At 37.3% G+C, this 144179-nt stretch overlaps 1 protein-coding gene, 1 long non-coding RNA gene and 1 pseudogene across 4 annotated transcripts in view; 2 read left to right on the plus strand and 1 right to left on the minus strand.

Annotated features, from left to right (window-relative positions):
• Positions 1-16358: 16358 nt before the first annotated feature.
• Positions 16359-17969, minus strand: LOC103222846 (small ribosomal subunit protein eS24 pseudogene; annotated as a pseudogene).
• Positions 17970-24512: 6543 nt separating this feature from the next.
• Positions 24513-96028, plus strand: SS18 (SS18 subunit of BAF chromatin remodeling complex). Of its 3 annotated transcripts, none has more exons than XM_007974403.3 (11): positions 24513-24616; positions 28136-28212; positions 37789-37873; positions 58225-58378; positions 63119-63340; positions 72786-72953; positions 73596-73700; positions 76341-76433; positions 77138-77260; positions 79792-79925; positions 93897-96028. In XM_007974403.3, exons 2-11 carry the CDS (start codon positions 28136-28138, stop codon positions 93921-93923), a joined length of 1188 nt encoding a protein of 395 aa, XP_007972594.1. In that variant the 5' UTR covers positions 24513-24616; the 3' UTR covers positions 93924-96028. The 3 variants fall into 3 exon arrangements, with proteins under 3 accessions (XP_007972594.1, XP_007972593.1, XP_007972595.1); XM_007974402.3 differs by lacking the exon at positions 24513-24616 and adding an exon at positions 24957-25211; XM_007974404.3 differs by lacking the exons at positions 24513-24616; positions 76341-76433 and adding an exon at positions 24972-25211.
• A 44155-nt stretch (positions 96029-140183) lies between these two features.
• LOC119618506 (uncharacterized) overlaps positions 140184-144179 on the plus strand; it is a 20519-nt gene continuing 16523 nt past the window's right edge. The window contains exon 1 of the long non-coding RNA XR_005234809.2: positions 140184-140830. This is a non-coding gene — a long non-coding RNA (uncharacterized lncRNA). The remainder of the gene's footprint in view (positions 140831-144179) is intronic.

The following is a 144179-nucleotide window of genomic DNA, read 5'->3' on the forward strand; positions in this document are numbered from 1 at the left end:
GAAGGCAAAGGGGGAAGCATGCACATATTCACTTGATGACAGGAGAGAGAGAGGGAAAGGGGAAGTGCCACATTTTTAAACCATCAGATCTCATGAGAACTCACTGCTTATCACAAGAACAGCAAGGGGGAAATCCGCCCCTATGATCCAGTCACCTCCAACCAGGTCCCTCCTCTGAAAGTGGGAATTACAAATCAATATGAGATTTAGTTGGGGACGCAGAGCCAAACCGTATCATTCCACCCCAGCACCCCTTAACCCTCATGTCCTTCTCATGTTTCAGAACACAATCATGCCTTCCCAATGGTTCCTCAAAGTCTTAACTCATTCCAGCATGAACTCAAAAGTCCAAGTCCAAAGTCTCATATGAGACAAGGCAAGTCCCTTCCACTTACAAACCTGTAAAATAAAAAACAATTTAGTTACTTCCAAGATACAGTGGGTATACAGGCATTGGGTAAATGCTCTCATTCCAAATGGGAGAATTGGCTGATATAAAGGGGCTACAGTCTCCATGGAAGTCTGAAACCCAGCAGGGCAGTCACTGAATCTTAAAGCTCTGAAATAATCTCCTTTGACTCCATGTCTGACATGCAAGGCCTTGGGCAGCTCCACAAGCCTGGGTGACAGAGCAAGATTCCGTCTCAAACAAACCGAAGCAAACAACATTAAAGAGTAAAGAAAAGTTGAAAGTAAAATGATGAAAAAGATACATCATGCAAACACTAAACAAAGAAAGGTGGTATAACAAAGTAGACGTTGGATCAAGATGCATAGCAAGAGATACTAAAGGACATTTTGTAATGATAAAATGTTTAGTTTACTGGGATACCTAACAATTCCTAATTTGTACCTAGTACCAATCATTGTTATAAGATATTTTAATGAAGGTTTTTTTTTTTTTTTGGTAATTGATAAAATAAGCAGACAAAAAATTAAAACCATATAGAATATTTAAACAACTCAACTAATAAACTTGGCATCTCTTTCACTTTCTGTCTGTCTCTCTCTCTATCTCACACACATACCCCAAACAACTGTGGACTAAACATACATTTTGAGCAAATGTGGAACATTTACAAAAATTGGATATATGGTAGACCATAAGGCAAGTTTTGCAAATTGTAAAGGATTAAATGCGTATAGAATTTTTGCGTCCCTTCCCCTAGAGCAGTTAAGCCAAGAATCAGTTACCAGCACCATAACTAGAAATTGTTTCGTAACATTTATTTTTGAGACAGGGTCTTGCTCTGCCACCCAGGCTGGAGTGCAGTGGTACAGTCAGATCTCACCATTGCCTTGAACTCTTGGGCATAAGTGATCCTCCCACCTCACCCTCCCAAGTAGCTGGGACCACAGGCACATGCCACCATGCCCAGTTAGTTGAAAAAAAAAATGCTCATGGGCCCAAGCAATCCTCCTGTCTTGGCCTCCCAAAGTGATTATAGGCATGAGTCACCATGCCCAGCCCACAACATTTTCAAAATGTATTTGAAAAATTTTTAATGTATTTTGAAATAACCAAGGGTCAAAGAAGAATTCACAGTGGAAATTAGGAAATATTTTGAACTGGGTCATAACAAAAATATAATGTTTTAAAACTTGTGTGATGCAACCAAAGCAGTGATCAGGAAGAAAATGATAGCATTAAGTGCACACATTAGAAAAGAAGAAAAACTAAAAATCAATTACCTCAGCATCAATTTGAAGATGTTATATTAAACAATAAGATACTTGAGATTCAGGAAAATGTCAAAACCCATTTCAAGGAAGCTAAGAATCACAATAAAATGATGCAAGTGCTCACCGATGAAATAGTTATTATGAAAAAGAACCAAACTGATCTGATAGAGCTGAAAAACAGACGATAAGAATTGCATAATGCAATTGGAAGTACTAACAGCAGAATAGACCGAGCTGAAAAAAGAATCTCCGAGCTCAAAGACTGGCTCTCTGAAATAATTCACTCAGACAATAATAAAGAAAAAAGAGTAAAAGAGAATGAACAAAACCTCTAAGAAATCCATGTTTGTGTAGTGAGACCAAATCTATGACCGACTGGCATCCCTGAAAGAGATGAGGAGAAAGCAAACTTGCTTGCAGCTTGGAAAACATATCTTAGGATTTCATTTATGAAAACTCCCCCAGCCTTTCTAGAGAGGCCAGCATTCAAATCCAGGAAATGCAGAGAACCCCCATGAGTTATTACACAAGAAGACCATTCCCAAGACACATGATCATCAGATTCTCCAAGACTGAAATATAAGAAAAAAATGTTAAAGGCAGCTAACGAGAAGGAGCAAATCACCTACAAAGGGAACCCCATTAGGCTAACAGTGGACCTTTCACCAGAAACACACTACAAGACAGAAGAGATTAGTGGCCTATATTCAAACTTCTTTAAAAAAAATTAAACCAATAATTTTGTATCCTGCCAAACTATGCTTCATAAGTGAAGGAGAAATAAGATCCTTTTCATTCAAGTAGATGCTGAGGGAACTTGTTACCACCAGACCTGCCTTACAGGAAGCCCTGAAAGGAGCACCAAATATTGAAAGGAATGACCATTACCAGCCACTATGAAAATGCACTTAAGTACACAGACCAGTGACACTATAAGGCACAAACAAGTCTATATAACAACCAGTTAACAACACAAGTGCCTTTTAATTGGGACCTTTAGCCTATTTATATTCAAGGTTAGTATTGATATGCGCAGATTGAGTCTGCAGATTTGATCCTGTGGGCAGATTGCTTGAGCTTAGGAGTTCAAGACCAGTCTGGGCAACATGGTGAAACCCTGTCCCTACAAAAAAATAGAAAAATTAAGCTGGGCATTGTGGCATGTGCCTGTGGTCCCAGCTATTTTAGGGACTGAGGTAGGAGCCTGGGAAGTCGAGGCTGCAGTAAGCCGAGATCTTACCACTGCATTCCAGCCTAGGTGACAGAGTAAGACCCTCTCTCTAAAACAAAACAAAACAAAACAAAAGGGAGACCCAATGGTATACTCTCTGCAAGAGACCTTCCTTACACACAATGATATCCTATTGGCTCAAAATAAAAGGATGGAGAAACACTACCAAGCAAATGGAAATCATGAAAAAAGCAGGAGTTGTAACCGTAATTTCAGACAAAATAGAACCAAACATATCAAAGAAGACAAAGAAAGACATTACATAATGGTAAAGCATTCAATTCAGCAAGAAGACCTAACTATCCTAAATATATATGCACCCAACACAGGAGTGACCAGATTCATTAAGCAAGTTCTTGGAGACCTACAAAGAGACTTAGATACCCACACAAAAATGTTGGGAGACTTCAACACCCCACTGACAGTATTAGATCATTGAGTCAGAAAATTAAGAAAGATATTGAGGACCTGAAGTGAACACTTGACCAAATGGACCTAATAGACGGCTATAGAACTCTCCGCCCCAAAACAACAGAATATACATTCTTCTCATTGTCACACGGGACATACTCTAAAATTGATCACACAATTGTACGTAAAATAATACTCAGCAAATTCAAAAAAAGTGAAATCATCCCAGTCACACTCTTGGACCACAGCACAATAAAAAATAAAAATTAATACTAAGAAAATGACTCAAAACCATACCAGTAGATGGAAATTAACCTCCTCCTCAGTGAGTTTTGGCTAAACAATTAAGGCAGAAATCAAGACATTCTTTGAAACTACTGAGAACAAAGATAAGGCATATCAGAACCTCTTGAACACAGCTAAGTCAGTGTTAAGAAAGAAGTTTATAGCACTAAATGCCCACATCAAATGGTTAGAGAGATCTCAAATTAACATCCTAACATCACAACTAGAAGAACTGGAGGAGCAAGAGCAAACCAATGCCAAAGCTAGCAGAATGTAAGAAATCACCAAAGTCAGAGCTGAACTGAAGCAAACTGATATATGAAAAACCATAGAAAAGACCAATGAATCCAGGAATTGGCTGTTTGAAAAAATTAGTAAGATCAATAGACTGCTGGGTAGACTAATAAAGAAAACAGAAGGGAAGATCCAAATCAACACAATTAGAAATGACAAAGGGGACATTGCCACTCATCCTACAGAAATACAAAAAGCATCAGACACTACTGTGAACACCTGTAAACACACAAACTAGAAAACTTAGAAGAAATGGATAAATTCCTGGACACATACAACCTTCCAAGAATGGACCAGTAAAAAATTGAATCCCTGAACAGATCAATAATGAGTTCCAAAATTGAATCAGTTATAAAAAGCCTATCAACAATAACAAAAAAGCCCAAGATCAGAAGGATTCACAGCCAGATTCTACCTAATGTATAATGAAGAGCTGGTGCCTTTACTACTGAAACTATTCCAAAAACTTGAGGAGGAAGGACTCCTCCCCAACTCACTGTATGAGGCCAGCATTATCCTGAATACTAAAACTTGCAGAGACATGACAAAAAAACAAAAACAAAAACAACAACAACAAAAAAAGCAAACTTCAGGCCAATATCCTTGATGAAAATTCATGCAAATATCCTTAACGGAATACTAGCAAACCAAATCCAACAACACATCAAAAAACTAATCCACCACAATGAATTAGGCTTAATCCCTGGGATGCAAGGTTGGTTCAACATATGCAAATTAATAAATTTGATGAATCACAGAAAAAGAATTAAAAACAGTCCAGGCATGGTGGCTTATGCCTGTAACCCCAGCACTTTGGGAGGCAGAGGCAGATGGATTACCTAAGGTCAGGAGTTCAAGACCAGCCTGGCCAACATGGTGAAACCCTGTCTCTTCTAAAAATACAAGAAATTAGCTGGGTATGGTGGCAGACACCTGTAATCCCAGCTCTTGGGAGGCTGAGGTAGGAGAATTGCTTGAACCCGGGAGGTGGAGGTTGCAGTGAGCTGAGATTGTGCCATTGCATTCCAGCCTGGGCAATAAGAGCAACACTGTGTCTCAAAAAATAAAATAAAAATAAAAAAGAATTAAAAACAAGTATCACATGATTAATGGATGCAGAAAAAGCTTTCTATAAAATTCATTATTCCTTTATGTCAAAAATCCTCAATAAGGTAGGCAGTAAAGGAACATACTTAAAAACAATAGCCATCTTGAGACACAGTGAACTGAATGGGCAAAAGCTGGAAATATTTCCCCGTGAAAACCAGCAAAAGACAAGGATGCCCTGTTTCACCACTTCTGTTCAACACAATATTGGAAGTCCTGGCCAGTGCAATCAGATAAGAGAAAGAAATAATAGGCATCCAAATAGGAAGAGAGGAAGTCAGACTACTCTTGTTTGTAGATGACGTGATTTTTTTTTTCCTTTTTGAGATGTAGTCTCGCACTGTTGCCCAGGGTGGAGTGCAGGGGCATGATCTTGGCTCACTGCAACCTCTGCCTCCTGGTTTCAAGTGATTCTCCTGCCTCAGCTTCCCGAGTAGCTGGGACTACAGGTGTGCACCATCACGCCCAGCTAATTTTTATGTTTTTAGTAGATTTGGGGTTTCACTATGTTGACCAGACTGGTCTTGAACTCCTAACCTCGTGATCTGCCTGCCTTGGCCTCTCTAAGTGCTGGGATTACAGGCGTGAGCCACCACGCCTGGCCACGTGATTCTATATCTAGAAAACCCAATAGTCTCTGCCCAAAAGCTACTTGATCTGATAAATGACTTCAGCAAAGTCGCAGGATATAAAATCAACAGAAAAATCAGTAGCATTACTCCCAACAACATCTCAGCTGACAGCCAGATCAGAAATGCAATCTCAGTTACAATTGCCACAAAAAGAATAAAATACCTAGGAATACAGCTAACCAGGGAGGTAAGAGATCTCTACAATGAGAATTAAAAAACACTACCCAAATCAGAGATCACACAAACAAATGGAAAAACATTTTGTGCTTATGGATTAGAAGAATCAATACTGTGAAAATGGCCATACTGCCAAAGCAATTTAGAGGATTCATTGCTATTTCTTTCAAACTACCAGTGACATTCTTCACAGAATTAGAAAACAGATGGTGGCTCACACCTGTAATTCCAGCACTTTGGGAGGCCGAGGCCAAGGCCAGTGGGTTGCTTGAGCTCAGGAGTTTGAGAGCCTGCCTAGGCAACATGGTGAAACCCTGTTTCTGAAAAAAAAAGAAAAAAAAGAGAAAAAGAAAAAAAGAAAAGAAAAAACCCCACTATTTAAAAACCCAGATGAAACCAAAAAGGAACTCAAATAGCCAAGCCAATTGTAAGCAACAAGAACAAAGCTAGAGTTATCACATTATCCAATTTCAAACTATACTGAAGGGCCACAGTAACCAAAACAGCATGGTACTGGTACAAAAACAGACACATAAACCAATGGAACAGAATAGAGAGCTCAGAAATAATCCCACACACATACAACCATTTGGTCTTCGACAAAGCTGACAAAAACAAACAATGGGGAAAAAAAGAGTCCCTAGTCAATAAATGTTGCTGGGATAACTGCCTAGCCATATGGAGAAAATTGAAACTGGCCCTCTATCTTACACCACTTACAAAAATCAACTGAAAATCAATTAAAGACTTAAATGTAAAACCTAAAACATAAAACATTCTGGCAGATAACCTAGGAAATACCATTCTGGACATAGGAATGGGGCAAAGATTTCATGACAAAGATGCCAAAAGCAATTGTAACAAAAAGAAAAATTGACAAATAGGATCTAGTTAAACTAAAGAGCTTTTTCACATCAAAAGAAACTGTCAAAAGTGTAAACAGACAACCTGCAGAATGGGAGAAAATGTTTGCAAACTATGCATCCAATGAAGGACTAAGATCCAACATCTGTAAGGAACTTAAACAAATTTACAAGAAAACAACAACCTCATTAACAAGTAGGCAAAGGACATGAACAGACACTTTTCAAAGGAAGAGATACATGTGGCCAACAAGTGTATGAAAAATGCCCAACATCACTAATCATTAGATAAATGCAAATCAAAACCACAATGAGATACCATCTCACAGCAATCAGAATGGCTTTTGTGAAAAAGTAAAAAATAAGAGGTCCTGGCAAGTTGGTGGAGAAAGGGGAATGCTTATACACTATTGTGGGAGTGTAAATTGGTTCAGCCATTGTGGAAAGCAGTATGGTGATTCCTCAAAGAACTTCAAACAGAACTATCATTCAACCCAGCAATCCCATTATTGATTGTATACCCAATGGAGTCTAAATTATTCTATCAGAAAGACACATGCAGATGTATATTCATTGTAGCACATCTTTTACAATAGCAAAGATATGGAAACGCTCATTAATGATAAATGCTCATTAGTGATAGGCTGGATAAAGAAAATGTGGTACATATAGACCACAGAATACAATGTAGCCATAAAAAAGAATGAGATTATGTCCTTTGCAGCAATGTGGATGGAGCCATGGAGGCTATTATCTTAAGCAATGTAACACAGGAATAGAAAACCAAATACCACATGTTATTAGGGGGAGCTATAAAATGAGAACACAAGGATACTAGGATGGGAACAACAGACACTGGGGCCTACCAGAGTATTAAAGGTGGGAGGAGGGAGACGGAATAGAAAAAAAAATACCTATTGGGTACTATGTTTATTACCCAGGTGATGAAATTATTTGCACACCAAACCCCTATGATACACAGTTTACCTACATATCAAACCTGCACATGTACCTAAACAAAAGTTAAAAAAAGGAAGATACATTTGAAAGGACAAGAAACAAACTAAAAAACAAAAACCTCCCCAAACCCATGATGTTAAACCCAAGAAAAGTGGAAGAAATGAAATAATAAAGATAAGGATCAGCTGGGCATGGCGGCTCATGCCTGTAATCCCAGCACTTTGGGAGGCTGAGGCAGGTGGATCACCTGAAGTCAGGAGTTCAAGACCAGCCTGACCAGCATTGTGAAACTCCATCTCTACTAAAAATACAAAAATTAGCTGAGTGTGGGTGTGGGTGTAGGTGTGGCTGCACCTGTAATCCCAGTTACTTGGGAGGCTGAGGCAGGAGAATTGCTTGAACCTGGGAGGTGGAGGTTGCAGTGAGCCAAGATCGTGCCATTGCACTCCAGCCTAGGTGACAATTTTATGGCTGACTACTACTTGATAGTTTATACACACCACACATTTTTTGAGACTGTCTCTCAAAAAAACAAATAAAGATAAGGGTAGATATTAATGAAATAAAAAGTATGCAATAGAGAAGGATAAGAAAACTGAAGTTTGGATTGTTGAAGTCTAGTCTCGAACTCCTGGGCTCAAGCCACCTGCCCGCATCGGCCTCCCAAAATGCTGGAATTACAGGCTTGAGCCACCATACCTGGCCAATTTTAGCTCTTAAATATAGGTCTTTGTTAATGTTTACATATGGTATTAGGTAAAAGTCACCTTCATTCTTGTGTGCATGGGTATTCAGTTGCTCAGGACCATTTCTTCACGAGACTGTTCTTTCTCAATGGAATTATGTACAAGTGGTAGCTTTTTAAAGGGTGTATTCTGGTATGTAATCTGAAACCTTATCAGTGATTTTTTTGTGCGTATTCTGTTAAAGTTCATTGGTCTGTTTTGTACTTGAAATAGAGTTGTATTTGTTGCAGGACGTTAGGGACCCCAAACGGAGGGACCGGTTGAAGCCATGGCAGAAGAACATAAATTGTGAAGATTTCATGGACATTTATTAGTTCCCCAAATTAATACTTTTATAATTTCTTACACCTGTCTTTACTGCAGTCTCTGAACATAAATTATGAAGATTTCATGGGAGACATCACTTCCCCAGTCAATACCCTTGTGATTTCCTGTGCTTGTCTTTACTCTCTTAATCCCGTCATCTTCATAAGCTGAGAAGGATGTATGTCGCCTCAGGACCCTGTGATGATTGCATTAACTGCACAAATTGTTTGTAGAGCATGTGTGCTTGAACAATGTGAAATCTGGGCACCTCGAAAAAAGAACAGGATAACAGCAATGTTCAGGGAGCAAGGGAGATAACCTTAAACTCTGACTGCAGGTGAGCCAGGCAGAAAGATCCATATTTCTCTTCTTTCAAAAGCAAATAGGAGAACTATCACTGAATTCTTTTTCTCAGTGAGGAACATCCCTGAGAAAGAACGCGCCCCAAGGGTAGGCCTCTAAAATGACCTCTTTGGGGATGGCTGTCTTTTACGGTCATAGACAAAGGGATGAAATAAGCCCCAGTCTCCCATAGTGCTCCCAGGCTTATTAGGATGAGGAAATTCCCGCCTAATAAATTTTGGTAGACTGGTTGTCTGCTCTCAAACCCTGTCTCCTGATAAGATGTTATCAGTGACAATGTGTGCCCAAAACTTCATTAGCAATTTTAATTTCACCCTGTCCTGTGGTCCTGTGATCTCGCCCTGCCTCCATTTGCTTTGTGATATTTTAGTACCTTGTGAAGCATGTGATCTCTGTGACCCATAACCTACTCGTACTCTCCCTCCCCTTTTGAAAATCGCTAATAAAAACTTGCTGGTTTTATGGCTTGGGGGCATCATGGAACCTGCCGACATGTGATGTCTCCCCCGGACACCCAGCTTTAAAATCTCTCCTTTTGTACTCTTTCCCTTTATGTCTCAGACCAGCCAATGCTTAGGGAAATAGAAAAGAACCCACGTTGAATATCAGGGGTGGGGTTTCTCCGATAGCATTCATCTTTGTTTTTATTTTCTGAAATTGTTCAGGTGATTTTAGGTCCCTTAACAACTGCCAAATAACTCATAAGTTTGTTAATTTTTACAAAATAAAGCTTACACACTCTCTCTACTATCTGACATGTGAGAACACAGCAAAAAGATGGCCATCTGTGAACCAGGAAGAGAGCTGTCTCCAGAATTCCATCATGCTGGCACCCTGATCTCAAACCTTCCAGACTTCAGATTGTGAGAAATAAATTTCTAGTATTTAAACTATATAGTCTGTGGTATTCTGTTATAGTAACCTGAACTGAGAGAGAAATTTTCTACTGTGCCATTTAACCCTCCATTGTTTCTTTAATATATTTTAAAAAGTCATTTTCTTTATGGTTTCCTTGGGGAAAAAAATAACCTCTTAATTTACAAGAATCTAGCTTGGCTTACTACCAACTAAGTTTCAAAACACATCTATGTGTGCTCCAGTGTAGCCTGTCTCCCTCTACTTCTTTGTACTCTTTTTGTCATACACATTACATCATTATATTTTATCAGCCCATCAGCATAGCTTTATAATTATTGCTTCATGTAGTTGTCTTTTAATATGAGAAGAGGAGAGAGTTACAAAAATATATTTATATTGCCTCTTATATTTATCTATGTAGTTATCTTTGCCAGTACTGTTTATTTCTTTGTATAGATTCAAGTTACTTTCTAGTATCATTTTAGTTTAGCATGAAGGATTCCCTTTAGTATTTCTTGCACAACAGGTCTGCTAGTGATAAATCCTCACAGTTTTTGTTTATATGGAAGTATCTTAATTTCTCCCTTTTTTTTGAAGGATAGTTTTGCTGGGTATCAAATTCTTTGTTAACATATTTTTTTCTTTTTTTTGAGAGATATTGATTTTGGTTAAACATAATTTAAACTCTAGGCATCCACCATCTTTCAGCCTAACATTAGCAAAATTGTTGATATAAGGCACAGTTTTTTCCCCATACTTGTTACCTGGCTCTCGCTTTTTTAAAAAAAAGGTTTATGGAAATCTTAAACATAAAAATAGAAGTCCGAGGCTGGGTGCAGTGGCTCATACCTGTAATTCCAGCACTTTGCAAGGCTGAGGTAGTAGAATCACTTGAGGTCAGGAGTTCAAGAGCAGTTTAGACAACATAGTGAGGCCTCATCTCTAATTAAAAAAAAAAAAGAAGTTCAATATTTTAAAATGTGTTTTAAAACTCCTATAAAACTTGTCAGAGTTGTTACTTATTCTACAAAATAGCAACCAGTAAGGGCAATAAAGGATATTAAAAACCATTTCAACAGCATTTAAAACATGCAGTTTGTTTGATGTTCTCTTTACCTTAAAAACATAAGTTGTTTTAAATAGAAAAGAAATTTTAAAACTCTGGAAGGAGGCTTCACATTTTATAGCAGTTTTTCTTCTGCCATCTTTTAGTTGATGGTAAAGAATGAGGAATTTGCTTCTGCTCCTACTGTCACTGTTTCTCAGTTTATAAAAGGGATTTTTTTGCTTCTAATCTGTCTGAGGACATCTGGCTGGGTAAGGAGTCATAGGGGGTGGGTTGTATCATTTGGAGGAGGGGCCTTGCTTAAGTTTTCTTTACTCCCCTCACATGAGGAGATGGGGGAAGATATTGAGAACCTGTACTTGTCTATATAATGTATGGCAGTTTATAACATCATTTCCTAATCTCCCCTGAGGATTCTACTGCAATCACTGGGAGGGATTTAGTTAAGTGTGGTCCTGTCCTTAAGTGTTAGTAATATTAGCCCTGACTGTAATGATGACATCATCCCTACTAATATCATCATCATTGTGGAAAATACTCTTAATGGGCCCTGGCAGCAGACTCTAGCCCTTAATTGAGGCAAGAGAAATGTGTTTAGTAAATTTAACTGTTACCAGTGGAAGGTCTTGACTATGAGTTATCCAGGTTCTTGGTTTATTGGACAAAGAATTGGACAAAATACCAAACACAGCAATGGGAGACAAAAGCATAGATTTGTTGAAGTGTGAAAGTATACTCCATAGGGTGGGAGCAGGCTTGAACAAGCCAAGAGTCCCAGTTGCACATCTTCTGGGGTTTAAGTACCCTTTAGATATTTGCTATTTTTTACACCATAGGTAATGAAGACTTAGCATGTGACCACTTGGACTCTGAAATGAAGTTATACCTTACGCAAATGAAAACTTGGCCCTCAAGCAATTGGAGGCTGAAGTGAAGGCTTGGCCCTTGACCAGTCAGAGGCTGAAGTGAAGTTACGCCCTATGCAAATGAAGACTTGGCCTGCGACAAATTGGAGACTAAAGTAAAGGCTTCCTGTCTCTAGACCCTATTGTCCTGCCTCACAAGTACATTTTGTGTGTGTGTGTATACACATACATAATGTCATATATATATATAATATATACACATTATATGTGTGTATATATATGATTTCCTCTTATGCTAGTGGTAGAAGCATCCTAGGTCCTTAAAATGCCCCTTAGCTACATGACTGCCTACAACTGCGTGCTCCTATAAACATGGAATAGCAGACATTTTGAAAGCTAAAGTTTTGGAATAACTGTCCTGGGTGATCTTTCAGCATTAACCCAAATATTGGAAAGCTGTTGCCAGTTTTGTTCTGTCCTCTGAGATTTCTGATGAGAAGTCAGGTGTTAATCTTATTACGAATCCTGGTCGGGTGCAGTGGCTCATTCCTGTAATCCCAGCACTTTGGGAGGCCGAGGCAGGTGGATCACGAGGTCAGGAGATCAAGACCATCCTAGCTAACATGGTGAAACCCTGTCTCTACTAAAAATACAAAAAAAAAAAAAAAAAAAGTTAGCCGGGCATGGTGGTGGGCACCTGTAGTCCAAGCTACTCTGGAGACTGAGGCAGGAGAATGGCGTGAACCCGGGAGGTGGAGCTTGCAGTGAGCCGAGATGGCACCACTACACTCCAGCCTGGGCGACAGAGTGAAACTCTGTCTGAAAAAAAAAAAAAAAAGAATCTTTTGTATGTAATGAGCTATTTTCCTGCTTTGAAGGCTATTTCTTTGTCTTTCAACAGTTTGACCATGATACGTTTAGGCATGGATCTCTTTTGGGTTTATTTTACTTGGAATTTGTTGTGCTTCTTGAATACACAGTTTAATTTTTAAAAATCAAATTTAGAAATTATGGGAATTATTTCTTCAAATAATCTTTCTTTTTCTCTTCTTTTTTCTTCTGGAACTTCTATAATGTGTATATTGGTGGTCTTAATGGTGTCCTGCAGGTCTCTAAGGTTCTAAATAAAGTTAATTTTTTTAAATGGATACATAATGATTGCCCATATTTCTGGGTTACATATGGTATTTTGACACATGCATACAATGTATAATGATCACATTTGGGTAAGTGGGATATTTATCACCTCAAGCATTAATCATTTCTTGTGTTAAGAACATTCCAAATCTCTTCTAGCTACTTTGAAATACACAATAAACTATTGTTAAATGTATTTACACTACTGTGTTATAGAAAACTAGAATGTATTCCTTCTCTGTAATTTTGTACTTGTTAGCCAACTTCTCTTCATTTTCCTCTCTTTTCTTTTTTTTTCTTTTTTATTTTTTTTGAGATGGAGTCTTGCTCTGTCGCCCCGGCTGGAGTGCAGTGGCGCGATCTCGGCTCACTGCAAGCACTGCCTCCTGGGTTCACACCATTCTCCTGCCTCAGCCTCCTGAGTAGCTGGGACTACAGGTACCCCCCCACCACGCCCGGCTAATTTTTTGTATTTTTAGTGGAGAGGGGGTTTCACTGTGTTAGCCAGGATGGTCTCAATCTCCTGACCTCATGATCTGCCCGCCTCGGCCTCCCAAAGTGCTGAGATTACAGGCAATTGAGTCACCACGCCCAGCCATTTTCCTCTCTTTTCTATGCTTCTCAGACCCTTGTAACTGCCATTCTACTCTCTACCTCTATGAGATTAATTTTAGTTTGTTTGTTTAGCTCTTACATGTGAGTGAGAACAAGTGATACTTGTCTTTCTGTGCCTGGCTTATTTTATTTATTATAATGTCCTCCAATTCTATTCATGTTGTATCAAATGATAGGATTTCATTTTTTTATGGCTGAATACTGCTTGATTGTTTATACACACCACCCCTTTTTTTATCCATTCATCCATTGATGGACACTTAGGTTGATTTCATATTTCGACTATTGTGAATAGTGCTGCAATAAATGTGGGAGTGCAGATATCTCTTCAACATACTGATTTTCTTTCTTTTGCAAATATGCCCAGCAGCAAGATTGGTGGATCAGATGGTAGTACTATTTTTAGTTTTTTTTGAGGAGCCACCATACTTTTTTCATAATGGCTGTACTAATTTACATTTCCCTCAGCAGTGTATAAGTTTCCTTTCTCTGCATCTTTACCAACAGTTATCTTTTGTCATTTTGAAAATAGCCATTCTGACTGGGATGAGATAATATCTCACTGTGATTCTGATTTACATTTCTTCAATGATTAGTGGAGTTGATCAGTTGCATGTATTCTTTTGAGAAATGCCTGTCAAATCATTTGTTCATTTTAAAATTGGATTGTATTTGCTTTTTTGCTATTGAGTTCCTTATATATTCTGGTTATTAATCCCTTATCAAATGAATAGTTTGCAAATATTTTTTCCCATTCCTCAGGTTGACTCTTCACTCTTGATTGTTTCCTTTGCTGTGCAGAAGTTTTTTAGCTTGATATAATCCAATTTGTCTGTTTTTGCTTTTGTTGCCCGTGTTTCAGGGGTCTTATCCAAAAAATCTTGGCCCAGCTGGGCACAGTGGCTCATGCCTGTAATCCCAGCACTTTGGAAGGCTGAGGTGGGTGGATCATGAGGTCAGGAGTTTGAGACCAGCCTGGCCAACATGGTGAAACCCTGTCTCTACCAAAAAATACAAAAATTAGCTGGGCGTGGTGGTGCATGCCTGTAATCCCAGGTACTTAGGAGGCTGAGGCAGGAGAATTGCTTGAACCTGGGAGGCAGAGGTTGCAGTGAGCTGAGATCATGCCACTGCACTGCAGCCTGGGCAACAGAGCAAGACTCTGTCTCCAAAAAAAAAAAAAAAAAATTAAAAAAAAAATCTTGTCCAGATCAGTATTCTGAAGCGTTCCCCAATGTTTTCTTCTAGTAGTTTCATGTCTTACATTTAATTCTTTAATCCATTTTGATTTGACTTTGCATATGGTGAGAGATTGGAATCTGGTTTCATTTTGCATGTGGTTATCCAGTCTTCCTAGCACCTTTTATTGAAGATAATGTCCTTTTTCCAATGTATGTTTTTGGCACCTTTGTTGAAAATGAGTTCACTGTAGATATGTGGATTATTTCTGGCTTCTCTATTCTGTTCCATCAGTCTCTTTGTCTGTTTTTATGTTAGTACCGTGTCTGTTTTTATTTTAGTACCATGCTGTTTTTGCTACTATAGCTTTGTGTTAATATTATATTTTGTATTAATAGTATATTTTGAAGTCAGACAGTAGGATGCCTCCAGCTTTGGTTTTCTTTCTTTGGTTTCTTTCTTTTGGTTTCTTTCTTTGGTTTTCTTTCTTTTCTTTGAAAGTTCAAGATTACTTTGAGTATTAAGGATCTTTTTGTGATTTCATACAATTTTTTCCTATTTCTGTAAAAAATGTCACTGGTATTTTAACGGGGATTGCATTGAATCTATAGATCACTTTGGGTAGTACGGACATTTTGACAATATTAATTCTTCTAATTCATTAGCATGGAATATCTTTTCATTTTTTGGTGTGCTCTTGAATTTCTTTCACCAGTGTTTTACAGTTTTCTTTGTAGACTTTTTAACTTCTTGGCTTAAATTTATTCTTAGATTTTGTTTCGTTTTGTTTGGTAACTATTGTGAATGTGATTGTTTTCTTGATTTCTTTTTCAGATTGTTCACTGCATATATAAATGCTACTGATTTTTTGTATGTTGATTTTGTATCCTGCAACTTTACTGTATTCGATCTTCTATGTTCCTAAATATAAGATCATGGTTCTGCGAACAAGTATAATTTGACTTTTTCCTTTCCAATTTGGATGCCCTGTCTTTCCTTCTCTTGCATAACTGCTCTGGCTAGGGTTTCCAGTACTATGTTGAATATGAGTAGTGAAAGTGGACATCCTTGTCTTTTTCCAGATTGTAGATGAAAGGCTTTCAATTTTTCCCCATTTAGTATGATGTTAGCTGCAGGTTGGTCATATATGGCCTTTATCGTTTTGGGGTATGTTTGTTTTATACCCGGTTTGTTGGGTTTTCTTTTTTCATGAAGGAAGGGTTGTTGAATTTTATCACATGCTTTTTAAATATCTATTGAAATGTAATATGGTTTTTTTTCTTTGGTTCTGTTAATGTTATATATCACATTTATTGACTCATGTATGTTGAACCATACTTGTATTCCTGGCTAAATGAAGTTAACTTTTTCCTAATTATTTTTTCTGTTTCTCATACTATACAATCTCATTTGACATATCTGCAATTTACTGATTTTTTTTCTTCTAGTTCTAATCTGCTTTTGAGCCTTTCTCATGAATTTTGTATTTCAGATTTTGTACATTTCAATTTTTTTTTGTTTTTTGTGTTTTTAAATAATATCTTAATATTTTGGGGGGGTGAGAAACATTGTTTTCATATTTTTCTTTAATTCTTAAATTTTTTTCAGTTTATTAATCCTTTTGTGAAAACTCTATGCAGTCAGCACAGATAAAGTCATTAGTCATTGCAGAATCTATACTCCTGCTCTAGCTCACTGTTTGCTGGCACCAACATTGGCCTTTGCCGTCCCCCTGACTTCCTTTATTCTGTTCTTGCATTTCTTTTGCTGTTTTTCTTAAGGTCTTCTTCTTCTCATACAGGCCATGTCTTGCAAGTCTATGTTTGAGTTCATTTTTCTTTGCATAATCCAAGAAATTATAAATCATGCCCAAGCTAGTTGTCTTGCCACCACTAAAATAGGTTCTGAATCCAAATTCAAAGATGACATCCAGTGTGGTATTGTACATTTTGGCTAGCTTCCCCCAAATTTCTGTCTTAGGTACTGTTGCCTTCCCAGGGTGAAGGACATTGATGCCCATTTGTTTCCTCTGAAGTAGTTGATAGGTCATGAACTTCCTCGTTGAAATAGTTACTGTTTTGTTTGTGATGGCAGTCAATCCTTAGGCAGCCAGGAAGTGGGGGGAAAGTTTCTTTAATTCTTGAAACATCATTTCTTTTAGTTCTTTGAATATATTTACAATGGGTGATTTAAAGCCTTTGTATAAGAAGTCTAATATCTGGGCTTCCTCAGGGGCAGTTTCTATTGATTGCTTTTTCCCCTTGTTTACCCACACTCTCCTGATTTCTTCACCTGACAATTTTTTTGTTGACAAGTGTACATTTTCATGGTACCGTTAATATGGTAACTCATATTCTTCCCTCTCCATTGTTTACTGTTGCTCTTCGGTCATGACTTTGCTGTGATAATTATCTAAAGTCTATATTTATGAAATTTCTACTTCATTAGCTAGTTATCAGGTGATGTATGGGTCAAGACTTCTTTTTAAATGCCTTGAACCAATATATCTCTCTCCCTTTGCCAGGGCTTTATGTATATGTTGGGGCGTAATTTCAATTCTCCATCAGTTAAAAACTCTGCTTTCATTTTAACTTCCTGCTTTCTCAGATCCTCAGGGTCAAACAAAAATGAGAGATTAGGGCCTCTGCAGATTGTACCTGGGCATGTGCACAATTCTACATATGCATGTGGCCTTTTACAGCTCCAAGAGTATGACAGAGCTTTTCAAAGCAAGTCTCCTGTGTATATCTCATTTCCCTAATTTTCCTTTTCAGTTTTTTTTTTTAACTTTTTATTTTTTTGAGACAGGGTCTTGCTCTGTTGCCCAGGCTGGAGTGCAGTGGTGCAATCCTAGCTCACTGCAGCTTTGATCACTTGGGCTCAAGAAGCCTTAGGCTCCCGAGTAGCTGGGACTACAGGCACATGCCCCCATGCCCAGCTAATTTTATTTTTATTTTTAATAGAGATAAAGTCTCACTCTGTTGCCCAGGCTGGTCTTGAACTCCTGCGCTCAAGCAGTCATCTCACCTTGTCCTTCCAAAGTGCTGGGATTATAGGTGTGAGTCACCGCACCTGGCCTCTTTTTCAGTTTTTGGACCAGTCTCTTGTTTACTCCAAATGGGATCTCTGTCTCAGGCAGCTGCAATGTTAAGCAATTGCCACTGTATATTCTGAGGCCAAGTAAAGACATGTCTTATGAATCTAGTTTTGTCAGAGACCTGCCTGACAGGTCAACTAATGACAAATCTCTGGGGATGCAGCTTTGTTGTTGTTAATTCCAAAACTGTTCTGTCCCCTCCAGTGACTGGTATACTGCTGATTTTTACAAGTACCATGGTTGTGAGTCTGCTGGTTTTCAAGTATGCCATGGAGCTTGGGAGAGGTGGATGGAGTATAGGGCAAGTTAAAAAGTTACAAAGCTTACTATTCTTACTGAGATTCAGCCATTTTCTTAAATATATAGTAGCCTTTGCAAGACTTTGGTTAATTTAGGATTTCTGCAGAAGTTTATAAAGACCTTTTCTTCCCCGTTTTCCTGTTGTTTTATGGAGGATTGGATTTACCGAGGCAAAGTTCTAACTTCACCATTTAGGAAGTGAGGCAGGAGAATAGGGTTTGGAGACAAGGAGCCTTCAGCTTCTGATTGGTCACAGGACAAGTCTTCATTTGCAATAGGGTGTAACTGCACTTCAGCCTCTGCTTGGTCAAAAGCTGGGCTTTCACTTCAACCTCTGATTGATCATGAGCCAAGTCTTCATTTACATAGGGTGTAACCTATAGGAAACCTCTAAAGGGTATTTAAACCCCAGAAGATTTGCAACCAGGGCTCTTAAGCTGCTTGCTCAAGCCTGCTCCCACGCAATAGAGTGTACTTTCACTTCAGTAAATCTGTGCTTTTGTTGTTTCATTCTTTCATTGCTTTGTTTGTGCATTTTCTTCAATTCTTTTTTCAACATGACAAGAACCTGGACAACTCCTAGTCAAGAGCCTCCACCAGTATCAGAAGTGCTTCTCCCAATGTCTGCCTTTTTTTTTTTTGAGATGGAGCCTCGCTCTGTCACCCAGGCTAGAGTGCAGTGGCGCGATCTCGACTCACTACAACCTCCGCCTCCCAGGTTCAAGCGATTCTCTTGCCTCAGCCTCCCGAGTAGCTGGGACCATAGGTGCGTGCCACCATGCCTGGCTAACTTTTTGTATTTTTAGTAGAGATGGGGTTTCACCGTGTTAGCCAGGATGGTCTCATCCCTAGACTTCGTGATCTACCCACCTCAGCCTCCCAAAGTGCTGGGATTACAGGCATGGGTCACTGCGCCCAGCCATGTCTGCCTTTTAACTGGAGTCTTTTGACTATTTGTTTTTAGTATATCGATATGCTTGGCTTGAAATCTGTTATCTTACTTTTTTTGTATTTGTTTCATAAAAGTTTTTTCCTACCCTTTCTTGATTTGAATACTTCTTAGTATTCTGTTTTATCTTCCTTATTAATAGTTATACCAGTTTTGTTTGTAAATATGATTATTTTAAAGTTTATTGATGCTAGGAAGTATCATGTTGGGGTCCCTGGAGGTCCTTTGTATCCTTTTATGGGTTCAAGGAGTTAAAAATATTTTTGTAATGACACTAGAGGTTTTTTGTCTTTTAAAATTCATTTTCTCTTATGAGTGTACAATAGTTTTTCCAGGGTCTACATGATGTGCGATGATCTCATTGCCCTGACAGCTAATGGAGTCTCTGCTTGTGTTTAAAAGTTTCCAAGTTTTAATTTTTAATTAGGTAAATATTAAGAGATATTACCCAGCTAAACAAAAGGGCTTTCAGGCACGTACTAATTTTTAAAGATGCAAAGTATTTCTGAGACCACTGAGTTTGAGAACCACTGTTCTTGGGTTTGCGATGTGCATATTGAATGTATTTATAGTGTACTTATAAATAACATTGTCCCCAACAGTGCAATTGTATTTTCCTCTATGTTTTGTACTGGCTTTAGCATGGGTTTTATCTCTATAGGTTATAATCTCCACAATATTATATTATTTTTCTTTTAAGGAAAACATGTAATAAATATAATTGTTAGGTTAGTTTAAGACACCATATTTTGTAATATATTTAATAATTTATCTATTCTTACTGCATAATGTCTAATTCAAACATAAATGATATACTGGAGAGCAATGTTGTATCGGCTTCCTATTGCCCATCTAACAAATTATGACAAATTCAGTGGTTTAAAACAACACATATTTTTTAATCTCATAGTTTTGGAAGTCACATGTCTGAAATAGGCCTCACTGGGCTAAAATCACGATGTCAGCAAAGCCAGGAAGGGCCGATCGAATCTTTCTCTCAAGATGCCCTCTCTCTAATTCTGATTCTTCAGCCTCACAGATTCCAATTTAAGGACACTTATGATTTCATTGGGCTCACCTGGATAATCCACATTAATCACAGTATCTCAAAGTCAGTTGATTAACCACCTTAATTCCATCTAAAACCTTAATTCCACTTTGCCATGGAACCTAACATAATCACAGGTTCTGGATTTGGAGGTCGTCATTTTTAAGGTGATGAAATTATTCTGCCTACTACACCCATTCATAGCGAAATTAGTTAACAGATAATATATCATAATCCTCTCTATAAATTGTGAAATAGTTCAAGAACAGTAACATTGTTTTACTAAGTGCAGAATAACTGCATATCATGCACAAGGGCACAGAACATGCTAAATGTGAAAAAAGAACATTTGATATTTAAGGTCAGCAAATTTTCCAAGGGTAGACTGCCCTATCAAGTACTTTGGATTATAGTCCTAAAATGTCCATTTTTCCTATTATATTATTACATTAAAAATCTTGTCCTTGTTTAGTAATTTATAATATCCCATTTATTTGCACACATTTTATATGTTAAAATTGAGACTTAAAGGATCTAATGGAAGGTAATCGCTTAATTAAAGGATCTAATGTAAGGCACACAGGCTAGTGCATAATAAATGCTAAATAAATAAACATTATTTGTAATAGCTTTTTAGATATGGCAGCTATTTTTCAGGAAGTCCAGTGAGATACAGAAGTGACCTGTCCAGTATTATGCCATGGGTAGAAGAATTGGGAACTCCAAACCTATGCATCTTTCACAAAGAATGAAAGCTTTCCATAGGAATTACTTTAAAAAAAAAAAAAAAAAAAAAAAAAAAAAGCAATGCTTTTCTATATCACTGAACCAAAAAATATAATTGATTTAGTTCATACTTAATTCATTCTATATTTGATACTAAAAGAAGAGATGAAAATGCCTCCAATAGGCTTTGTTATAGTCTACTTTGAATGAAATCTTCCATAGTATCAAAAATAAAAGTCCTTTACAGAGAATTGGGAAGGGTGATTTGTTCTTGCCTGAATAATGATTAAATAAATATATAGATGTATGCTTCTTTCTTTACGGTCTTGAAATCTATGGGAGCCACAATTCAAATTGACTCATCAAATGCCACAGGGGCTGTGAACAGAAATATTTTGAAAGATATTACCTGAGGGGTTTTGCTCTGAGCCCAATTATGAGCAGACAGGCTTAGTCTGTGCCTTCCCAATGTATTCTAAAAATTTATGACAGCTCAGGGGCTTAAAATACCAGCACATTTGGTAGTACAGATACTCTATTAATTCTAAAACATACACATATTAAAGAAATGCTTGTATGAAAGCAAAATTATTTTAGTTATCTATCGTACATATTTTTTGTGGATTAAGATAATTTTTAATGCCATGGTTATATAGTTTCACTAAATATTGAACATATTACGGGAGCACTTCACTTTGTCAGTTCATAAAAATATATTTAAGGAATACACGGTCAGGTGTGGTAGCTCATGTCTGTTCTCCTAGCACTTTGGGAGGCCGAGGAGGGTGGATCGAGACCAGGAGTAAAGGAGTTCGATAACAACCTGAGAAAAATGGTAAAACCCTGTCTCTATCAAAAAATACAAAAATTACCCAGGCATGGTGGTGCATGCCTGTAGTCCCAGCTACTTGGGAGGCTGAGGTGAGAGGATCGTTTCAGCCTGGGAAGTCGAGGCTGCAATGAACTGAAATTGTGCTACACTCTAGCCTGGGTGACAGAGTGAGACCCTGCTTCAAATATATATGTGTGTGTGTGTGTGTGTGTGTGTGTGTGTGTGTGTGTATGGGGGGGTGTATTTTAAGGAGTACAGATTTACATAAAACAGTTTAAAAATTGAAACATAAAAATCAAACATGGACAATTTTTTTAAATCTTTTTTTTTGGTTAAATCTGCCTACTTCATATTCATTAGTGTAAGTAATCAAGAATTAACTGTTCACACAGATTATTTTTCTTATTCTGATCCACTGTAAATGTTCTTCAATTTAGGATTATTCCAAACTCCTTCTACCTCTTGGTTATGTGACTTGAACTCCTTCTTTGGATGTCTCTCATTCAAGAGCAGTTTAAATAGTGGGACTGATTTTTTTGGTTGGGGAGATGGTTGCCTGAGTAGCTTACCTTTAAGTCCTTAGAGGAGTTTCCCAGTTTTAGGCCAACTTATTTATTCTCCTTTACTTCCTTAACTAAATGCTAGGGACTGTTTATTCTCCTTCTACCAACTCTGCTGCCACTCAGTCTACCTTGGGATTCCTCTCAAAACTAATGGTCAGGTGAGATGGGACTTATTATGGTCCCCTAAGTATTCCCTAGCTCAGGACTCTTAAATTACAATGGCCCCCAGATTTTAAGAAAGATCTTTCAGGCTTCAGTCTCAATCTTTCCTCTTTTCAAATTTTCTGTTTTTCCAGGTCAGGCTGATTGGACTGATTGGGTTTTAGCAAGGAAGCTTGAGGGTGAAGTAGTTCTCTTTTCTGGCTGGACTTATAGAACAATGCTTTTCAACCGATTTCATGTGATCAGACACAGAAAATAATGGTATTTTTACAGCATACATGGTGTCACAGAAAAGACTGTGGTTATCCATACCTGGAGGCTATGGGTGCTCTAGGCCCTACCCTGCTACTCTGAAGAAATAAACACCTCAGGGCAACCTGTAACCTGTTTTCAGTGGATTTCCCTTTCTCACCTTGGGAAAGCTGTAATTTAAACAAAGAAGGTACCTATCTCTGGGTGCCTCCCTGGAACAGAAGCCCCCTTGGACTATTTATTTTTTGCTGGGATGTGGAAATTAGACAAGTGTTCCTATTGGTTCTTGTTGCCCTTTGAAGTTTCAGTGCTATCTGCCAAATGCACAGAACTGGAGCAGTAGGACTATTTACGATTCCTGTTTCCTATTGAGATATTGTTCTTAGCTACTAAGTACTAAGGTACTTTTGTGTAAAGCATGAGACATGACTCTGCATGCCAGGTGTTGAGTGCACAGTCATAGTGGTAGACAAGTGTTGGTTTCCAAATTCGACAGAAGTTTTCCAATTTGGTGCGGTTACCTTAAGTCCAGCTATACCAGAGTGTTTTCTTCAAGGCTTAGAATGTGAAAGACAACAGTTAAATTTTTAAGAATAATTGCTATCAGTAGGAGTACAAACTTTCTTCCCTTTATTCTTAGAACAGCTTGAGTCTTCATCCTTTAGGTCTCAGTTTAAATATAATGGGGAAGACTTTTCACACTAACTCATGTAGTGTCCCTGTCATTCTGTTAGTTCCCCCCCCCCCCCCTTTTTTTTTGGCTATTTTTTCTTGGGACTTTACATATATACATATTTATTTCTGGTCTGTTAGTCCCATTAGTGTATAAGCTCCTTGAGAAGAGGTTCCATGTCCAGCTTTTTCACAATTGTACCCTAGGTTTCCAGTATAAAGTCTAATAAACAATGCATCCAGATTTAATCAATGAAACTCTTGCCATTTTTGTGAAAAGCACTTATTTGATACTTTTTTTTTTTTTGAGACAGGGTCTTGCTGTGTCATCCAGGGCGGAGTACGGTGGGGCAGTCATGGCTTACTGCAGTCTCCACCCGCTGGGCTCAAGTGATCCTCTCCCCTCAGCCTCCCGAGTAGGTGGAACTACAGGTGCACACCACCACACCCAGCCAATTTTTAAAATTTTTGTAGAGCCAGGGGTCTCACTTTGTTGCCCAGGCTGGTCTCAAACTCCTGACCTCAAGTGATTACATTTTTAAAACAATGTATTTTTTTCTTTATTTTTCCAATTTATATGAAAAATGGAACTATTTATTATTATTCATTAACGTTGTGTAACACTTTATATAAACTTTCCCTTTGCGTTATATGGAAGTCTAAATTTACAGAATACTTTAAAACCCCACGGCAACACAAAACCCACATTTGTCCGTGTTCCTTCCATAATTTGAAAATTTTGCCTTTTTCCCTTACACTGACTTGAAGCCTGGCAGCTTGGGCCTAATTTACAAGGCACTAAGCACTCTTAAAAAACAGAGAGTGAGGATGCCCTGTTTCACAACTTAATTCCAAAGAGCCAAGTCAGACGAAATCGACCCACTTTCCTGCTAAGGGTTTGTCCCACGAGGCGAGCTCTTCTCTGTCCGCTCCAGCCAAGTTGGCCGATTGCCCCCGAGCACTGGACACAACTTTGGTGTCCCGGTTTCGGGTCAGGGTTACTTTCCAATTGTTATGCACGACTTTGTGCGTGCGTGCGAGACTGTGGACTCGGAGGTGCGCATCTGGGGCGTAGCCGAGCCATTTAAACCAGCGAATCCGCGTTCACCTTGTCCTTCCACCTCTGTCCTATCTCGGCAGATGCTCCACGGATTTGCACGAACTCCCGAGTCCTGACCTTCTTCCCCTCTCCGGGCTTCCCGGACGTCTCGGGGCAGCGACTTCTTGCCAGGAGGCGTAAGTAAGGATGAAGTTGGAAAAACTGAACTAGGTCTAGGGCACGCTCCGCAACGCAGTCGGGGAGACGCTTCAGAGCGCCGCGGGGGAGGCAAGTTGCAACCGCGCGAAGGGGGCGGGCCGGCTCGAGCCGCTCGCATTTCCTGTGACAGGGGCTGCCCCAGCCTCTCCTTCTCCCGCGGCGGCGGGACCATTTCCTGAATCGCGGAAGCGGAGGGAGGACTAGGGCGCGACTGTACCATTAGCGCAAAAGGCCAGGGGGTGCCCACAAGGAGAGGTCGGGGGATGCGAGGACGGTCGAGACAGTTCGGCCGGGGCTGGGGGTCCCCCAGAGTGCGCAGAAACGAGATGTCCCTGGGCCAGAGTGCCTCCTTCAGGCCTGCCCCGCCGCCCGTCCGCTTGGCCCCGGAGCATCCTCCCTCCCCGCATTCCCGAGGTGGTTCAGCCCGAGAGGCCGGCGTCTCTCCCCCAGTTTGCCGTTCACCCGGAGCGCTCCGGACTTGCCGATAGTGGTGACGGCGGCAACATGTCTGTGGCTTTCGCAGCCCCGAGGCAACGAGGCAAGGGGGAGATCACTCCCGCTGCGATTCAGAAGGTGAAACCGCGCGGGGTTGGGGATGCCAGGCCCTTCCCGCCTCTGGGAGAGACAGACACGGGGGGAAGGGCCGGGCCCGGAGTCGACCGGGCCGGGCCAGGGGCGGAGGCGGAGGCGGGCCTGCTGGGAAGCAGCCGTGTGTGGGAACCCGGGCTGCGGGCTGTGCCTGAGTTGGCGGAAGAGGGTGAACCGGTTTTTCTCGGAGTCTTTCGCGCGTTTACGCGCTTTTCTACAGACACAAAAGCCCAAACAGCCGCCGCCTGATTTCTCTAGGGATGGGGCGGCGTTCGGGCGGCGGGGCGCGTGCGCCCGGCGGCGGCCGCGCTGGGAAGGGCGTGTGTCGGGCCGGGCTCCGCGCGTTGCTCCGGAGTTACTTTGGCGTCGCCCCGCCCCGCGCGCCGCGGCTGCTTCGTGCGGACCCCACCGCGGGCCGCTGCTGGCGGAGGGAAGTCGGAGCGCAGGTCGCTGCCCTGCAAACTCAGCCGAATTTGGGAGCTCTCAGGAGAACTTGGGGAACGCTGGAGGGAACCTTAGTAGAGTCTGAGAAACGGGCAAGGAAGGTCCCCATGGACTCAGGTTATCCCCAGAGCCTCTTCTTCCCTTCTGCATCGCCGCCTATTCATTTACTTCTGCAGCAAATATTTATTGAGCGCCTATTTTAGGCGCTGAGGCGACTGTGGTGAGTCATGGTCCCTGCCTTCCTGGAGTTTACAGTCTAGTGGTGGAGACGACTGTCGTGACCAGTTAATTTAAGTCGTGATAAATACACAGGGAGCTGCCTCCTTTTTAAAGGATAGTGCTGCTGCAGTCGCTGCTGTGTTACTGCCTGTCGAAACACAAAGGTTCTTTATTGTCCTCTACCCCTTGTTGCCTACTAGCAAGGCAGCATTCTAAATTTTACTGACCTAGACTTTCAAAAGTTGCTGCTATATTTAGCAGTTTACCTTAAATATTTTTGTTTTGTTTTATGCCGCGTAGCAAAGATCAAAATAGAAAAAAAGGTCAAGTTTTAGTACCACTCAGACCACATAGATTATGCTAATCGGTTTCTGTTTACTGTCAAGTTCTTCGTAGTGTGGCTTTTGACATTTGCCCAACTGTTGCTTTATTTTATGAACAAACGGGCTTGGCAGTGCCTGGAAATGCAATGCTTTCATATAGTACTCTGAGTTAAGTCTACAGCCTGGCAAACAGCTCCAAGTACACACACGCAAAACTGCGTTTCTGGAGGGTTCACCTTTTTTATTTTTGTACACAGGAAAAGTCCAGAGTTTTTCTTTTTTTCTATAGTTTCTCTTACATACGTCTTAAGATATTTATCATGGATAATGATTAATTCCGAGTATGCTGATCAATTATTTTCCATTCTCAGCTGAACAGAAACATGGGCTCCAAATTAAGTTCCTTATTCTGCAATGGGAGAGATTGATATTAGATGTGAGACACATATTTTAATGGTGACGTTCAGTAGTTTGAGGAATATACTGGAGATAAGTTGTGAAATCATTAGGTTGAGGATTTGATTCGTGCATTTTAAAGACTTTTTTTGGTCATACAATGATTCTATCTAAGAAATAACTGCATTTATTAGCAGATCATGGTTTTTTTCCCCCAGTAAGTGAAGATTGTGATTCACGTGCAGAAAAAAGTGACAGTTAATGTTAAATGGATGTTCCTTTTATTGAGATAGAGTGATTTTGGTATTGTGCTAATACTTTTGAATCCTGGTGGGGTGGGGCAGGTTCTGGAGGAGCATCTCCTGAGTCCCTTGATCTTGGAGCTGAATCAGCCTCTGAAAACTTAAGTGACTTGCTCAAAATGGCAAAACTGGCACTGAAACTAACTGGCCTTTTAATTGCTACAATCAGTACTCTTTCTTCAGCTCCACTTTACTTAGATGAATTATTTAACCCTCAAAGCCAAGATTACTTTGAATTGTTAAAAGGTGATAGAATGATAAATCGGTATCTTTTTCCTCTTAAACTTTTGAGACAGCGTAATTATGAAGTAAACTCATAAAGTCTGTAACAAATATTATACATGCATAGAAATTACTATGTTTAATTATTATTTCATAATTGGAGAATCACAAAACCATGCTGTTATAAAACTTGGAAACTAGCCAGCTACCTCATCAAGAGTCCTGGGCTGAAGTTTTCATGTATTTATGTCATTCTGGAGAAGTACAGAATTTTTCTTTACTAATCCAAACCATTAGAATGATGAAAAGCCAACTCGGACTCTTAACTTTAGTCTTAATTGGCTAAAGCTTCTATTACAGATAGCAGAGGTAATTAAATGTTTGATATAAAAGAATTCAGATTTTCCCTTCTGGGCTTGTTTATTCAGAGGGAGAATAATTTGAATATTAAAACGTTATTGATTAAACATGGTATCATTCCAAAGGTGTAAAATTAGGATTTTTTTGTGGTGAGCTATCGTAGATATTAAAAAGACCCAAGAGGATTCAATTTCTGTATAGATGCAACATTTCTAGAAATCTGAAGGGAAAAAAACTCAGTTATTGAAAAGATTGTCCATACAAACTGTGCATGGCATATTTTTACAAGAGATTTAAACAGTACGTAATGAAATTTTATGCAAGAGAGCTGCTGATTCACTAATCTTGCTTTAAATCATATTTATTATTAAAATGAATTTTAAAATACTTTGTAACAGTGGGTAGCAACGTTAACAGAAAGTCATTTTAAGGAAATTTTGTTTTTTTATGTTTCCATGTTTGCTTAATGATTTATGATATGTAATGATTGTTTTGTGGGGGGGGACAGTATTTTGTTAAGGGATACACTTTAGAGTTCTTGTACAAGCAGTATTTACTAATGCCCTCCCTCTCTGAATTTTCTAGTTTTTTATTTTACTTGATGCACTAGTTTTATGCTAAACCTTTTCTAATTCTGTTTCAGATGTTGGATGACAATAACCATCTTATTCAGTGTATAATGGACTCTCAGAATAAAGGAAAGACCTCAGAGTGTTCTCAGTAAGATTGATAAAAAAATTTTTTTTTAATTCAGTTTTTTGTATTGGTTAATTTTTTGCTTTTTACTAACAGCTTTATTGAGAAATAATTCACATACCATACAATTCACCTATTTTAAAGTGTACAATTCAATGTTTTCTAGTATATTCATAGAGTTGTGCTGGTATTACGTAAGTCAGTCGGTTTTACAGCATTTTTAACATCCCCAAAAGAAACTGAGTATCCTTTGGCAGTCACTACCCCCCCGCCCCTCACCCCCTGACAACCACTAATCTACTCTCTGTGTGAATTTGCCTGTTGTGACATTTCATATAAATGGATTGATATACTATGTGGTCAGTTTTGACTGTCATTTTTCACTCTGCGTAATACTTCTGAGGTTCATTCATGTTGAACCATGTTTCAGTACCTCATTCCTTTTTATTGGCAAGTATTTTTTTCCATTATGCAGCTGTACCACATTTTATTTATCCATCGGTGATAGCCTTTTGTGTTGTTTGTACTTTTGACTAATTATGAATAATATTGCTATGAACATTTGTGTACAAGCTTTTGTGTGACTTGTTAATTTATGAAAGAAATCTTTCTTTGGGAGGAGATTGGGTATCACTTCGTTTCTTATACTTCTTACCCTGCATGATACAATAATGACTTCAAATATATGTGTAGTCTGATCTGTGGAAAAGTTAGATCTTCATTTATGTAGGATATTGAGTTGCATCCATGTATGTGGTGGAGAAAACAAAGCTTATATCTAATAAATAGAGAATTGATTGTCATTCATAAGGACCAAACTTTCTACTTTAAAGCTATGTATCTGAAGTAAATAATATGCCCTAATAGAATCTGATGTGGTAGAATGAGTTGAATATATTATCAAAAGTATTTAGAACAGCACTGTCCGTTAGAAATACAAATGCGAGCCACATGTGTGATTTTAAATTTTCTAGTAGACACAGTAAACAAGTAAAAAGGAGGTGAAATTAATATTAGTAATACATTTTATTTAACCCATTAGTTCCAAAATAATATCATTTCAATATACAATTAGCATAAAAATATTGAGATATTTTACATTTTTTGTTGTTGTTGTTCTAAGTCTTGGAAACCTATTGTGCATCTTGCTTTAATAACACATCTCATTTTGGATTAGCCATATTTTACTGTGTCTAGTGGGTGCTATATTGGTCAACACAGCTGTAGAATATAGTGGACCCTTGGTATCCATGGTGAATTGATTCCAGGACTCCCCATGGATACCAAAGTCCAAGATGCCCATGTCCCTGGTATAAAATGGTGTAGGATTTGCATATAACCTACTCACGTCCTCCTGTAAACTTTAAATAATCTCTAGATTGCTCATAATACCTAATACAATGTAAATACTCCGTAGCTAGTTGTTATACTGTATCGTTTAGGGAATAATAAGAAAAAAGTCTGCATGTTCAGTACAGACACAACCATGCATTTTTTTTTTTTTTTCAGAATATTTTCAGTGCATGGTTGGTTAAACTATGGATGTGGAATCTGTGGATACTGAGGGCTGACTATTCTCACCCTGGTTTTGGGATGCATCTGTCTTTCCTAGAGACCTCACTGGTGTATCCTCAGGCAGATAATTCCCACCAACCTTGGCCTTTGCTTTGTTTGGTTTTCACATTGTATTGGTCTCTTGCTGTCATTTGATTTAATCGCTGTTTAATTCCAGGTTTCTGTTACCTTTTCCCCTTTGTTTAAAAATATTTTTAAATTTAAAAAGTCATATGGTCATTGTAAAAAAAAATTATAAAGTATGAGTTTGTGGAGATAAGTCATCTTTTACATGCCACTATCTTATCTCCTTCCCCTCCATAGGGTAACTGCTTCTGTTGCTTTAGTATGAATTCCTTCCAAACATTTTTCTGTGCATTTACATATATGCGTTCATATTTATGTGTACACGTTGATAGATACTGTTTTTAATATTTACGTAGGTTACAGTTTCAGAAATGGAATTACTGGGTTAAAGACCATACTAAGTTGCCAAATTAGCCAGCAAAAAGATTGTATTGGTTTGCTTTCTCCTAGCCATGTTTTTAGAGTCCTAGCTTTCAGCTATCCCTGTGAGCAGTGAATATTAGACATCTTTAAAATATTTTTGCACATCCAGTTGCTGAAAAGTGGTGTCTTAAAGAACTTTTTGTTTTGGCCAGGCACGATGGTTCTTGCCTGAAATCCCAGCACTTTGGGAGGCTGAGGTGGGAGGATTGCTTTGACGACATGAGTTTGAGAACAGCTTGGGCAACAGTGAGATCTGTTTCTACTTAACACCAACAAGAAAAAACAAAAAGCCTTTTTGTTTTGAAATAATTTCATACTTACAAAAATATTTCAAAGATAGTACAAAGAATTCCTGTATGCGCTGCACTGAAGTTTTTATACGATAACATAGCCCACTTGCTTTTTTATTCATTTCTCCCCCATAATGTTTTTCAGAAACATTTGAGAGTAATTGCAGATATGAATCCCTCTTACTTTTAATAACCTCAGTGTGTATTTCCTAAAAACAAGCACATATTCTTAAATTACCAGAGTATGATTGTTAAAATCAAGAGTGCAATACTAGTATCTAATATTTAGGGCTTTTTTGAATTTTGCCAGTTGTCCCATTAGTGCATATTTTCTGGTCCAGAGTCCAGTGCAGGATCTGGTGTTGTATTTAGTTGTCTTGTGTCGTAAGTATACTTTAATCTGGGAGTCTTTTTAAAATACTCCATGATTTTGACGTTATTGAATAGTATAGACCAGTAGTTTTGTGGAATGTCCCTCATGTAGGATTTGACTGGTGTGTCCCATGATGAAATTCACGCTATACACTTTTAGCAGGAGTACCACTGACATGATATTGGGTCCTTCACAGTGCATCCTCAGTAGCCATATGTTAGTAGCTTGTCCCAATATTGGTGATAACTTCGATAACTTAGTTAAGGTGGTATCTTAACTAAGGTGGTATCATAACTTTGTAGTTCGTTCACTATAAAATTGCTATTTCTTGTAATTCATACATACCTAATACCTTGAGGCATACTTACATTGTTTCTCATCATACTTCAACATACTAATTTTAGCATCCACTAAAAATCCAATGATTTTTGCCTATAATAGTTATCACTTTAGGTGGTTCCCCATGATGACTAAATCTATCATTCCTTGTAGTTTTACTTAAGTCCTACTGTGAGGAAGAAATTTGTCCTTCTCCTATTCCTTTATTCCTTCATTCTTTCATTCACTTATTTATCTCTAAATAGACTTAAACATTATTACTGTATTTTGTAGGTTATAATCTCTTACTTTATTATTTATTCTCTTTAATTCTTCCACATTTGGCCAATGGGAGCCCCCCAAGCTGGCTTCTTGATATGTCTTCATTATTTTTTGAGCCTTTTCTTATTTTCCGATACCACAAAATGTTCTAGGTTCTTCCTGATTTTTTTTCCTGTGCAGGTTGGTAGTCACCCATTTCTCCAAGCCCTGGTTCTGTTTTTGGAGAATGATATTTACAAACTAAGATCTGAGTGCTAGGTTATCTTACTGTTTAATCTCTTGTGTGTTTGGCATTTTATGTGATTGTTTCCGTTACACATATTATTACTTAGATGAATCTTGTCCGTATATTTGAAAATGTTCTTTAAAAAATTAGCTTAATCTCCTTCTTTGGTTTAACTGTGGATAATCATCAGTGATAAGGAGATCACTTCCTCAAGTCAGCCATGGAATGATAAAGCTTAGAGGCATTGATTAGAATACAGTCATTCACGACCTAATGCTATTTCGGTCAACAACAGACGGAAAGATTATAATACCATATTTCTACTGTAATACTCCTAGGATTATAATACCATATTTCTACTGTACCTTTTCTATTTAGATAATTGTAGATATACAAATACTTACCATTCGCTACAGTACTGCCCACAGTATTCAGTGCAGTAAAAGGCTTTGCAGGGTTGTAGCCTAGGAGCAGTAAGCTATACTATATAGCCTCGGTGTGTAGTAAGCTATACCATCTGGGTTTGTGTAAGTACTCTTGATGATGTTTGCACAACAATGATGAAATCACCTAACAACACATTTCTCAGAATGTGTCCCCATTGTTAAGTGATGAATAACTGAAATTATTTTTACCTTTGGCTTTTCGGAACTCCACACAGAACCAAGGGTAGTATATGTCACAGATAGTGTATGTTTAGGTCTAGAACCAACTGAATCAGCAAAAGTTTACACTGTTTTCTTTATATTTTCAACTTTTTCCAGTGTATATATGATCATTTCCCTCATTCTCTACATATTGGATTAGACCTTTTTCTTACGTTTACTTGGTGAACAATTTAAGCAAATGGGGCTTAAATTGACTTAGGGAGAATCTTAAATTCTGCCCTTTTTGTGGATTTAATTTCATTCTTTTGTTCTTCCGATATTCTTTCTCAAGTTGTCAGTATTGGTTTTGTAAGTAACGAGAGAAACAACTCCTCTTGACCTTAACAGGTGTTCTTGTTTCTCATTGTGGGAGAAACAAAAGGAAAATAAAGAGAAACATTACATGACAGCCATCTGGGAATTGATACTCCAGTTTTAATTTAACAACTCTTTAAGATGTGATAACTTTGCCTGAAACAGTGTTTTGTGTTTTGTTTTTTTTAATTAAAAATAACTATTTTATGAAAGCAGTATGTGCAAATTAGAAAACAAAAATATGTAAAAATAAGAGAATGAATACCATATTCTTACTACCCAAAGACTTTTCACTGGTAGTACCTTTGTGTATGTTGCTTTATCAATGCTATCTGCACACACACACAAATTCAAATATTACACTCTTGAGTCAGTGGTCTGAATCGCTTGTGGAGCCCATACGCCTGGACCCTCTTCCTTTAAATTCTGGTAATGCATGTGAGAATGTGTTACTGATTCACTGTGGTATTTGATCTGAGCATTTTGTAAATCAGCCTATGTTTGCTTAAATCAGCTCTTATTTTTTGCATTTTAGGGTGAGTCCAAACTATTCTGGAGTTGCGTAAATCTCAAACAACAAAAAAAATTAGTGTTCATCATTCATCGTAATTTAAAAGAGTTAAGGTTTAAATCTGTAGTTTGGAAGATAACTTTTATTCTATACAGTGTATTCCCGTTGTCTAATAAATATTCATAGCTTCTAGGTAAGGTTTATTTTATAAAATGAAATTACTTTCAGCTTAATTTTGTAATTATGTCAACAAATATAGTGTCCATTTTACTTTATTCAAAGTAATTGATGAGTTACTCTTAGTGGCCTCTTTGGGAGGTGAACTTTTAATAGATTAATAATCTTTTAATAGGTTAATAATCATGGGTATTTGAGAATATTTGTCATATTTACTAGGATAGTACCATCATCAAAAATAAAATACTGAATATGTTTTATAACAGCCCTTAGCTTATATACTCCTTTTTTCCCTCATATCAACATACAATATTTTATTTTATTTTTTTGTTTTTCATGACATGGTCTCACTTTTGCCCAAGCTGGAGTGCAAGTGGTATGATAATGGCTCACTGCAGCCTCAACCTCCTGTTCTCAAGTGATCCTCCCACCTTAGCCTCCTAAGTAGCTGGGACTACAGGTGCATGCCACTATGCCTAGCTAATTTTTCACTTTTTTGTAGAGGTAGGGTCTCACTTTGTTGCCCAAGCTTGTCTTGAATTCCTGGGCTTAAGTGATCCTCCTGCATCAGCCTCCCAAAGTGCTGAGATTACAGGTATAAGCCACTGTCCCTGGCACAACATATACTGTTTTAGGCATAAAACATTAAAAAAGTAAACTGTTTCAGTGAGAAACGTAACTATATATAGAATAAAAATATCCAAAGTTTCTGAGGAAAATATATTTAATATCATTTTTAGTATTTCAGTATTGTTAACTGAGTCCAGATTCTCCTGGAGTATTTGCTGATTGCTTTTTAGGTGACCTGTATACAAACTTATAAAATAATACGAGTATTTACTACTTTTTTGTTAATGTTCGTCTTTGAAACTTAAATCATCTTAGAATATGCTTAATTGGGCTGAGTGTGGTGACTCACGCCTGTAATCCCAGCACTTTGAGAGGCCGAGGCAGGCAGATCACCTGAGGTCAGAAGTTCAAGACCAGCCTGGCCAACATGGTGAAACCCCGTCTCTACTAAAAGTACAAAAATTGACTGGGCGTGGTGGTGGATACCTGTAATCCCAACTACTTGGGAAGGCTGAGGCAGGAGAGTCACTTGAACCTGGGAGGCAGAGATTACAGTGAGCCGAGATCGCGGCACTGCACTCCAGCCTAGCTGATAGTGAAATTCTGTCTCAAAAGAAGAAAAAAGAATATGCTTATTTTATGAATGCTATAAAATAATGCAATTTTACAGAAAATAAACATATTGAAGTTAGAGAAGGCCAATTAAAATTTTTCATTTTTACCTACCTCCTTATACGAGGGAAAATGATTTGGAGATATTAGGACAATTGGAGAAATTTGAATGAATTCTGTGGATTAAATAGTGATAATATATCAATGTTAATTTCCGCATGATGGTTGTCCTGTTATATAAGGGAATAGCCCTTGTTTTGAGGAAGCCAGTACTGAAGTATTAGGAGTAATGGGGTATCACTGACTCACAAATGGTTTTGGAAAAAAGTGAGTGCATGTGTATGTGTGTGTGTGTTGCTGTGTATATTTAGAGATGATAGGAAAAATGTGGTAAAATGCTAACAATTAGAGAATCTGGAAGAAAAAATTACGAGACTTTTTACTATTGAAACTTTTCTGTAAGTTTAAAATTATTTCACAATTAAAAATTGAAAAGATTTGATGGTTGAGAGAAGGTTGGGCAAATGTCTTAAAATGAAACTACTTCATAAAAGATGCTGGATTTATAGATTTTAAATTGCAAGCAACTTCAGAGTCCTGCTTTAACTCCATTATTTTACATATGAGACCTTAAGAGTGTGGCAGATTAGATTTAATAGTAGTTTCACACTGGCTTTGTCAAGTACTAATCAGCATGATACTACAATTTTTTCTTAAAGGGTCATGAATAAACCACGTCTGTTAGTATGGTTTGGTTAGTGGTCCTCAGCAAATCTCATGTCATGCAACCATACTAATACTCAAGCAAAGGAAAACTTGAAGGACTAGAGTGAAACAGGTTATGTGTTCTAATTAAAAATGGCAAGATATGGAACACTATATTTTAAGTTCCTTTCTAGATCTCTATGTAATAATGAAATAGTTCTAGCTAGTGGTCCCTGTTAGTGCTGTTGAAGAATTTCAACAACACAATTAACCATTATGTATAATTCAGTACAATATAATTATTTCTTTGTCCATTTTATGTAAAATTAGCTATCAGAGATGTATCATGTCTGATTGGACAACATAGCGTCCATGTGAGGCAAAGCATTAAAAGCATGGCCTTGTTTGTGAAAGCGTTATTTTAAGGTCAGCAAGAAACAGTGTTATTTCCTTTCTTAAAAAAAAAAAAAAAAAAGCTGTGAAACCTGTTGTTTGTAGCAGGAAAAAAATAAGTAGCAAAGAATATGCTAGGATTTGGCTGGGTACAGTGGCTCATGCCTGTAATCCCAGTAGTTTGAGAGTCCGAGGCTGGCCGATTGCTTGAACTCAGGAGTTTGAGAGCAGGCTGAGCAACATGGTAAAACCCTGTCTATTAAAAATACAAAATTTAGCTGTGTGTGGTGGCATGCGCCTGTGGGCCCAGCTACTTGGGAGGCTGAGGTGGGAGGATTGCTTGAGCCCAGGAGGTCAAGGCTGCAGTGAGCCATGATTGCACCACTGCACACTTCAGCCTGGGTGATAGAGTGAGACCTTGTCTCAAAAAAACAAACAAATGAAAAAAAACCAAAACGAACAAAAGAAAAACTAGGATTCCTTTTATGGTGTCTATTTTAGAAAATGAATTAATTTGGAATCTGAATTAGAGCCCTTTAGCTGGATAAACTTATTTTTATTGTTTTAATTTGTATTTAGCATTTTTCGTAAATGAAATTTTAGAAAGCCTAACAATTTGATGTAGGCTTTAAGTTTGTACTCATGGGGCTTGTATGCCTGCACTGAAACAAAACACTAGTGATTGGATCACTGCTAATTTTAATATGGTTTTGTCAGTTAATTTTTTAAAATTGTGAAGAGAAGCTTAGCTAAACTAATTCATAGGTAAGATTACAATAAGCATGTTTAACCACGTAATGCTGATAATGAGAATTTGTTTTATTTTCTTAAAGTTAATATTGAGTGTTGTTGGTGTTATAACATTTCCTCCATCCTGTTTTAGCGTATCTCTTTTTTTCTGTAGTTGGAGACTGCCTATTCATTGCCTTCTTTATATGCTGAGTCCTGATAGATGGGTAGTATAAACACAGCGGGCATAAATTGTTGGTCACTGCTACCGTAGTGAAAAGGAAAAAAATGTGTGGTTCCAACCCCCTTTCCTACGTTTTGGCAGAACATATTGACTGTACTTGGGTTTGAGGTTTTTAGCAAAATGAAAATGGCCGAAGGAAAGGGATAAGCATATTTCTTTTTTTTTTCTTTCTGAGATGGAGTCTCACTCTGTTGCCCAGGCTGGAGCGCAGTGGCACGATCTCGGCTCACTGTAACCTCTGCCTCCTGGGTTCAGGCAATTCTCCTGCCTCAGCCTCCTGGGTAGCTGGGATTACAGGCGTGTACCACCACGCCCAGCTAATTTTTGTATTTTTAGTAGAGATGGGGTTTCACCATATTGGCCAGGCTGGTCTTGAACTCCTGACCTCAGGTGATCTGCCCGCCTCGGCCTCCGAAAGTACTAGGATTACAGGTGTGAGCCAGGAAAACATTTTATGCAGGCATTTACAAAGCTCCCCTGGTCCGTGGTGAGGCTCACTGGTCTTCAGGAAAACAAACCTACAGACATGCCTTCTTCACAGATCTTGTACTCCAAGCCCCCACAGTGACAGCCAATTAGAAAGACTGAGGGAAAGTGTAGCTGGGTTACTGCAGCCTCAAACTCCTGACCTCAAGTGATCTGCCCACCTCAGGCTTCCGAAGGACTGGGATTACAGGTGTGAGCCACCGTGCCCGGCTGGGAGAAGCACATTTCACTGGATTCCTTTATTTAGTTCTTTTTAAAAAAAACCTCAATGTACTAGTATGGACCTATTACGTATGTCAGTTATTCCATCTACTAGCTATGCAATCATGTACAAGTTTTCAACCCCTCTGAACATTAGTATCTCTTCTGTAAAATGGAGAAAAGAGCTCCTACCTCATAGTATTGGTTTGTGAATTGAGATATATATGCATATAAAATAATTATAATACTATTTAGCATACATGGTAAGATCTCTGAGCTCATTATATTTAAATATTTACTATTTGGAACTTGTACAGCATAGGAAAAATTGAAGTGCTATTGATGTTCAGGTAACAAATTTTTAATGAAACTTTAGAAATGATTACAATGCTGTTTGTACTTAGGCAGATAGGAAGAAAATTATTTTTTAATATTGATATTTGTTTTGTTTTAATAGGTATCAGCAGATGTTGCACACAAACTTGGTGTACCTTGCTACAATAGCAGATTCTAATCAAAATATGCAGTCTCTTTTACCAGCAGTAAGTACCTTTAAAATCATGTGAAGTAGACAGTCTTTATAGTTACTTATGGTATGGCATATTTTTGTTGAATGATTTTTAAGTTTTGTTTAGTAAATCCTGCTTTACTCTGAGAATATGAAAGTATTCTATGTTATCTAAAAGCTTTATTATTTTGCTTTTTTGTTTTATATTTAATTTGAATTCACCTAAAATTGAGTCTGTCCCTGAGAAAGTTATTCATTTACCTGTCCACCTACCTACCTACCTATTTATTTTAATTTTTGAATGCTCAAGTAATTTGTTAGTAAATCTGAAGTATTTCACAGCAAGTCCCAGACATCTTACAGTTTGACTGGTAAATACTGTATTTCCATATGCATCTCTAGCAGACAGGACTATTCTCTTACCCAACTAAGTTAACCATAATTTCTTTCTGTCTTATAATGTTCAATCTGTTTTCAATTTTTATCTGTTACCTAAAATAAACCTAAATGTTTTACACTTGACCTTAGCCAAAAGGCCGAGAAGTGATAAAAAAAAAAAACTCTAAATTTTTAAATAGTTGTTTGCCTCAGAATTCAAACAAGGTACACATAGTGCATTGGTTGATATGTGCCTTAGTCTCTTTTAATCTGTATCATTTTATCTTTTTAAATCTTCATTTATTTGTTAAAGGAACTGAGTCATAGGTTGTGTAGAATTTTTAACATTCTGGATTTGGCTAATTGTATTCTCATGGTCTTTTAACGTGTTCCTTTGTTTCTCTTATTTCATGTAAACTAGTAATTAGAGAGACTTAATTAGTGAGGTTTAGATTTTTGGTAAGAGTATTTTGGTGGTGGTGCATTGTATTTCCCATAATATCAGATCAGGAAGAACATATTTGATCGTTCCATTTTTAGTAATGTTACGATTGATCAGTGGGTATACTTGATACCAGCCTGATCAATCCATTATAAAGTTCCCTGTCTACCTATCACTTAATAGTTTTAATAGTCATTGATGCTCATGGACCAGAACCTGTATTTCACTTTGGGATCACAGAATGGTGAATTTCTGATTTTATATTCACTCCTGCATTTATTAGCTGTAATTATTTTAAAGAGAGAAACTTCCTTTCATTAAATATTTGGTTATCCTGAAACTAGAGAGTCCCCATGGGAAAGTCATGCATGATAAACACTAGATTCTTTCCCTTTATCAATTTTCAGAATGAGTGAGTATCTAGCAACCTGTTTAGGTTACCATTTTAATATTTTTGTTTTTATTATCTGAACTTAATACATTTTTGGATTTTTAATGTTTAAATCCCTTGCAGTCATTCTTTGTTATGCTGAAATTTTGTTTCTCTGATCAATGGAAGCCTCTTCATTTGGCTCCTATGTCCCTCTGACATAACTCAAGTATTTCATAGCTTCTTTGTTTTTGTGATTTGCTTTATACTACTTTGTATAAAACATGGAACAATGTAATGAACCAAAATTACCACTAACAATAAAATGCCTGTCCCTAAGATACATCCCACTGGGGGATATTTTAATCAGTACATTTTGTTTTGAACTTGAAATAATTCTTCTTGTGGCAGTTGTCATGAACTTGATTACCAGCTAGGTAGAATTTATTTTCGTGAATGACGTGAGGAATAGGTTCAGTTTCATTTGTTTCAATGTGGATAGTTTTTTGTCCCATCATTATTTCTTGGAAAAACGAAACACAGTATATTTTTTTGTCATGCAATATATGTTGTATCAGGTGTCCATATATATGTGGGTCTGTGTCTGATCTGTTTATATCGTTTCCTTGGTCTGTTTGTATGAATTCCACTCTCGTCGTACTTAATATATAATCAAGAAGTTCTTATTCCTTTTTTTTTTTTTTCAAGAATATCTTGGCTGCTGGTTCTTTGCATTTCCGTATACACTTAAACATCAGTATGTCAAGTTATATACGCATCCACCTAATCCTGTAGGGATTTTCATTCAGATTACCTTAACTATAAATCAGTTTGGGAAGACTTGGTATCTTTACAAAATTGAGTCTTCCAAATCGTGAGCACTGTATATATTTTCATTTGTTTAGTCCTTTAATGTCTGTCAATGAAGTTTTATGATTTTTCCCTATAGATGATTTGCACCTCTCTCATTGGGCTTATTGCTAGGTATTTAATACTTTATATTTTTTGAGGCCACTTTAAATCGAGTGTTTGTTTTTTAAGTTTTATTTTCTAACTGCATTTGCTGTTCACATGGAAATGCAATTGATTTGAATCTCACATTCTTGTTCAGCTCTTCTATGTTTTTCTGTAGATGCTTTCAGTTTTCTGTATTCACAATCATATCATTTGTGAATAATCAGTTTTGTTTCTTTCTTGTCAATCCTTACACCTTTTATTTCTTTTTCTTGCCTTACTTCTCTGGCTAGGACCTCCAGTACATTCCTGAATAGAAGTGGTGATAGAGGACATCCTTGTCTTGTTCCTGATCTCAAAGGGAAAGTTTTCACTGTTTGACCATTACGTATGATGTTTGCTGTAGTGTTTTGTAGATAACGTTCGTCAGATTAAGGAAGCTCCTTTCTGTTTCTGGTGTGCAAAGTAAAAATTTATATCTTAAATGGACATTAAATTTTATCAAGTACTTATTGCATCGAATGAGATGATCATAAGATTTTTCTTCTTTAATCTGTTAATGTGGTAAAATATACTGATATACTTTTAATGCTCAGTCAATCTTGCATTCTTGTAATTAACCTACTTGTTGATGACCCACTTGGTCATGGTGTTTTTAAAGAACTTGCTATATTCAGTTTGTTAAAATTTTGGTTAGGATTTTTGCATCTTTGTTCATGAGTGTAATTGACCTGTAATTTTCCTTTCTTATAATGCCTTCATCTGGTTTTTATTTTGAGGCTATGCTAGCTTTATAAAAGGAGCTGGAGAATTTTCTACTTTTTCTTATCCAAAAGAATTTACATAATATTTGTTTCATTGTTAAATGATTGGTATAATTCTTTAGAAAAGCCATCTGAATCTGAAATTTTCTTTGCAAGGAAGTTTTTATTTACTTATTTATTTAATTGTTATATGACAGTTTCTATATTTTATAAATTTCCTATTTTGGTAAGTTGTGGTTTTTAGCATTTTAATAAATTTGAACATTAATTACCATGAAAATAAAGTAAAAGCTCTTGAAACAATCCTATTTTCATAATGTCAACACTATCTGTAATGATAATTTTCTTTTTGATGTCATTGTTTGTGATGACTTCTTTAAAATATTTTTTGATCACTCTTGCCAGGTGTTTATTATGGGTTTTTTAAGTCTTTTCAAAGAATCAACTTTTGGTTTTGATTGTGCTCTGTTGCAGCATTTTTCAAACCTTTTGGTCTCAGAACCAAAGAATGTTACATTCTTAAAAATTATTGAGGACTTAAAAGAGCTTGATGTGAGTTATATTGTTAATATAAATTATAAATTTTTCTCAGTTGTGAAATTAAAACAAATTAAAAAAATTAGTTTGTTAAAAATAATAAACTTATTGCATGTCAATATAAATAACATTCTTTAAAGGAAAAATAACTATCTTTGTGAGATGAATGGCATCATGTTACATTTTTACAAGTTTCTGTTAAATGTCTGGCTTAATAGAAGACACTATATTTTCACATCTACCTCTGCATTGTAGTATCTTGTTTTGGTTGTAGTAGAAGAAGAAAATGCAGTCTCACACAGACATGTAGTTAGAAAGGGGAAGAGTATTTTAATAGCCTTTTCAGATTTTTGTACATAACCTTGTTTGATATTACAGCAGATCTCAATACTTTTTAAAATTTTTTTTTAAGGTTAGTTGCAGTATGGAATCTTAAATTGTATCATTATATTTTTCTTATTCTGGTACATTTAAGCCCATTGGTCTTTATTACGCTTTGAATAGATTTTTGCTCATGTATAATTTTATAACATCATGCTTCGGTGATTTGGAAAGTGTAAGTTTACTGAGTTAAACAGTTCTTCCAAACATTAACATATTTTTTTGTGTGATACTAAAGACTACATTGGTTAAAATCACTTCTAATCTCATCAGAAAAGTGCCTAAGTATGGGGATGCTGTCAAGCTCAAGGTGATAGATAAGTTTGCATGTTCCAAATTCTTGCTTGAAAATTCAAATTTGATCTTGGCAACAGATGTTATCAGTTGATTTTCTCGCTCACTGTTTGTTTTTGAGAAAATGTCTGCCAAATACCCACGCCTGGATAAATATAGTTAACAATTGTTCTTTCAAGTAAAAATGGTGTTCTGTGAAAACGGTGCCTAGTTCAGCTGGCAACTCAATCACAAACTGCTTTTTCTTGATTATTTTACTTTGTGACAGATAATGTTTATTATTTTCCCATTTTGTCACTGAATATTTATTTACAAGACATGGAGAATTTACTAAATAATCTTTACTGCTTCATCAGGTACATTTTTAATTGAAACTATCTTTTTCTTCAACTGCAAGTGTGGGGCAGTCAGTAATACATTGACTAATAATAGTTTGATGTCATTGCCTTGATTTATAATGAGATTCCAGCAATTATATCCACTATTGCTTTTGTACCATCATTCTAAGTGTGAACTTAGCATAAAAGGCAAACCTCATCTTATTATTATGGAAATAGTTTTGCCCTTGGTCACCTTATGTATGTTTTTGTTTATGATTAATTTCTGGTCTTTATGATTTTCTTCCTTTTACTTTCTTTTGGTATATTTTGCTGTTTTTCTAAGTTTTAGATGAATGCCTCTTTCATCAATTTTCAGCTTTCTAATGCATTTAAAATGGGCATAAGTTTTCCTCTAATCATAGTTCTGATATGTAGTATATTTACATTTATTTAATTCTAAATATTTTCTAATTTTCATAATTATTTTTTAATGCATTGGTTGATAAAAATTTATTTCTTAATTTCCAAACATGGGTATTTTATTTTCTTCATTTCTGGCTTTATTGCATTGTGGTTAAATAACATTTTACAGTTTGAGTTCTTTGGAATTTGTTGATATTTGTTTTAAGGTCCAGCATATGGTCAGTTTTTACAAATGTTTCATGTGTGTTTAAAAAGAATATGTATTGTCTAGCCGCTGAGTGCAGAGTTCTATATATGTCTATTAGGTTAGGTCAAGTGTGTTAATCTTGTTTGAATCCTCTAGCCTTAATGATTTTTTTTTTTTTTTTTTTTTTGCCTTTCCAATGTTTTGTTTGTTTGTTCATCAATTACTAAGAGATGTATGTTTAAAATGTACAAGTCAAATTGTGGATTGACTGATTTTCGTTAAAGCTCTTTTTTTTTTTTTTTTTTTTTTTTTTTTTTGAGACGGAGTCTCGCTCTGTTGCCCAGGCTGGAGTGCAGTGGCGTGATCTCTGCTCACTGCAAGCTCCGCCTCTTGGGTTCACGCCATTCTCCTGCCTCAGTCTCTCGAGTAGCTGGGACTACAGTCACCCGCCACCACACCTGGCTAATTTTTTGTATTTTTAGTAGAGAAGGGGTTTCACCATGTTAGCCAGGATGGTCTCGATCTCCTGACCTCATAATCCGCCTGCCTTGGCCTCCCAAAGTGCTGCGCCCCACTTGTAACATCATTATGAATTATCCCTTGTTATCTCTAGTAATTCTTTTAAAGTCTACTTTGTCTGATATTAGTATAGCTAAATAAACTTTCTTTAGTATTTCCATGGTATTCTCCTTTCTGTTTTCTTGTGTTAGAGATATTATGTGTAGGATGTAGATTTTTTTTTTAAACTCAGTCTAGCTATCAAAGTGCTGGGATTGCAGGTGTGAGACACTGTGCATGGCCAATAATTATTTTTTTTATTATTCCTTTTTTTTCTTTATAGTTGGGAAATCTTACATATTTAGTATTCTTTTATTGGTTAATGTATAGATTATAACATACATCCCAGTCAAAGGACCATCAGATACTTCATTTCTGTTCCTTCCCTCAATGACCTTTTCGTTGTTGTTGTCATGTATTTTAAGTCTCTGTATGTTTACCCACAAGTGGTTGTTATTACTGTTTTTTTTTTGAAATCAGTATTCATTAGATTCATCCACATAGTTACTTACCATTTCTGATGCTTTCTGTTCCTCCCTTCATTTATGACCTTCTAGCTTAAATCACTTTTTTTTCACCTCCTAAAGAACATACCTTAGTATTTCCTTTAGCACTGCTTTGCTGGTGAGACAGCCTTCAGTATTTTTGTTTTGGTTTGGTTTGGGTCTGAAAATGCCTTTATTTCACCATCAGTCTTTTTTTTTTTTTTCCTCTGGAGACAGTGTTTCGCTCTGTCACCCAGGCTGGAATGTAGTGGCATGGTCATAGCTCGCTGCAGCTTCGAACTTCTGGGCTCAAGAAGTCTTCCTGCCATAGCCTCCTGAGAAGCTAGGACCATAGACATATACCGTCATGCCTGACTAATTTTTGTATTTTTTGGAGAAATGGGATCTTATTATATTGCCCGGGCTAGTCTTAAACTCCTGGCCTCAAGTGATTCTCCTGCCTTGGCCTCCCAAAGTTCTGGGATTATAGGCATGAGCCACGACACCTGGCTCACTATGATTCTTAGAAGATGTTTTCCAAGGACAGATACTAGGTTAGTTGTTGTTTACTATTAGCACATTACATTTATCCTTGCATTGTTTTCTGTCTTGTATCTATTGAAAATTCAGCTTTCAATGTAATTGTTGATATTTTGAAGGTAATCTGTTTATTTGACTGCATTTAAGAGTTTTGCTCTGTCTACGATTTTTAGCAGTTTCAGTTATGTTTAGCTGTGGGTTTCTTTTTTTAATTAAATTTTCTTTTTCTCACACTAGTTAGATATTGGAAGATTTCTTTTTAATTATCCTGCTTGGTGTCTGTTGAGATTTCTGAAATCTGTAGGTTCATGTCTTTCATCAGTTTTGGGAGTTTTCAGTCATTATCTCTTCAAGCAAATAATTCTTCCATAAGACTCCAGTTAAACTTAGACTAGACCTTGTAACTGTATCCTTATGTTTCTTAATCCCTCTAGACTTTTCCAACCATTTATCATTCTAGGTATATTTTTTTCTGACGAGTTTTCCAGTTCATTTTTCACTGGTCCTAATCTGTTATACCTATCCCTTGAGTTCCTCATATATATTTTTCTATTTCTAGAATTTCTATAAGTTCTTTTTTAGATCTGCTCTGGCGTTTTAAAAATATTTTTTGCTCTTTGCTGATGGGGTGTTACTAACTATAGTTGGAAATATTTGAGTCTGAAAAAGAACTGTTTTAGGATGATTTTACTTAAGTTTTCTAGAATGGGGTTTTTCACTTCATTTCAGTTGAATAGGGTGGTAATTAGAAATGTGTTCATAATTATATGTAAGTTTATCTTTCAGTTTTTTCTCATGTCCTCTAAAGAGAAGAATTATTTATTTATAGTTCTATTTCATGTGTCTGGAACTGGCCAAGATCGAGCACTAGCTAGAATCTAAAAGTCAAGAATCTAAACACCGAGAGTAAAAGGAGGAAAATAACTTCTAATGCCAGTGCACTAACACTTAGGCATTTCGCTTCTTAGTTTCAGCCTTGTGTCTTTTTTCTTGATGCCAAAGCATTATAACTTTATAACAAACTTGCTCTTCACCTTACACACATTTTAACTGACTTGTTTTCTTAATTTTAAGCCAGGAGGCAGCAAATAGCAAAAATGGGAGGAGTTGTTCTGTAAACAGACATATATATATGCAGTGTTACTTGACAGCCAAGATGGCAGAGAAATAGACATAGAATTTATAAAAAGCTGACAATTCAAAATGAGCACTACTTTGGCTCCATTTGGTGTAGATAGATAGGGCCTCTATTACTCTATTCTTGGTAAACCTTGCAGGCATCATTTAAACGTTGGTTCTCAGAGTTGGTGTTTAATTTCTGAAACAACAAACTATTGACATAATTCTTTTCATAATTAGGAACCATTTTAAATTTATTTTTATAGGTTTGTGGGTACAGGTGCAGTTTTGTTACGTGGATTTCTTGTGTAGTGGTGAAGTCTGAGCTTTTAGTGCACCCATTATCCCCAGCAGGGAACACTGTACCCAATAGGTCATTTTTCAGTCCTCATCCCCTGCCCCCACCTAGGAACAATTTTACCAATAGAAAGTGTGGCTATTTTTTTGTGTATGCAGATTTTTCCTTCTCAAACATACTTTGAAGAAATGGCATTTCTAAGTTTTGATTTCATGTTAGTTATTGTTAATTTATTTTTTATTATCTAATATTAGCATATACAAAGTGGTAGGCACCATTTGTTTAGCAAAGAATTATGAGAGAACAATTTCAATCAAGAAAAGTTTTTATTCATTAAAAAACTTGGGGAGAAAATAGTTCTTTCTATTGTGGTAGTTCATTTTAAGGCACACAGTCTGAAAGTATTTCTGTATAATCAAACATTTTTAAGCTAGAAAGAACCTGGATAATCATATAGTCTAGTGTTTCTCAGCCTTAGCTACACATTAGAATTATGTGGAAAACTTTTAAAAACTTCCAGTAACTTAATCGATCTGGGCTGAGGGCCCTGTCACAGTATTTCTTTTTTTTTTTTTTTTCCTTTGGTAGGTCTTTGTGGCAGACCTGTCACAGTATTTCAAAAGCTTCTTAGGTAATTCTAATGTACAGTTAGGTATAAAGAACCTTAAATTTCTCTGCCTTTCAAAGGGAGTATCCAGTAACATTTTGAGGATTTCAGAAAAATATAATTCCTGTTTCTGTGGTGTCAGCTTCACTTGATATTGTTTAACATGAATCATTTTTACAATATGAGAAAGATAATACCTATTATATATTTTATTAGAATGCAGTTAAACAGTTCATGGTGTCCAGCATGTAAAGGTACTCAGTGAATATTGGTGATGATGATGATAATAAAGATATTGGTACACATTGGAGGATATCGATGGAAAGGGGCTTTAGGTTCTGGAGTATTTGATGTAGAACTAACAGGATTCAGTTACTGAGTAGATATGAAGAGTAGAAGAGAGTGTTTGGAGACTTGACTGATGGTGATGCCATCCACTGAGTTGGGTACATAAAAGCATGTCTTGATTTTAAAAGAAGGCTGAAAGCTGACTGGAATTCCTTATCTTGTTTTTACTTAATTCATTATGAGTACTGAGTTTGAAATATCCCCAGTTTAGCCAAATACACTTCTTGAGTTTTAAATTTATTTAAATATACACTTAAAATTTTTGTAAGTATTTTTATAAAGATATCTGTACAAAGAATAAAAGTCTGACCTGTTAATAAAAGTTGGTTGAAGCTATGTAGTCTTACATTTTATATATTGTTTGAAATTAAGTTGCATTTTTTTTGGTAACATCATATTTGACGTTCTGAGCAGAGCCCTTGGGTAGCGTGTGATTAGCTGTTTCTTCCAAACGCTTTAGTAAGAATGATAATATTAGTCTTCAGGTTCAGCAACTGTCCTGGCAGAGCATCTGTTAAGGTACTTCTCTGACTAAAATTTGATCTTATAGAGTTTCCTTTTTACAGGTGTGATTCAAGTAAGGTGAAGGAACACATGCTTAGAGCTGTGGAACATTTTGAAGATTAGCAGGTTATATTACATTTGTAACATTTACTAAATTTTTACCATAGGTAACTTTGCTATGGTTAGAACACCAAGGACTACAAAAAGCCATGCAAAAACCTACTGTCAACCTCTGTCTTCCACCTGCTTTTTATGCAATAAAAGCCAATATAAATATATACCTTGCTCTTTTCTACACAAGTAGAACCTTGCCATGAACACTGTTCTGTACCTTGTTTTTTTAATTACAGTAAAAAAAAAAAAAAAAAAGAAAGCATCTATATTCTCATTTAAAGTTATGGAAATAACTTTTCTTAAATTTTGATATTTTAATAATGTTTTAAGTGTTCGATAAACAGGGTAATGTTGTCTTATTTCAGGGGTCCCCAAACCCTAGGCCATGGCCTCATATGAGTCTGTGGCCTGTTAGGAACTGGGCCGCAAAGCAGGAGGTTAGCGGTAGGTGAGAGAGCATTACTGTCTGAGCTCTGCCTCCTGTCAGATCAGTGGCAGCGTTAGATTCTCAGGAAGGTGAATCCTGTTGTGAACTGTGCATGCAAGGGATCTAAGTTACATGCTCCTTATGATAATCTAATGCCTGATGATCTGAGGTGGAGCAGTTTTATCCTGAAATCATCCCTCGCTGCCCCTCCCACCACTCGGCCACCATCAGTGGAAAAATTGCCTTCTACAAAATCAGTCCCTGGTGCCAAAAAGGTTGGGGACCACTGGTCTTTTTGGTAAGCATGATAATACTGACTATTTTTTCCTTTGAAACTTATTCTTTAGTGTCCATGATAGTTATCTTTTTCTGGCTGCTCAGCTCATCATTTTTACGATGTCCATTAAATGTTACTATTCCATTATTGAACATTTTCTCATTATATGCACTCTTCCTGGGAGATTTTATCCATACTCATGGTTTCCTATATTCTTGACTTCGGGTGTTCCATCTAAACTTTGATGGTTACTAAATATAGATCTTTTTTATGAGTATGAGCCATAAATCCAGCTTCCAATATACATATCCATTTGGACATTCCACAGGCCTCTCAAAACAATATGGACAAAACTCATTTCTCCTCAGTTCCCCCTCTGTTGTTCCCTGCTGTAAAAAGGGGGAAAAAGTTCACAGCCAGTATTTTCATATTTTCTGTCTCAAGCAAGTAGTATTATAAACACTTAGTTCTCTTAGTCAGAAGCTTGGTGGTCATCTCAGAGTTCTCCCCTTTCCTTCACCTGCCATAGCTTGGTGTCCAAGTGTTTTTCTGTCAGTGGTACCTAGCATGGTGCTGCACAATTAAAGGTGTCTAGTTAAAACATTTTGACATTAAAAACAGGAAGCAAGACTATGAATGAAATGTCTCTGAAGTGTTTATTTTTGTGAGTTTTAGTGCAAATTAAGTTATCAGTATCTCTCTGATATTGAAGTGAGGAAGGCTGTGTTGAGAATAAAAGCAAAAGAGAAAACTGTAGAGAAAGATAATTGATTCCTTTAAGAATGTATAACAAAACTTTTTATATACCAAAAAATTCTATAATTGAAAGACAACTCAATAGTTATTCTACAGTGTAATAACGTGCTCTTTTAGAAATACTTTGTATTCAGAGTACATTTCAAACAGCAGAAGATGTGATTACTTCTGCCATTAAGGATGTGGAAAGTTCCACAAAGGCAGTATTCCTGTATTTCATAGAGAATTTGTCTACGGGGGCACATTTTTCTGAATTGATATTATAGGGAGCGTTTTACCAACATCATTGCCTACCTTCTTTTTCAAGTATCTTAGGGAAAAAAAATGATGTTCACTGTTTGCTGGACAGTATATATAAAATTCAGAAGACTAATTGAGTCCAGATAGGTAAAGAGATTAGATATATCTTACTGTGAAGAACAGAAATGTGTGTGTGTGTGTGTGCGCGCGCGCACGCAAATTTCCAGAACTATATTACTATCAGCGAAAGTAGCTTGCAAAAATACTAGGGAACTGAAAGAATGTCCCTTTGACATTAGGGATGACTCCATGGTTTTCAGAAGGGCAACTGGAAAGATGGAATTACCATGACTGAGAATATGGATAAGGCGACTTGAGGGTGAGGGGAAGTATCAGAGATTTCATGTCTGATAGACTTCCAAGTGGAGATGTGAAGGTGGAGTAGGCAATTTTGATAATTAAAAAACATGAAAGTTGGCAGAATGATACTGCCTCCTAATTTAAATCTTGAGGTGTTCATATTGCACAATCACTTTTCATTCAACACTTACTGAGTTCCTCTATTTGCTGCTAGATGATTGGGGGCTCCAGTAATAAGCAAATATAATCATGGGTGCAGTCTTTACAGAACTTAAACCTGTAACGGGGAAGACAGACCTTAAATCATTACACATTTGAAATTATAGTTGTAGTAAGTATTATGTAGGAAGAATATCTGAAAATGTTGGAGCAGACAGTGGGGACTTTATAATTCTGGTGCTCAGGGAAAAAGTGATATGAGGTATAATTCACATACAATAGAATCCATTCATTTTAAGTATATAGTTAGATGAGTTTTTGACAAATTCATGTAATCACCACTATAATCAAGGTAACAATGTTTATCCCCAAAAGGTTTTCCAAATATCCCTTTTCTGCCCATTTTTAAGTTGAGTTCTATGTATGTAGACTGAACTCAATATAAAAATGGGCTTAAAATTTTAAAATAGTCATATATATACACACATATATATGGATTTGTAGGCATTCTTTATATATTCTGGAACAAGTCTTTTGTTGGCTATATATATTGCAGGTATCTCCCAGTTTGAAAATTGTGTCTTTTTATTCTCAGTGGTGTCTGATGAACAGTTTCTAATTTAAATGAAGTCCAATTTATCAATATTTTGAAGGGATAATTCTGTATCCTGTTTGAGAAATATTTTCCTATGTCATAGTCATGATGATATGAAGATACATGTATATTTTGTTGTATAAGTTTGTTTATTCATGATCCATTGCAAATTAAATTTGTATATAATCTGAGATAGGACTCAAGGTTCATTTTTGTCCATGTGATAGTTGATCCAGCACCATTTATTGGAAAGATCATTCTTAACCATTAGATGTAAGTTGTTTTGTTGTGACTGTATATGTGGGTTGCTTCTTAATTCTCTGTTCTGTTGGTCTGTTTGTCGTTGTACTAATTATGTCTTATTTACTGTAGCTTATGATAAATGTATGTATATTCTAGTGTTTCTTCCTCAAGATTTTCCTGGCCATTCTGGGCCCTTTGCATTTTCATGCAAAATTTAGAATCGGCTTGTGAGTCTGCAAAAAGTTTGTGGAATTTTTATTGGGATTGCATGGAATTTTGAGGTCAGCATCAGGGAAACTGATTATCCTCTACAGTATTATTAGTAAATCTTCCAGTCAACAAAGATGGCATATCCTTCCATTTTGTGAACTCTTTCTTTCAACAATATTTCAGTGTAGAGGTATTGCACATCTCTTGTTAGCTTTATTCCTAGTGTTTTGGGTTTTCTTGGATGCAGTTATGCTATTGGTTTTTAAATTTCACTTTCTAATTGTTTTTTGAAATATATAGAAATATAGTTTATGTATTGACCTTAATTATTATATTCACTTATTCTAATGGTTTATTATAGGTTCTTTCGGGTTTTCTATGCACTTAATTATGTCATCAGCAAATAATGACAATTGTAAGTCTTCTTTTTAAGTCATTATTTCTTTTTACTTTGTTTTCTCCTTTCTTTTATTCTTTATACCATGGATTTGTGTTGGTTTATTTATTTTGTTGAATAGAAATGGTGATGTATATTCTTGTCTTATGCCTGAATTCAAGGGGAAAGAATCCAATATTTCATTAGTAAGATGACATTGGCTGTACAAATTTTTGTAAGTTAGTTTTATTAGATTAAGAATGCTTTTATTCTTAGTTTCTGAAAGATTTTATTGTGAGTAGATACTGAATTTCATTAAATTCTTTATCTGTTGAGATGGTTTTATGGATTTTACTTTGATGATTTGGTGAATTACATTGATTAATTTTCAAAAGTTAAATCAGCTTATGGTCCTGTAATAAATTTCATTGGTTATAATGTATTATCTTTTTAATAAGTCTGGATTTAATTTGCTAAAATTTTGTCTAACATTTTTGTATCTGTATTCATGAGAGATGTTTTGGCCTGTCATTTTCTTCGTGTCCTTGTCAGGTTTCGGCAGCTTCATAAAGAATTGGGAACTGATCGCATTCTTTTTGTTTTCTGGAAGAAAATAGTGTGAGGTATTATTTATTCTTAATGGTTTAGAATAATTTCCTATTGACGCTGTCTGAGTCAGGAGATTTCTTCAGGGAAGATTTTAAATGATGGATCCAGTTTCTCTAACAGATAGAGGATTGTTCCAGTTTTCTATTTCCTGTGCCAGTTTCTATAAGTTATGTTTTTCAAAGAAGTTGTCCATTTTACCTAAATTATTAAATACATTGTCATAAAGTTGTTAATATCTCCTTATTTTCCTTTTACTGCCTATATTAATATCCCCTTATTTTCCTTTTACTGTCTATAGCGTATGTACTAATGCCCCCCCTTTTAATTTTTCTGAAATTGGAATTTCTGTTTTCTTGATTATTTCTGCCAAGGGTTATTGATTGTTAATATTGATTATTAATATTCTCAAACAGCCAACTTTTGGCTGAATTTTCTCCTAATGCTTTTTATTTCATTGAGTTTTGTTCTTGTTTACGTTATTTCCTTCTTTTTACTATTTTGGGTTTGATTTGCCATCTTAAACTACTGAAAATAAAGGATGATAGTGTTATTTTTCAACTTTCCTTCTTTTAAATAGACATTTTAAAGCTATAAATGGTCCTGTAAACATAGCTTAAACTGCATCTCACAAATTTTGATACTACATTTTCATGACCAGTTAAAAATCTTTTAAAATATCCATTGTGATTTCTTATTTTATGATTAATTTTGTTACTGGTGTCTTTTTTTTTTTGGAGACGAAGTCTCGCTCTGTCGCCCAGGCTGGAATGCAGTGGGGCCATCTCGGCTCACTGCAAACTCCTCCTCCCCGGGTTCACACCATTCTCCTGCCTCAGCCTCCTGAGTAGCTGGGACTACAGGCGCCCGCCACCACGCCTGGCTAATTTTTTGTATTTTTAGTAGAGACAGGGTTTCACCATGTTAACCAGGATAGTCTCAATCTTCTGACCTCGTGATCCGCCCGCCTCGGCCTCCCAAAGTGCTGGGATTACAGGCGTGAGCCACCGCACTGGCCTGTTGATTTCTAATTTAATTCCACTGTGCTCAGAAAATACATCTTATATGATTTCAATCTGTTGATATTTATTTACTTGCTTTATGGCCCAGTATATGATTCAGCTCAGTCAACATTCCTTGAGTACTTAAGAAGAATGTGTATTGAACAGTTATTGGATTCTGTACATACAAATTAGATCAAACAAATTTGTTACTAGTAATGTCAAATTTTTTTGTATCATTGGATTTTTTTTCTTCTATAAATTACTGAGAGAAGTATCTTAAAATCTCCAGTCGTTATTTTGGATTATTCTGTTTTTCCTTTTAGTTCTGTCAACTTTTGCTTTATAAATTTTTGAACCTGTGTTGTGAGATGTATACACATTTATGATTGTTAAACATTCCTGTTGAACTTTTATCATAATAAAGCATCTCTCTGTATCACTAATAATTTAAGCCAGCTATTCAATGTTAACATAGCAATATCATCATACTTTTAATTAGTATTTGCATGATATCTTTTTCTATTTTTTTCCTTTAACATATCTGTTCCCTTGAATTTAAAGTAGTTGTGTTGTACATAGAATATAGTTATGTGTTTTGAAATCCAATATAATGTATTTGATATTTAATTGGAATGATGGGTCCATTTACGTTTAATGTGGAACATGATATACGAGGATTTGTGTCTGACAAGGCAGGTATTTGTTTTCTATTTGTTGCTTTCTTGACTTTCTTTAATCAAGCGTTATTTTTTTCTATTTGGTTTTACACATAATTTTACAGTATACATCTTTAACATGTGTGCATGTATTTTTAAGTAGTTGCCCTAGAGATTAAAATATTCATCATTAAAACATTAAAATGTTAGTTTATTAGGTTCTAGTCTAAATTTGTATTTTTAACAGTTGTTGAAAAATGCAAGAAGCTTATAGTGGTTTAATTTCATTTACCTCACTTGTCTTTTTCTTTTTTTAGATGGAGTCTTGCTCTGTTGCCCAGGCTGGAGTGCAGTGGTGTGATCTTAGGTCACTGCAACCTCTGTTTCCTGGGCTCAAGCAACTCTCCTGCCTCAGCCTCTCGAGTTAGCTGGGATTACAGGTGCCCGCCACCACGCCTGCTAATTTTTCCAATTTTATTAGAGATTGGGTTTCATCATGTTGGCCAGGTTCGTCTCGATCTCCTGGCCTCAGGGGATTCCCCCGCCTCGGCCTTCCAAAGTGCTGGGATTACAGGCATGACCCACCTCGCCTGGCCTAGCTTAGTCTTTTGTGTGTCTTGTCCTATACTTTATTTTTCTACATTTGTATAAACCAGTACAGTCATTGTTACTGTTATTTTAAATGTTAATATATATTTATCCATATATACTTACTTTTCCATTCCTCTTAACTAACTCCTCTAGTTCTGTACTTCCATGTGGGGCCATTTTCTTTTAGCTTGATGTATTTTGTTCTCTTATAACAAGTGTTTTCTTAACTTTTGTTCATCTAAACTTATTTTTATTTCATCTTGATGTTAGAAGGTATTTTTTTCTTAGTGTGGAATTCCGGGCTGGTTGGTTGGTTTTCTTGTTTTCTTTTTTTGTCTTAGCACTTTACAGATGTCATTTTGTTATCTTCATTTTCTGTAATTTCTGATGAAAAATGAGTTGTTAGTTTTATTGCTCTTCCCTTCCAGGTGATATGTCTTATTTTCACTGACTGCTTTTAAGATTTTTTCTGACTTTAGTTTTTAATACTTTGATGTATCTAGGTTCAATTCATTTCTTCATTAAATCTCTGTTTTGCTGTTTCTAACCTAATGATTTCTTAATTTCAGTAATTATATTTTCCTGTTCTGGAATTGTCATTTGACTTTCTTATAGAATTACAGGACTTTGCTGAAATTCTCCATCTGTCCTGTGTTTGTTTGTTTATTTGTTTATTTATGGAAACATAGTCTCGCTCTGCGGCCCAGGCTGGAGCGCTGTGGTGCAATCTTGGCTCACTGCAACATTCGCCTCCCGGGTTCTAGCAGTTTTCCTGCCTCAGCCTCCCGAGTAGCTGGGACTACAGGCGCATGCCACCACGTCTGGCTAATTTCTTGTATTTTTAGTAGAGACAGGATTTCACCATGTTAGCCAGGATGGTCTCGATCTCCTGACCTCGTGATCCGCCCACCTTGCCCTCCTCATGATCCGCCCACCTTGCCCTCCCAAAGTGCTGGGATTACGGGCGTGGGCCACCATGCCTTATTTATTTCTTGAACATACCACTCACAGTTATTTTAAGTCTTTGGTAACTCCATAATTTTTTTTTTTTTGAGACAACGTTTTGCTCTGTCTCCTAGGCTGGAGTGTGATGATGTGATCTTAGCTCACAGCAACCTCCACCTCCCGGGTGCAAGTGATTCTCATTTCTCAGCCTCCCAAGTAGCAGGGACTACAGGCATGTGCCACTATGCCTGACTGATTTTTTTTTTTTTTTTTTTTTGTATTTTTAGTAGAGACAGAGTTTCACCATGTTGGCCAGGCAGGTCTTGAGCTTCTGGCTTCAAGTGATCTGCCCGCCTTGGCATCCCAGAGTGCTAGGATTACAGGCGTGAGGCACCACGTCTGGCCTGGAACTCCAAAATCTGAATGACTTAGGTGTCTTTTTAAATTTTCTGTTATTTCTCTTGGGTGTCCATTCTTTTTTTTAACTGAGATACAGTTTATATAAAATTTACCATTTTAACCATTTTAAAGTACATAATTCAGTGGTTTTTAGTATATTCCCAATTATGTAAACATTATAACTATCTAATTTCAAAATGTTTTCACTACCCTAATAAAGTGAAAACTTTTGGCAGTCAGTCTCAATTCTCCCCCTCTGCCCATCCCCTGGCAACAGCAAATCTACTTTGTCTTTGTGAATTTGCCTAGTCTAGACATTTCTTATAAATAGAATCATAAAATTTATGTGGCCTTATGTATCCATCTTCTTTCACTTGGCATAGTGTTTTCAAGGTTCATCCATGTTGTAGCATGTGTAAGTGTTTCTTCTTTGTGGCTGAATAATATTCCATTGTATTCATATGCCACATTTTGTTATCCATTCATCAGTAGGTAGACATTTGAGTTTTTTCCAGTTTTTGACTGTTATGAATAATGCCACTGTGAACATTTGTGTAGAAATTTTGCATGAGTGTGTGTTTTCAATACTTTTTAGTATGTACCAGGAATGGAGTTGCTAGATCATATGGTAACTCTTTAAGTTCTTGAGGAACTGTCAAACTCTTTTCCACAGTGACTGTACGCTTTTACATTTCTACCAGCGTATATGAGAGTTGCAATTTCTATACATTCTTGACAACACTTGTTATTTTTTTTGACTTTTAATTTTTATGTTATTGCAGCTATCATAGTGGGTGTTGGTCATTTATTTTTGTTTTTTAGAAAGCCTTGCAATTTTTAAGAGTGTTAGACATTGTGGTTGAACAATTATAGAAGCTCTAGTTTGTGTTACTTTGCTCCAAAGAGAATTAAGTGTTCCTTTGGTATGTGAAGTATTAAGAGGTCACCTTGAATCTATTAAAGGTTGGTTATAAGACTTTTTAGGGCTGATCTATTTCAATTTTGACCTTAGTCTTAAGGAGTAGCTGGCCCTTTGGTAGTCTCAACAGAGAGCTGGAGTTATTTATGAAGGCTCCTCTAACTTAGTGGGGCCTACACTCCAGTCTTTGTCTACACAGGAGTGAGCAGCAGCTGGAATCTGCTGAGCTCTTTAGCCTCCTACCTGCAATTTCAACTAGTTTTCTTGAATGTTTGCCCTCTTGTGGTCCTTTTTCTCTGGAAATTTATTCTTTAGTTTCCAGCTCTTTGATAGTCAAAATTCTGACTCTTTTTTTCCTTAGTCCGATTGGACTGCACTTTCTACTTGAGCTCCATTTCCCTGTTACTCAGCAAACTCAAGGAAAAAGCCAAGATAATTGTGGAGCTGGTTGTATATGCTTCCGTTCTTTCAAGAGTTGTAGCCCCTTCTGTTCCTCTTTGTATAAGTCACTCTTTAGTGCCTTCAGTTTTTACTTTTTGTCTAGATTTTATGAGTTTTATTTAGCAGAGGGTTAGTTTGGTACAAGTTATTCTAACATGGTGGCAACAGTAATGATGTTTTATTAGTTGAATTACAAGAAAATGACCGCACTATTAAGAGTAAGAACATGAATTTTTAAAAGAAAAATTGGACAAGAATATGGGAAGAAGGATTTCTGTTTTCAGACAGAAGAGGGTTAAGGTAGCCAGGTTTGAAGGAAGATAAATAAGTATGATTAAAAGTAAGATAATGTGTCTGAAATTGGTGTTTGGTTTTTTTTTCTTGTTTTGGTGAAAACTGAACAAGGTTATCAAGTGTTTAAAGAATACAAGTTGGAGAAATATTATGAGAATTTAAGAGAAAATAATGAGCATTCATCTGGATTTAGTCGTGAAGAAATTAAAATTCTGATTTTAAAATGTGTGCTATTTGAGTAGACTTGTTTATTTCTGTAAATGTTAGTGATTATTAACTGTTTGGAGGTTTGAGTATTTAATGTGCTGGCCAAAGAACAATGTATGTCTATTAAGTGTGCCAAAGAGAATTGTGTTCATAAAATGGAAAGGTGTACAGCAACTGCCCATTTTTAAATGTAGGAGGAAGAGAACAACTGATATTACAGGAATGGACATTACATTTAGAATATCGAAGTACAGAAAGAAGCCAGAAATAGATTCCTAAAGAATAATGCGTCCCTCTCCTCCTACAGTATTAAAAATGGGGATTTGGAAAGAAACTAACCATTTGCTTTTTCCACCAAAATATCCCTAAGAAGGGACCCAGTTGTGGCAGACCACCTAATATCTATGTTTTTCCTTTTGCCCTTTTGTGAACTCTGAAGGTTAGTTAGTGGTTTTCTTCAAAATTGCATTAGGAAATTTGCCAAGGGCATCCTTTTGAGGCAGCTGTCTCTGTACCCTTGGAGGCCATCGGTAATGTTTCCAATCTATAGCACGAGTCGGCACAAAAATGTTGAGCTGTTGTCTTCATGTTTTAAAACATTCCTCTGCTGCCACTATCCTCCACCCCGAAATAGTGTAAAGTATGGCACATTTTGGGACTTAGAGTCCTTTCATCATTTTTTGTTACTGTACATTTTTAGGTAAAATCCATCATTAATAATAAATATGTCCAATACATCAATAATGAAAGGACACTTAATTTTTTTCACGTAATTTAGATAATAACAATAGACACATTAGAAATGCTTAATATATGAGAATTTTTTGTATAGAATGTTAACATTTTAATCTTCACTATTGAGATTTTTTTAAAGTAAATATGCTTTAAAGTTTTGGGCGTTATTAACTATGTTCATCATGAAAATGCATTAGATGAATTTGAAATGCATTTGTGTTTTTGTTCTTATGCAATTTAGTAACATAAGCAACTCTTTTATCCTATGCATCTTTAATATATTAGTCTGTTTCTCTTGTTTTACTAAACTGTCTTCTTTCAGCCACCCACACAGAATATGCCTATGGGTCCTGGAGGGATGAATCAGAGCGGCCCTCCCCCCGCTCCACGCTCTCACAACATGCCTTCAGATGGAATGGTAGGTGGGGGTCCTCCTGCACCACACATGCAGAACCAGATGAACGGCCAGATGCCTGGTAAGTTTTTCTCCTCTAAGACATTAACACCAGAGTTGCTTAGCAACTGAAACGACATGGGGGCTCAAGGGATACTAGATTGTTGATGACAAAACTGCTTTGAATGCCCCCGAGTACAAGCTCTCTTAGAGTTTGTTAGCTACAGAGCTACGTGACCTGTATTCAGTGTTTATCAGGCTGCCCTTGGGCTTTGATGTAGCTGACACACAGCATTCCTCTGATGAACAGAACTGGCTAAATTTAGTCTGTCTGAAACTGCAATACAGTTGGCTTTAGAAGCTTTTTGGAAAAAAAGGGCATTGCACCATGGCTTAAGAATTAAAGTCTGTTAAAAAAAGATAATATAACATTTCCCTGAGTTTTTATTTACTTAAATATTGATTGATCTCAGAAACAGTATCACTGGGAAAAACACACGGAGAAACAAACAAAACAGTCTCTGAAGTGCTGGTGTATTTAGTATTTCCTCATTGATACTATTGAAGCTGAATCTGTATTTTTAAATATATGTTTATAGCATAACATAAATATGGGAATGGATTTTAAAGCAAAAATTAAAGGCTGAAAAATAATGTAAACTTTCTTACATTATTTATACACTGAGCCATTCTCTTTTCTATTTGTCAATTTTAAGTTTAGGGTTACTAGGTTGATATGCTTTAAGACATTGGATGCTGATTTAGTTACCTTTTGCTGGTTTGAAATTTTAATCAGAAAAGTATCTTTACACTATTTCATTTTTGTAACAGTAGCATCAACCCATAGCCATAATTTTTGGTAGAATATTATCTATATTAGGTATCAGAATATTTTTACTTTCTAAGACAAAAGTTATTTTCATTGATAAAAAGAAGGCATTATACAACTAGCAGTAATGGAAATAACAGACCAATTATTAAAATTAGTAATTAGCATCTTTAGGATACTATTTTCTGTAGCCGATTGTGTTGATTGATAGCATTGGTGGCCAAGGATGATGGGTGCAGTAAAGAAACAAAAGAGAGCACAGAGCAAAAGAGGCAAGGTAGCCTGGCTTATAGAAGATTGAGGTGTGACTGATCATATAGGAGGGCAGTGGTGTTTCAGTGGCGGTCTCCTATTTCCTGCTAAGGCTTGCAACATTGATGGCACATATCCAGTATGGAGGTAGGAATAAAGACATCACTACTTTTCAGTGTGTAGTCATATTGTAGTCAAGAGAAAACTTCTTGCCAAGTCAACATTTAGTTCACCAGCACACACTGTTTTTAGAACTGGGAAGGTAGGGATAGTACAGGTTAGCTAGTTAGGAGTTTTTTGACTTTTTATGATGGTACCTTGAATTAGGATTTTGACTTAAATTCTCTATGTAATATTGAAGCCTAAGGCCAAAGAAGTATTTGAGCAGCAGTACAATTATGGTTAACATGACATTTTGGTTTTGTGTAAGGCCTTCTGAAGTAGTTATATTCTTTTATAAGGTAGTTATTATCAACCACTTATGACCTAGGTTGTTCAGAATACTGTAGAGCTTCCAAAACAATAGTTAAGAATTTCTCCAGGCCAGGCGCTGTGGCTTATGCCTGTAATCCCAGCACTTTGGGAGACTGAGGCAGGCGGATCGCAAGGTCAAGAGATCGAGACCATCCTGGCCAACGTGATGAAACCCCATCTCTACTAAAAATACAAAAAATTAGCTGGGCGTGGTGTTGGGCGTCTGTAATCCCAGCTACTCAGGAGGCTGAGGCAGGAGAATCACTTGAACCCAGGAGGCAGAGGTTGCAGTGAGCCGAAATCATGCCACCTCACCCTAGCCTGGCGACAGAGTGAGACTCCATCAAAAAAAAAACAAAACAGAATTTCTGCTAACAATAATTTCCGCTAACGATAGTTACGGAGTAAGCGCAGGAGAAATTAGAAGGCCAGTAACTTACATTTTCTTTATTTGTTCCTTATAGCATTTAGCCAACTTTTTATGCACACAAATTTGCATCTTGGCTCGTTTCCTATTTCAGTTTTGTTTTTAATGTATATTTCATCATGTAGACTCCGTTTTAGATCTACTTATGTGCTCATTGATCTTGGTCAGATTGCTACTCGGTCTCAGGTTCCCTTTTTAAAAAAATTAATTTTTTTTTTTTTTCTTTTTGAGACAGAGTTTTGCTCTTCTCACCTAGGTTGGGGTGTAGTGGTGCAATCTCGGCTCACTGCAACCTCTGCCTCCTGGGTTCAAGCCTCAGCCTCCCGAGTAACTGGGATTACAGGCGCACACCACCACACCTGACTAACTTTTGTATTTTTAACAGAGACAGAGTTTCACCGTGTTGGCCAGGCTGGTCTCAAATTCCTGACCTCAGGTAATCCACCCACTTTGGCCTCTCAAAGTGCTGGGATTGCAGTCATGAGCCACTGAGCCCAGCCTAAAAATATTAATTGATTTTTAAAAAACTGGGTAACACATGCCTATGGGACCAAAATCAAAGGGTACCAAAGGATGCCTAGTTGCCACCTCTCCAGATAGTTCTAGAGAGGCATTGGTTTCTAGTTGTCCTTAAGAGATCTTCTCTCGCTGGGCATGGTGGGGTGGCTCACGCCTGTAATCCCAACGCTGTGGGAGGCTGAGGCGGGTGGATCACTTGAGGTCAGGAGTTCAAGACCAGCCTCACCAACGTGGTTAAACCCCGTCTCTACTAAAAATACAAAATTAGCTGGTGTGGTGGCGCACACTTGTAATCCCAGCTACTTGGGAGACTGAGGCAGGAGAATCGCTTGAACCCGGGAGGTGGAGGTTGCAGTAAACCAAGATCACGCCATTGCTATCCAGCCTGGGCAACAAGAGCGAGACTCCGTCTCAATAAAGAAAAACAAAAAAAACCAAACCAAAAAAAGAGATATTTTCTCTATATAAAATAATGCATGTATATTTCCTTTTTTTCTTATTCTTTTTTTAAAAAAGTACAAATGATAGCACTCATTAAATAGTATTATGTATCTTTTCTTATCTTGGAGACCATTATTTTATTACATATGTAAATAGATGCCTTATTCTTTTGGTCTCTGTATCATGTTCTGTTTTACAAGTTTAATTTATTCGAACATTTGGGATGGAAATATAGGCTTCTAGTCTTTTATTATTATGAATTATACTGCCATGAATTTGCCTGTAAAAATATATATGCACATATATATGTATTTTGTGTGTGTGTCAATACACATGCTCACAAAAATTTGTGTATCTATAGCATAAATTTCTGGAACTGAAGTTGCTGAGTTAAAGGTATATGTATTTTAAAATTTGACAGTGCCAAATTACTTTGTGTAAAAATAGTAATATCCATCAGTTCTGCATTTATGAATTTCACATTCATGGATTTAACCAACAGTGGATTGAAAATACTTGGAAAAACAAATCGCGACTGTACTGAACATGTACATACTTTTTTCCTTGTCACTGTTCCCTAAACAATACAGTATAGCAACTGTGTACATAGCATTTACATTGTATTATGTAGTACATGTAATGTAGAGATGGTTTAAAGTATATGAGAGGATGTCCATAGCCTATGTGGAAATACTGCATCATTTTATGTCAGGGACAGGAGCATTTATGGATTTTGAAATCTGTGGGTGGTTCTGGAACCCATCTCCCACAGATATCGAGAGACAACTACTTTATTTGAATTGTTGTTTGTCATCGCAAATTTCCTTAAGCTTGATCCCACCCTTGATTCCACAAGCTTGATTCCCCATGAAATATAAGTAAGATTTATATTCCTTCAACAATGGATGAAAGTGCTGCTTTATTCATAATATAGTTAGATCAAACTTTTGATTTTTGAGAATCTGAAAGGTGAAAGTTCGATCTCATAGTTTTAATTTGGCTTCTTATTTTAAGTGAGGCAATCAATCCTTTAATGTTGGTGAACCTTTTTGTAGTTTTTGTGTGAACAAGTCATTCCCTCATTATGTCCTTTGCCCATACTTTTATTGGTGGTGATCTTTTACTTACTTCATATGTTAAGTAATTAATTTGGTCTGTGATATATCTATAAGTAATATTTTCTTATTTACCTTTTTATTATTTTTGAGTTTTTTGTGTCATGCAAATTTTTAAATTTTATATAGTCTAATTTATCAATGTTTTATGGCTCTGAGTTTTCTGGCATACTTAAGAAGGTCCTTCCATTATTATTTTTAAAATTCTCCTTTTTGAAATTCTTTTATGGTTTCTTCTTTTTAAATGTTTTAAGTTTTCTGTTCATCTAGAATTAGTGGAAGAAAGGAGGTAGTGATCCAACTTGTTTTTTCCAGATGGCTCCCCAGTTGTCACAATACCATTTACTGAATTAGTTTTCTATTGCTCACTAATAGTTAATATTACTGTGATTATTTACTCAGCTATGTATTTGGGTCTATTGTTAGATTCTGTTCTAGTCAATCGATCTGTTAGTCTATTCATTTATGTTCACAGTTAATTACTCCAACCTTATGATATGTTTTGCTCTTTTATAAAGAAGCTAGTCCTCCCTTCTTTTTCAGAGTGCTTCTGACTTTTTAAAAGCATTAATTTCTTAATCTGTAAAATGGAAATAACTACCTCACAGTATTTGCTGTCTTTCCTATAAACCATTTACTTTGCTATCGATTAATTATTGTTTGGTATTACTATAATAATGCAAAAAAATATATTCTTTCCAGGTACTTTTGTATGGACCATCTGTTTAACTTTCGTATTTTGCTTCTGATCATTTTTCTTCAAAGGGCCTAACCATATGCCTATGCAGGGACCCGGACCCAATCAACTCAATATGACAAACAGTTCCATGAATATGCCTTCAAGTAGCCATGGATCCATGGGAGGTTACAACCATTCTGTGCCATCATCACAGAGCATGCCAGTACAGAATCAGATGACAATGAGTCAAGGGCAGCCAATGGGAAACTATGGTCCCAGACCAAATATGAATATGCAGCCAAACCAAGGTAACTAAGCTTTATGTCCTTCTTGACTAGAGTGCTCTATTAGCCTTTGAAAGTAAAATGATTGTTGTCAGGTTCTTAGCTGGTTCATAAAAATACAAGTTTAAAGTGAGTGACAGTCATGCCTATAAAAAGGAAATGTTGAGTTTGAAGCTAGTTTAAATCTCTTTGCTCAATTTAGCTGTTTAAGCTTATTTATTTTTATGTCTTTTGGACAGTTTGTTTGAGGTTCTTTATTGTTGAGAATTATTGTTTGAAGCCAATCAATGACGAACCAAACATTTGGTTTAGAGCTAGAAAGTTGAGAAAATAAACACCTGCTCTGTAGTTCATTTTACTTATTAAGGATGTATTAATTTATATGAATTTCCCTTGATTTACATGGATATTTTCTGATGGTGTGTTTCAGCATTAAAAGGTAATTCTAAAATAATTTGCCATTAGAATGTTCAGTGGAGGTGCTGCTATACTCGTCTTAGAGTGGTGTAAGTCCATTAAAGTTTATTACCAATCTCAGAATGAAATTGTACCATGTTTCTCTTTTCCTTAAGTATTCTGTGAATAATAACTAAAAGCCAGTAAGTGGCGCTCTGCTCTGCTAATTGTTTGTTAAAATATTTGGCATATTTCCAGCTTAACGCGATTTTAGTTACAAAATGTAGTGAAGTTAAGACTGTAAGATAGGATTTAATGTATTTGGAATAAAATTTTCTAGATTTTGATTATAAAATAAACAGCACTAAAATGTACCCAATAAAAGAAGTTAATGTTAATCTGTTGATAATTCCTTATGATGAAATATAATTTTTTTTTTTTTTTTTGAAACGGAGTCTCACTGTGTCGCCCAGGCTGGGGTGCAGTGGCCAGATCTCAGCTCACTGCAAGCTCCGCCTCCCGGGTTTACGCCATTCTCCTGCCTTAGCCTCCCGAGTAACTGGGACTGCAGGTGCCCACCACCACACCCGGCTAGTTTTTTTGTATTTTTTAAGTAGAGACAGAGTTTCACCCTGTTAGCCAGGATGGTCTCAATCTCCTGACTTTGTGATCCACCCGCCTCTGCCTCCCAAAGTGCTGGGATTATAGGCATGAACCACCACGTCTGGCTGGAATTTAACTTTTTAAAATAGTTTTAGTGATAGGATTCTGAAATGGTAATATTCATGAAAAAACGTAATTCTTTCCCAGTCATATCAGAACTTTGACCCAGCATTTACTAAGTTATGGTATTCATAGATTTACTAATTACTAGTAAAATACTTTGGAAGGTTCAGCATGGTTATTAGACTATTAAAAGGCCTGAGAATATTTTTAGTAAAGAAACTGATTTGATTTCAGTTAACATGAGTATATTACTATGGAGCTTTTCTTCTTTTCTTTTTTGGCATATTGCTTATCAAAAGTAACAGCTAATATTCAATGAGTACCTGTTAGTGCCATACACTAACAGAAACGAAACTATCAAAATGCTTTGCATGTCTTCTATAATTCTCACATCCTTGAGGTAGTAGGTAAGGTACTATTACTGTCATTCTGTGCGTGAGGAAGCAGACATCCTATGGAAAAACAGGCAGGCCTTGCTGTATACGATTCTGATACACATGAATATCCGTTACCACAGTTAAGTTAAATAACACCTTTTCCCCAAACACCACCATTTGAATTTCAGTTACCATGGTACATTAACTAAGAGTAATTGTATAAAGTACGAATTCTTAGCTGCTGTCTCTTCAGTCTGCAAATCACTACATAAATAACAGATGCCTGTCATGATAAGTGATGGATGTTACTTTTAGATTTTGTCAGTGATTGGTCACTGTACATCTGTCAGCTAGTTTATGCACATACAGCAAAGCTTGTTGTGTTGCTTCCTTGGCTCCCAGCAGTAAACCTATATGAGATTTTACAAACCTGGATAATTGAAAGAAGGACTTGGCCAACATAGATAAAAGTGCAACAAAGAAATGAAAAATGACAATGCTGGAAATGAAATCCAAATTCAATGTAAGTGGAGTTACTGAAGAAATTGCTGACTGTGGGAATGTTGACGTAACTGCCATTTGAAAGAATCTGGGTATGCACTGCAGGTGCTTAATGAAGGAGAACTCATTGATACAAATGAGAGAAGTAGTTGTGATGAAAAGGGTGAAGATGTCCCTGAGGAAGCAAGACTGGCAAAATATTTCACATTAAAGAAATTCTTGGAAATATTTCACAACTTTGAAAATGTAAAGGATAAAATGTTGGATGCCAGTCCAAACTTAGAAAGGAGTATGACAATTTGCTAAGCTGTGGAAGAGAGACTTACTCTAAATTGTCATATATACCATTAGGAGAAGGGAACTACTTTTCAAATTATTCTAGATAGGATTTTTACAAAGAAGTGAAACACTTTAATTCTCAGTGTTTCTTTCTTTTTTTTTTGAGATGGAGTCTTCCTCTGTCACCCAGGCTGGAGTGCAGTGGTGCAATCTTGGCTCATTGCAACCTCCACTTCCCAGGTTCAAGTGTTTCAATTCTCTTGCCTCAGCTTCCCGAGTAGCTGAGATTATAGGCACACGCTACCATGTCCAGCACATTTTTGTATTTTTAGTAGAGTTGGGGTTTCACTATGTTGGCCAGGCTGGTCTTGAACTCCTGCTCAAGTGATCCACCCACCTTGGCCTCCCAAAGTACAGGATTACAGGCGTGAGCCACTGCACCTGGCCAATTCTCAATGTTTCTAATGTTTAAAATTACAGTGAATTAAATTTTTTCTCATTTTCCTATGTATTTTTAACTGACAGGAATAGAGTTTTCAATGTTTTGACTAAATTTTTAAAGGCCATGGAATAATTATGATTTTTTTCCTACTGATTATTAAGATCATTTTGCATGATTTCAGCTTGCATGGTCATTGATATGGTCTGATAACTACTCTGCAAAGTGAAGACTATAAAGTTTTATAGACACTTTGGGAAATGCTAGTAAGTTCCTAACAATATAAATGTTATAAGGTTAAAAGCTCTAAGTTTTTCTTAAGGATTCAGATACAAATATGTCAGATAATGTTATGTGTTATGAAAAGAAATGTGCAAAGTAAAGGGAAAAAGAAAAATAAGGATGTATGCCATTTTAGGGTGGTGAGCAGATACCTTGAAAGAGAGTGTGGCACAGGCAGATGGAACAGCAAGTATGCGCTGGAGCATACTTGGTGTGTTTGAGGTATAGCAGGGAGACCTGTCGAACTGGAGCTGAGTGAGTGAAGGTGGAAAGTCGTAAGAAATAAGGTCCAAGAGATAGTTGAAGGCTAGGCCTTGAAGGTCTTTTAGTCTATAAGGATTTTAGAGTTTATTCTGTGGAAGGAGATACACTGCTGGAAAGTTTTGAGCACTGGAATAGCGTGATCTGAATATATGGTTTTGAAAAAATGCCTTTGGCAGCTGTATAGAAAATGGGCTGTAATTGGACAAGGGTGAAATAGGGAGACCTGTTAAAAGGCTCTTGTTGTATTTAAGTAAGAGATGATGGTGGCTTTAAATAGTATGATAGCTATGGAGGTAATCAGAAGTAGTCAGTTTTGGGATATTTACTATGTATTTTGAAGGTAGAGTGGATTTGCTGATAGATCAAATGTGGAGAACAAATGCAAAGTTTGTGTTGTCCTCTCCTTGAACAGTCAGTATAAGTTGTGCTCCTCTCACAGATGTGTGATAATACACACAGGGTATATTGCTGACCAGGGGAGTTTCCCTTAGCCTCAGTGTTCAGAATTTTTATTGGGGCTGTGTTATGTAGATTTGATTAATCGCTTGTCCATGTGGTTGATCTCAGTCTCCAATCTCGATCCTTTACCCCCTGCATGACCTAAAACCCCCATCCAGGATGAAAGGAGCTACAGGAAATCCCAATTAAGTAAATTTACTAAATTTTCCTGATTTTTTTCCTGATTTTAGTAATCAGTAAATTTTTCTGATTATTAAAATAACTAATGTTAAATTTGAAAAATCTTCACCAGGTGTGGTGGCTCATGCTTCTAATCCCAGCATTTTGGGACGCTGAGGTGGGCGGATCACCTGAGGTTGGGAGTTTGAGACCAACCTGGCCAACATAGTGAAACCCCGTCTCTACTAAAAATACAAAAATTAGCTGGACGTGGTAGTGTGTGCCTGTAGTCTCAGCTTCTCGGGAGGCTGAGGCAGGAGAATTGCTTAACCTGGGAGGTGGAGGTTGCAGTGAGCCGAGATTGTACCACTGCACTCCAGACAGAGTGAGACTCCGTCTCAAAAAAAAAAAAAAAAAAAAATTAAAAAATATGAAAAGCATACAACATAAAATAAAAAACACCTCTTCACTATATTTTAAATTTTTAGGCAAATTCACTTAAGTATAGTAGTCTATATACTTAAAATCTTTTAAGCAGTACTACTTATAATTACATAATTTTTTAAAAAATGTGTTTAATTATTTTTCTTTGGACTCTGAGTTCTATGAATTGAAGAACTGTATCTTGTTGTCTTCATTGCTTTATCCTGTTTGTTGACTGATTAGCTGGACAGGTATCTTCTTGCTATAACAGTGTCCCCTGAGGGACAAAATTGCCCACAGTTGAGAATAACCAGCTTGAAGAAATGGTTAGCGTGAATAACTGTGTGTAAACATGGTCTGTGTCACTAAAGAAACAAATGGCAATAACAAAATTGTTATTGATGCTATTTTTTGTACCTTTTAAAACTTTTATAAGATTTTTTTCTAAAGTTTTAATGTTACGAAAGATTTTGTACCTCTTAATGAGCTGTTCTCTTTACTAGCTAGAATCATGGTTCCATTTTTTCATTGGGTGCTGGAAAACTCAGCTAAATTTGTGCTTGGCTGCAGTGACCTTACTGAGCTGGGATAGTCATCCTACATTTTCTTTCTTGCTCTTGTTCTTTTATCCTTGATATTATGTCTAAACATCCTTTACTAAAAATTCTTGATGTGGACAGGTGTATAATTTAGGTAAGTAAAGAATCCTGTTCTTTTTAAGCAGCTATTTAAGCAGATAGTAAGTTAGCTAATTGAGTTTGTTGGAATACAGGGATTCTTGCAAATAAATTATTAGAAATAACTCCAAATAAGAGCTGTAATTGTATTAGTTTGAGATTAAATGGTTAAGGAACAAGTAGTAAAATGTGAGCAGTAAATGATGAAATGTGAATGTGAAAATAGGCCTGAGGTGGGTATTATCTATGGAGTTTCATGGTCTTAAGCTTACAAAAGGTAGGTGGGATGAAGAAATTTCTTGTATTTTAAGATTTTTATATTACAGTGATAGAGATGTATTCTACAGAACTGTTTTCACAGGAGATAGTGGCATGGGAAAAGTGTGATTTCAATTTAGAGAGGAAGTACACATGGTGATTAAGAGCACGTGCTTTGGACCCTTTAGTAGCTATGCAACTAATTTAGAGCCTTTCTTAGCAGTACAGCTTTGGGTAAGATCCTTAATGTTTGTGAGCCTTAAATGTTGTCTGTGAAGAAGTTGATAATAATACTACCCGTTTCCTAGGGCTTTGGGGAAGATAAATAATACAGGTAAAGCTATTAGCTTAGTGCCTGGGTCATAATAAGTGTTCATTAAATGTTAGCTGTCATTTTAAACAGTATTATTTAAAATAATTCATAGATTAATGATACAGTTTTTCTAAAATTTTAGTGTATTGGTTTGCATCTGAAGATGTGAAATACATGTGTATATGTATCAATGTTCTATATATGTAGAATATTTGTAAAATTACATCATTCAGAATTCTTGACAGATTAAAACAATGTTTTCTTTGTAGTTAAGTATTTAAAAGTTATTTTTTTCAGTCTAGCTAATTGTGTGTCACTATAGACAGTGACAGTGCTCATCACATCTCTATATCACCATGGCTTCTAGCCTGAGGTGTTGAACCTAATAGGTACTCAATAAATTTGATCCTTGACTTACTCTTCAAAAAAAAATTTTTTTTTTCTTTTTGACCACTGACTTAAGATAAAATTAAGTATTAACCATCTCATTGGAGCAAAGAATTCCAATAATATAAAATATGGTAATTTGGGAGGATTTTACATGTGTTTAAAATAAAAGGTGTTGTTTTCATAGAATGTCTATTAGAATATAAAACTCAAAATGGGAAGAAATAATGTGCTGATGGTAAGTATTTGTTATATGCCCTTGCAAAACACTTGCAAAAATATATTCTAGGTAATTAAGATATCAGTAGGGTCTTTGCATATGTATTATCGTGCTTTGTAGTGTGTCTTAACATCAAAATGGTTTATGTAAAAGATGAAGAATAACCTTTAAGTCTGTAGTAATGTATGATACCATTGTTTGCAGAAAATAGTTATAAAAGACGCATTTTATAATGCTATTTCACTCTGCAGTACAAATTTTTAGAACACATTTTGGGATAACCTTTTGAGTTTACTTCTCTTAGTTTCATTAGTATCTCAAGAGATAATATACATTGCCAGTGTAGCATAATTTAATTATCCTAAGAAGGAAAATAATATACTTCCTAAACCATCAGAATTGATGTCATAAAGTCATAATTTTTTTTGTTTAATGGATAAATAAGGCTTCAAGGAAAATTATGAAATGTACTGTGGTTTGGTAGTGTTAGCTGACTCCATTCTCTCTGTGGTTTTAGGTTTGATCCTGAAATGTTCAGGATCAGAGGATGTTGGGATCCTCTGAGGGAGAGAAGTGACAGTAAAAGAAGGGTAGTAATTGAGCTCTTTGGGATTGGAATTGCTCACAGTCCCAAAAGATAAAACACAAGTGGCATGGTCTTTTCTATCTAGGGCTTAAGCTACAATTACTTTGCTTTCCTTTAGAGCAAGGTTTAGTGTTTTGTTATGTATCTTTTTGGATGTTTTTTCCTTTTGGCTACTGTGGTTTTGCTTACTTTTTAATTTTGGTTCTAATATTACAGGTTTTAGTTATATAGTTACCTTCTGTTAAGACAGGAGGTCTTTAGAAAGTGTTGGAGAAGAAATGGCAAAACCTTCATTTACTGAAAATGAATTACATAAATGTCCGATCAGGTTACCTATTAAATTATGAATGTTAGTGTTTAACAGTTTAATATATACAACATATATTTGAAAGTTATAACTGCTATTAAACTAGTTAGTGTTTTGGAACTTTTTGTTGCAGATTATTTGCTTTGGAACTACTGAATTTGTTTTGTGTTGTGTTTTGTTTTGTTTTTGAGGCAGAGTTTCACTCTTGTTGCCCAGGCTGGAGTGCAATGACATGATCTCAGCTCACTGCAACCTCTGCCTCTCGGGTTCAAGTGATTCTCCTGCCTCAACCTCCCGAGTAGCTGGTATTACAGGTGTGCACCACCATGCCCGGCTAATTTTTATACTTTCAGTAGAGTTGGGGTTTCACCATATTGGCCAGGCTGGTCTCGAACTCCTGACCTCAGGTGATCCACCCATCTTAGCCTGCCAAGGTGCTGGGATTACAGATGTGAGCCACTGCGCCTGGCTTACAAATTTGTTATAGCTTATTTTTTAACAGAGGCAGTGAAAAATAGAATAAACATGTGCTTTGAAATCAAATTTGAGGTTTGTCTTATTCTCAGTTTATATCTGTTAGCTGTGTAATCTTGATTTTTAGATTCCTTAGCTAAAAAAATTGAGAATTAGGGTCCTTACCTATGGTAGTTGTTAGGAGTTTATAGGAAATGACTGTGAAAGCATGTAACTGACAGTGTTGTAGGGTACATTCAGTATTAAGTTCTCTTAGCCTCTACTCTCACCCAGCCACTTTGTCTCTACTAAGAGTGTATTTGCTTGTTGAAAGAAAGGTCCCAGAGTTTTTGAGAGGCTTATATTCACATTTATGATAATAAAATTGAAAAGAAGGAAAAAAGAAACAGAAGCACGGAAGGCAAATAGGAGAAAAACAGCTCTGAAACAGTTCTTCTGATTGGAAATGTGAAGTCTTTCTGTTTATATCATTGCTGCTGTTGTAAGTCAGTAATGTATTTCAAGAGGTGGGCTTGTTTTGTTTTTAATTGTTTAAGTAATTAAATAGTGAACTTTGGCTCATTTGGGCAGTTTCATCTGTGAAACCTTTCCAGGCTCTCTAGTACTTTGCCTTTTGTACTTAAATTTTCTCCAAGTCACTCAAGGGGAAGGAGGAGTATGTAGCTATATAAGCAGCAAGTTGGGAAAGGACTCATCCGTACTTCTGAGATAGTAATGGTTATAATGGCAAAATGATGAGTTCACCATACCATAACTTGGCCCAGTAAACCTCTCAGGAGCTGCTTAACATTATTAGATGGCAATGTGGGACTTTATGGCCATTGTTGATTGTTTCCTGTGATACGTTTTTACTGTTGCCAGTGTGATACTATAGCAGTGGTAGTTTGGCTACCCCAGTATTGCTCACTTTGGAAACTCTGTAGTTCAGATTTCTTAGCCCACAGCTTGTTGCATGTCTCTCTTGTGTGTTTTTAGAGGTGTGAGAGTCTTTATGTAATGTATGTATGTTTTAACATATTAAGCACTATAGCCTTTTGATTTCAAGGAGGTCTTTTTTAGGTTGTAAATCTTGTAGTTGGGAAAGGGAAAGAAGACTTTTTAAGATTTTGTCCTAAATTAAAACTTATGAAATTCTAGTGTTTGTATAGTTTCCCTGTCTACCATTATATAATGAGTATTGAAAAAGAACAAAGTAAAAATCTAGAGATTTGGTTTCTTTCCCTTGGTTTAACCACTGATTTGCTGTGTGATTTTGTAAAGTTTACTTTTGGTGTATTTCCCAGTGTAGCATGAGGATGATATCTTCTCAAGAAAGATGGTATAGATAAGTATTAGTGTGTAATGGAAAATACATTCAAGATGTTCATATATTATATCATTTTGTTTTAAAAAATGACTAAGAATCCTCTTCTAGTGGATTTTTTGTTTGTTTGTTTGTTTTGAAATGGAGTCTCGCTCTGTTGCCCAGGCTGGAGTGCAGTGGTGTGATCTTGGCTCATTGCAAGCTCCGCCTCCCGGGTTCATGCCATTCTCCTGCTTCAGCTTCCCAAGTAGCTGGGACTACAGGCGCCCGCCACTGCGCCCGGCTAGTTTTTTGTATTTTTAGTAGAGACTGGGTTTCACCGTGTTAGCCAGGATGGTCTCGATCTCCTGACCTCGTGATCCGCCCTCCTCGGCCTCCCAAAGTGCTGGGATTACAGGCGTGAGCCACCACGCCCGGCCGGATTTCAAGTTAATCACCATGGACTGGTTATTTTCTTTTGTTTGCAGATTATTTTAGGCATGTGAGTTTTAATTCAAAGACTTATTTTTATTATTTGAAATCAGTTTTTAGTGCATTTCATTATATAGTTTGGAGACTATATGATAAAAGATTATTTCTTGAGATGTTAAAGTTATATACAAAAAATTATGTATTATATAATGTTGTGTCTTGTTTCAGGTCCAATGATGCATCAGCAGCCTCCTTCTCAGCAATACAACATGCCACAGGGAGGCGGACAGCATTACCAAGGACAGCAGCCACCCATGGGAATGATGGGTCAAGTTAACCAAGGCAATCATATGATGGGTCAGAGACAGATTCCTCCCTATAGACCTCCTCAACAGGGTGAGATTCCATTTGGAAAATTTGCTACCTCATGTAATTGAAAGGCTGCACATTTTAATGACCTTTTAATCTAGACAAAGTCAGGACTTTTTGTTTCTTTTTTCTTCTTTTTTTTTGTTTTTTTAACAAACGATAGAGTTCTACTAGGTACAAAGCTGTCACAAAGTAGATAAGAACTTCTTGATACACAGCTTTCTTTTATCTGTTATTTTCTGGAAAAAGTTATGTCATAAAATTATATATTGAAAGCTCACTAATTTACAACAGAAAATACTGTTTTGTTTTTGAAAAATTATTAAATAAAGGATCAGGAATAAACCTAATTTTACTTCATAGCAAAGGAAATAAATTTGCTACCAGTTTGAACCTATTTTTAAGAAGTTAGCGTTTGTTTTTCTGAGTTGGTGTTTTTTGGTATTGCATGTGTGGTCTTAACATTGATTTTAGTAAATGTATGTGGAGCTGCTGTGTGTGTATCTGTATGCGTATGTATATGAATAGCTAAAGGTATCTGAAATGCAGGTATCAGGAGACAGGAATCTATAGTTGAGAAATAATCTTTCATAATATCAAATTAGAAAGAAAGCCTTTGATGACATAGAGAATACATTATTTATTTCTTGACTGGCTGTCATTTTTCAGGCCCACCACAGCAGTACTCAGGCCAGGAAGACTATTACGGGGACCAATACAGTCATGGTGGACAAGGTCCTCCAGAAGGCATGAACCAGCAGTATTACCCTGATGGTAATCTCTCCTGATGTTAACTTTCCCACTTTCTATCTCTGCCTAGTATTCATGTAGAGAGTTATATAAAATATTTTAATGAGGATGAAGAAGCTAACAATTTGTTTCTTCTAAATTTAGAAACACTTCAGTACTCTAAAGTACCAATGATAGCATTAGTTTATAATCTAATTCAAAGTGTATTTTGTGTAGCTGTTCCATTAGTATGATCAGGAATCACAGTCTGTCATTGGAATCCTTATAGAAAAGAGGATCCTTTTGTAATATATTTAGGGTTGTTTGATTTCAGCAAAAGCTTGTGTTTATTGATTTACTCTTTTTTTAATAAGAGCTTCATTAAGATATAATTCACATAACATAAAGTTCACCCTTAGTTGACTTGTATTCATTGTACAAATATATAGAGAATATAGTTCTTGAGTTACTTTTTCAAGTCTCATCATTTTAATTAATGTTTCATACTTCTCAACAAACTAAGGTTTACATTAGTGCTTGCCTTTGAGAAAAATTTGGGAGACCAAATTATATCCATAATATAGCCGTGTAGAGATTGAGTAGAATGGGACAGGCATTTGGAAATAAGGTTTTTAGTTAGGGTTTTTTGTTTTTTGTTTTTTGTAGAAGGTGGCTTGTGAAAAATTGGTTAGTAAGATGCACAGTACTTTAGGAACATTTGAATAGCAATAATCCAAGCATACAAGTAGGTTTTCACAGTATAGTTTCATCCATTTTTCTGTATGCTTGAAAATTTTGTAATACAATGTAGAAGAAAAAAGTAATTCAAAAATACATTACAAAATGATGTGGGTTGTTAGGATTTGCCAAAAGCCTTGTTCACATATATGATCCTTTGATGTAAATATAAATTACTGAACAGAGAAACTAAGACACTTAAAGCTAAAGTACTAGCAGACATTGACTAGCAGCCCATGTAAGCTAGCAAGAAGATATAATTTAGGATATTTGAAAAAACATCTCGCCTGTCATTTTTTATTAATACATAAAGCATAAAGGTACATTTGTACTTAAGGACGTTGGTTTTTGTTTTGTTTTTCTTTTCATATGTAAACATGGTATTAAGATTTTTTTTTAATTAAAAACTTAGTAAGGTTGTAAGCTATACATATTTTAAAGAGGTGAAATCTTTGTTAAATTATATGTATTGAGAAGTTGGCTGAAAATAAATGATTGTTTCTATTTTTTTAAATTTTAATTACATTTTAAAGAGTTAAACTTGACATTGTTATTTTGATCCTGGCTGTCTCTTGAAATGTGAACTTTGTTTTGTTATAGTATAACCTTTCTGTTCAAAATATATTGGTTTGTTATTTTGTAAATATCAAAACGTTAAGGTTACTTTCTTTCATTTTATTAGTGGATTTTAATTTGAAGGGTATCATTTTTGCATAGGTGTGTATTACTTTATATCTGACATTTACATAGAGTATTCTATTTATATCGACAATTAATATTTGTAAACAACATTGGCTCTTTTCTCTCATGTCCGGATATTTATGTTAGTAAATATATAGATTAGGAATTGGCAAACTTTTTCTGAAAAGGGCCAGATAATAAGTACTTTAGTCTTTGTGGGCCGTATGGTCTTGGTCTCAACTACTGAACTCTTATTGTAGCATGAAAGCAGCTATGGACAATACTGAAATGAATGGGCATGACTGTATTCCAATAAAATTTTATTTACAAAAACATGCCACTGGCCATATTAAAGACTGTAGGCCATAGTTTGCCAACCCTTCATGTAGCTATTTATGAGGTGGCTTGGGAACATTAGAATACTAGAGCACTGAATAACGTTTATTTGTAATTTTTATTCCTGTGTCCTTAATTAGGCATTTTTGTAAAGTTGAGTTTAGATTTTAGATAACTAAAAGGTTATTTCCTACATTTTCTTAGTGAAACTTAAAAAGAGAGTGAGACTATTGTTTTTCACTAGAGTCCAATTATCTCGAAGGTAAAATTTATTGTGCTTTAAAACTGAAGATATACTCCCAACACAATATTAATTTTATGAAGATGTATGTTTATGATACTTGAAATATTTTCTAAAGATTTCCAAAATGGCAGCATTAAGGTATATAATTTTGCATCTGAAGATACTTTGAGATACTTAAGTTTATGCAAGTAAATGTTAGAACGTGAAAATTTTTCAGTTTCTTTCAGGGGAGAAACTTATGGAGCTCTTTTATATTTTGCATTGTGTTTAGCATATGCTGTGGAATTGGAGACCAGCAGAACAGGTGTTTGACAAAATATGATAATTACTTCCTTTGTTCATTCTAATTTAATTTAGGTTATTTACATGTGAAAGACCTAGATACTTTTATTCTCTTTTTTTAAAATGGGAGATAGTTTTTTTTTCCCCTCAATGAGGATTATCAGATTTAAGACAATAAGTGTAATGTTTCTAAAACTACTGCTTTTTGCTTTTAAAAAAATTGCACGTTATCTCAATATGAAAACAATCACATTGGTAAATCTTTGGCTAATGCAATTGAAATTATTTTTTATGTTCCATTTCTTTTCCTTTTTTTTCAATTTTATCTGAAAGTTTAAATATTTTTAGGGTTTTCACTCAGTGGCCATTAACGTTTCTTCCTGTCTCTTGTCGAATTGATGTAGGTCATAATGATTACGGTTATCAGCAACCGTCGTATCCTGAACAAGGCTACGATAGGCCTTATGAGGATTCCTCACAACATTACTACGAAGGAGGTATCTATATACCTTCACACACATACACATATATATCCCCTTCTACAGGAATGAAAATTCTTGCATAAGACAACTTCTACCCATGCAAAGCTCTTGTAGAATACTAGTTGCTGGCTGTCTTGAAAGGTGCAGGGAGCCCAAAACAATCAAAATAATTTCCTTACAAATATTTAAAATGTATAACCATGACTTGCCATTTCTAACATTAATAAAAAGACTAAAACATTAAAGATAATTTTTTCCTCAGTGGAAATTTTCTATTTGAACATAAATCCATCCAACTTTTTTTTCTCGTGTGTGTTTACATATGTATAATTTTACATATAAGTATAGTGCCTTTAGGAAACAGCTTGCTGATCTCGTGTAGCTAGTGTGTGCTCTTGTAGCTGTCTTTAATTTTGTCTTTTTTATTTTATTTAGCATAGTCATGATCTTATGACTGTGATGTTCCAGTAAATGTAATGCTCGTATGGCAGAGACGCTGAAAATGCTGCAGTTCAACCTTGCAAAATTGGCTTTAACTGCAGTTTGTTTGGCCGAAATCCTTCTGTTTGGTTTGAGTTTTTTCTTTGTTTTGTTAACTTCTAAAAATCAATATGGCATTTCATTTTGTTCTTGTGTTGTTGGCTATGCATCTTAGAGGGAAAAAAGTTACTTAAGCAGACTTCTCAGTTTTTTTTTCCTCTTCTCCAATTATCCTGTAGGAAATTCACAGTATGGCCAACAGCAAGATGCATACCAGGGACCACCTCCACAACAGGGATATCCACCCCAGCAGCAGCAGTACCCAGGGCAGCAAGGTTACCCAGGACAGCAGCAGGGCTACGGTAAAGCTTTGTACAGTTTATTTTTATCACGAAAACAATGTGGTGCTGATTGTTTTAAAATATGGAAGTGGATGTTTAATACTTATTTTTCCAAGAATTATCACTTGAAAATTCAGTTTTAGCCTAGTCTACTATTAAAATGTTGGTTTAAAATGTTGCTCTTAGATAAGCTAGTAATCCATTCAAAAAGAACTACAAATTGGAGATGGTTCATTGACCAAAGGTAAGGTGTGGAGTCATTTAAAAGACATGAAAAATGAATTATCAGACCTATTTGTCATGTCTAGCCTTGTGTGTGCTTGGAAAACTGATGATTGGATAATTATTGACCGTATGTATATAATCTGCTTAGCAAATTTATTTTTAAAAACTAATGACCAATACAGTTTTTTTTAAGATATACTGATTTTTTTTTTTTTTGAGTAAAAATGAGATCTATTCAGAATGCATAATGAAAATGTTTTTGACATTCCCTAGTTAAATAGCAATATACATATTCATTGGGATGAATTATTGCAGCTATGTATCATACAGAATTTGGGGAAAGTGTAGCAATATTTTCCTATTATATACTCACTCACAATACCTACTACCTGGATATCTGACTAACTTATTAGATAGGGAGTGGGGAATGATGAGGAGCTAGTATTTCAGTCTTAACTCTCAGGCTACTATAACCATTTTAGATATAACTCTTTTTAAAGGAAAGTAGCTGCTTACGAATACTGAATCCACCTCTTCCTAACCGGGGTCTCTTTTTCACATAGGTAATATCTTATTATTTTTAGTCATTGACTTAAGCTCTGCCATTGCTGTGGACATCTCTGTCTACCTGTGATAGCAAATCTTAGAAGTAAGGTCAGACTGAAATTCTCTTGCCCCCTCAGCGTATATGTTGAAACTCAGTCAGATATTGGGAGTCAGGTATTTTTCTAAAAATGTTAAATTCTGATTTCCAAATTCTAGATGTGACTTTAGAAATATTCCATGGGTTTTTTTCTTTCATAAAGGAACTTTTTTGCCCTTCCCAAACGGTCTTTTCATTTTGTGACTACTTAGTATTTATACTTTGAATAAATACGGTATTCTGGTTTTATTGCATTTGCATGAAAACAGATGTAATACAGCTAAATCAGGTCAATTCGTTGACTTGAGAGAAATATCTTCCAAATATCTTCAATGGTAAGAGAGGGTGAAAGAAAGCTTAATTTTTGTTAAAGTATGTTATAGTTAAATGCTATTTTGTTAGACATCAGGAATCCTAAGAGAAATTTCTATTTTGTTTATCTATAGGCTTGTATTGTCAAAAAAACCTTTATTTCTACTAGAGATAAAGTTTTAATAATTGAATATATAATAAATAAAAGATTGATATAGCTTATTTAAGCTTGAAAACTTGTTCTCTTTTGACACTTTTCTCTGAAATCAGTGTTTTTATGGCAGGTTTTGAATGGCTATGATAGAAAACATTTAAGTGTCAAAGCTTTTCAGCTTATGGTTTGTTTTGTTTTGTTTTGTTTTTTTCCGACGGAGTTGCACTCTTGTTGCCTAGGCTGGAGTGCAATGTTGCGATCTTGGCTCACTGCAACCTCTGCTTCCCAGGTTCAAGCGATTCTCCTGTCAGCCTCCTGAGTAGCTGGGATTACAGTCATGTGCCACCACACCCAGCTAATTTTTGTACTTTTAGTAGAGACGGGGTTTATTATATTGGTCAACCGGTCTCAAACTCCTGACCTCAGGTGATCCGCCCACCTCAGCCTCCCAGAGTGCTGGGATTACAGGCGTAAGCCTGTATATCCAGCCCAGCTTATGCTTTTTGAAGCATTCCTTACAATGGAAAGTAGTAGAGTTTATAAAACAGACATAATTGTTTAGCAAACCAAATCAGTCCCTTGCCATCTCTGAAATTTGTAATCATTTTTATGGATAAAGTATTAAAGGTGATTAATTCTCAGTGTAAGTTTTGAATCAAGTTTTTTCACATGTAATCTGTGGGTTTTCAAGTTTTTAGTTTCTATTTTAAAATATTTTGGTAATTTGTCAATGCATAGTATAGACATACTTTTGGTGACTGCAAATATAAATCTAGAGTCATACAGTTATAAATATCATTTATTCCTCCACTTTATTCAGAAGTTATTTCAGTATTTTTCTTTGAATCTGCCTCTTGCTTTCTCTTTTTCCTCTTGCTCATACTGGTTAATGCTACCAGATATATTGATTAATTTTCTTATCATCATAGAATTAACCTACTTTACAACTCCCTGAGTCTTTTTTACCCATTTTGAAATATATTTTGTAATGGCTAGGGCATAGTACAATAATTACAGTGAAGTAGCATTACAGTATTTTTACTCTTATTATTACCATCCAGATTTATTTCAGAAAGCATTTGAGGAAATCAAGGTACCAAACTATCTTTTTTAAGTTTAGATAGAAAAATATTGTAACATCTCTCCAGTTCAAATCCTTCCCTGAGTTCCAGGGACTTAACTTTTTATGTGGGTTTTTGTTGTGTTAATTATTTGCAGGTCCTTCACAGGGTGGTCCAGGTCCTCAGTATCCTAACTACCCACAGGGACAAGGTCAGCAGTATGGAGGATATAGACCAACACAGCCTGGACCACCACAGCCACCCCAGCAGAGGCCTTATGGATACGACCAGGTAAGTAGTTTGAACGGCTGCAGAATTGCCACATTGTTTGTTCACTCTCGATTAGGTGAACTTTTTTTTGAGGCAGAGTCTCGCTCTGTCGCCCAGGCTGGAGTGCAGTGGCACAATCTTGGCTCACTGCAAGCTCCACCTCCCGGGTTCACGCCATTCTCCTGCCTCAGCCTTCCGAGTAGCTGGGACTACAGGCGCACACCACCAAGCCCGGCTAATTTTTTGTCTTTGCAGTAGAGACGGGGTTTCACCATGTTAGCCAGGATGGTCTCGAGCTCCTGACCTCATGATCCGCCCGCCTCAGCCTCCCAAAGTGCTGGGATTACAGACGTGAGCCACCATGCCTGGCCAATTTTTTTTTTTTTTTTTAATTTAACTTGAAGCCTCGTGTTTCCCTCATGAGGGAATGTTTATGGTACATTTGTTAAAAAGTATGTCACTTTTGAGTCTCATACTATTTAATAACACAGTTGATCATAGTTACTCTATCATATAAAACATGGCCTTAACATAAGACAACTACATATATCTTCTCTCTCTCTCTCTGTCTCTCTGGTCTTTACCCTCAGGCATACTTTGTTTACTGAGGTAAAATATATATACAGAGTTTATCATATTTACCATTTTTGAGTGTACATACAGTTCAGTGTTAATTCATTTATTTCCCACTCCTTGATCCCTTCTCATTCCTTTTCTTCCCAACTTCTGGTAACCTTAGTGATTTCTATGATCCTCCCTGATGTTTATTACTGAGACTTTGCCTTGAGCTACTGAGATGTGGAGTCCATCAGTGTTGATGCTTTCATTAGCACTCCACTTCACTACAGCATATCCATTACACTTCCTTCACACCCATAATATCCCATCTCTTTAAATTCAAACTTTCTGCCCTCTGTTACCTCCTTCCACACACATAACTTGTTTCAACTGTTATTTCTCCTCTACTTGTCATTCTACTTTCAGATATTTAGAAGTGTGTCTCATCCTATGATGACTGATTCCCTTGAACCCAGTGTTAATTAAGTTTCTTCTTTTTGACATTAAACTCCTCAGACTTGTATCACAGTCATTGTTTTATGAATGTACTCATATATACTCTGAATTATTATGGAAATGATTTATTATGGCAGTTCCTTTAGGCTGGTTTCAGGTTTGTGCTTTTCAGTGAAGGTGGTCTGGTTTGTTCACCACTTAAACTATCTAAAATAGGTTATTTTTTAACATGGAACTGTCTTTAATATGCAGTTTAGGCTTTCAGGGCCAACGTGGGTATCTGGTTTGAGGAAAAACTCAGATGCAGTGGTAACTAGAATTTGAGGTGTGAGCAGTTCGTTTATCAACCCTCTCTCACGCCTGCAACCCTCTTGTATTGGCACTTCTTATTTAAGACAAAGGAGATACAAAAAGCAAGAATAGATAAGTAATATTTTTCCAAAATATACTCGAACAAAACATAAGGATCAGTTGGAGGTTTTATTAAGTTTTAGAAGTGAAATAAGTCGTGGCTGGTGAGTATTTAAAGGCAGGATTCCTGAGCAGAACAAATTTAGGCTCAATCTAATCTACAGCTGAACTTTTTAAAAAGTGAGATTCTGATCATGTATTCTATCATTCAACAAATGTTTATTCTCCACGTGTTTGATACTGTAGTAGGTCCTGCAGAGGTAAAATAGTCAACCAGCTATCTTGGTCTTCCTTGACCTCACTTTAGCTATTGGCACATTTTCCTTTTTCATTTTTAAATGGTCTTTAGCGTCTATATTTCTGAACCATTTTGTTCCTCTTGCGTTTACATTGGTTCATTCTTTTTTTTTTTTAATTGGTTTTCCTTTTTTTTTTTTTTTTTTACCCTAATACCAGTTCTTGACTCTGTTTTTTTTTTTTTCTAGCCTCTGAATCATCCTGCCCTCTATTTTCAGTATTAGCTCTTACCCCTCAACCCAGTTTCAGCTCCTTTTTATCCAAATGTACAGAACATCTCTTGTCTTTGGATTCCCTCAGCTTTAGCATGTTGTAGACTAAACTCACCATTTTCCTTTCTAAGTCATTGTATTTCCAAATCTCCTAAACTTAAAGCCATTCATTAAGCAAATGTTTATTGAGCAACCATTATATGCCAAGTGCCATGTGAAGATTGGGAACATATTGGGAAATAAGATAGACATGGACTCAGCCTTTATGAACTTAAGTCTAGATGGCTACAGGCAGGTAAACATATGATATGATATAGTGTGATAAATACTTAGATAAGGGAAGCTAAGATTTATGTGGAAGGAGCTTCTAACTCAGATCTTGAGAAATATTCCTTGGGAAATATTATATTTAAGTGTGAAGTACCAAGGAAGAGCCAGTATTAACCAAGTATATGTGGATGAGGAAAGAAGAGCATTCACAAAGGAACTAGTGTTAAACCTTGTGTGGTTCAGTAAAGCAGAAGCATGGGGAAGAAGAGGCAAGACTGGAGAGAAGTGTTGGAGTTAGCTTAGGAAGGCTCTTACAAGCCATATTAGGGGACTTGGACTTTATCCTGACATCAGTGTGGAGCTTGAAAGCAGTGTATATAAAGTGTCTAGCAGTGGCTAGCACTTGGTAGCTAGGATAGATACATGATTTACTTCTCCTTTTATCATCATCATCATTCCACTTTCTAAAGTTCTCAGGAATTTGAAACTGTACTGTGGATAAAGACTCACGGTGTTTGAGTAGTTGCCAGCCACATCTCATTTCCTATTAGAAAAGAATATGAGGGTGGGACTTTGTTAGTTGTTTTAGTGCCATAGTGTTTCCACATTAACCTAATGTTTAACCTTATCTTTGGCCCCTACCCAGAGACCTATTGCTGTCTTTATTTTAGGAAAAATAGTTTGTTCACCTCTTGATGGTTGAGGCAATGGAAAGCTAATGAAGATTCTGAAACCCAATACTAACATATTTATAATTGTAGTTTAGGCAGATTACTCTTATAGCAATATGCAAGATAAAAGGGGAGAAATTAAAAGGGTGGAAATTGCTACGATACTTCCCTATTGGTCCTCCCTATCCCGATAAACAGTGGCTCCATTCTTCCTGTTCCTCAGGTTAAAAACCTACAGTCCTCTTTGATGCCCCTCTTTGCAAAGCAAACATCCAGTCAATTAGCAAATTTCCTCACCTCTTCCTTCAAAATATATCCGATATCTAGCCATTTTTCACAGTCTCCTTTCACCCAACTGAAAGTCACAACTAGCACTCATCTGGACTGTTGCAATATATCCTCCTTTTTGGTTTTCTTGATTTTATCCTGCCTCCTCTACAAGATACTCTGCACATGGAACCCAGAGTAATGTTTTAAAGACATTAGTCAACTCTGTGCTTACAACCCTGTGATGTTTTAAGTAAAAGCCATATGATATACAGAGAGTCCTTCACTGACCACCTAAGACAGTAACACCCTCCATTGCATCACTCTTTTTCCCTACCCTTTTCATGGTTTTTTGAACATCTTAATTGAAATATAATTTACATACCATTAAACTACATGTAATAAAAGTGTATAGATCTTTTTTGACATGTTTATACACACCTGTGAAACCATCAGCAGAATCGAAATAATGGAGTATCTATCATGCCCAAAAGTTTTCCCCGTGCCCCTTTGAAATCCCTCCACTTGCATCCCCTCTCCAGACCATGTCACTGACCTTTTAATTAAACTGTGGATTGGTTTACATTTTCCAAAATTGTATAGAAATTGAGTAATACAGTATGTTCTCTTTTTTATCTGGCTTCTTTTACTCAGCGTAATTGTTTTGATACTTATGTTGTTTGTGCCAATAATTGTTTATTACTAAGCAGTGTTCCATTATATGGCTATTTGTTTGTCCATTGAGTTGGGACATTTGGGTTTACAGACAAAGTACTAAGTTTATCCTTTGATCTACAGATGGGACATTTGGCTTTACAGACACAGTACTATGAACGTTCATGGACAAGTCCCTGGGGACATTTTTCTTGGGTAAATACCTAGGAGTGGAATGGTTGGATCATATGATAGGTATATATTTAATTCAACAAATTGCAAGAATGTTTTCCAAAGTAGTGTACCATTGTACATTCCTACCATTTTACATTCCTACCAGCAGTATATGATTTCTCCCATATTCTTCCTAACTCATTGCCAATATGTAGTATGAATCAGTCTTTTAAATTTTATTTATTTTAATAGGTGTGTTATAACACCTCATGACTTTGAGTATCCCCAAGGACTAATGATGTTTACCATCTTCTCTCCCTTATTTGCCATCTATATTTCTTCTTTTCAGGAGTGTCTGTTTAAATCTTTTGCTCATTTTTAAATTGGAGATTCTACTTTTTTTATTATTGAGTGTTAAGAGGTCTTTGTATATCCTAGATACAAGTCCTTAATCAGGTATCATTTGCACATATTTTCATCCTGTCTGTTTTTTCATTCTGTAAATAGTGTCTTTCAGAGATGGAAGAATCTAAATTTTGATGAAGTTTAGTTTATCAGTTTTTTTCTCTTATGGATTATGCTTTTGGGATCACATGTGTAAGAAATCTTTACCTAACTGAGGGTCGCAAAGATTTTCTCCTGTACTTTCTTCTAAAAGTTATATAATTTTAGAGTTTACATTTAAGTGTATGATTCATTTTGAGTTAATTTTTATGTATGCTGTGAAGTACGAAATAAAGTTTGCATGGCTTTTTTCTGATGCATGTCTGTTTTTCTCAGCGTCATTTGTTGAAAAGACTATCTTTTCTTTTTTTAGACAGAGTCTCGCTCTGTCACCACCAAGCTGGTGTGCAGTGGCGCGATCTCAGCTCACTGCAGCCACTGCCTGTCAGGTTCAAGTGATTCTCCTGCCTCAGCCTCCCAAGTAGCTAGGACTACAGGCGTGCACCACCACGCCCAGCTACATTTATTTATTTGTTTATTTGTATTTGTATTTTTAGTTGAGACGTGGTTTCACCTTGTTGGCCAGGATGGTCTTGATCTGCTGACCTTGTGATCCGCCCGCCTCCGCCTCCCAGAGTGCTGAGATTACAGGCGTTAGCCACCATGCCCAGCCAAAAAGACTATCTTTTATCTACTGAATTGTCGTTTTACCTTTGCAGAAAATCAGTTGTCCATAAACATGTGTCTGTTTCTGAACTCTATTCTGTTCCATTGATCTGTTTATGTATCTTTATGCCAGCACCACACCGTCTTCATTTCTATAGTTTTATAAGTTTTATAATTAGGTAGTATTAGTTTTTGAACTTTTTTTTTATACAAAGTTGTTTGGCACTGTAGGTTCTTTGGATTTCCATGTAAATTTTAGAGTCAGTTTGTCAGTTTGTACATAAAAACTTACTAGGAGTTTGATTGGAATTACCATGAATTTATAGATTAATTTGGGGAGAATTGACAGTATTATTTAGTCTTCCAGCCTATGAACGTGGCCTATGTCCCTTAAAATTTTAACAGTGTCATATAATTTTCAGTATATAGGTCTTAACATTTATTTTCTAAGTATTTTATGTGTTTTGATGCTATTGTAAATTTTTTAAAATTTTAATTTCCAGTTATTAGTTGCTAGTCCATACAAATGCCAGCTTATTTTTGTGTATTGATATTTTATCAAAACTATAACTTTACTAAAATCACACATCTAGTAGTGTTTTTGCAGATTTCATTGAATATTCAAACATAGAAATCATGATGTCTGTGAATAAAGAAAGTCTTCTTCCTTTTCAATCTGAATACTCCCCCATGTTCCTTCCCCACCCTCCTGCTTGCCTCAGCCAGAGATTCCAATACCATGATAAATAAAAGTGGTGAAAGTAGACATCTTTTGTCTTGTTCCTTATCTTAGGGGGAAAGTTGTCAGTTTTTCATCCTTATATAAGATATTAATGTAGGGTTTTTTTGTAGCTGTCCTTTATTAGGTGTTATATTTCTAGTTTGCTGAGAATTTTTATTGAGAATAAATGTTGAATTTTGTCACATGATTTTTCCTTATCTATTGAGGGAATTATGGTTTTCCTTTTTTAGTTTGCTAATTTTTGAATTATATTGTTTGAGTTTCAAATGTAAACCAACTTTGCATACCATTTGGTCATGATAAAATCCATTGGGTCATGATGTATATTCTTTTTATATGTTGGGTTGATTAGCTAAAATTTTGTTAAGAATTTCTGCATCTGCATCTCTTGAGTCCAGGAGTTCAAGACCAGTCTGGGCAACAAAGTGAGACCTCACCTGTATAAAAATCTAGCCAGTCATGGTGACATGTGCCTATAGTCCCAGTCAGATGCATCCTGACTTAACAGTGGTTCAACTTACGGGTTTTTTTTGACTTCACAATGCTGTGAAAAGTGATGTACATTTAGTAGAAGCTCTACTTCCAGTAACCATACAATCATTCAGTGCAGTGTTTAATAAATTACATGATGTATGCAACTTACAGTGGGTTAATTGGGACATAACCCCATGGTAAGTCAAGGAACATCTGTATTTTCATGACAAATTTTGGAATCTGGTTTTCTTTTCTTGTAACATCTTTGTCTGGTTTTGTTATTGATGTAGCACTCGTTTCATAGAGTGAGTTGGAAAGAATTTCCTCCCCCCAATTTTCTGGAAAGATCTGCAGAAAATTGGTATTATTTTTTCTAAAATGTTTGCTGCAAGTTACCAGTGAAGCCATCTGGGTTTGTAGTTTTTTTTGTGAGAAATTTTTAAATTATAAATTTAATTTATGAAATATAGGGGGTATTCAGGTTATCTGTTTTTTTCTTGAGTAAATGTTTTGTGTATTTTTCATAGGAGATGTCCATTTTATCTGTGTTGTTGAATAATTTATTATCACTTAATATCTATATAGTGATATTACCTTTCTCATTTCTGATATTAATAATGTGTGTTTTCTCTCTTTATCCTCATTTATCTGGCTAGTTTTAATCTACCTATTGATTTTTCTCAAAAAGCAGCTTTTGATTTTATTGATTGCCTTTTGCCCATTTGCTTTTCTGTTTCTTTGATTTCTGCCCAGAACTTTATTATTTGTTTTTTTTCTGCTTGCTTGGATTTTATTTGTTCTTCTTTTTCCAGTTTCTTAAGTTTGAAGTTGTAGTCCCGTTGATTTAAGAACTGTCTTTCTTTCTGATATAGATGTTTATTTCTAAGTACTCTTAAACTGTATCTGATTCTGTTATTTTTAATCAGTTCAAAATACATCCTGGTTTCACTTTTTATTTCTTTTTTGACCCATGACACATCAGAGGTGTGCAATTTTATTTTCAAATATTTGGAGATTTTCAAGTCTTTCTGATGAATTTACTCCTTTACCGTTATCAAATAACTGTCATCAAATAACTGTCTTTATCCCTGCTAATATTTTTTGCTCTGAAATCTAATTTGTCTAATATCAATACTGCAATACCACTTTTCTTTTGATTAGTATTAGAATAATATATTTTTCATCCTTTTAACATATTTGTGTTTTTATATTTGAATTATATTTCAAGTAGACAGCATATGTAGTCAGTTGGATCTTGCTTTTTTAAAATCCAATCTGACGATTGCTGCCTTTAAATTGGGATTTTTGACATGTTTAGTGTGATTATATATATGGTTAAGTATATCATCTTTATTTTTTCTATTTGTCCCATCTGGTTTTTGTTCTCCCTTTCCTCTTTTTCTGCCTTCCTTTGATTTTTCTCATGTTTTTAACAAAAACAGCTTTATTGATATATAATTCACATGTCATACAAGTCACCATTCTAAAGTATACCATTCAGTGGTTTCTAAGCATATTCAAAAAGGTAGACTGGGGTTGGTGGCTCATGCCTATAATTACAGCACTATGGGAAGCTGAGGCAGGAAGATTGCTTGAGCCCAGGAGTTCAAGACCAACCTGGGCAACAAAGCGAGACCCCACCTCTACAAAAAACTAGCTAGGCACGATGGCATGTGCCTGTAGTCTCAGCTCTTCAGGAGGCTGAGGCAGGGGGTTGAACCCAGGGGGTTGAGGCTGCAGTGAGTTGTGATTGTGTCACTGTACTCCAGCCTGAGTGACAGAGCTAATAATCCTGTCTCAAAAAAAAGTGCAACCATCACCACCCTCTAATGTTAAAACATTTTCACCAACCTGATAAACCTGTTAGCAGTCACTCCTCATTCCCCTTGAACTACTCAGCCTTAAATACTTAAATATTCAGTCTGTAATTTCGTTTTCAAATATTTGGAGATTTTCCAGCAACAGTAGTTTACTTTCTGTCTCTATGGATTTGCCTGTTCTGTACATTTGAGGTAAATGGAATCATACAGTATGTGGAGTTTTGTGACTGGTGGTTTTTTTTTTTTTAAACTTAATATTTTCAAGATTCATCTATGTAGCGTGTCTCAGTGTCTTCAAGTGATAGTATGCCTATATATAGTGTAAGAACCATAAGATAGTCTGCTTTTCTTCTCGATCTTTATGTTATTGTTACAAATTTTACTTCTGTATATGCTATAAATACCACAGTATATTGAATTTATTTTTGTCTAAGAAAAATCATTTAGAGATAACTAGTAAGGGAAAAAAATTTAAAATTTACCCATGTAGTTACCATTTTTGGTGCTCTTCATTATTTATGTGTAGATTCATATTTCTTTCTGGTATCATTTTTGTTTGCCTGAAGGCCTTTAACATTTCTTAAAATGCAGGTGTACTGGTAATACTCAGCTTTTGTATGTCTGAAAAAAAATGTTTATTTTGCCTTCATTTTTGAAACATTTTCTCTGGGTATAGAATTCTAGGTGGACAGTTTGTTTTGGTTTTCTTTCCATACTTTAAAGATGCTCCACGCTTTTCTTCCTTTCCATACTTTAAAGATGTTCCACTCTTTTCTTCTTTACATTGTTTCCAAGGAGACATTTGCTGTTATTTATCTTTGTTCTTTTGTAGTTAATATGTCTTTTTTCTCTTTTTTTAAGATTTTCCCTTTATCAAATTGTTTGATTGAAGAAATTTCTCTCTTGCCCAAATTGTTTTGAGCAATTTGATGAGAGCATGCCTTGGTGTCGATTTCTTCATGTTTCTTATGCTTGGAGTTTGTTGAGTGTTACCTCAGACTTTGTCGTTTTCATCTCTAGAAGTTTGGTTTAGGTCTTTTTAATATCTTCCGTGTCTCTCCTTAATTGTTTTGAACATATGGAATACAAATATAATTCTTATAATATCCTCTTCTGCCAACTGTAATAATCTGTGTCATTTTAGGGTCAGTTTTAATCAGGTTTTTTTTGTCTCCTCCTTTGTGTGCGTGATAATCTTTGATTGGATTCTAGACATTGTGAATTTTATGTTGTTGGTTTATGAAGATATTTGTATGCCTAGAAATATTCTTAAGTTTTGCTTTGGGATTCAGTTTAATAAGTTACAAACAGTTTGAACTTTCTGAAATTGCTTTTAAGATATTTTAGGCAGGACAAAGAGCAGTATTTAATCCTGGGCTAAATATTCATCACTGGTAAGGTAAGAGTCTTTTGAGTATTTTGCCCAATGCCCTTTCGATTGTAAGGCTTTTTACTCTGGCAGATGGGAATAAGCACTGTTTCTGTTCCTACGTGACAAACAAGTATTGTTTCCCCTAATCCTTTTGGGTGTTTCTTGCCTCAGCCTTGGGTATTTTCCTCACACATTTGCATATCTGTACTATGCTGAATAGGAGGAGGGTTCCTCTGCAGATCTCCAGAGTTGTCTCTTTAGGCAGATCTTTCTTCTAGGGTACTGTGTCCTGTTAACTCTAGCTACCTTTTTCTCTCCAGACTCTAAGCCTTATCTCCTTAAGTCAGAACATCTGGCAGACTTAGCTTCAGTTCCCCTTCATGTACTGCATACTGGAAACTCTCAAGGCAGTTAGCTGTGGTAATCAGAGGGCTGGCCTCGTTTGTTTACCATGTCTGAGGGATCATTGTCCTTTGTTGGCTCTGTCCTGTGTGTCCTGAATATGATTATCCTAGGCTTTGTGTAGTTTTTTTTTTTTTAATATTGTTTCAGGCTGCCAAATAAAATCTATCTTGAATAGAAATGTGCATTAATTTTTCAACATTTCTCTTCATTTGACAGATGGTTACTGTTTATTGTCATATTCTTTCCCTAGAATGTAACCTCTTTAAAAGCATCGCTTTGTCTGTTTTTATTTCTGTTGAGTCTCTGTCACCTAGTAGAGCACAGCACATAATCAATAAATATTGGTGAATAAAGTATAAACCACTGAGTAAATAAGGCCATTACTTTCTAGATTTGAATGCATGATCACAAGACCAGAAATAAGAGGAAACCCCTAAAATGTATTGTGAAGGAATAATGTTAAGATTTTAAACTGATTAGATAAATAGAATGAAGGAAAGAAATGTAGAGATGTTGGTATTGCTCAGGTTTCTACCTTAGGGACTTTTCTCATTCAATATACTCTGCCTAGGCATTCTCATTTATTCACAAGGTCTCAGTTCACCGTGCTGTTGACTTCCAAATCTCTATTTATAGTCTGGATCTCTCTTCTGGAAATCAGATGCCTACTCGCCAGCTCTGCTTAGATGTAACAGAAACAAAGTAAATTTGTATTTTTTTCTGACAAAACTTTTCTGTATTCTATATCAAAGAGAGGAGTATATCACCAAACTAGAATGCCAAGTGCCTATTTGATATTTAAGTGTCCCTTGTTTTCCTCCCTTTTCTGATAAATGACAAATGTTATTGGTCTTCTTTTCGAAAAGCTTTTGAATCCAGCCATTTCTCCACTCCCTTATCTTAGTTTAGACCGTGTTCATCTCCCATCTTCATCACAGCAGGATCTTCCATACTGTCTTCTTTCCCATTAAAATTATACTGTAGTCAGAGGAATTTTTTTAAAAATTGAAGAAGCAAAGAGAGAGAAGGTGAGGCTTAGAGTGTTCAAGTGATTTACTCAAGATGACACAACTGAGGAGTGGTGAAGCTGCATGACTACTGCTGAGTGCTGAAAGCCCATGCTCTATTCACTGTATACCACACTGCCACCCATACTGTTAATGAGTACTTGAGTAGTTCACAGTGCGTTTTCATATTTTTCTTCTTGAGTAACTTTTTAAAATAGAGATTATAATTACCCTTGTGAGATGATAAAATTGAAACTCAAGGGAGGTTAAGCAACTTGCCTAAGGATAAGAAGCTGTTAAGTGGTGACGTTAGCACTAGAAATTGGTTTCTGGCTCCAAAACCCATACTTTTAATCCTTAATGCCACCTTGGAATTTGTTAATGGTTACAGATACACAGCTTACCTTTTTAGGCATGATTGTGATTTTGTTGGGTCCTAGCATTGTGATCAAGTATGGGCCAAGTTACATACACTCTCAGTGCCTCCATTTCTTCATCTATAAAATGGAGATAATATTTACTATATAGATTATAGACGGACACAAAGCACTTACTACAATGTGTGACACATACTAAGGTATTATTATCGGGGTATATTATTAGCTTCTACTCCTCATTATTGCATATTCTTTCTTCTCATTTCCCTAAGTATTCTATATTTTATCCTCTGTGCCTTTGTTTCAGCTGTTGCTTCTATTTGAATTGCCCCCTTTTCTTTTCTTTTTTCTGCTATTCAGATCTTAGTATTTTCTCAAGACTCCCACATTCTTGGGAATATTTTTCTAATTAATTTAGGCTGTATTAACGTTTTCCTGTCTGAACTCTCCTAAGCTTGCTAAGACTTAGAGAACTTATCTATTTTGTAATTATACTTAATTTCTGAGTCTTGTTTCCCATATTTATGATGATGATGATGAGTATTTGTTCCATAAGTGTTCACAGTTGCTTGGATATAATTTATTTGGTATACATTATTGACCTGATCTCATTCTTCAAGTAGTTCATAATATAGTTGATAAATTATAGCTTATAAACTATGGTACAGTGGTTCTTAACCTCTCTTCTGCTTTCACATCATTTATATTTGCAACTCACTTTCATCATTAGCATCTCATTTTACACATTGACTAGGGGAGTATTTCCCTCCAGCACTGAGAGTCACTGATTTATAATTCTAAAAGCCCTTTCCCATGTCCTCTCATGTTTGTTATAATTTAAGCATCATAACAAACAAATGAGGTACAGGAATTAATGTAGCCATTAACAGAAGGGAAATTGTGATCCAGAGATGTATATGTTACTCTCCCATTGCTCAGTGAAGAAACTGAGTCTAACAGCTTTTTTTAGACTCAAATAGGAAGTTAGCAATAGAGTTGGGACTTAAACTCAGATTTAATATTTTGACAATCTAACAATGGAATAATAAGCTCCAGTATGCTAAGCAATAAGTTTCTTATTTTAAACCTTTTATTATGTTTATTTTACACACATACAATAAAGAGAGTAGTATAGTGAATCTCTGTGTACCCATCACCCAACTTAATCAGTTTATCAACATTTTGCCAGTGTTGTTTTATCTGCCCCCTACACTATTTTTTTCAGAGTATTTTAGAGCAAATCTTAGACATGATGTCATTTTATCCATAAATCCTTCAAGATGATCATTGAATTTAACTGAATATAACTTTGTAAAACACACTAGTGTAAAATCCCTAATCTCTCTTTTTTTTTTTTTTTTTTTTTTTTTGAGATGGAGTCGCTTTGTTGCTCAAGCTGGAGTGCAGTGGTGCAACCTCCGCCTTCTGGGTTCATGCAGTTCTCTTGCCTCAGCCTCCCAAGTAGCTGGGATTGCAGATGTGCACCACCACGCCCAGCTAATTTTTGTATTTTTAGTAAAGACGTATTTTTATGTCTTTTTAGTTTGTATTTTTAGTTTCACCATGTTAGTCAGGTTGGTCTTGAACTTGTGACCTCAAGTGATTCACCTGCCTTGGCCTCCCAGTGTGCTGGGATTACAGGTGTGAGCCACCATGCCCAGCCCCAAAAAATCCTTATTTCTGTTTAATTCATTATTCCATCATATCTATGGTGACATTCAACACATTATCATGTGTATTTACTTCTGTGGAAATGTAGATTTTTAGGGTACCGTTTCTTATGGTAGAGAAGTATTTCAAGTGTAGAATGTTTTCAAGTTATGTTATGACTTGGAGAGGGAGTTGTTTAGCCAAAGGAAACAGTTAACTAATTATATGCTTCCAGTGAGTCATGCTTTTTGAAAATTAGTGCTTTTATGAATATTTATTTTAAATACATTTAAGAAATTTTTAAGAAAATACATATTTCATAGTATGCCCTTTTTTTCTACCGTTCTTCTGTTTTAAAGGAAAAGATGTTGCTTCTCTTCTCTAAAAGTTAACCTGAACAGATGTATACTGGACATTGTTCACCCCCACTGACAGAATTGTGCTGCTTCATTGTGTCCTTTTTATCTATATTCCCTTTCTGTCTCATCCTGTCATCCTGAGGGTCTTCAAGTCTACCTTATTAAAAAAACAAAACAGGCAACACAAAAAAACCAACTTTCCTTGATTTTATGTCCCTGTGGCCTGTCTAAATACCTCTACTGACACTTTGTTGACCTCAAGGAAAGGCTCAAATATGTTAGTATGGATGGAAGGTTCTTAACCTTTTACCTCCCACATACCTTTCCATTTTCATATATGTATTTTATATTCCATATATTTTCATACATATATATTCCATTCCATATATATTACATCAGAGTTTAGAACTAGAACTTCTCACTCAATACCTGCTCAATTCATTCAACAAAATTCACTAAACATTTAAGTTCCCACCCTGACAAGTATTATTCTAGGCTCATTTGCTAATCCCTAGCATATTTTGGACTATGAAATTCATTTGTAATTGAATATAATATCAGAAGAAATTACAGGGTGATACGGTGTACCTAAAGATATAAAAAAATTTGTTTATTGTAGGTACAGCCGCTTTTTTGTGGTATTACAATGTTAGAAATGATTCGTTTGTAACTATTATCTAATTATATTTTTAAATTTATCTTTTAGGGACAGTATGGAAATTACCAGCAGTGAAAAAGTACTTACATTCCAATAGCCAGTATCTATTAGCAGCCATATTGTCACCTCAGCACTGTGGACACCTCCCTGTGAAGAGATCCTTCCATTCCATCTAGTTTTTGGAAAAACCTTGTGGATAAGTGGCTGTTTCATCAGTAAGCAGCCTTTGTGGTTTAGTTATAAAAGGCTTTAGTAGCTCAAAAATACTCTTGATTTCACATTTCTACTCTAGATGGCAACATTGGACAGAAAATGCAATGACATAACCAATTTGTAATGATTTTGGAACTGTGTTTCAAATGGACTGTTACAGACTGAAAGGTGTGAACAGCTTTGTATGTTTATGAAGGGTAAGGGAATTTAATACTTTTCCACAGATTTTTTTGTAAGGGGAAGAGGGAAATGTACACTTTTTACAGCAGCAATATTTTGTATATTATGTTTATTTCATGTGGTGAATATGCAAGGCGGTACACTACGCACTGGACAGAATCAGAAATCCTCTGTTGATGTGGACTGGAGCATGGTAGATGCTTGATTGTTTTGGTCTCAAAATGATGTGCTATAAAGATAAAGGTGAGGGGAAGACAAAGCATACCATATGTCCACTGTTCTGTTCTCGTAGAGGAAATTCAAATCCCTTTTATCTATTAGATAATCAAGGGCACTGTGATACAGTTTTGAGTAAAAAGACATTTTTTAAAAGCCTTCCAGTTTTGTGGATTAAACCTTTTTATAAAGATCATTTATAATACTGTTTTAAAATGTGAGGCAATAAGAATTACTTTATGTTGGATCTGAGGAGGCTTTGATAAAACAGTTTCATGTAAATGAAAGTGGTAATCCTCTTCTAAAATAGCAATAACTGAAAATGAAAGTGTTAATTTTACCTTGTTTGAGTTATCAGGGAACTTAGTAAGTAATATCAAAACATTTTATAAATGATATCAAAGAAGAGTCAACATTGATCCAGTAATTTTATTTTGTAACATTGAGGGATAATTGGTTATTGAACAGAATAGTTTAGGAGACTCTACAAACCTTTGTTTCAACTTTCTTATTTGGAAATAATATCATTTATAAAGGGACACTTTTATGTTTTTCCCTTTTCTATGTTGGTTAATATAACACAAAGAGATATTTAGGAAAATGCTTATTGATGAGGTTTATTCTATCTGTTTTTAAAGCACAGAGGTTGCATTCTAGATAACCTTGTTTATTAGCATGGCATATTTTTAATCATTATTTGAGACTGTCCTTTGCCTGATTATTTTAGCTGAATTCAGGGAGATTGGTGGGGCAGAAAAGCATGCATTGAAAAATGTCTAACCACGGTTATTTAAGCATAATCTGAAAACATCTAGCCCAAAGGTAAGTTGCTATTTTCATCACAGTTGCCTATGCCCAGGGAATAAGATGTATTCTTTATAATTGAATTGGTTTTTCCCGCTTCTAACTGGAAACAAAACAGAAGGGGTGCCATAAATTTGAATAAACAGAACATACTGTTCTCAACATACTGTAATCAAAAGGAGGAATTTCAGTGGGTCTCTGTGTGTGTATGAGAGAGAGAGAGAGAGAGAGAGTGTGTGTGTATGTGTTTCAAGGTCAGAATAGGTTTTTTTGTGTGTGTGTGTGTGTGTTTTTTTTTTTTTTTTTGAGATGGAGTCTCGCTCTTGTCCAGGCTGGAGTGCAGTGGTGCAATCTCAGCTCACTTCAACCTCCACCTCCTGGGTTCAAGCAGTACTCCTGCCTCAGCCTCCTGAGTAGGTGGGATTACAGCCACCACACCCGGCTAATTTTTGTACTTTTAGTAGAGACGAGGTTTCACCATGTCATCCAGGCTGGTCTTGAACTCCTGACCTCCGGTGATCCGCCCACCTCGGCCTTCTGAAGTGCTGGAGTTACAGGCGTGAGCCACCGTGCCTGGCCAGAATAGGTTTTTTCTTTCAACTTACTCAGTAGAAAATGGACATCAAGTTTGAACAGATAAAGCATGGACAGCCTTATTGTGATTGAAATGCTTGTAGGTTCTGTGCCAATTTTCCACCACTGTGTACTTTGTTGCTATTTAAAACTGTATCAACTCTAACGGAAGAATAAATTATTTGTGATTTTAATTTTCTCATTTGTTTCTTTAAATTAGATCTCTTTGACTCTCTTGTTTTGTCTGGAGACTATGCTGTGGGTTTTTGTATAAGTTAGTCCAGTATAAGCAGACTATATTTGTATTCTAGGACTTTATCAAAATTCTCTTGCCATGCCCAAGTTAATTAGAATTAACTGTTCAGTAATCAGCATGTTGTGTAGGCTGTTTGTTACAGAATTCTTTCTCTGAAAATGAAGTCCATGAGGCTATAATCAAGATGACTGAATTAGATAAATGAGTTGAGGAGTCAAAATTGTATTGAACCCAACCTGGTGTAGATACGTTATCTCATTTGAAATAAGCTCAACTGACATTAAGAAATAATTTGTCTTGCCAACCCATCTTCTGTTGTCTTATTCTCCTTTTAATGGAAACTAAAATTGCAATTTTAATAAGCAGAATTTCCTCCAGGACTTTCTTCCTGGAGACTAGTGCATTTGCAAGGTTTAATTGTTTTATAACAGTCCTATTTCGTAAAAGTTTTTAATTGGTGGTGACAAAAATTACCTTACTCCTCTGATACCTAGTAAGAGAAATAACTTTACCAGTAGCTGTCTGCTAGATTTGACATTTCTGTACAGACTATATATTCTACAACTAAAGTTTGCATTTTATCAAAGTAATATACCCTTCCGTAAAATTCCAAAAACAAAGTATTACTAAGAAAAGAATGGGGTGACTATTAATAAACATTTCAAAATATGCTAAGTGTGCTAGTTCTGTTATTTGGGAGTATGTTATTTTTCTGTAGCATTATTCAGGTGGCACATTGTTTTTGGTTTTGTCTTAAAATTTTGTAATGGAATTTTTATACATATACGGAAGTGTAGAGCAGAGTATGGTGCTATGGGCCCCCATGTAGTGGTAACCCAGTTTATATACTTAGCAACTCATGGCCAAACTTCTGATTGTTCATACACTCATCCCTAAATAGAAGCAAACACTGTTATTTAATCTCTTAGATAATTCCAGTAAAGATATCTAAAAAATAAGTACTTGAAGATTCTTCTTACTCCTAAATTCTGTATTTTCAATGTTAACATTGAATTAGAAACCACCTCAGAATTTGTACGTATAGGTCATTGCCTTTTCTTTCATTTTAAGAAGTCATTCATGTTAAATAAAAGATTAACAGGCATACATTATACGAAGAGGGAACATTCTTCATAATTTCATCCATTAAAAGTGACAGTTATTAAAAAATTTGGTACTTTTCTTCCAGTTTAATTTTATGTAATAAGCCAATGTATATGTTGTTTTTTAAAACAAAGATGGAATTATACTACATATTATTTTGCAACTTTCTTTTTAACTTAGAAATATCTTGAATGCTCCCAGTTCCCTTGTTGCCTCTTAATTTTTTACTGTTGCAGAAACAAAGCTTTTATAGGCTATATTGCAGAGTTTTTTTGGAGTTTTTTTTGTGTGTGCTGTTGGGGTATTTCTATATAGTAAATTTTTAATATCTTAGGTGTAAGGCTATGGATGTTGCAAAAAGTATCAACATAAAAAGTATACCATTGGCAGCACCAGTTCATTAGTCTTACTAATTTTTGCAATTCTCATCAATTTTTTAAAATGTTATCTCTGAATTTTGTTTGTATTGCATTTATTTGTAAGTTGAGCATCATTTTAAATGCCTATTACAATTTTTTTTTTTTTTGGCTATAAAATGCCTTTTAATGTTCTTTGTCTATTTTTCTGTTGGGATGTTTGTTGTGTAAGAGAGGGGAAATTATACCCAGACACACACAGGTGTGTGCACACACATGTAAAATTACATATATCCCTGCACAGTTAATCTTTTTTCTCTTCTATATGTTGCAGGTCTCTTCGGTCCATTATTTTGTAACTTAGGATGTCTTTCACTGTATTAAAGCTTTAAGATTTTATGTAGTCAAAAGTTTGGCTTATGACTCCCCCCAGCTGTCAAATTTGTAAAAAATATTCCGCATATTTGCTTCCATTTTTCTGAAACTTATTGTACATGGTACAATTTAGGACCTTAATTTTTTTCTTATGGATAACTAGTTGCTTAAGCATCATTTTTCTTCCCAGTGATTTGAGAAGCCGCTCTATTCCTTTAATTTAAAAAATTAATTATAGTTAAAGCTATTTATTTATGTTTTATGTATTCCATTTCAAGGACTAGTTAATTCTATTTAACTATCTAATTTAATTGGCATAAACTTGTGAGTTGTTTTTCCGTAACACAGTGTTTTTTTATTTGATCAAAGTTATCTGCAAAGTTATACATAATCACTAGCTTTTTTGTTGTTTGTTTTTGGTAAAGATAGAGTCTTGCTTTGTTTCCCAGGCTGCAGTGCGGTGGCGCCATCTTGGCTCTCTGCAGCCTCCACCCCTCAGGTTCAAGGGATTGTGGTGCCTCAACCTCTTAAGTAGCTGGGATTACAGGAGTGTGCCACCATGCCTGGCTAAATTTTTTTGTGTTTTTAGTAGAGACATGGTTTCGCCATATTGGCCAGGCTGGTCACGGACTCTGGCCTCAAGTTATGCACCCACCTCAGCGTTCCAAAGTCCTGGGATTGATTACAGGTGTGAGCCACCATGCCCGGCCCCTAGCTTCTTAGTAGTAAGAAAATTATTGAAGTGTGTTTTTATAAAGAATGATTACAACCTTTTAGAGATTTTTGCTTGTTGATGTAAAGCTCTTTAATTTTTTTGTGCCTTGCTAATAGACTATCTTTTTAGCTGCCCCAAAGTATCTCTGTTTGATTAATAACAAAAAAAAAAACCAAATCAGTAGAAAACCTTGTTTTATTGTTTACAAATTGAAGTCTCAGAAATAGACAATGCAATATAATTTTTATTAATAAAGACCTATAATTAGGGTGACAATGTGTAATTTATTGCCTAATTTTATAAACTTGAGAATGGGAGATTGTTTTACATGTATATACACACACATATATTGTATATATGTACATATGTGTGTGTATATGTGTATTATATATGCAGATATGTTAGATATATGGGTAAATGTGTATATATTTTTTATTTTGTCTTTTCCTGATAGAAATCCATAGTTTAAGAACTTAGAGCCAGGCGTGGTGGCTCACGCCTGTAATCCTAGCACTTTGGGAGACTGGGGCAGGCGGATCACCTGAGGTCGGGAGTTCAAGACCAGCCTGACCAATATGGGGAAACCCCATCTCTACTAAAAATACAAAATTAGCCGGGGTGGTGGCGCATGCCTTTAATCCCAGCTACTCAGGAGGCAGGAGAATCGCTTGAACCCGGGAGGGCGGAGGTTGTGGTGAGCCAAGATCACGCCATTGCCCTCCAGCCTGGGCAACAAGAGTGAAACTCCGTCTCAAAAAACAAAAAAGAAACTTAGATATGTGAGTTGATGCATTTATGTTATAATTTTGAACTGTGATATCCTGAGAGGGTTTCTCATGATATAGTATATTAAAATATTATTTAATATTAAAATAGATGAATAAGAAATCCTGAATATTCTGAAAAGTTGTTATCATTTTTGGTCTTTCCTAGGAATAATGATTTTCCTCCATTATTATTTTTAAAACATACCCCTTGTTTTGGCTGGGTGCATGGCTGCCTGCCTAGAGACATTTAACATCCTCCTTTGCAGCTTGGTGTGGTCATATGACTTTAAGTTCAATCCAGGAGGCTATGAGTTGTAATGTGTACAGCTTCTAGACCACATTCTTAAAACGGTGCTTTCATTTTTCTTTTCTTTTTTCCAATGGGCTGGAACATGACCATGGTAGGGAGCTTTGGCTTTACAGATAGAAAGATACTCCAGAGAATGACAGTGTAGGTAGATAGAATCAAAAGTCCCCTGAAAATGGTTGTCATGAAGCCTTCTCCTCTCCTGCCTATCAACTTGGACTTTGACATGAGAGAAATAACACTTCTATGTTATTAAGCCCTTTGTGATAGGAGCAAATCCTGTACTCTGATGTAAGGTGATGCAGTAGTGGCCAGTTCATATTACTCTATGATATGTTCTGAATGGAATCAATTTTTAGGAATGACAAGTGAGTGTATTGTGTGTTTAGCATATGTTATAATCATTCCATTCATGTTCATGACTAGTGAAATAGGCCAAAATTTTGTAGCATTTTCTCTAAGATCACTCTCTGCTTTCCATCAGTTGAATGAATGGGAATGCCACATTTAGTAACAATCAATTTGGTTAATTTGAAAAGTACTGGTAAAAATATACTTAATATTGATCTTTCTTTGGTATCTGTATAATTACATATTTTATAAATATCATGTTTTCTATGTACTTATTTTGAGCATTTTATAAGTAGTACCTCATAAAATCTCTGAAGATTTTAGCTTTGTTTTGACTTCTATCACTTTAATTGATTCTTTGAATTTTTTTTCTCTGCTTTCTTGCTGCTTCCTTAGTTTTCTGACTTTCACTCTATAGTATGTGTACTTTGATTCTAGTTTCTCTGCTATCTTTTCTTTGAAGATAAAAACATGCACCAAAAGTGTTTTCATTTTACTCTAATAGTAGGTCTTATTCAGCTTAGCTCAGATGTAGAGTTTTATGTCTACAGAAGCTGTAACTATATTAGCTATGGAATGATATTTAGAAATGATACTTATCAAGACTCCTGATATCAGTAGATGAAAATATTGCATATAGCTATCAAGGATTTTACCTTCTTTTCTATCAGTATGGCTATACTAGGGAATTTTGCCTGTTAATGCTTAGAAAATTAAGAGCAAGGAAGTGTAGTTTGGCTTTCTTTTTAGCCACTAATATTCTATCCAAAGAAATCCTGTTTCCTGTTCATTAATTTCAGTATTCCATTCTTTCCCAAGATCTTGCTTTACAGCAAGCTTTCATACTTCAAGCTCTACATGTTAGTGTTCAGTCCTCATTCCCACATAAACACAACCATTTTGAAAACATGAACTGATATTAATTACCCCCTTGGCACCAAAAAGTCAGGATTTCCTGATGCGACACGCTAATGTAAAATGCATTAGTGCAAACGGTGGCTCCAATCTCTAAATAAACACAGCATTTTTTTTTTTATTCACAACTCTCAGGCTAGACTGAAAGTCATTCATCCTCCACACTCCCAAAAAGCATTTTGATTTTTGATAAGTTATAACTGGAATTTTATAAGAAGGAATTGAATTCCAAGCTGCAAATCAGTGGCACTTAACTGTTTTTGGTTCGGTGAAATAAAATTCTACCTGAATGTTTGGTGATTAAGTGGCTTTGAACCATAATTTGCAACAATCTATTGGAAGGTAATAACAATTCATGTTTAGTCATTAGTATCACTAAAAATGTGTATCTTATATTTTTACTTAATAAATTCTTTATTTCAAATGTCAGTCATTCAAGGTCAGAAAATGTGTGTGTTTTGGTGTATGTGTTTATTTGAATATTCCGTATAAACACTTCTGATCGAGAAGGCATTATATCATACTTTGATGTAACCCTCCATACACATAATACTGCTACTACTAATAGAAACCAACCAAGGAAGAATTAAACTACAGAGAGTCAGTTTCAAACAAGGTAAGCATCTCTACGGACCAAAAGTGGAATAAAAATGTAATAAAGGAAGGCAGAAACCATGAGCCTCCTAGGTTCTGAGTGTAGAAGTTTATAGTGATACTTGAGAAATTGGTTCCTGTGGAGTAACTGAACTGAAAAATACATAATAATAATATAATAAGATAATATAATAATACAATAAGATAATGGAGCCAGGTTTGCTGCTTTAAGGCAGAGGCTAGAATGTGACTCTCCCACTTTCCCACCTATTTATAAAAGAAAACTAACAAAAGCTCGCTTCTTGCCAGCCACCACCTAGGGCCTTGTTTTGAGGAAGCTGGACATAATGATGCTAGAAGATACATATTTAGCCTCTCGATCTAGAACTGAACCAAGCTATTTCGAAGGTTAGTATTGGATTTTAAGTAATTTCTAGAATCATTAGGAGAATAGGAAGAAATTTTCTCAAAGTTTTGGTTCTAGACTTGGTTTGGGATCTGGGAGACAAATGGATGCACAGAAGGAAGCAGGAAGGGTGGGGAAGAGAGAGAAAAATGAACCTCTGGTTTTAAATAAGCCCACGAACCAAACGTTCAAAATATGTTAACGAACTAACTTGGATTACTAACTTGCATTCACACCACGTAACATTCATTTTATTTAAAAGTCTGACAGATTTTAAAATAATGTATTTTGGAATGTTTAAGGAGATAACCCATCCATCCACATAGATTTTCAGATATTATAAAACAAAAACAAGTGAAATAACAGGTACGTGTAAAAACCATTTGGAAATCGTATTATGTGCAACATAGTGAGACCTTGTCTCTACTTACACACAAAAAAGTGTTTTTAATTAGCTGGGTGTTGAACCTGGAGTCCCAGCGACTTCAGAGACTGGGGCCGGAGGATCACTTGAACACAGCAGGTTGAAGCTGCAGTGATCTATGATCACACCACTGCAGAACAGCCTGGGTGATAAAGCAAGACCTCGCCTCTTAAAAAAAAAAAAAAAAAAAAGCTTTTAAGTGAAAAATGTAGTAATTGGACCAGTTCAATTGGCATACACTATAGGCTATACACAGTTAAGAACATCTGTGAAACAAAGGTGTGAGAAATTGCCCCATACCAGAGCACCAAGAAACAAGATTTTAAAAATAGATGTATATGAAGGAAAAATTAAGACATGGTATGGGAGCTTCAGCAAAAGGAAATGGAAGCATTGGTAAAAATAAAATATTAATAATAATAGTAAAACGTAAAACAATGAAAGCTCACAGTTTTCCACAACGGTGTGAATATGCAGATTGTAACTTAACCAAGTTATAACGAGAGTTAGTAAAAATGAATCCCGTCCATATTCAGACACACTACATTGCTGTTAAAATCTCAAAACTACCTGAAAGAAAAGGCACACACTAAAAAGAAAATTTAGACAGAATTCTCTGTAGTAATCAAAAGATAGGAGAGTTAAATACTGAGGGAAAATAAATCAGTCTAAATGTTACACCCAGCTAAACTATTAGGTTGGTGCAAAAGTAATTGCAGCTTTTGCCACTGAAAGTAATGGCAAAAAGCACAATAACTTTTGCACCAAGCTATATAATCCTAAAGTGAGGGCAAAATGAACATTTTCAGGCTTGCAAAGACCAAGAGAGTTCATCATCCATACAAGATGTACTGGAGCAAAAGAAAATAATCCAGTAGAAAGGTGTAGGATGTAAACAAGAATAGAGACTATATAAAATTTGTCAAACTAAAATAATTATGGAGAGGAAACATTACCTTTTTGGGTGTGAGAAAGGGTACAGTTAAGTGTGATACATTGATTCCATTAATGACCTCATTTTGTAGCCCTTAAGTCCATGTCCCCCTTTTATATAAAAGTCAAGACAGATTTTAAAATATGTTTCTCTCGGGAGCGGGACTTACTTTCCTGCCCCTTGATTCTGTTTGGCCATGTGACTTGATTTGACCAAGGGGATGTTAGTTGTTGACTCATAGGGAAGTTTGTAAAAGCCCTGGTGGAGTTCTGCTTCCACTCTTGTACCTCTGCCCTTGCCATGGAAATGCCCAGGCTAACCTGCTGGAGAAATGTGAGAGACACATGGGGCAAAGCTGAACTGGCACAATCAACACCAGCTAACCCCTAACCAAAATCAGTAGAGTCACCTAGCCAACCAGTCTGCTGACTGCAGAAACATAAGCAAGTCTAGCACAGATCAGCTGGGCTGTGCAAACTCTTAAGCTTAAATGTTTATTAAGCTTAAGATAAATGTTTATTGTTATACGAGCTGCTGATTTGTTTTTGTGTGTGTGGTTCTTTGTTATGCAGCATTACTGTGGCAATAAATAGCTGATACAATACTAAGATACAATGACAAGATAGGAAGCATGACTAATGAATAGATTATAGGTCATGATAAAGGGTTGCATGCATGCAACTAAAGGGTTAGCATGCTAAAGGGTTTTCATGGTCAGAATAGGAAAACTGAAAAACTTAGTTGGAAAATGTTCAGGTAAAACAATAAAACATGGGCTGGGCACAGTGGCTCATGCCTGTGATCCCAACATTTTGGGAGGCTGAAGAAGGCGGATCACATGAGGCCAGTAGTTCCAGAGCAGCAAAATCCTGTCTCTAATATCCCGTCTCATAGCAAAATCCCGTCTCTAATAACAATACAAAATATTAGCTGGGCATGGTGGTACACGCCTGTAATCCCAGCTACACAGGAAGCTGAATGAGGCATGAGAATGGCTTGAATCTGGGAGGCAGAGGTTGCAGTGAGCCAAGATCACACCACTACGCTCCAGCCTGAGCAACACAGCCAGACTCTCTTAATAATAATAAAATGTAAAAGTCATTATTAAGAGAAGACATACAATTCAGAAATTTAGAGCCAGTAAAGAGAAGAAAGGAAAAAAGAAGAATAGAGAAAATGTGCTCATCCAATGGGAGGAATGAATGGAGAAAAAAGTGGGGAAGGTGTTTAGGAAATACAAAAGAAGATAAAATTGTGTAAATACATCAGTGATCACAATAAATGTATATAGAGTAAACTCATTTAAGGACATTAGGTTGGGTGGAACCCAACTTCTGCTTATTAAGAGACGTTACTAAACAAAATTTAGAAATCAGATGCAGGTATATTAATATCAAACTGTAAGGCAAAAAGCATTAATAGGGATAAGAAAGGATCTTAAGTAATTATTTAAGATATAACTTTGGATTATATAAGCAAAAACAGAATTATAAGCAAACATTTTAAAGTCCAAAATAATAATGAAAAGATTTTAGTCCACTTGTAGCAGAAACTCTGTTTAAAACAGAAAACATTAAGGATGCAGAACACTTTTTTTTTTTCTTTTTTTTGAGACAGTGTCTCTGTTGCCCAGGCGGGAGTACAGTGGTGCGATCTCAGCTCACTGCAACCTCTACCTCCCGGGTTCAAGCGATTCTCCTGAAGCCTCCCAAGTAGCTGGGATGCCATGTTGCTGAAGCTGGTCTTAAACTCCTGGGCTCAGGCAACCCACTGGCCTCGGCCTCCCAAAGTGCTGGGATTACTGGTGTGAGCCACCGTGCCCAGCTGGGGTAGCAGTTTTAATAAGCAGTTTTAGGGAGGGAAATGGGGATATGACTACATATATCCTATATATTCTAAATGTTTACTAAAAGAATAGCACAAAAAAAAAGCTGTGTGGAAAGCCTGACTATGAATTTCCTGTATTTAACATTGATATGATAAAATATAAGTAGCTGTGTTATATGATGTGGTCACTGGTCTTTTTGGCAGCCATGACTAGATTTAGGAATGAAACACTAAACTCTTTAATTATTTATAGCTCATTTATGAATTTTCTTATTGCGCAAGGGGAGTCATTGAAAGCTCCCTGAAGGCAGTGGTTTTGTTTTGTCTACTACTGATCACTCCATGTCTAGAATGATGCCTAGAATAATGCCGAGTTATGTAATGGGAGTTCCATAAATATTGGTTGAATTGAGTATTAGAAATTTATTAATTAGGATGTATACAGACATTTAGGATTCATACATTGAAAATAAAGTAGTAAAATAGATGGGTTAGAGGTAAAAGGGTTTTAACCTGAGTCCGTGGTGCCTTAGCAAAATTCCAAAATCCTGACCAGTCCTGAGGTCATTTGGCTGTAAAACCTGGTCTGACCCATGCTGAGGTTATAGTCTCTTTATCTGACTCAGAGTCCCCTGGAGCTGCCATGTAATATAGTGTCCATGCGTACATCTGGCCCCACGAGGCTGGAGAGGAGATTGTGAACCTGTATAAATGTCTGTACTTAAGCTGTATACTAGAAGGGTACATTTCATTTTGAGTAGTCCTGGAGTAGATGCTTGGTCATACCACTGATTTATTAATGAATCGTAGCATTGCAATAATTAGAATGATAAACGTAGCTAACTGTCCCATTGCTCCTTAATTAAAAAAAAAGTCTCCTTGGTGGAAGATATTTTGTGGGAATGCAAATGGAATGATGACATTGATGACAACATTTTCTCTCTTTACTCTAGTGTCTGTTATTTGCTAGTCTGTGCCCAGAGCTAAACCATTAGAATCCGACTCGCTAGCAAAGCATGCACTATTTTGCTCTTTCACCAGTATAGACAACGATATGATACCTGTAACAGTCTCACCATCATGAGCTTCCTTCCGCCTCTGTGCTTCACAACGCTGTCATAGCCTTGGCTCCATGCCAGTTCCACCTTAACAGTGCTCCTGCTATTTCCCAATGTTGCTCTGTCCCTCTGTATAATCTTCCCTAAATAATCTGTGATATTCCAAATGGCTTTCCTTACTTCATAGTATTCACTCAACCATGTTCTTTCAAGCCACCTCTTAAACCTATTGTCTTTTTAATATTTTACGGCTTTGAAGAATTCCCAAGTTCCTCTGCTATAAAGTTCCCTTACAGTGGGAGTGATGGGCTTCTGGTCTGGCATATGTAATTGTTAGTAATAATTTCTCCTCTTCTATCCAAAATAGATAGCAAGGGCTCCTTGATATGAAGGATCGCTGACTCATATTTGGGCTAATGGATCAATAAGGTTGCCACAATGGAGAAAGGACTTTGTATAAACATTCAGGCCTAAAAAAATAGCCACACTGCATTGAGTTTCATATTTGGAAACTCAGATCAAAAATTATCTTCAGAGAAAGAATACCTCCTAGTTGGAACTAAAATCTGAGATCCATTGAGTTCACATTTTCATATATCTGAAATTGGGATTTGTTCTCTTTCTTTATAACGTAAAATAATAATATGTTTTACTCTTACAATTGATAGTGCTTTAGACTAGAGGAAGTACAATATAAATGTTTTTAAAAGCACACCATATTATTTGCATTTTCAGTACACCATGTCATTTTAATTTTCTTAATAAAGTTTCTTAGAGTCTATAATAACCTAAATAATAACCTATAATTTAAAAACTGTATTTTAAAAAATAAGTATACTATGTTATCTACACTGTCTTTTGCTTAATCATTTCCCCTATTGTAGAATATTTGGCTTTTCCTATGGAAATTCCTATCATCAGTATTACTGAGGCAAACATCTTTGTATTTCTGTTTATCCTGAGAGGCAGTGCAGCAGAGTGGTTAAGCACATACGACCTGGAGTCAGACTGCCTGGGTTTGAGTCTTGCTTTTTTAGTTTCATCACTAACTAGTTTTGAAACCTTAGGCAACAATTGAAACTGTGCTGCAGTTGCTGTATCTCCAACTAGAGAGAATAGTATACTTACCTACCTCAGGGTTGTTGTAAGGATTACATGAGTTAATATACATATATTACTCAACATTTCTCAATGTTATTGCATGTTAATACATTAGATATAGTAGTGCCTGGCATGTGGTAAGTGCTAGACAAGTGTACATTGTTATTATTTGAGGTTATTTCTTTAGGATAGATTCCTAAAATGGGATTATCTTGTCAAAAGATATAAACCTTTTGTAACACTCTGGATAAATACTGCCATATTTCTTTCCAATGAGGTTATACCAATTTATACTCCTAGAATAGACTGAGTATATATTAATCCTCCTTTGTCAATTTTTAGCATTTTTATTTTTAAATTTTTAACTAATAACTTATTTTTTTAGAGACAGGCCTTGCTCTGTCACTCAGGCTACAGTGCAATGGCATGATCGTAGTTCACTACAGCCTTCAATTCCTGGGGGTGAATGATCCTCCTGCCTCAGCCTCTTGAATAGCTAGGACTGCAGGAGCGCACCACCACACCTGGCTAATTTTTAAAAATTTGTGTAGAGTTGGGGTCTCCCTATGTTGCCTAGGCTGATCTTGAGCTCCTGGCCGTAAGTGATCCTCTGGACTTTGCTCCCCAAAATATTGAGATTCCAGGTGTGAGCCTCTGGGCCTGGCTTAGCATTTTTAAAAAGTAAGTCTTCGTTAATCTCACAGATAAAAGTGGTAGTTTATTCTAATATTTATTTCTTTGGTTATTAGTATGAGTTGAATTAAGTATTTTCTGTGTGTTAGCCATTTGTATTTCCTTATTTATTCATGTCTGCCTATTTATCATGTCTGCCTATTTATTCATGTCTGCCTATTTATCTGTTGCTGCCTATTTATCTGGTTTTAAATGGTTGCTTATATATTTGGATAAGCTCAATAGATAATAAGTCATGCTTTTGTAATGTAGTTACTTGGATAAGATAATTAAGCAGTAATTTATACTTAAAAAGTAGTTTTTTCATTTTGGCATTTTATATGTATATAAGATTGATTATTTAATACAGGTGAATATGTCTATTTTATTGCTTGAAAGCTTGAAAAGTCCTTTAACTTTTACCTATGTTTTCTTTGTTTTATAATGTTTAGATTTTTAAAACATATAACTTTAATCTGTAATTTTTAATAAAATTTTTTCCTTAAATATATTAACCAATACATTTAGACTAATTCATTGCTCTTAAAAACATTTTTAAAGTAATACGTGCTAATTTTAGAAAAATTCAAAAATACAGAAAAACATAAAGAAGAAAACTAAAATTGTCTATAATTCCACTATCTATTGATAAACATCATTAACATTTTGAAGTTATTTTCTCCCTTTTTTTCCCCTTTGCCCCCTTTATGTGACGTCATTCTGGCTTTATTGTTGCTTATTTTATCATATATTGAAGTCTTTTTCTGGGCTATTTATCTTGTTTTTTTATTTTATCCTTGCCCTAAAACCCACCCCTTTAACTGTTTTAGGGTTAAAGTATGTTTTCATGTAAGGAGGTCACACATGTCTCCTTGTTGTTCTTGAACCTGCCAATCACACTTCTGTCCCAGGGCCTTTGCTTTTGCTTTTTCCGTAGGTATCCACGTAGCTCACTCCACTCTCCTCTCTTCCAGTCTCTGCACAATGTCACCTCAGTTGTATGGTTTTCCCCGACCACCCATTTAAAACAGAAACCTCTTCTCCCTGGGTACTCCATATTCCTCTTTAATTTTTTTCCAATTTATTATCATCAACTCACATACCATATTATAAACTTGTAATGCATGCACACACACACACACATATTTTGAGTTTCATGTGTTGCCTGTTCCTCTCCACTAGAGTATATGCTTCACAAGAACTGAGATTGTGTTTTTCTTTGTATTCGGTTACAGTGTCTGTGCCCAGAACAGAGCCTGGTATATACGAGTATTCAATAAATGTTTACTGAATACATGAATGAATGCATATGTAGCAGGGCAAATCCCCCTTCCTATTATTCTTATTTTGACTGTATCTATTTATTTTTGGTTGGCCATATAATTCTGTCAGCTTTTGGTTTTTCAAGTACTCGAGGAAGCTTTGCTACTTAACACAGAAATATTCCTTTCTTCTGCTTTTCTTGCAGTAGTGGGAATAGCACTTTTCTTCTTTTTTACTTCTACTCATGTTCATTTGGATTTCTCTCTGACTTTCAAGGGAGTGGCCAACTGAGTTATTTTCAGATCAGTCCACCTTTTCAATTGATTCTATTACTCTTTTAAAAAGTAGAGATAGGATCTTGCTGTGTTGCCTAGGCTGGTCTTGAACTTCTGGCCTCAAGCAGTCCTCCTGCCTCAGCCTCTCTAAGTGCTGGGATTACAGTTGTGAGCCACAGTGCCTGACCCATGTTACTCTTTCTACCATATGTAAGTGTCTACTGCTGCTTGCTAGACCTGAGTCTCTTGCTGCCCTTCTGTTTTGTTTAAATCTTTAGTTTCCTCTGTTATTTTAAAAAATAAATTTCAAAGCATAGCATATCTGTTATTTATACTGTTAAACATATTTAAATATGTGTAAAGAATATAATTCATTTCACCTTTTACTCTTGAGATAATCGGCAGTAATGAAATGGTATGTATCCTTCCAGAGTTGTGTCTGGGCTCACACAGATGTAAATATTACATTGTATTTATTTTTTAAATGATTTAGTTATGCTATGTGCATTACATATTACTCTGCAACTTCCTTTTAAACAACTTTATTGGTGTATACTTTACATACCATAAAATTCACACATTTTAAGTGTACTGCTCAATGAATTTTACTAAATTCATAGAATTGGGTAGCTGTCATCACCAATCCAATCTTAGAACACTTCCACCAGTCCAAGACATTTCCTCATGCCCATTTGTATGCAAAACCTGTCCCCATCCCTGGCTCCAGCAACCACAGATCTGTTTTCCGTTGCTATATAGTTTTTCCTTTTCTAGAAATTTCATTTAACTGAAGTCATACAGTACGTAAACATTTGTTTCTGAATGTTTCACTTGGCATGATGATTTTGAGACTGATCTATGTCGTGTGTAACAGTTTTCCCCTTTTTAGTGCTGAGTAATATTTCATTGTATGGACATATCACATTTTGCTTCTCCGTTTATCAGCTGATAAACATTTGTATTGTTTCCAGTTTTAGGCTATTATGAATAATGCTGCTGTGAACATTTATTTACAAATTCTTTTGTGTGGCCATATGTTTTCATTTCTAGGAGTGAATAGGAGTAAAAATCTAGGAGTAGAACTTTGGATTTTTTGGTAAAAGTTTTTAATATATTTCTGGCCGTTTGCAAAGATTTTAGAGGGAAGATGCAGGGTTCATGTTTCATGACCCCATGAGACAGCTAATTTAAAGTTGCTTATAGTCCTTTGGGAGTCTAAGTACCGAACCAAAGAGATAGGATGGGCTGGAGCTATAGGATGTGTCATAAAACACAGGGGTAACATTTGGGGCCGTGGGAGAGGATGATACTGCCAGGGGAGTTCCTGAAATATAAGGAGAACTGAAACCTTGAAGATGTAAACACTTGGAGGGAGTGGGTGGATAAAGAAGAACTAGTCAGACAATGTGAGAAATCAAGAGATAGAAAACCAGAAGAAATTGTGTCACAGGAACTAAGGAAAGAAAATTCAATACAGTAAATGTGCGGCTGTGTCCAATTCTGGTCCTGAGAATTTTACTGCTGGCTATTTTGTCCCCTTGATCTCCATCCAGACATAAGATACCCCCAACATTTATGCAGAGGTCACCTAGCCCTCTGGCAAAACTCTCTTAAGTGTGATACCTTACAAAATTTCCAGGCTGAGGTTCCTATTAGAGGTAGTACAGTAAGTCCTCAAATGTAGCCCTGGACTCTGTGTCTATGGAATGTATTCTGTGCCACCTCAGGCCGTCTGTCACCTGTACTCTTTTTTTTTTTTTTTTTTTCTGGAATGAGTCATACATCAGTCTACTGTGTCTCCCAAGCCCCAGAAACTTCAGGTGATTCCAAGGTGGTTCTGAAAGGCATCCTGGGCTTGAAGTAACTGAAATGCCCATGGAGTTATCATACACAGCCCTGAAAACTCTTCAAAGAAATTCCCATTTTGATATCACTTTAACTTTCTTTATGACCTTCAGATGGGGGTTGGGAGGAAAGCCTTGGCAAACCTCGTCTAGGTGGGCTGGGGCCTCATGTGGAGTGTGTTTTGGGTCTCAGTCTACAGTAAGACTGAAAGGTCCTACTTTAGTACATTTGGTTTCCAAGCATTCCAGAGCACTCACTAAAAGTGAATTCTGAGAAAACGTTGAATGAATTAACAAGTGTTCCCATAAATGACTGCATAATTTCCATTCCTGGTCATCATCTCTTGGTTTTCTTTTACCCTCTGACCACTCCCTCTTTCTCACTCACTCTTCTCCACTGGCTTCTTGACCACCTTGTCTCCTGGCTGCATTTCTACCTCTCCATCTATTTCTCATCTCTTACTCGCTTCCTACTGCCTGCCCTTTAAATGTTGGTATCCCTCACTCCTGTAATGTCAGCACTTTGGGAGGCTGAGGTGGGTGGATCATGAGGTCAGGAGTTTGAGACCAGCCCGGCCAACATGGTGAAACCCTGTATCTACTAAAAATAAAAACTTAGCCAGGCTTGGTGGCGAGCGCCTGTAATCCCAGCTACTCGGGAGGCTGAGGCAGGAGAATCACTTGAAACTGGAAGGTGGAGGTTACAGTGAGCCGAGATCACACCACTGCACTCCAGCCTGGATGACAGAGCAAAATTCTGTCTCAAAAAAAAAAAAAAAAATTGGTATCCTCCAGGTTTCATCCTTTGCTGCTTTTTCTTACCTTCTTACTAAATATATTCTTCCAGGAGGAATTTCATCCATATCCCTGGTTAGACTGCTACCTGTGTGCTTAATGTCCCAACCTACACCTCTCCACGTCACCTTAAACCAATAGTGTGTGTTGCACCGTCTCATGAGAGCCAATTGTTAAAATTTCAGGAATTTTGTAAGCCAGTTGCTAAGCCCAGACATTATTAAAATTGTGCAAACTTACAATGAAATAAAGTATATTAAAGACAAAAGTAATAAAACTCATTATTTTCTAGTTTGCTACATTTCTGTGTTATCAATGCTCTTGAGATTATGTATGTCTATTGCATCTGTGTGGTAGAAAGAATATTTAATGGTATACTACCACACATCACTTCCAACTTTGCGTTTAGTGATGTTACATTGGTCACTTGAAAACTGCCACAGTAGAAATATTTACACCATGGAAATTGGGAAATGCTACAAATTGGTGCTTCATTTATTATTTTTGTTGATTGTGTAGACTTCAGAAAATGATCAAGAAAATGTTAATGTGGATTAAGCTGAATAGTGTGTCATATCTATAGGTGTTACATTATGAATAACACAAACAATTGAAATATTCTTCTAATACTCAAAAACTGATCCAATTCAGCACAAAATCACTCATACTATTGAAGAACAAGAGCAGTTCTGGCCCACAACTTCGTCATTTCACTTGGTCTTACTCCTTAATATAAACATAAGTATCAACCAACATTCATGTGGTGACTGCACTCATTCATCAGTTGCAAGCATTGATTGACTGTGGATACAAGAGTTTGGCAAAAATCAACGAAAACATTTGGTGAGAATTGATTGGTGATAACGGAATTTACAATACAGTGTATTGTGTATTTTATTATTTATACACTAGGTACTATGCATCTGTGTATGTCTATTCAGGCTGCTATAATAATATACCTTGGAGTGAATATAAATAGTAGAAATTTATTCCTCACAGTTCTGAAGTCTGGGAAGTCCAAGATCCAGATGCCAGCAGATTTAGTGTCTGGTGAAGGTTGGCTCGCTGCTTCCAAGATGGTGCCTTCTTGCTGCCTCCTCACATAGTGGAGGGAAAAAAGGACAAACTTGCTCCCTCCATCCTTTTTATAAGGCACTAATCCCATCCATGGAGGCAGAGCCCTCATGGCCTATCACCTTCTAAAGACCCCTACTTCTTAATACTATAGCATTGGGGATTAAGTTTCAACATGAGTTTTTGAGGGACACAAACATACAAGCCATTGCAACATCCTTCATGTCAGTAAAATATATACAAACTTATGTACATCTGTATGTGTGCATGGCCCCCTCTCTGGAGAGCTAGTTAAATATTTACCAGCACATCACTTCTTGAGACCCTTATTATCAATTGCCTATTCAACATTTTAAAAGTAATAGGCATCCAGACTTATTTAACATGTCAAAACTAAATTTATGTTTCTCTTAAAATCTTTTCTCTTTTAGTATACTGTGTCTTGGAGAATTACGCTATCCTAAGGAGGTAAAAAACTGAGAACAATAGCTGTAGATTGCTTTTTCAATATGTCTTTTCTATGAAGGCAAGAAAGAAGGCAAGAGGGAGGTAAAGGGCTGATGGTGTTTTTGTTTAGTTTAGGTTTCAGAAAGGGTGGTGGTATAGATATGCGCATGGGAAGGAGCCTATGAAAAAAGGCCACATTGGAAGTTCCAGGAGAGAGAGAAGACAGAAGACAGAACCAGAACTCTGATGAGGCTGGAGCGGGTGGGATCCAGAGTACGCTGGCCTTTGACAGGGAAGTGTCAACTCTTCCACACTGATGGGGAAGGAAAATGAGTATCGGCGTGTGTCTTCGCACGATGCCCTAGGAGCAGAGCCTGGGACAGAGATTCTTCTTCAAATGATTTTGGGAGATGATACGGTTAGGCTTTGTGTCCCCACCCAAATCTCGAATTGTAATCCCCATTGATTTGTTTTATGCGACCACCGGAGCAGGCACCAGAGATGAGGCAAGTAGGCAAAGTAAGAAAACTTTATTAGCTAGCCAATGTGAAGGAGGAAAGGGCGAGGTTCACCGGTCTCCTGCGGTGGAGGCGGAGGAAGTCGCTCTGGCATTCTTGGGCGAGGTTCCTATCTCTGCATATGAAGCAGGCCGAGGAAGTTCGCGCCGATGTCTTCCGGGAGCGGCCTTTTATGGATGGGGCTTGAGGTGGGCAGGAGAGGGGTGGGGATAAGGGTGTCTCTATAGGCGTGGCTGGGTAAGTTTGGATTTCTTTGTTTTGACGTCACAATGCGCAGGCGTAGACAGTCGGTGTTTTTCCTGGGTGCGGGAAAGTCGCTGATGAAGAACCTGGAACTGCGCCATCTTATCTGCCTTGTTCACCTTCCTCCATCTTGTCCTTTCTCCCTCACCCAAACACCCATAATCCCCACGTGTCAAGAGACAGACCAGGTGGAGGTGACTGGTTCATGGGAAGGTTTCCCCCATGCTGTTCTCATGATAGTGAGTTCTCATGAGATCTGATGGTTTTATAAGGGGCTCTTCCCCCTTCACTCAGCTGTTCTCCTTCTTGCCACCTTGTGAAGAAGGTGCCTTGCTTCCCCTCGGCCTTCCACCATGATTCTAAGTTTCCTGAGGCCTCCCCAGCCGTGCTGAACTGTGAGTCAAACCTCTTTCCTTTATACATTTCCCAGTCTCAGGGAGTCCTTTATAGCAGTAGGAAAACAGACTAACAGAGGGGAAATGCTCTCAGGAGAAGGGGAATGAGAGAATTGGGATAGGGCAGGGGAAGGAAGCTAAGCCAGAGTGTGACCTTCACTGGAAACTAACTTCAGCCTGATTTTGGAGGAAGGTGCTGCATCACAAACTGCACCACCAGGTTATCCCCACCTTGAGGCAGGAGACTGGCCTTTCTCCCTGTGCTGGCCATACACTGGCCGAGGTCTGCCCACCAGGGGAACAGGGGATAGCCTTCCAGGCTAGATGGATCCTATCTGACGGAGGGCAGTTCTGTAGAGAAGGGGGTAACTGTGAATTTTAAACAGTCAGCACTCAGAACAACCAAGGGACAACAGCACCTGCCAGTGAAGGGGATTGGAGTGGCACCAACCGCATCCTCTGTAGTGTGGATACATACATTGTTGTAAGTTTGGGAGAGTTGGAAATGGGAGAAGGATATGAGACAGTTCCTGATGAGTGGTTTCTCCTTCTCAAAGAGTAATCCAAATTAACTGCTCAGGGTGGGGAAGGGTCCTGGTGAGGGCAGGGGGCTTGATTAGGATGGGCAAGTTTGGAGTAGATGATGGGAGACGGGCCACTCTGAACAGTGCTCAGGGTCTAGTTACTGTTGGAGACCATAGAGTGGGTAAGGACAGCAGTTTGCATTGTTATTCATTCTTCATTAGTCCTAGTGTAGGAGTGCAAAAGACAGGTAGTTTAGATTTTGCTGGGTAAGCAAAAAGGGTAAGACATCTGAGGGTGATGATGAGAGAGTTATTGAAGTCTCCTATGACCTTTTGAGAAGGCACACATGTACACAACAAACTGCAGAGCAAGACAGTGTGTCTCACTGCAGTGACAGAAGTACAAAGCAGTGGGGAAAATCAGAGGACAGTGAAGCATTTTATCAGAGTAAAGAAGGAGAATTTCTATGGCTTCACATAAAGGAGGCAGCATTTGAATTGGCTCTTGAAGGGACAATGGAAAAAAAATTCTCACTGGGGGAATATGGAAGGGAATGAAAAAAGTGCATGAAAGCATTCTGCTTAGGGCCTTGTGGTTTAGAAATATGGTAAATCCTGTAACAAGACACCCACAGTAAGTGAAGTTAGAGGGATTGGTATTGACTGTTGTCCTCATTCAGCCTCCATTCTTAAACAGGGGCAGGCTGAGTTTCTTATACTGGGGGTAGAGGGGTGAGAATGGTTTGGGGTGGAGCCTGATCTGGGAAGGGGCAGGTAACCCCCATCTTTGGAAGTGGGAAGGTAAAGGGTATGTTGCCACATCCCGGTAGTCTTCTAGACTTAGAAGACTTCTAGATACTAAGTTTTCTAGATATTAAGTCTTCCAGACTTAGAAGACTTCTAGATACTAAGTTTTCTAGATATTAAGTCTTCTAGACTTAGAAGACTTCTAGATACTAAGTTTTCTAGATACTAAGTCTTCTAGACTTAGCGTCTGTTTCATGGCTATGAAATGGATACTGATTAACCAGGATATAACTGGAATTTTTCGTTGGTACTTTCTTTGACATCCCAGCCAGGCACAGAGCCTGGAACTGTCTCTATTGATATTTAAACCAGAATAGACACAACCACTAGTAGACAAACCAAACCACAGCTAAACTACATTTGGATCTGGCACCTGACCCAGAACTACCAGTGGATAGCTGTGGAGGCTCCCCAACTTTTGTTTACAATGACACATTTTACCCAAATACTTTGGTTTCTGCATATGTGGGATTTTGGCAGGGTTTTATTGTGTTTAGATGGTATGGAGGACAGAGGAAGTGAAAACAGTTGAAAGGATTTTTTTAGTTGAAAAAGTATTGTAAAAGTAATACATATGCTTTACAAATAATCCAAATAATACAGAAGTGCATAAAAAAACAAAACAAAACAGAAGTAACCATTACCTCCACACTACTAAAACAAACTTTTCCCCCAAGAGATTATTATTGTGAATAGGTTGTTATGTAGCTTTTCACATATACATATGCACATATAGAATGTACATATAATATATGAAAATATACACACAAATTATATGTATGTATGGCAGGATGGAGTAGCTCATGCCTGTAATCCCAGCACTTTGGGAGACTAAAGTAGGTGGATCTCTTGGGCCCAAGAGTTTGAGACCAGCCTGGGCAACATGACAAAAACCATCTCTACAAAAAATACACAAATTAGCTGGGTGTGGTGGTGCATGCCTCTAGTCCCAGTTGCCCAGGAGGCTGAGGAGGGAGGATCACTTGAACCCTGGAGTTCGAGGCTGTAGTGAGCTGGTGTCATGCCCCTGTATTCCAGCCTGGGTGACAGGGTGAGATCTTGTCTCAAAACAAACAAACAAATTATATATACTATTACAGTTTTTAATCTGCTACTCTTCAGTCAATAATACATCTTGGGTTTTTAACATGATTGGATAAATAGTTTTGCTTTTTTTCAGAACTGCCTAATATTCAATGGTGTGGAAGGAAGTACCATTACTTATTTACCAAATTTTCCATTGATGAGGATTTAGGTAGATTCTGCTTTTTTATTATTGTAAATAATGCAACAATGAACATTGTATATGTACTTCTTTTTACACTTAGCTAATTATTTCAGATAATCTCTCAGAAGTAGAATTACTGTATCAAGGGATATGATATTTTCACATATCAGCTAGCTACCTTTTATGTACATCACCAGATTGCTTTCAAAAAACTTGTATAAACTTACTTCTTAGCCAACAGTAATAAAGTGTTTGTTTCTTTACCAGAATAGAATATTACTGATATTTTTATCTGATTGGCTAAAATTAAATCTTAAGAAGCCATTTTTAATATTTCTGGTGATAAAGAAGGAAGACTTGCACGGGGACAGTTGATATTGCAAATGGAAAAGATTCTTTGGGTAATTGAGCTTAAAAGTGTGTCTTTAACTCTTTTGAGAGTTAACTCTTCTGAGAGCCTTTAACTCTTCTGAGAGCCTGTTGTGAGTTTCATTGGGTTAATGAAGATGGAATATAAATCTGGGGGCTGCTGCCTCCACTCCTCATTTAGTTTGAAATGCTCCCAACATTCATGGAGTGGAATTAGCCTCTAAGGATGGAGGCAGTAACATGGTAGAACTCTTCTTAAGAATTTCCTTGTAGTTTGCAGAAATAACACTTTCAAAACCTTTCAGTGTATGGGGAATGTATCTCAGGGGATCTAATCTCTCCGCATTATAGAACCGTTATAAAGTTCTTTAAGTTTAAAAAGAAAAATGCCTTAGTTGTTTTGTTTTGTTTGACGGAACCTTGCTCTGTTACCCGGGCAGAAGTGCAGTGGTGTGATCTTGGCTCACCGCAAACTTTACCTCTTGGGTTCAAACGATTTCCTGCCTCAGCCTCTCTAGTAGCTGGAACTACAGATGCATACCACCATGCCTGGCTAACTTTTTGTATTTTTAGTAGAGACGAGGTTTCATTGTGTTGACCAGGCTGGTCACAAACTCCCTACCTCAAGTTGATCTGTCCACCTTGGCCTCCCAAAGTGCTGGAATTACAGGCGTGAGCCACTGTGCCTGGCTGCTGTAGATTTTTTAAGCAGTTATAACAAAATAAGTTAGTGTCAGCCATTACAATTATTGTATGCACAAGTGAAAATATACACAGAGATGAAAAGGAAATTGAAAACATCATCATTACAACGAATAGTTTGTTAAAAGTCTGTGTTTCTGTATTCAGGTCCATTTTGATCTCTGCACCATTGTTTCAGAACTGTACTGATATGTAACTTTGAAACAAAATGTGGTTGATTGGACTCTCAGTTCTTTACCCTTGCTGGATCCTCACGACATGGAGTATACATCCATGCTCATGACTTTGGGCTTATCCATAGTCCTTACCTTGCCTAACAGAATTGGGTGAAAATTATAGTTTTGAGCCTAGACCCATGCCTGGCTAGCCCACTAGTCCAAGGAGGATGAAAGACACATAGATCAAAATCACCTGTCTGATTCATAGAACCATGAAAACAAGTGCTTCTTGTGTGTTACTGGTTTTGGTGGTGGTTTGTTATGCAGCATTGTTTTTGGCAATAGCTAACTAATACATAATTTTTTTTTTTTTTGTAGTTCTTAGTGTTCCTACAAATTTTCCACTGATTTTTATTATTTTATTTTATTTTATTTTTTGAGACAGAGTCTCACTGTGTCGCCCAGGCTAGAGTGCAGTGGTACAATCTTGGCTCACTGCAACCTCCGCCTCCCAGGTTCAAGCAATTCTCCTGCCTCAGTTCCTTGAGTAGCTGGGATTACAGGCATGTGTGGTGGCCCGGCTAATTTTTGTATTTTAAGTTGAGATGGGGGTTCCGCAATGTTGGCCAGGCTGGCCTTGAACTCCTGACCTCAAGTGATCTGCCCTCCTCAGCCTCCCAAAGCATTGGGATTACAGGTGTGAGCGACTGTGCCTGGCCACCACTGATTTTTAAATTTGACATACCCACTTCTAATATGTTTTATATTTAATGCTATGGTTTTTATTTTGTGTAAAGATTTCTTGGTTTCATCAGAGCCCAAAAGAAAATTTACCCAACTTTGTTCTCTTATATACTGGTAAAAACGAGAAAGCAATTTGATTTTATTTTCCTCAAATCTCTATTTAAGTGTAAATAAACTTTGCCTGCCTTTTAAAATTCTGTGCCAGGGTGATGACAATGAGAAATGGATACTGAAGTTCATAAAATATTTCCTCTTTGCATTCAGTTTTCAGAATTCTCCTTATGTCATGTAGGTCTGAAAGGTTAGAAATAACTGTACCTCCAGAGACTTCTTCTTGGGCTATATTCTTCCTTGAATGGATTCTCTAAGCTTTTCCCACCCAAACTGGGTCATCATCCTTGCCTAATTTTAAAATCTCCCAGATCCAGTGCTCTATTAAAATCAATGAGATCCTTCCCACCAGATAATCCCAGCAGTCACACATTATATTCTCTGGTCTGATTCTGCATGAGTTTGATTTTATATGCTCTATTGTAATAATTTATTAACTTGATAAAATCTGCTGACTCCTCATGGAAAATATTCTGTTTATATTTTATATTTCCTGCTGCTTTCTTTCCATAGCCTTTATTGTGGAGTATTTACATGAGAATAGGGCCTTTGTTTTTTAAAAGTTCATTTGTGCCTGCTGTTTCTTGTCTTCCCTGAAGTCACAGCCCTGTTTGTGACATACGTCGTGTTTTTCATAGTGAATGCACTCAACGAACCCCAAATAGCTAATTTTCCCATCATGTGCGAGTTATCTAGGTAAGTTGAATTAGCCCTATTTTCCAGGCAGGGCAACCTAAAGAGATAGAGAAAGTGGTCATTTGAGGACATCTGAGTCCAAGTAAAGAGCCCTTGCATCTCTTGTACTAGATGAAGCCGTTCTCCTTGGTTACAGTTCATCTGCTGGGTTATGATCATGTATATTATGTTAAGCTTGCTTTTCCTCTGCAATATTGCTGAAGAAAAGGGAAAGGAAAGATGCACAATGTATGATGAAACTTCACTAATAAATAGTTAATACTACTGTTTCTCAGGGGAGTGGTTTCTGAAAAACCTGTTGTGAAAGCGGAGACAGTGGCTTTATGTAATACCATGTATGCATGAACCAAGGGGTGAGTTCCGACTTTGAGCTCTCTTGTCTACTTGTTGTCTATACCTGGACCAGAACTTTGGGGTCAATTGGCAGATAACAAATTGAATCTTTAATAGAAAATCCAGTGTATCCACATTAGCCATTAAACTCGCTTGATTTATGCAGATTCTATTGATGGTTATGTTCACAGATTTAAGGATTTGCTTACTGATTTGTGATCAACAGCAGTGATGATTAAAACAAAATGTAAAAAAATCTATGGAGCAGTTTTAACACTCAATTTGTTTTCACAGAGAAAGATAAAGTCATGCAGTTTTTTTTTTGTTTTTTTTTGTTTTTTTTTGTTTTTTTTGGTGATACAGTCTTGCTCTGTTGCCCAGGCTGGAGTGCAGTGGCATAATCTCATGTCGCTGCAACCTCTGCCTCTCAGGTTCAGGCAATTCTCTTGCCTCAGCCTCCTGAGTAGCTGGGATTACAGGCACACACCACCATGCCTGCTTAAGTTTTGTATTTTTAGTAGGGATGGGGTTTCACCATTTTGGCAAGGCTGGTCTCAAACTCCTGGCCTCCTGCCTCGGCCTCCCAGAGTGTTGGGATTGCAGGTGTGAGCTGCTGCATCCGGCGGAGTCATGCAGTTCTTCTAAATCAACAGTAAGAGTGTCCCATGCATTCCTGGCCTCTGGGACATCCTCAACTTTGTATCTTCTTCTCCCCACCCCCATATATTACTATTAAAATCCTTCAAGGCTCTTCTCAATTGCAACAACCTCTATCTCTCAACCCATCTTTTTCTTTTGAATCCACATTGTATTTTGAATGAAGCTTTCTCATATAAGTGATCACAGCCTACTGTCTTAACCTCCTGCTAGATTATATACTTCTTGGGGGTAAGGACAATAATTAATTCATCTTGATATTCTCTGAAGGCCTAGGCTTCCAGAGGTATTCTTCTATCCTTTCTATTTGAATAATATCCAAATCAAAGCTAAAGTAATGAAATGTGAAATTTAAAATATATATATATCTTTCCCCAGTTGGGTTAGACTTGGATAGAGAATCTAGTCTCAGGGTAAATCCATGAGGAAGACCGAACGTTAACAAAATTGGAATTGTTATGTTATTAGGAGCATATCCAAACCAAATCCAGGATGACAGTTTTGGTGAATTTCATAATTTTGTAGCATCCTTGTAATACAGATTCCAAAACCTTGTAGTTCCAAATTTCCAAAGGATCATGTTACCTTGGTAGGAAATCAGGGACTGTAAATGAAAGCTCTGCTCACTGTCATCTACTAAAAACAAACAAACAAAAAAAAGGGGACATAAATAGGGGGAAAACATGTTTGTTCTCATATGTACTAAGGATTAATTCCACTGTTATTCACTAACCTTTAGGAATCTGGAAATAATATGCCTGTTGGCTATTTATGTTAGAACAGATGTAAAATTAATCGGTCTAGCTAACAGTACTAGGTCTGCCTGATGGGTGAAAGACTTTAAAATAGTTCTCGCAAAACAGGAATCATAAAAAAGTCCTCCAAATCACATTATTAGTAGGCCAAAATATTGTCATTGTGTCATGTTTATTCATGTTTCCCCTTCTTGTGAATCTTTTTTACCTTCCTCCAGGAAACAAAGGATTGTTTTCTCTGGATACCTCACCCTTCCTGGAAGACAGTTTTCTTGTCCACTGTTATCAGCGCCTTTGCTCAGAACAATCGGTCTGATCTGAGCAGCCGGGTGTTAGGCTGCTCTTCCAGGTACTGGGATCCTCTGTACCTGGCAAGACTGGGCAGCAGAGGATAGCCCTGTTGGATTCCAGAGAAGGCAGGGTGCGCCCTGTTTGCCATGTTATCTGAAGCGATGTGCCCCCTAATCTCTTTCTGCCTCGCCTGCCATTTTGCTGCTAACATAAAGATGGAAATGAATATTTTAGTAAAATATTCCATTTCTACATTGATTCTGAATCTTCTTCCAAGATTGAGTCACACAGGAAAGTTATCAATTAAATTTTTAGATGAGAATGACACCTACAACCTTTAAAAGTGGATTAAGGTAAGCCAAGAGCTTTATACCTTAAAAAATGATGTAAACAGCATTTGGCTTTGAAGGCGAGAACCTCCACTTGAGCCCTGGCTTCAACATTTCCTGACTAATCCCACCCAGTTGCTAGTAAATATAAATCTTGGACGTGTGAACAGTTCTGTTGTTTCGTGGCTATTATCCAGAACCTTTCTTGCTTAGTTAATGCCCACTTGCTCCCAAGCATTCTATTTTTCTGTCTTGTTCCTCTCTTAACTCCCAACATTGTTTGGAATATAGTTTCACACTCACTTCATAGCAATTCAGACTCACTTCCCCCTGAGCCTCTTTTAGCTCAGTTATCCAGCCTAGCACCCAAGAGCCTGTGAGATAAGAGTTACACATAACTTCTCAGAGCCTCAGTTTTCCTCATGTGGATAATGGAGCCAATCAGCTATCTTTTATTTTGTGAAATTAAAGCACCACGTTAGTTCAATTTTATTCATCAAACTTATTAACCACTGTACTGGGCACCGGGGGTCTACAGATTAATAAGTCACAGTTTTTCTTTCTTTCTTTCTTTCTTTCTTTCTTTCTTTCTTTCTTTCTTTCTTTCTTTCTTTCTTTCTTTCTTTCTTTCTTTCTTTCTTTTTTCTTTCTTCTTTTCTTTTCTTTCTTTCTTTCTTTCTTTCTTTCTCTTTCTTTCTTTCTTTTCTTTTCTTTTCTTTTCTTTTCTTTTCTTTCGAGTCTCACTGGGGGTCTATAGATGAATAAGTCATAGTTCCCTTCCTCTCTTTCTTTCTTTCTGTTTTCCTTCTTCCCTTCCTTCCCTCCCTCCCTCCCTCACTCCCTCCTTCCTTCTTTCCTTCCTTTTCTTCCTTTCTTCCTTTCTTTCTTGACAGAGTCACACTCTGTTGCCTGGCCTGGAGTGCACTGGTGCCATCTCTGCTCACTGCAACCTCCGCCTCCTGGGTTCAAGCAATTCTCCTGCCTCAGCCCCCTGAGTAGCTGGGATTACAGGCATGTGCCACCACACCCAGCTAATTTATTTGTATGTTAGTAGAGGCAGGGTTTCACCATGTTGGTGAGGCTGGTCTTGAACTCCTGAACTTAAGTGATCTCCCCACCTCAGCCTCCCAAAGTGCTAGGATTACAGGAGTGAGCCACCACGCCTAGCCTAAGTCACAGTTTTCTGCAGAGACAAACAAAAGTCAAGGCTTGTGGAAGAATATACGGGAAGTTATGGGAGTAAGGGGGTGCTCAGTGAAGTGTGAGTTTATCAGCTGGGGTAGTAGAGAAGATGTGTATATCAAAGCTTTCAAAAGTCACACTCGAGCTGAGTTTCAAAGCACCTTTAGGAGTTTGACAGGTGAGGAGACAGGGTAAGACCATTCTAAGTAAAAGGAACAGAGAGGCATTAAGAAGCAGTGGCCACACAAAAGAGAACTGACCTTTGTCATTGTAGGCAAGTGACTTAATCTTTATGCACTTCAGTTGCCAAAACTGTAAAAAAAAAAAAAAAAAAAAAAAAGGGAGGACAGTGTTGGGAAAGAGAGGGCATTATTTGTGATCATGGTTTTAGTTAATAGGTGTTCATTATTTTTATTATTGTTTCCACCCTCTTTTTGGTTATACTATATGCTCATTTTGCTTTGGGGAAACCATGTCTCATCTGTGGGTGAACCTCGGAATTCACTCTCAGCTTCACGGGGAGGTGTGTGTCTTGGACACTGGGCAATCGGCACCTTGCATCTATTGGTTCAGGAATGGACACAAGAGGAGGGCCAGCCAGACTCAATTTTTAGATTTTTGTTTGAATTCTCATTTTTTTGAGTTCTTCCTTTTCTTCTGGATAATCTTGAACCTAAAATTACATAGGGCATAGGAAGTTTGGAACCAATATAAAGAAACCAGAGCTCAGAAGTGGGAAAAGGAGAACCAGGCCCCAAGATTCTTGATCTTTCCACAGTGAAGCCAAGCATGACACCACTTTTACCCCTGGACTCTTCTGTTGTAGGTCTCCTTTATGCATAAACCGGTTTCTGTCCCTTGACATAAAAACAAAACTGAGATAGGTTGTTTCGAGGACTAAATGAGATAATATGTTAAAAGTTCCTGGTACCACATTTGACCTATAAGAGGTCTCAAGAAATGCCAGCTCCTGCATGAACAAAGGCCTAGAGAGCTGAGAGCATGCTGTGCATTTGGGGAATTGCTGGTAAGTTGCTGTGGTGGGGACAGATTGTGCTCCTGAGGAAGTGGCAGGACATGAGCTGGGCCCATGAGCAGTCGCAAAGACTACAGATTATACCTTGGTAAACAGTTTGAACTTTGTCCTTAGAAAGTTTCAAGAGTGATGAAGACCACAATGAAGAAAGACAGGACACTAGGAGGACAGCTGTCCTGGGCACCCAACCCTGTTCAAGGGGTGAGGAAAAACACATGGCATTTCAGCTGAGGCCTGAAGGTTGAGCATAAAGTTCAGAACATCATTCATTCTGACATCATTGTGGAGAATGAATTAAAGTGAGGTAAGTATGACCGATTTGGATGTCACTTCCATGACAACAAGAAATTTTGGGGTCTGTTTTGTTCATTGTCATGGCCTCAGGTTTTTAAATGGTGCTTAACACAAAGTAGGTGCTTAAATATTTGCATGAACACTATAGTACGAATGGTAGTAGGAAAACCTTTTTCTGAGATGGAGTCTCACTCTGTCGCCCAGATTGGAGTGCAATGGTGCGATCTCGGCTCACTGCAACCTCCCCGTCCCGGGTTCAAGCAATTCTCTGGCCTCAGCCTCCTGAGTAGCTGGGACTACAGGCACACACCACTATACCTGGCTGATTTTTGTATTTTTAGTAGAAACGGGGTTTCACCATGTTGGCCAGACTGGTCTTGAATTCCTGACCTCAGGTGATCTGCCTGTCTTGGCCTCCCAAAGTGTTGCAATTACAGGGCTGAGCCTCTGTGCCTGGCCTGGAAAACATTTTAGAAGGTTAGAAATTCCAGCAAATAATTCAGGCAAAAAATATTAAGAGCTTCAACTGAGGTGGGGGGTGGGGCAGGAAGAAGGGGGTTGGTATAGATTTAATATGTATTGATAGGGTAGATTTAATATATCATAGTGACTGGGATAATAATAAAAATAGCTTGCATTTGTTGAGAATGGAAACTATTCTCTGTGTTCTGAGCTCTGTTAGATTAAGGATAAAAAGCTGTACCTCATTATCTCATGTGTTCCAGAGAGCAGCAACTTATTTTATTCACTGTTAAACCCTACTGCCTCGCATAGCACTTGATGGGTACTTTTTCGTAAAATGATTAAATGAGGCCTTATGACAAATTTAAAGCCAGATATTGTTATTAGGTAATAAATATCTCCACTTTACGTGTGAGAAAGTTAAGGCTCAGACAGTGTAAGTGATTTGCCCAAGATCTCACAGAGTTTAGATTTAAGCCTGGCTTTGCTCTGCCCCCGTAAAGCCTCTGCTTTTGCCCCTGGTTTGCTGACTACTCTCACATGAAGGTAGTTTGAGGATGAGAGGAAGATCCAAGGTTTTCAACTGATCAAGCAGGCAGATGGCGATGCCCTTCCATGAGAGCACATGGAGACGAGCAGGATGGTTCTGGGTAGATGGCCCTGGGGTGGGGCTGTGGGACAGCAAGGGGAGGTAACACATGAGCAGGTAAAAATACAAGTGTGAAACTGAGAGGCAAGAGCTGATCTGGAGGCAGACATTTGGGAGTCATTGATTTTAGGCGATAGGTCGAGCCCTGAATACTCTAGCATTTAATGGATATGCACAGCTGACTGAAGATTAACCAGAAATCAGGGAGACGGCATTTAGAAGCCAGGAGGGCAAGATGTATGCAATGAATGAGCTGCCAACCCAGCAAATGTGGTATGTTGGCTACAAAAAAGGAAAAGGAAGGAATGAAGGAAGGGAGGGAGGGAGGGAGGGAGGAAGGAAGGAAGGAAGGAAGGAAGGAAGGAAGGAAGGAAGGAAGGAAATTAAGAAGAAAAAAGAGAGAAAGAGAATTGTCCATTTGGATTTAGTGACTGAGCAAGAATTGCAGTGGTGGTGTGTGGCCTGGTGGAGAGAGAGTCAGTGCATACTGAAGGACTTGAAGAGGGAGGCTGTTGAGGAAATAAAGCCATTGGGTAGTCATATAAAAAGCTTGGCTAATTACTTCCAGTCAAGTGCAGAATTCAGGAAATCCATTTTCTCCCACCTCAAACTTTTCTATAGAGATGAAAGCAGGCTAAAAGAAATAGCAAATAGAGGCTTAGTCCTAATGAGACAAGGTCTAGGGGAAAAGCGAATATTGAAGTGTGGGCTCTACACTGAAGGTGTGGTTGTAAGAGTGTGTTTTTGTACATATGTTGTTTACGGGTTTGCATTCATTTGATTATTCAACAAATACTTACTGAGTGTGTCTCCTGTGCTAGGCACTATTCCAGGAACTAGGGAACATCAGAGTGATCTTTAAAACTGCAGAGTGAACTTTAAAACTTTAGACTCAACTTTATTTTATTTTTGATTTTTGTGGAGTGAACTTTAAAAAAGACAAAAATCTGTTTCCTCAAGGAGATGTCTAGTAAGGCATACATGTTTGTGCATGTGTGTGCATGTGTGTGTGCGTGTGTGGATGTGTGTGTGCAGTGGCCTGGGGAAGAATAAAGCAGAAAAGGAGGATTGGGATTCAGGCTAGAGGGGTTACAATTTTAAGCAGGCGGCCAGGAAGGGCTCCCATCATGACGTCTGCTTCAAGAGTATTTTAGGCAGAAAGAACATAATCATATGAACAGCTCAGAATTTTTTTTTTTTTTTTCGAGACGGAGTCTCGCTTTGTCACCCAGGTGGAGTGCAGTGGCATGATTTCGGCTCACTGTGACCTCCGCCTCCTGGGTTCAAGCGATTCTCCTGCCTCAGTCTCCTGAGTAGCTGGGATTACACGTGCCTGCCACCACGCCCGGCTAATTTTTGTATTTTTAGTAGAGACAGGGTTTCATCATGTCGGCCAGATGGTCTCAATCTCTTGACCTTGTGATCCGCCTGCCTCGGCCTCCCAAAGGATTATAGGCGTGAGCCAATGCGCCCAGTCAGCTCAGAATTTTTTTAAACATTAGATAGTAGTGGCCAGGCACAGTGGCTCATGGCTATAATCCCAACACTTTGGGATCCTGAGGTGGGAGGATCACTTGAGCCAAGGAGGCCGAGGCTGCAGTGAGCTATGATCCTTCACTGCACTCTAGAGTAAGTCTCCGTCTCTTAAAGACAAAAAAAAAGGCAATAGAGCAATTTTCTTTCCCCTTGGGTCACTCTGCAGAATCAATGCAGGTAGTTAAGTGTGAAGTATTCTGAAAAGAAATAATTCTACTGAAGGGAACTTGGCACTGGGGCCCCTTAGTCATTGCTTCCTCTAGTCAAATGTATCGGCCCTTTGAGGTTCTGGGTCTAAAACTGACCAAAAGAGAGAGTCCTTGTCACCCCAGAGAGATGCTAGAATAGCAACTGTAAAGACTGATGAAATTTAAAATATAAATTTGCCTTTTGATGTTTATGTATAAATTTACAATGATGTTTTACTAAGTATAAATGAGTTCATTTTGCCTTTGCTCAGAACCAGTTTATGAGAGAAATGTTACATATCATCCTTTTGTATTTGCCAAATCTGGACTTAATTCCATTTTTCAAGAAATTGTGTTTGCAGAAATAAGGCCACATGGAAATGAACAAATAATACAAAATTGAATATAACAAACCCCTGAAGTCCTAGAGAATTAAAACCCTGCCAGAAATATTTATAAAATGTGCACCAGTATCCAGAAATATTTACAATTTGCTCCATGGCTTGTAAAATCTGGTGCAATCCAAACAATACTTGGTAGTTCCATGAGACCCAAAACATGTTTCTGAAATCCTGTGCCCAACTCCACTGCAAAGCAAAGAGCCCCATATGGTGGAAGCATAATCCCAACATGCAAAGTTCTTCATAACTAGAGACTTTCAGGGCCATTCAGAAGACAAGTAGATTTCTGCATGTACCTCTGGGCTGCTGTCTAGTTAGTCTAGATGAACATCCAATGTCCTATGACTCAGTGAAGGTGTTATAAGATAGGGAGTCAGGAATTCTCAATTTGGGGTTGGTGGGAGTAAAGGGGATGTGACTGCACAGAAATCAGAATGTGGGAAAAGTGAGAATCGTAAGGCCCTTTGAAATGCAAAGGGGCATTTCAACACTAAACCATCAAGTGGTTGATTCGTGTTTGAGTGATGCAGACTCAGATCAAGCTTTAAAAGTTCCCCAGGATATGGCGATGCTGCAGGGAACACTGCAGAGGGATTCTGGTGTTCCTCTTCACTTCGTTGAACTATACATCCCTTGTTCCTGCTACCCATTCAAATGGTGGCAACACAATGCCATCCATCTGTACCTCTTTGAAACAAGAATCTCACATTCAAGCGTCCCTTTTAAATGGTGGATACAAGAGCCAACTCTTGCTGCTATCATAAGGTCTCACAAGGCTGTTAATCATCAAGTACTGATAGCTACTGTTCAGCATTGGATGAATACCAATTAGAGAGATGGGGCGACCTGAGGAATGGAGAGGAGAGAGCGGTGGGGGACTGGCTTTGTTGTTTTGGGGAGGGGTTGCCAAAAAATATTACCTGGGGTGCCAGTGCTCTTCTCGCCAACCCTGAGGGGTGAATAATGAGCACAGCAGCCTAATTTACAAAGTATAAAGTAGGGAATGTATCAGAGCATCCTATTATTATAAGTAAGGTTTGTTTTTCTGGATTGTAATGGCTGACTCGAACTTGTTTCTAGTTTTAGAATCAGTCAGTGTTTGTCTAAACTTCATAATTCTGTTTGCATATTCTCTCTTGGTGATCCTCCTTTGTAAAAGTGGTTGTATGAAGCTCCGGGCAAGCTTACAAAAAGGCTCAGAAACCGAAAACTTACCATATGGAAAAGAAAAAATTTACCAGGGAGCACTGAAGAGAATAGAATGAAGAGTCCCTCCAAATTAAAGAACGTCTCAGTTGGACAAACAGTCCACATTGGAGCAGATATAGCTTAACCTGATAGGACTTTCGCCCAAATGAGATTTGACTTGCTCGTGTGCATGTTTCTGCCCAGTCAATGACACACAAATCCAGCATCCAGCGCAGAGACGTGCTCTCTCGAGTGCTCTCTCCTTTGTCTCTCGCAAATCGCTGTCAGATATCAGCCAAGTGTCTCAGCATCTTTGGATGTGTCTTGAGGGCAGTGATTCTCAATATGAGGATAAGGTTTTATGACTGGCTACTATATCAGAAGCGAACTTGTTGAGAGCCAACTACAGACTTGGGAATAGGGAAGGGAAAACATATTTCCCCCCACTTTAGTTTAGCGCTGTCTGCCACTGCCCCCGAGTGCTGAGAACACAGCATGGAGCTGCTCAGAAAACCTGATTAGGTCCCACAGTGCTAAGCACATAGAGTTTCAAGAGGCTGGGAAATTGTTCATACCATTGGAAGTCGTATGAAAAATGGCCCATGGAGGGAGGAGGGCAAAAAATTAAACTGAGATGACTAAGAAACATATTAACTAAAATTATGTTTGATTTGCCATCAAGAGCTCTGCTGTTTGAGGTGGTTGGGAGAGTGCTTCCATGGGGAGTTGAAAAGTCGTATTCAAGCCATATTCAAGGCCTCTCCTGAATTGATAGTGTTCCCAGGGCTGATGTGAACACCTCCAGGAGTGGGCACAGCCACAGAGACCTTTCAAATTGGGTGGGGGGCCCTCGTGATGGATTTAAGAAGAAAAGTCTTGAAGAAATAAGACAAAATAACTTAACTGTAAGAGTTGTTCCTTTGTTCTTTTGTTCCTTGTGTGTAATAGGTACTCAAGGAATGTTTATTCTAACATATTAAAGTAGTGTGCAGTTTGAAACCAAGGAGTGGATCTGGCCAGATGTTGTTTCTCAGATTATTATCCCATAACAAGAAACACCACACTCCATGTGAATAGAGAGTCAAAGGCAGCTCTGTAGAAATTTCTCCTGGATTCAAGCATTTTGGCTCATTATTTTCTCAGGTGATACATGATCTTAAGACTGTGGATGTCATGACTATACTGAAATGCCAGCTAGAAATAAAAGCAAATCCTATGTAGCAAAATCTTATATTGAATATAATCATGATGGCAGCTGAAAAGCAAGCATGTTTTGGGAGAGAAGGGGAAGAATCTATAGAGGCTGGCTCAACTACAAAGCTGACTTTGACCTTTTGGTTTATATACTAGTTACCATTAGTGGTTGATTGGACTTTGCCATAACTAAATCTTTTTTTACCTTTAGGAACATCAGGCAATGAACTTCATGCAGATAGGTTTGTATTTGTCTCCCTTTTTCTTTTTCTTTCTTTCTTTTTTTTTTTTTTTTTTTGAGACGCAGTCTCTCTCTGTCACCAGGCTGGAGTACAGTGACGCGATTTCGGCTCACTGCAACTTCCGCCTCCCAGGTTCAAGTGATTCTCCTGCCTCAGCCTCACACCATCACGCCCAGCTAAATTTTTTTTTTGTATTTTTAGTAGAGATGGGGTTTCACCATGTTGGCCAGAATGGTCTCGATATCTTGACCTCGTGATCCACTTGCCTTGGCCTCCCAAAGTGATGGGATTACAGGTGTGAACCACTGTGCGCAGCCTTGTCTCCCTTTTTCTTAGAGCAAAACATTAGAGGGTATCCCTCATATGTTGATACTCTTTACAACCTTCCAATAAAATCATGGAGAATGGGAAACATTAATCCATCTCTGTTGATAAGTAAGAGTGAAAAAGTGGAAGCTTGAGAAGGGCGTGGAAGAAAACCTTCAGGGTTATTCTGGGGAAGACTCCTGATTGGTCACAAATGTTGCTTTAAAAAAGGCTCCCTCTGCGTAAAGACTGCCAGATGAAAATGGATTAAGCCCAGACTAATGAAGAAGAAAAGCAGAGTAGTATCTGTAGAAGAAAAACTGAAAGAAGAATAGAAAACTTCATAAACTGCCAGGCACGGTGGCTCATGTCTGTAATCTCAGCACTTTGCTCCCAAAGGAGGGTGGATCACTTGAGGTAGGGAGTTCGAGACCAGCCTGGCCAATATGGCAAAACCCTGTCTCTACTAAAAATACAAAAATTAGCTGGGTGTGGTGGCGGGCACCTGTAGTCCCAGCTACTCAGGAGGGTGAGGCAGGAGAATCTCTCGAACCCAGGAAGCAGAGGTTGCAGTGAGCCAAGATTATGCCACTGCACTCCAGCCTGGGTGACAGAGCGAGAGTCTGTCTCAAAACAAACAAACAAACAAACAAATTTCCTAAACTTGCGTTGCTAATTTGATGCCGATTGTGAGATTGGAGTGACATATGACAGCTATGAAGATAAAAGCAATTTGTCCTAACAATTCAAGTGCAGAAAGATCAGTCTAAGGACTAAATTGAAAATGTTTACAGCATCAATATCTTGTCAATATTTCTCTAAGAACCTCAGTGAAAGCTGTTCTGGAAAGATGAGAGAGGATGTTCAATCCTCTGCATAGTGGGTATTTGTAAAGAATTCTGGAAAACTGCCAAAATACAGTGTGGCTTTTGGAAGATCAGCCATATCATCAAAGTCAAAGAAGGACTGAAAAGTGGAAAAGTGGGGAAAATATGCATTGGAGACACCACAGTTTGGTGACTAAAAGTTTTTGTGAATTTAGGCTAAATGAGGTATCCAAAAGCAGATAGGAAGTAAAGGGTCTATGTACTTTTCGAACGTAAATATGCACCGAATCACTGAGGGATCTTGTTAAAATGTAGATTCTGATTTGGTAGGCCATGGGTGGGGCCTAAGATTCCGGATTTCCAACCAGTTCTCACACTATGCTCCTGATACTGTTCCAAAGACCACACTGAGTATCAAGGCGCTAGGTAATCATTTTGTCTTAGACTGGTCAACTTAAATTGTCTTTGAAGAGAGGAGCTTAGCATGATGGTGTGTTCAAGATTATATCTTTTAATTACATTAGACAATTCAACATGTTTTTAATTGTTAATATTCTGGGTATATTTGATTATAGGTTGCTTAAACTGCCACTGGTGACAACCATCGTTATCAATATTCTACTGAGATTGCTGACAATTTGTATTTTGGGTTGTTGGGATTTGATGGTCTTGCTTCAAATAGTATGTAAGGAAGACTCTGAAAAGTAACATTAACTATCCAATTCTAATTGCAACAATATATACTGGGGCTATTTTTCCCCTATTTCTTTCTCCTGATTTCTTTTTCTTTTCTTTTCTTTTTTTTTTTTCCACTACTTAGTCAGTGGAACCCAGCCAAATCCTTGGAAATAATCCAGACCTACACACTTCTCTTGCCCATTATGGCTGAAACAGTAGTAGCAAAACAGAAATAGCTCTATTTACAAAAACATTTTCCCCCTACAATTTAAGATTACAACTGGCATGCCAAATCAATATTAGGGACATGTTTAATACACTTATGTATTTTGGGGGTGGGGAGTAGAAATAACACCTTTTATTTCAGAATCAATTTGAAGGGAGCTGACTTCATACACTGAATAGAGATCTCAGCCCATAATCTTGGGTTCCTGAGCACACAGCACCAGTTTAGCTTCTAATTTACTCTCGGGTGACTTAATGGTATTGCTTAATTATAACAGTTGCAAATTCCACCCCCCAAAATATATCACAGGCAGCCAAACATCTGCAGGGTTTTGTAATAGGGAGAATGCCAAAATGAAATGCTCATTTTTGGTATTATTTTGTTTTTATTAGTTTTTAATACATATATGTAATAAACAAGATAAGCAAGACAACACTTAAATATGCACCAATGGTAATCAAATGTAAGATATTAAGTTCGAAAAATGCCCATTTTATGGAAAGGAATATGCTCCTCGGGAGAATCGAGGCTGTGGCAGGGGACATTTTAAAATAACATGAAGTTTTCAGTGATATAATCGAAGCAGGAGGACTTCTCAACGTAGTAGCTGTAGATCAGAGCCGGAGAAAACCCTCCACAATGTACCAAACACCAGCAAAACATTTGTTTTTTTTCTCTGAAGAGGAAGGCCAACTTGTGACTAATTTAAACCCCTCTTTTACCCAATCCTGGATCTTCAAGAAAGGATTAGAAAGGAAAAGTGCTGTCAACAAACTCAGAAAGTTAAAATGAAATTATCTCTGGTTTGTCTCAAGCTTGTAACTGACAAACAGATATGAAAATAATATGTGGTTTTTTGTTTTTTTGTTTATGTGTGAGATGGAGTTTTGCTCTTTGTTGCCCAGGCTGGAGTGCAGCGGTGAGATCTCGGCTCACTGCAACCTCTACCTCCTGGGTTCCAGAGATTCTCCTGCCTCAGCCTCCCCAGTAGCTGGGATTACAGGCCTGCACCACCATGCTGGGCTAATTTTTGTATTTTTGTTAGAGACGGTGTTTCACCATGTTGGCCAGGCTGGTCTCAAACTCCTGATGTCAGGTGATCTGCCCGCCTCAGCCTCCCAAAGTGCTGGGATTATAGGCGTGAGCCACTGTGCCCTGCCTAATGTTTTTCTTTAATAAAAGATATTTGCAAGATGAGCATTAAATATAACTATCTTTTTCAGAAATTAAATTTATACTTTATGTAGTAATGAATAATATAATTTTACATGCAAGACAGTGTTTGAAAAAATATTTTGGGAGCTGTTTTTTCTTCATTTTGTTACAGGAAGATATCCCCCATTATTGACAAAAATATGTATATATTTCTGAATTGTATAGTGTTTTGTTTTGTTTTGAGACGGAGTCTCCCTCTGTTGCCCAGGCTGGAGTACAGTGGTGCAATCTCAGCTCACTGCAACCTCCACCTCCCTGGATCAAGCAGTTCTCCTGCCTCAGCCTCCCGAGTAGCTGGGATTACAGGTACACACACTATGCCCAGTTAAGTTTTGTATTTTCAGTAGAGAAGATGGGGTTTCACCGTGTTGGCCAGGCTGGTCTCAAACTCCTGACCTCAAGTGATCCACCCGCCTTGGCCTCCCAAAGTGCTGGTTAATTGTACAGTGTTAAAAAGAGAATAATATTATTTACCCTGATGCCTGAAAAACACCCTACAAACAAAACTTCAAACTTCACCAATGACTCGTCTCCCTTATGCGAAAGTATTTGTATAAATTTTTTTGAATGAAAGAAAAGAAGAAAGAAAGGCACAAAAATATATATATATAAAAGGCAATTAAAAAATCGCTTCTGTGTATGCTCAGCAGGGATCTGGTAAAAATTAAACTGAGGCTAATGAAGCTCCAAGCCCCGGCATAACGCCACAGAGGGAGGAAGACGGAATATTGCCTGCTATGAGGCAAACTGCTTAAGGAGCTTTGTGAAAGTCTCACTGAAACCAACTTAGCAAATGCTCCTGTCCCAAAGCCTTTATGACGATCATCTCCAATCAGATAATGTTCCTGCCACCATGGAGCTAGGTGCCACTCCAGTGCATGCGAAGTTATCTCGGTGAGGTGTTAACTTGAAAGTCAAGGGAGACTAGTAAGTGGATCTTATTAAACAATCCAGTACTCTAGGCTCTCGTTGATCCCCGGGTGGGTGCTAGGCATGTAGATGGTTCATTAGAAGACTCACCCATTAGCTTTTCTGAGCCCAGTTGTGTATTTTTTGTAAACCCAGGCAGCTTCCAGCAAAACAGAAGTTTTGGTTTCCTGACTTTTCTGTAGCTTGCAACCATATTCAAGCCTTTCCTGGAGGATTTGCAGAGCCTCCCACCACAGAAATCTCCCAAGTGCTGGCTTTCTTGAGACCAGAGCTCATGCATCATTGTCACCAAATTTATCCCCTGTGTTCTATTCCCTCTAGGTCTTTTCTGGAGACTTGCTTGCTAATTTCAGATAGACCACTGGAAGTGTGGTCCTCAGCCCAGCAGCATCACAACACCTGAGAGCTCGTGAGAAATGCACAAACTGGCCAGGTGTGATGGCTCATGCCTATAATCCCAGCACTTTGAGAGCCCAAGGTGGGCTCATCACTTGAGGCCAGAAGTTCAAGACCAGCCTGGCCAACATGGCGAAACCCCATCTCTACTAAAAACACAAAAATTAGCTATGTATGGAGGCAAGTGCCTATAATTTCAGCTACTCAGCAGGCTGATGCAGGAGAAGCGCTTGAACCTGGGAGACAGAGGTTGCAGTGTACTGAGGTTGCACCACTGCACTACAGCCTGGGTGACTCTGTATCAAAAACAACAACAACAACAACAATAAAAACAAACACAAACCTCTTAAGTGTTACCATAGCCACTCCTCTTCAAGTTCAGCCACCAGGGGACCCTCTATCCCATCCCAGTAAGGCTAGTCTTTGAGAAAGCCAGGGCAGCCAGCCATGACCAACCATGAACTGAATATATAAAAGGAAGGAGCTGGCTTCGGTACAACCACAGTAATTCCATCCATTGTGGCAAGACACAGAAACAGCTGGAAAAGGTTAAAGGAGAAAGTTGAAGTGTGCATCTGTTTTTCCATGGAAGAGGAGATTAGAGCAATTATCCAGCAGATATTATTAAACTTAGTGCCATAAGAACTGTAGACAGTGTGACAATGGCAGTCATAATGTTACAAGAAAGGGGTCCCAGTCCAGACCCCAAGAGAGGGTTCTTGGATCTGGCAAAAGAAAGAATTCAGGGCAAGTCCACAGTGCAAAGTGAAAGCAAATTTATTAGGAAAGTAAAGGAATAAAAGAATGGATACGCCACAGACAGAGCAGCCCCGAGGGCTGCTGGTTGCCCATTTGTATGGTTATTTCTTGATGATATTCTAAACAGTGGGTGGATTATTCAGGCCTGCCCTTTTTAGACTACATAGGGTAACTTCCTGATGTTGCCATGGCATTTGTAAACTGGGTCATGGCGCTGGTGGGAGTGTAGCAGTGAGGATGACCAGAGGTCGCTCTCGTGGCCATTTTGGTTTTGGTGGGATTTAGCCAGCTCCTTTACTGCAACCTGTTTTATCAGCAAGATCTTTATGAACTGTATTTTGTGCTGACCTCCTATCTCATTCTGTGACATAGAATGCCTTAACCATCTGGGAATGCAGCCCAGTAGGTTTCAGCCTCATTTTACCCAGCTCCTGTTTAAGATGGAGTTCTCCAGGCCAGGCCCAATGGCTCACTCCGGTAATCCCAGCACTTTGGGAGGCCAAAGCGGGCGGATCATGAGGTCAGGAAATCAAGACCACCCTGGCTAACACGGTGAAACCCCGTCTCTACCAAAAATACAAAAATTAGCTGGGCGCAGTGGTGGGCGGACGCTTAGGCCGGAGAATCGCTTGAACCCGGGAGGCGGAGGTTTCAGTGAGCTGAGATCGCGCCACTGCACTCTAGCCTGGGCGACAGAGCGAGACTCTGTCTCAAAAAAAGAAAAAATGGAGTTGCTTGGTTCACTCGCCTCTGACAATAAAATTCCTGGAAAGGGGTCCCAATCCAGACCACAAGAAAGGGTTCTTGGATCTTGCACAAGAAAGAATTCAGGGCGAGTCCATAAAGTGAAAGCAAATTTATTATGAAAGTAAAGGAACAGGCTGGTCGCGGTGGCTCATGTCTGTAATCCCAGCACTTTGAGAGGCTGAGGTGGGCAGATCACGAGGTCAGGAGTTCGAGACCAGTTTGGCCAACATGGTGAAACCCTGTCTCTACTAAAAATACAAAAAAAATTAGCCAGGCCTGGTGGTGGGCACCTGTAATCCCAGCTACTTGGGAGGCTGAGGCAGGAGAATCACTTGAAACCGGAAGGCGGAGGTTGCAGTGAGCCACTGCACTCCAGTCGGAGTGAAAGAGCAAAACTCCATCTCAAAAATAAATAAATAAATAATTTTTAAAAAAGTAAAGGAATAAAAGAATGGCTACTCTATAGACAAAGCAGCCCGAGGGCTGCTGGTTGCCCATTTGTATGGTTATTTCTTGATGGTATGCTAAACAAAAGGTGGATTATTCATGCCTCCCCTTTTTAGACCTTATAGGGTAACTCTTGAGGTTGCCATGGCATCTGTAAACTGTCATGGCGCTGGTGAGAGTGTAGCAGTGAGGATGACCAGAGGTCACTCTTGTGGCCACCTTGGTTTTGGTGGGATTTAGCCAGCTTCTTTACTGCAACCTGTTTTATCAGCATGGTTTTTATGACCTGTGTCTTCTGCTGACCTCCTATCTCATCCCGTGACTTAGAATGTCTTAACCATCTGGGAATGCAGCCCAGTAAGTCTCAGCCTCATTGTACCCCGCCCCATTCAAGATAGAGTTGTTCTGGTTCACACGCTTCTGACAATAACACTGACTTGAGAATCTGGTGACCTAGGTTCCAGTCCCAGATTGGCCACTAACTGTGTTGCCTCCGACAAGTGACTTAATTAATTCAGGTCACATTTAGGGAGTTCTTACTGAGTGCAGGCCAAAACAGTGACGGTGATAAGAAAGTGGAGGCCATCTAGTGGCTTTTATAAATAAGTGTATTGCTCTTGATCAGATTAAGGAGCCCGTTAAAAAATATGAAACATTTATACTCATTGAACAGCAACTCCCCATTTCCCCCTCCATTGCTATTCAGTAAGTAGAGAGTTCTTGTGGTGTAAGTTGAAAAAGTTCTAGAGATCTGCTGTACATCGTGTTTAGCACATTGTACTTAATGATCTACTGTACCATACACTTAAACATTTGTTGGCAAATTTAAGAGTGTTAAGGGCAATTTAAGAGGGCAAACACATAGGAGTGTAAACATTTTGTAACATTATGTAAACATTTTGTGTTAGTCCAATGCAGAAAAAGATAAAATTTGAGCTGTTCTGTTTGAAGCTGAAGTAGAGTCCTGGGCCACCTGCTCAGAAGTCCCATGGTCCTAGCCGGGGCCCTGTGGCATTTCTTTGGAATTTCATGTTTCCAAAGTTTGAAAACGATTGAACTTGATGATATTTACAGTCATCTTTCACACTGCCGTCTTTAACATTCTCCAGCTGTTTATGTGTCTTGCTGTCAGAGGCATTGGAACCAGAGCAAATCCATCTTGAATAGGAGCTGGGTAAAATGATGTTGAGACCCCCTAAGCTGCATTCCCAGACAGTTAAGGCATTCTCAGTCACAGGATGAGATAGGAGGTCGGCATAAGATACAGGTCATAAAGACCTTATTGATAAAACAGGTTGCAGTAAAGAAGCCAGCTAAATCCTACCAAAACCAAGATGGCCACGAGGGTGACCTCTGGTCATCCTCACCGCTACACTCTCACCAGCGCCAGGACAGTTTACAGATGCCATGGCAACATCAGGAAGTTACCCTATATGGTCTAAAAAGGGCGGGCATGAATCATCCACTCGTTGTTTAGCATATTGTCAAGAAATAACCATAAAAACGGGCAACCAGCAGTCTTCAGGGCTGCTCTGTTTTGTTCCTCTACTTTCTTAATAAACTTTCACTTTACTCTGTGTACTCACCCTGAATTCTTTCTTGTGCGAGATCCAAGTGCCCCCTCTTGGGGTCCGTACTGGGACCCCTTTCCTGTAACATTGGCACAATGGATGGAATTACTTTGGTTGTGCTTGAGCCAGCTCCTCCCTTTTGTTTCCCAAGACATGTCATGCCACTCTCTTTTAAGAAATATGGGCACCAAGTAGAACCGTGGGCACCTTACGAGGAAAGAGTGATACAAGAGGAAAGAATGATACATTTGACCAAGAAACAATGTAAAGCTTTCGATGTCAGGAGAAAATGTAATGCAATAAATATAATTCAAAAATGAATGAATATTATCCAGACAAATTGGCTATATTAAAAGAATTAAAAATGAATAAACTGGGAAAAAAACATTTGCAATTTTTGTGCTTAGGGGGTTAATATACTTATTTAAGGATCTTCGCAAATCAATGTGAAAAATATAGCTCCTAATGGAAATACAGGCAAAAAATAAGTAGTCAGCACATCAGATAATACATCAAATGGCTAAAGATTAGCAAACCTCAAATTAAAACAACAGCAAGACACTTAATTTTTCAGATAAGTTAAGTTTAAGAAGAATGCCAAATCCTGTTGTAAGGGTGGCAGGCAAAGGGCATTCATAAATACTGCTGTTTGTTCTTTCTGGAGGGCAATTTGTTTTACAGCCTCAAAAATAGGCATATCTGTTACTGTGCAATTTTGTTTCCAAGATTTTATTGGCTGGGCGCAGTGGCTCACGCCCATAATCCCAGCACTATGGGAGGCCAAGGCAGGCGGATCACAAGGTCAGGAGTTCGAGACCAGCCTGGCCAACATAGCAAAACCCTGTCTCTACTAAAAATACAAAAATCAGCTGGGTGTGGTGGCTCGCACCTGTAATCCCAGCTACTTGGGAAACTGAGGCAGGAGAACTGCTTGAGCCCGGGAGGTGGAGGTTGCAGTGAGCTGAGATCACACCCCTGCACTCCAGCCTGGGTGACAGAGCAAGACTCTGTTTCAGGGTGGGCGGTGGGGGACGGGGGGTGGGGGGAGAAAGAAGATTTTGTCATTAGAAATCAATGAAAAATGAATACAAAGGTGCAAAGATGCACAGAGATATTCATTGCAGGACAGGAATATTCACTGGCAAACAAGCAAACTGGAAACAATCTAAATTTTTAATAATTTAGGTATGATGATACAGATTTTGCTAAGCTGGTGCAACAGAATACTACATAGTGATTAAAAGAGAAGGAATTGACATGGTATGAAGTTTATGCACAACTAGTATATACTAGGATGCCAGCTTTGAAAATAAGTATGTATATTCAGATGTATTTTGCAATTTTACAAAGGTGATATAATATCATAGAGTCATTGCAATGAAGGGGATTATACTCAACTGGAATCAAGACATTCATATTCTTGTGTTGACTTTATTTCTAACTAGTTGCATGACTTTTGGGCAACATTTCTCTCTTGGTCTCAGTTTCTTCATTTCTAACATGGGCAGTGTGTGGGAGGCTGAATAAGGGCCCCAAAGATATCAAGTCCTAATCTGTGGAGCCTATATATGTTAACGTTGAATAGAAAAAGGGTCTTCGAAGATGTAATTAAGTTAAGGATTTTGAGATAGGGAGATTATCTTGGATAATCATAAGTGTAATTGTAAGTATCCTTATCAAAGGAAAACAGAAAGGAATATTACACAGAAGAGGAGAAAACAATATGGTGACCGTGGAGGTAGAGGTTAGAGTGATGCAGCCACAAGCCAAGGAATGCCAACAGCCACTGGAAGCAGGAAGAGGTAAGAAATGCATCCTTCCCTAAAACCCCAGAGGGGGCAGAAACTTTGATTTTTGCTGGTGACACTGACTTTAGATTTACAGCCTCCACAACTATGAGAGGATAAATTTCTGTTTTTATTTTATTTTATTTTATTTTTTGAGATGGAGTCTCTCTCTGTCACCCAAGCTGGAGTGCAGTGGTGTGATCTTGGCTCACTGCAACCTCTGCCTCCTGGGTTCAAGCAATTCTCCTGTCTCAGCCTTCTGAGTAGCTGGGACTACAGGCACACGCCTCCAAACCCAGCTAATTTTTGTATTTTTAGTAGAGATGGAATTTCACCATATTGGTCAGGTTGGTCTTGAACTCATGACCTTAGGTGATCCACCCACCTCAGTCTCCCAAAGTGTTTGGATTACAGGCATGAGCCACTGTGCCTGGCCATAAGTTTATGTTTTAAGCCATTAAGTTTGTGGTAATTTGTTATAGCTGCCATAGAAAACTTATATAGGCAGTTTGGAACAAATGATTCCTAACATCTGTTTTGTTCTAAAAGTGTTAGAATCATATAATTTGCTTTGCCAGGTAAAGATAAATTAAGAAATAAATATTTTCATGAAATATTAATAGTTTGGGTAGAATAGATTCTATGCCCATCATAAGTTTTTTCTTTGTTTTTAAATAGAAGTAAAGGAAATAAAGTATTACAAACACCAAGATGTCTATGGAAGAGAGCAAATGGCTTTATATTAACATATTTTATAGAGAACCAAACTGTGCTGTGTTATTATAATTAATCTTAAGGCCAACTTTATTTGCAATTACTTTTATATCATATTTAGCCACTTGTAGACAAATTGGAGACAGGTGAGAAAAAACATAGTCGAGTAGTTTCCAGAGGTCTATGCTCATTCCCCAAGTCTCTGGTGGCAAGGAAATTCTCCATGTGAGTACTATTTGGGGGCCTATGAATTCTTTGGAAATGGTCCCATGGAGCTCTGTGGAGGGATGTGAATGCATGTGGTCACTGAGGTAACTGAAGAGGGAAATCATACACCTGGATATGCCACTTTTAATAGTACAACTAAAATTTTGTGTTGTGATGGAAACGCTCAGGTGCATTAATATTGGCATGCAAATGTAATATACATTTTCCCTTTTTAAAGATTTACTTGTACATGTAATATCACGTATAAAAATATTGCATTAAAACCAGTATAAAGAGAGTTTTACCACATTTTCTGACACAGACTTTGTCACATTCCAATGTGCTTTTAATTATCTCAACAGGTATTGCAAGAGTATTAAGAACAGGATGTTAAAAAATGTGATCAGTTCTGGCACTGATTACAAAACAATAGTTGCCACCTACTCCCAAGTTCTGGACCACCAAGGTGGGGATTGTAAAAGGGTTGTCTGAGAACTGGTTTTGTAACCCTTAGCTGCCTATCAGAACTTGGGGGAGACTTAAAAGGAGAGTTAAAAATAAGAAAAAGAATTTTGGGGCTGGGCGCGGTGGCTCAAGCCTGTAATCCCAGCACTTTGGGAGGCCGAGACGGGCGGATCACGAGGTCAGGAGATCGAGACCATCCTGGCTAACACGGTGAAACCCCGTCTCTACTAAAAACACAAAAAACTAGCCGGGCGAGGTGGCAGGCGCCTGTAGTCCCAGCTACTCGGGAGGCTGAGGCAGGAGAATGGCGTAAACCCGGGAGGCGGAGCTTGCAGTGAGCTGAGATCCGGCCACTGCACTCCAGCCCGGGCGACAGAGCAAGACTCCGTCTCAAAAAAAAAAAAAAAAAAAAAAAAAAGAATTTTGGAGCAAACTTGGTGTCTTAGTCTGTCTTGCTTCTGGTAACAAACCACTATTATAGAAACAGGGTGGCTTATAAGCAACAGACATTTATTTCTCACAGCTCTGAAGGCTGGGAAGTCCAAGATCAAGGCACCCACAGATTCTGTGTCTGCTCAGGGACTGCTCTCTGGTTCACAGATGGCATCTTCTTGCATGTCCTCATAGGGCAGAAGAGTGAGGGGTCTCTCTCTGGCCTCTTTTATAACAGCATTAATCCCATTAATGAGGACTGTGCTCCCATGACCTAATCAGCTCCCCAAAGGCCCTGCCTTTAATACCGTCACCAGCGGGGTTAGGATTTCAACATATGAATTTTGGAGGACAATAATTCAAACCATAGCATTTGGGAAATATTCTACAATTCCAAAGTGGGAAGAGAAAGGAGTATTTACTTTCTTTCTTTCTTTTTTGTTTTGAGATGGAGTCTTGCTCTGTTGCCCAGGCTGGAGTGCAGTGGCACAATCTCGCCTCACTGCAAGCTCTGCCTCCTGGGTTCACGCCATTCTCCTGCCTCAGCCTCCCGAGTAGCTGGGACTACAGGCGTCCGCCACCACGCCCGGCTAATTTTTTGTATTTTTAGTGGAGACATGGTTTCACCATGTTAGCCAGATGGTCTCGATCTCCTGACCTTGTAATCCACCCGCTTCGGCCTCCCAAAGTGTTGGGATAACAGTCGTGAGCCACCGCGCCTGGCCAGGAGTATTTATTTTCACTTTACTCACAGGAAAAGATACTTCAGTAGGCCTAGGACTGGTTGCTTGCTTTGACAGAAGGGGAAATATTGATTACTGGGTAGGGGACAGGCTGTATAGTCAGCATTTGTACTGGAACAAATGCCCGAGAGCTTCTCTATAACCAGTGTGGGCCGCAAAAGAGAAAGAGGTGGTGAGAGTTTGTTCAAGACCTTGCCATAAAATTCTACCTGTAGGGGTGAGGAGACCTTGGCAGGAAGATGTTGAAGGAGTACAGTCAGACTGCAGAGACTGAGGGAGATAGTTGTAAGCTCCCAGTCTAAGATGATAACTTTTTCTAGGACAGGTAAATTGTATTAATAGGTAAGAGATCCCCTGTTGCCTAAGAATCCACTGACGAGCCCATGGGAAAATGAATCAGCTATAAACGTCTTTAAGAAGACAGTTTCACAGTGTATCGCTGCTCTTACCCCTTCTCCTTTCCCATTCCTTTTCAACCCTGAGGTCTGAAGCCTCAGCTGGAGTTGAGTTGGGGCTGATGAGGAGGGGCAGGATAATGCTGGCAGAATGAGTCAAGAAGCCCGCTGTGTACATCTTTGCCACTGTAGGTATTCAGCCCGAATCAGGCCTAGCTGCAGAATGGAAGAAAACTTAACTTTGAGCATAGTTGGAGAATTTGACAAGTATAAGGGACTGGCCATTTTATTAATGAACTAAGACTGTTTGGGGGACTAGAGTCACCAGAGAAACTTTTGTAGCCTAAGGGTATCCAGAAAAGCTATGGAACCTGCCCAGTTTCATTCAAGGATGTAGGGAAACTGAGT

Source organism: Chlorocebus sabaeus, chromosome 18, assembly GCF_047675955.1.
Source record: "Chlorocebus sabaeus isolate Y175 chromosome 18, mChlSab1.0.hap1, whole genome shotgun sequence".
In the NCBI taxonomy this organism is placed as follows: Eukaryota; Metazoa; Chordata; class Mammalia; order Primates; family Cercopithecidae; genus Chlorocebus; species Chlorocebus sabaeus.

Bases quoted from the DNA above. Each gene is read 5' to 3' on its own strand.
- SS18 (XM_007974402.3), top strand. From the start codon at position 25,143: ATGTCTGTGGCTTTCGCAGCCCCGAGGCAACGAGGCAAGGGGGAGATC. The intron at 37,874-58,224 runs GTAAGTACCTTT...GTCTTCTTTCAG, and splicing joins TGCAGTCTCTTTTACCAGCA to CCACCCACACAGAATATGCC. The intron at 58,379-63,118 runs GTAAGTTTTTCT...TTTTCTTCAAAG, and splicing joins GATGAACGGCCAGATGCCTG to GGCCTAACCATATGCCTATG.